The sequence below is a fragment of the Ictidomys tridecemlineatus genome, unplaced genomic scaffold (genome assembly GCF_052094955.1).
Source record: "Ictidomys tridecemlineatus isolate mIctTri1 unplaced genomic scaffold, mIctTri1.hap1 Scaffold_113, whole genome shotgun sequence".
Lineage (NCBI taxonomy): Eukaryota > Metazoa > Chordata > Mammalia > Rodentia > Sciuridae > Ictidomys > Ictidomys tridecemlineatus.
In genome coordinates this window covers 537955-682133 of record NW_027521053.1, presented here as the reverse complement: position 1 = coordinate 682133, position 144179 = coordinate 537955, and the positions used below count along the sequence as shown (strand labels likewise).

Here is a 144179-nt window from a genome sequence, read left to right as displayed (position 1 = left end):
GAGACAGATAAACAGCCCATAAATAGTCGAGCCCATGCTCCTCTGAGTTCATATCCTCATCTCCTTTTAAAGAGAAAAAATAATGAAGATAACATCAAAGATCTTCAGGATTAAAAATATATATATTTTTTGCCTAAGCACACTAGAATTTTTTGAGGCCTGGGTCATAAGGGATATTTTTTTTTCAAAGCAAAATGATAAGTATTTCATAATCCTGTTTCAGAATTTATTATTGTCTTTAAAACTTCAAAATTCATTTAAATTAAAAATTGATATTAGTGTGTCACCTATGACTCTATCCTAGCTAGCTATGTGATTTTTAAGGAGCATTAAATTTTAATTAGCTTATAGTTGTGGTATTTGGAATTCCTTCCATCTCTTACACATGAGTATCACAGTTCTTCCCTGACATTAATCTTCACAGCATACTTCTAATGGCACTTTTATTGTAAGTATATTTAGAGAGCCGATAAATTGAGCCTCTAAGACTTCCAAAGGTCAAACCATTGATTCAAGCTGCACAGTGAGATATACAGTGAACCCGATATCTTTTATTCCTGATTCATTTGCTGTAACCACTAAACATATGGTTTTTTTCCTTTGCTACCTTGACTCCATCATTTTAAGAGTCTGAATTAAATTCCTGAAGGATTTCAATGTGTTGTGGTCTGTTTGTCTTCTGGCTAGTTCACCTAAAATTTTCCTGTAGCACAATTTACACATATTACCCCGTATATTTATGACTTTCTGATGCTAAATCTTAAGAAAAGATATTAAGAGCAAAATAAGTGACTGATTTCTGATTACAGATTAGTTAATGGTTCAGGGAAAGAATCTTACAATAATTCAGTTCTTCTATGGGTTAGAGGTGGGAATTAGATTATATTTATTAAATTTCCTGCTGTCTACAATCAGCAATTATTTAGATTAGAATTCTGAGAATATGGGACTGCTCTTCTGCTAGTAGCTATAGTCATAGGACGCCTCCTTTTTACTTAAAGAACACCATCATTTTTCTTTTACAGAGCATTTTATAAAGTCAAATCACTTTAACCCTGAGTGTGGACCGGGTATTCTCAGGCTCGCCCTGCTCTCAAAGTGACTTTGCACTCCATTTCACTTGTTTCAATGGAATAAAAGATAGTTCTGTTCTTTAAGTAATAAATTTTAAGTTCCTTTAGAAGGGAATAAAAAGTTAATTGAAAGAAGTTTTTAATGCTGGCTGGAAATAAATCGATTATGGTCATATATTCTTCAAACCACTTCCCCCTTGGTTCACTTCAGCATATTTCAATGAAACTCAGAACTAGTTATCATTCTAGTAAATGAAAATATTGGGAGAGAGGAGAATAAAAATCAAAGGAATTGGGATTGGGAAAAAGGAGTGTAAGAAGTGAAGCTCTTCACAAGCCATTGCAGGACAAAGAAGCCACCAAGTGGAAGTATTTGAATGAATCACATCATGAAGTTTATTTATTTGCCATTTTAATTTAAAAGCCACTATATTTTAATAGAAGAGCATACAGAAATATTCACTTATTAGTTCTTAGTAAATTACATCTGTAATTTGGAAAAGCTTGTGCCCCTAGATTCCCTTACATATGTCCATTGGTTCACATATTGATGCTTCAGTCATTCATTCAACAGTGATTTATTCAAACTTTACAAAGTGCCAGGCACCAACTGAGTACCAAAGTTAAAGCTGTGTCCACTGTCATGGAATTTCCAGGCTAAGGGGAATAAGAACATTTATTAAACAATATGCTGAAAGTATGTTAAGTTGCAATGCTGTTAAGTAGTATGCAAGAGGAGCATAGGGCAGTCTGGCCTCTGAAAGACAAAGAGAGCTTCCTGGAATAGATGACTTTAAGTGAGAATTAAAATCTGACAAATGTTGTCAAGGGAAAGAATAACCATGACTATGTTGTAATACACACAAATTACAGAGAACCTTGGTCTTAGAATTCTGTTCTAAAACACCATAGTACTAATCACTATGGGGTTTTAAAATTTATCATGGATAACCAATACTCCAAATTTTATACCACTAAACTGTTAAATAATATAAGCCACAAAACCAGTTTTTGTATCATTAGATCTAATTTCTAATATCAATTTAGAATTTGAAATTTTATTAAAAATAAAACTGCATTGAGATAGTTTATTGTTATAATCATAACATAGTAACATCTACCAGGTTTCATTTATTTGACCTCTGGTCACAATGCCAAGGGGCCAACCATTATATAACTGTAAAACAGCATGGATGCTAAACATGGTGGTTCTCACCTGTAACCCCAGCAATTTAGGAGGCTGATGTAGGATGTTCATAAGTTTGAGACCAGCTTGGCAAATTAGCAAAATCCTGTCTCTAAATAAAAAATAAAAAGGACTAGCATGTAGTCCAGTGGTAAAACTACTCTGGGTTCAATCCCCAGTGCCCCAAAGAAAACAAATAAAACAACACAGCATTGTTGAGGTTAATTTATAAGAAATTAAATTTTTTTCAGGATTATCTTCTGTTCCTTGCCTAGTGCAGAGAGCAGAAGTTGTATAAAATAATTACTAGTGGGACACAGTTACACACCTATAATCCCAGAGGATCAGGAGCCTAGAGCAGAAGGATGACAAGTTCAAAGCCAGCCTCAGCAACTTAGGGAGACCTAAATAAAAAATAATAAGGATTGCAGGGGTGGCAAGTGGAGGTATGTGGCTTAGTGGTTAAGCACCCTCAGGGTTCAATCCCTTGTACCAAAAAATAAAATAATTACTAAAATTCACTCAGCACTTACTAGCTGCCAGATTCTATTCTAAGGATTCTGTGCACACTAACTCACACAGTTCATAGCAATCCTATGGAGTAAATGCTGTGATTATTTCCATTTTATTAATGAGAAAATAGAGCTACAAAAGCACAAATTTTCTCCCCAGAGTCACCCAGGTGTTATGACTGAATAGCCTTCAAAGCCAGAAATTCTGCTTGTAATGCATAATAGTAGTTAAGAATGTAGATTTGTAAAATCACATTGATTGGTACAACTATAATATTTTTATTTTACATTATTGACACAACTATTATGTTACATAATTGATATATTATGTTATTTTATAGTTTTAGACATTTGTGATTCTTAAATATTGGTAGTTTTTAACAAAGCATGATGAAAGTCTGGTTACTAGGTTTAATGTGAATGTGAAAATCTGAGCACTGCATACCCAATGCCTGATTAGCATTGCTCCTAGGTATTTGTATGACCTTGGACAAATTGCCTTCTCTAAACCTTAGTTTCCTCATTTGTCAAATAGAGATCATAATATTTACCTCAGAGTTTAATCAGAAAAAATAATGGAAGTAAGTATAATTGTAAATATAATAAATATAATTTTCTATTAAAAGATGAAAACTTTTCTCTCTGCATTAGAGGCCTTAATACCTCCACGACACAAATCTCCTGGGTACCCAAGTGAGTATTAGTAAAGTATTATCTCATTCTACTCTCCACTGACCTTTAGAATTTTTCCAGTTGAACAAAGCCGGTTAAAACTTCCATTATAAATTAAGCACATTCTCTTTGTAAAAGAAAAAAACATATATCATTCAAACTATTCATGGCAGGGATGAGGGGCCAGGTAGGGAGTTCATCAGTGGGATCCATGTGTACCACTACCTGGCCATCAAACGTTACAAGTGTGCTCAAAACAAATAGTTCCTGTTATTTATGTAAATTTCATCCAGATAAACTCAATTGGTCTATCTTCTGAGACCCCTAAATTCTTAGCTATCTCCCTGAATTTCATTTCCATTCTTCGACTTATCTGTCTATATTAGCAATATAGAAAATTAAAATTAAGTATTAGCCAGAAGACCTCTTTATTACATAGCTTATACTTCTTTACTAAATAGCTTTAATATATAGCTTATAATTGATACAACAATGTTTTCTTATTTTACATTTTTAGACATTTGTAATTCTTAAACATGGATTTTTTTAAAGAGCATAATGAAGATTTGGTTACTAAATTTTATTTAGATATTACTTTGATCAATTTAAGACCCATTTCAGCAAATTACCTGATATAGCATGTTTGCATTAAGTTTCTGGTTGATCTGTCTGTCTAGTTTTCTACTCATTAAGATTGTATTACCAATGTGGACAGAAATTCTAATTTGGGGAAGGGAGTTTGCTGATTATATAAACAAGACCAAACTTCCCTACAGGAATGGCAGTTCTCTGATGAATAACCAACTCTGTCTGTCTTTTCTTTCACCATGTTACAAAGCCTCCTTCACCTCCAGGAAAGGAAAAACAGAGAATCGGGCATGGGGCGGGCAAGTTGGAGCTAAAAACTGCTGGCTGCTCCTCACAGAGAGAAGTTGAATTGCCAGTATGGTCTGAGAGGGAGGATGGGGGAGAAAGGAGAAGCCAGGGACATGAAGACAAACTGTGTGCTCTGTGATGTGATGTCATCCCAAGAGCGCCACATAGTCAGTCTTGAATTCACAAGAAGCTGGGGCAGGATGAGCCTTTTGAGGCAATGGGTAAAGAACTGACTGACCCACCTGAATCCATCTGGGGCAAACCAGAATTGACTCAGTTCATGAAGACAAGAACTTGAGCCTTGGTAATGGGAAAGCAGGTCTCGGGCATCTGAGGCCTGTGAAAGTGGGTCTGAAGCCAAATTTATTCAGATTTCTGAGGAATAAGGAACCACTCTTCCCTTCACAGAGTATGCAGGGTTTAGGTAACCAGGTAACATCTTTAATCCAACAACAACAAATAATGTTAACTGTTATTATACATCTTACTCCATTAGGGCTAACATTGAATCAGAGCCCTGCATACTTTACAGAAGACACATGGAGCCCATAGAAGTGCAAACCATTGGCCCCGCACCACTGGAAGCAGAAATTTTGGGATGCTTCCTAGAGCTACTTTGCTATTTCATGCTAAAAATTAAGCAGAAAGGAAACATGAGGAAATTGAATGAGTTTTTTTCTTTAGACAGAAGCTGCTCAGAAGAATGAGAAAACCTGAGTTCTAATGTCATCCCTATCTCTTTGCTGCTTTTGTTCCTGGAAGACTTACTTGCCCTGTCTGAATGTGTTTGTCTATTAAAAGTCATTGAACCTGATCCCCTTCTACTAAACTATTTCATTGTAATCTAAGTGTTTTGTCTTAGGGAAAAGCAGATGTTAGAGTGAGTTCATGAGGTAAGTGGTAATGCTTGGGGACTTTAGGTGACATGATAAAGCGTCAGCTACTGCTTGACCTTCATCTCAGGGAAGAAGCAGAGGGAATGAGGGATTAAAACCATGTCTATATAAATGTTGTTAGGCCAAATGAATGGAGTCTTTTGAGGGGGATATACTGGGGACTTAGCCCGGGGACAATCCACCACTGAGATATATTTCTAGCCCTTTTTGTTTGTGTATTTGTTTTAGGTACCGGGAATTGAACTCAGGGGCACTCGACCACTAAACCACATCCCCAGCCCTATTTTGTATTTTATTTAGAGACAGGGACTCAGTGAGTTGCCTAGTGCCTTGCTTTTACTGGGGCTGGCTTTGAACTTGCAATCCTCCTGCCTCAACCTTCCAAGCTGCTGGTATTTCAGGCATGTGTCCCCGTGCCCTGTTTTTTGTTTTGTTTTGTTTTTCTACTTTGAGATAGGGTATCACTATTTTGAGATAGGTATATGCTTAGGTGTTGGAGTCTTTAATCCTCTAAGGTAACCACTCTTCCCCTTGCAGAGTCTGCAGGGCTTAGGGTCTTTCTTGGAAGCTACAGAAGTTCTCATTCCTGGCTGTCCTTCACACACGACCCCACCCCTGCTTCTCCCCTTTGTCACTCTTACCTTCTGTCTTCAGTCCTCACATCACAGGTTGACCTGGACTTGGAGGGGACAACTGCTGGTTAACATCTCTCCTACCTTTTCCTGGGTCCCCTCTCTGCCCACCAAAGACAGCTTTGCTGGAGCTGAGACCAAAAGCCATCTCTGGCCATGAGATTTATTTTCCAGTCTCCCAGTAGGGCAGCCTGGCCATCTTAGTGTCTCAACCAGCCTACATTGCGCTCACATCCTCGAATGTACTTAACTCATTTGTGTAGAAATTAGTGTGAAAGTGTAGAGAAGAAGTATAATCAAGGATGAACAGTGCACAAATAAAATTTCAATGATTACTTATGCATGCATGTGCGCATGCACACTCACACACACACACACACACACACACACACACACACACACACATGCATACACAAAACACGATGAATAGTGCACTTGGCCAGCCCACACAGACTTAATAAAGGGTAGTGGAGCTGCTACACAGGGTCATTAGTGTAAACTGAATCTCCCTTCTGTCAAATTTCTTAAGCTGAGGTGCATGTATCCTTGGGAGTTTACAGAAGTGTGCAGGGATACAAAATCACAGAGGATCTAGGGCAGTAATAACACTTAGAATTTGGGCATAGGATTCTTATTTTATATTTTATTTGTCTGCTACATTTAGGTAGAGTTTGAGGTTAAGTATTTTGACCACTTTATACCTCCTATCTTCACCCAAGTTCATGTTTGCACCCATCTGCCATTAGAGAACTAGAATGGAAAACTAAACTCAAATAAAATATATATAGTGTGTGTATAGTTATAAGGAGAGAGAGAATGTGAATAAATATGAATGGAGAGCTAGACACCATTTTTCTGACTCTGCCCTGAAAAATATTTCTGGATGTTGCTGGTTGGTGCCTCATTGCATTCAAAGAACAATCCTGTACTGGTTGATATTTATCTAATTGTTGCCAAAGGCTCTGAGGCTCTGAAACCTATAAAGCATGTCTCTTCCTCACCAATGGCTGCTGCAGAAGAAAAATGGCTGTAGGCTGGTCTTGCTCACTGGTGAAGCCAGGGAGACCCTTCTGTGTGCTGAGTCACTGTCAGGAAGAAAGGCCCAGTGCACCCAGAGTTTCAGGGAGGTATCAGTGACCAACATTGGATATTTTTAGTCTTTATTTCATTCTACATACTCACCCCACGATCACCAGCTCCAGGGGCAGAGCATCCTAACCTCTGATGCCACATTGTGTTCTATGTCACCCTTTCCATCTAGTGCCAAGCCTGTGCTTGGCATGAATAACATGAAGTTATTTTCATCTTCTGTTTGGATGATTTTTTCTGAAAATGCACTGCTGAATAGAAATCATTCTATTTTTAAATTACATTATGCTAAAAATGTAAAGCTCAATTCATTTTAAATTTCCAATGACAGAATGGAAAGCTATTGTGATTGAAGTGATGGTGAGTGATATTACTGCTGAATGACTTGTTTCCCTTTAGCACTCAGTCTGTGTGAGAAAACCACATTCCTTTCTGTCATTAAGTGCTCTTTTCAAGTGGACCTTGAGTAGTAGTACCTGAAATAATTGCAAAAGCCTTAAGCGATGTTTTATGTTTTGTTAGAGTTCCAAAGAGTATTTGGTATACATAAATGTATATAAAATAAAAGCAGCCAACTATCTTTCTTAAAAGTCACTCCAACTTACTTTCAGCTTAAATTTGGAAAAGGTCATTTTGGAGTAATGTACTGGGAATGGCCTTAAAATTTAAACTATGCTAGAGAAAACCCCATCAATCTACCTGTCGTTAAGATGTTACCTGCTTAGTTACCATCGATTAAATGTCCTCGGTGTTTATAAATGTGGAAGGCATTCAGAAGTAGATGGATAGGTTGTCCAACAAACATGAGACTAGCTGTACACACACACACTGCTACACACACACACACACACACATACACACACACACACAAAGCCTAGTTCCTGTTTTTGTATCTTTCTGATATGTGTATGTTTCTGTTATATCTACATGTTTTACTATTATATAATAGTATAATATCATTATAACTTTATTTGAAGGGGACTCATGATAATTTTGTCTTCATATATTGGAACAAATTAATACACTACAGGACATAGTTCATTCCTCATTAAGACTATGCTTTGATTTCTGTTTATTATGCCTCTTTATGAGCTGAAAGAAAACTTTGCTCAAGAAAAGAAAAACAAAACAAAACAAGAACAAATAACTACAAACTCAATTAGATGTCTCCTTCAGTTATTATGATATATATTTTTTTCTCACTCAAAAATAAGCTTTGAGTATAGGCACCTGTCATGTCTCATCTTTTATAGTCCATGAAACTCTGAGACCACAGTAGAACATACAGTGGATTTTCTCTAGCTCTTAGAAAAATGAATTCATGCCTTTCAGGATCGCATAGCTTAGCTTTGGTCCTCAGAGTTGAACAGGACTTCAGCTTGAACATTTCTTTCACACTTCCTAGGAGACATAGAATGCTCTAAGGCCCCCTCATATGACTTGGGATGTATTTTTCTTGATGCTCTTTATTAAAGGTAAAATGCTATTGGTCACTTTTTCTTCTTATCATCTCCCTTTGATTCATTCAAGTAACAGTATTCTTCAGTGTCCAGATTTAAAGTCCTATGAATCTATTTATAGTATAAACTCAGGAGAAAATATTTAACTTGAAAGTGAAAAAGAAATGTCAAATTGAATAGCAGTGTTCTCTTATTTAGGCTTATTAAGCAGCCACAAAGAGAATTAAAATTGTGATATCCAATGTTAATGAAGTTATTAAAAACTAATACAGAATGGATGCCTATCAAAGCAAATAAAACTCAGAATGCTCTTAGAAGGCAATTTAGAAACATGCAGTTAGGGCCATAATGTTTCCAGTGACTAAAACATAAATCCAGGGCATTTATCATAATTAAAAATTTGACAGAAAAATATGAGCATGTTTACAAAGGTATTTACTTTAGTTTGACAATAAAAATTTGGATAGAATATTCAACCTGAGTATTCAACAATGTGGGACTGATGAAACAAATGATCACACTTGGCTTTGATAGAGGATAATCAACCTATTCACAAGACAATAATGAATATCATGTGAAAACACATGTGTGATGAACAAAAATCATAACATTAAACTATGTAATGTACTTTCAATTGGTTGGAAATATGTAAGTTAAAAAAAAGACTACAGAAACAGGACAAAATGAAAATAGTCATAAAGGTGATGAGATTACTGGTGCAATTTTTTATTTCATCTTAGGTTAAAGGTTATTTTAGAAATATGTAAAATCAAAGAGAAAATGGGATCAAATTTTAGTCCCTTGATGTTCATATATTAAGGAGAATGTTAGGCAGATAACATTCTCCTTAATATATGAATGTTATAAGCAACATTTCTCTTCCTTGCTTGAAATCTCAGCATGAATTTTGTCTGGTTCCAAGGGGCTTAACCCTTTTTTTAAAGTAACTCTGGCTACCATGGTTATTCTTTGAAAGTCTAAACAAAGTTTTCATTGTTCTCTGGCAGCATCTCTTATTTGCATTAAAACATGAGTTAAGATATTAGTGCATCCTGTTGTGGATTCTTTGAAGAAAGCAGACTCAATAGCTCTTTTTCTAGTTCCACAGTAAATGATAGTCCTCTTTCAGGGTGTATTCTGTTTCCAAGTTCTTATCCTTTTGTTACATACAAATGGCATATCAAAATTTTCCCATAATGGCCATCATTATTCTAAGTCAACAATTTTGTCCTTTTACCAAGGAAAGTGCAAGAGTTGCCATCACAGTGTGATTTTAGAGAGGAAGTCGAATTTCTTCCAGAAGGTTAAGACCTCAGCATTTATAATAATCCAGCACAATAGTAAGATATTTTTCACTCTTCTAGAAAGAGACCACAAGCTTCACATGGCTTAGATTAATCTGGTAGAAATGCCTGAATTATCTTTAGGTAAATTATATTTAATTTAGGTTTCTGTACATTCTAGAAAGTCATTTGTAAATGGGACATATAAACCAAATACAATGAAGATAGAAATATTCATTATCCTCTCTCTCTCAGTTTCTAGATACTTTCATTCATCAGTGTTAAAAGCCCCACCTTTTAAGCCAGATCATGAGTTCAAATCCTGATTATATTTATGTAAATCTGGACAAATTACTTTTTAATTCCTTAGTTTCTTCACGTATAAAATAGACATCAATAGTACTACATAGAAGCTTCTGAGAACTAATTGAATTAATGAATGTAAAGATCTTGGCACATTAAAAAAAATGTTACTTTATTATTAATGTACATATTTTTGAGGCTGAGAACACAAATATAAAAATCACCTAATTCCTGCCCTTTAGATGATTTATAAAGTGTTCTTTAAAATCACTTAACTCTGTAACTTAAACCTAAAACTGCTCTAAAAATCAATCTGTCAAAAAAAATTCAACTAAAAAACAACTTTATCACCCTCAGTGGAAGGAAGTTGTCCACTAGTTGGAGCACACAGGAAAGGGCTTTGCAGGTGTTTTAAAATGAGATTCTCATGGATCTAAGTTGGAATTAACTAGCAGCAGAAATGCACAAGGTCGGTGGGTTTCTTTTGATTCTGGGTACTTTATGGGACTCTCTTTTTCTCTTCTTTGGAAAATCATTGCTGGTTGAAAATCCAGAAAGACTAGTAGACATCATCACCTTTCTTAGATGGATAATTTTACTAGATTAATAGCCATCATCTCCCTCCCACCCCACCCCCCACCAGAAGTCTCCCTTTCAGTATGAGAATGAGAGCCCTTAAGTCCAAATATGTTATTCGAATTATTTTTACAATGATATTGGAAAAATAAATCAAAGCCATTTTTACTTTTAACTTTTGTATCAAATGTGTCTAAATACATTAAGTGGGTATTCAAAGATGTGTCTTCTTCAAGATTTAGATTTACAAATGTTCATTTGATTAAATCTAATATGAAAATATTATGATTTAATCTTTATTTTTCTGAGTTAATCTTTTAAAAATTCTCCATCTTAAGTGTCTTATATTTTCAAGGATCTTTTATTCATTCAACCAGTACTTATATGATATATAGGCTGTACCTAGTACCATGGTAGATATTAACTCCATGAGTCAGTCCCTTCATCTTTCTTACTGATAAAAATAATAAATTAATTAATCCTGTTATATACCTTGCTCTCTATCACATAAAATTTTGGATTGTATAAGCTAACTTGTGATTACAGTAATAGTCATTTTTCTCTTTTTCTACAGCATTATTGAATGGTTATCTCCTCTAACTACCTCATGTGCTGATTTTGTCTGTTTTACTTAGTGATGATATCTGTTTTTCATTTTGAGGGTGAGCCTCGGTTGCCTGGAACAGTAGGACAGAATGGAATCCCAGGGCCAAAGGTTAGTACAAATAAAGCCAAAAAGAATCATTCAATTCATGGATTTCCATCAGATTGCAGCTATCACAATTTTTTTTATATCCTTTTGATGGCACTCGGGTGGAATTTTTTTGTCAATAGTATAATATGCTACAGTATAGGACTTTGTGACTAATAAATAAATTATATTTGTGATTTTTATTACTGTTAAGTTAAAAGGCAGAAAAACAAATAGGATATGATTGTCTAAAATCTTAATTCTGGGATAATTAACATAAGAAAAACCCCATTTCAATAAGACTATTGTCATTTTACCATTTTATAAGCATATAAAAACATGAGTCCCCTACATACTGCCTAACATATACATATTTACAAACCTTCCTAAAGATAATGTTCACATGCCTCTGTGGCTTTTCCTCAAGATCTGGCCACCTTCAGCCTCTCCTCAACACAACCAGTTAATCAGATGAAGAGCAGAATTAAGATGTGGCATGTTTAAAATTTAAAAATGAATGTAGCTCTGAATTACTAAATAGGGAAAAAATGTAATGAAGATCTTTTTTTTTGGATCACATGTTTTCTTTGTTTCTTAAAGAACAAGTGAATCTGTTAAATATAAAAAGATTGGTGGCAATTTAGTTTAAACCAAACAGGTAGACAAATCCCAAATCCTTTGATGAGTGAACATCCCTTGAAGTACAAAACTAATGCCTAATCCCATCAGCTGTGCTGGTGCGTATCCCTACCCACAGATGCCTGTCAGCTGATTTTACAGATCACATTGCTATTGACAGGCGCCTCAGACAGATCTAAAATGTATAGACCTGTCCTTTGTCCTGCAGGGGAGAAAAGAAAATGTGCCTTCTGGGACTATAGTCGTTTTCCTGTCTTTTTCCCTCTCTTGCTCCATGTTAAAAAGCCAAATGATGGGAGTTAATGCTTAATGCATACTCACTGTGCTATTCTTGTGTTGCCTAGCGACCCGACATCAGGACGGATGTTTAGAAGTAAAGGTGGCCAGAGATTCAGAGAGCCAAAGGGTCAGGTTGAGTTCCGGAGAATGAAAAGGGTCTTGCCTTCAAACTGACTTCTAGAGTAGGTTATATTTTCATTAAAAAAAAAACAACCTCACAATAATTGCCTTATACCATTTTTTAAAAAGCAGTCTCATCTCATGACAACCCTCAATCTTTTCAGCTGGAAATATTATCATAATGTGTGTGATGGACTTTAGAACTTTCCCACCCCGTCTCCTGTCCTTTCCTGGGTAAAGTAAAAATGAAATTCTTTTCAGAGCATTGTAGTTTTCATGTCTTTGGGGTCATCATTTCAGTTAAGGATGTCTCTTCAAAACTCACTGAAATTCTGCCCCTTTCTTATGTCTTCCTTGAAAGAATTCGTACCTCCTAAAATATACCTCACCTGGAACACGCTAGTTATCAACAGTTAGAGGGAGTATGTGACATTGTGAAGGGGTCTGAGTTCAGCATCTCAGGTTTATGATCCTATTAGGAAAAGACCACACTGGAACTCCAGTCCCAGGAAATAATCCTCACACCTGGAGATGCTTTGTGTGAAGGGATTTGTGGAAGGACATGCCAGAGTTTGGACAGAATAAAAAGCAGCAGATTAAGAAGTCTCTCCAGATACTGAACCCTCTTCTGCTCCTCAGTGGCCCAGCCTGTGCCTGGATCATCTTGAAACACTGCACATGTCTTTATTCCTGTAAAAGCCAAGAATTAAGAGTACATATGGTATTGATATACATACCCAGTTCTGCAGGAAACTCATCATACCTTTTTTTTTCCTATAGAAACTATATATAACAAAAAAGAAAGTACCATACATAATTCACCTAATGTGTTCAATATCTGGTTTGTTCAATGTTACTTAATTAGGTATTTTGTCACTTAACATTACTCAATCTTTGTTCTTTTGCTCAGGGAGAGCCTGGAGAACAAGAAGAAAAGGTATGATTCTACCTGTGTTTATCTTTTTTCCTCCCAAGAAGTACCCAGATGAACTGGATGAATGGATGGAGGGATGATAGATGGATGGACATACAGACAGATACGATAGTCAGGGGTGGGGGACAGTTAATAACTATATTCATTTGTCTGTTTTTAAACTGTTAATTAGGGAAAGAAGAAAATAGTGTAATTCTTGTGTACAGCAAAAATTTGAGTAAAATATTTAAAGAAATGGAGAAAAGGGAAACAAATTGAAACTCCTATGACAGACTTTAAATGGCTTTCAGAACTCCCTAGGCCTACAAAATCACTCTTATGCTCACTTGCTAATGCCAGGCCAGTACTCTTCTAAGCATCTACATCTCTCTCTATGGCTTCTTGGGTCATGAGGTTAAAGGGATACAGATGGTTTACCTGCAACAATTATCTGAATGTTGTCCCACAAAGAATTCTTATAAAACTAGAAAGAGAAACAAAAGGAGAAGCAGGATGCTGCATGTTCAATTTCTGTTAGCCTCCTTTCCTTACTACCTTTGGGCCCACCCTGATGACTTCGAATCTCAGTGAATATGGTGGTGCTTATTTTCCTGGTTGTCATGCTATTTATTAGTGCTTGAGAATGTGCTGAGTGGGAAACAACCAACACTTTACATTATACTCTTCCTAAGTGTTAGGATATTTCTGATAAGTTAGTATTGTAACCCCTAAGCTCAAAATAAATTCATCTAAAGATAAAAAATACACACACACACACACACACACACACATTTTTAATGCAACTGTATGTTTAAGCATTGTAAAGAAAAAAGGGAAAACATATTAAAATGGAAGAACAACAAAATAGAGGTGTGTAAAAGCAATTTCATGAAGGGACAGCTCAGTCACACCCTTATCTTAACAACCACTCAAACCTAGTGAGGTTTGTTTTTTTTTTTAATAAAAGGATTTTCTACAAATTTTTTAAAAGCATACAAATAAACTGCCTGTCAAAGTCTCCTAGTAATAGATTACATTTATTTGGCATCAAATAGTTCATGGTAATTAACTTGAAATTAATTAGTCCTCAGGTGATTGTTTTGTGTTGAAATTCAGGAGGGAGAGGGAATAATGGCAGCATCCTTCTGGAGTCTCATCAGATGGTGTCACCAGCTCGCACAGTCCACTGTAGAGTATCTGTCACCATAAATTTCATGCTTATTTGAAACAATAAAAGAAAATATGAAGGGAAAAATGGAATCTCCCTCTTCTACTTCCTCTGTCCTGAGAAACCATCCTCTTATTTTGAGGAACTCTTTAAATGATGAAAAGGTGAACCTCATACAAAGCTGGAGAGGAGGGCATTTCACCCCGTGGAACACATGAGCAATTGTGCATTATTATCATAGCAGCTCCCACTAATGGCCCAGGATATGCCAGATATGCCCTAGTTGCTCTATACACAGGATATCACTTATTTATTAAAGTTGCACAAAGTGTTCTTATCCTCACATTACACAAGAGACTCTGGATGCAAAGAGAATTTCATCTGCCCAGTAATGCCAAATTACTGGCTCCAAATTAATGACATTTCCCCTTGTACATGCTATGCTGTAAAGCTTAGATTCAAGAATTCAGAATTTAAGGAGGCAAAGCGTACAGCGTAAATGAATTTTTTCCCCCAGTGGCATTGCATTGTGGATGGAAAGGAGATACCACGAAATAAGCATCAGAAGACTTAAAAATATCAAAGCATAAATTCCTCAAACTCATTTTATTGTGATTTATAAAAATAGTTTTCTAATAGAATATGTAAACTTTCATTTCACAAGTACAACTCTTTTGTGTTTGTACAAAAGATCTAGAGTATGATGTAGTGCCAAATAAATAAATGCTCAGTCCACAAGCTTTGAAAGCCCCATTATGCATTTTGAGGCCCTGGAGAGCTAAAATGGGTTTGAAGAGAGGGTAGAATTTATACTAACAAAAGGGAAAAAGATGACGAGAGTCCAGCGGGCAAGTGTGGCACAGAGAAGAATACTGAGGTGGCAGGACATGGGTAGCATGACTTACTAAGAGAACTGTCAGGGAAAAAACCTTCATTAAAGAGGAGCTTTGATCAGAGGAGAAAAGAAGCAGATGGAAGAGGCTTAAATGTCCAAATATGCTATTAAAAGGCAGATAGATAAATTAGTGCTTCCTTGTTAATCTTATGAGTTTAAAATTGTTCAGCCATTTCATTGTAATAAAATTAATTGTATTGAAATCAGGCAGCTGGTCAGGTAAAAGTACATTACCTCTGTAGAACATTTGCAACAGATTTCTTTCTATGGTGTGTTTGAATGAGAACTGCTCTTTGTTTTGTGGCACCAATATGTCTTACATGTCTCACTTTTTTTCCCTCCTCAGGGAGATACCGGAGAAAGTGGCCCCAAAGGTGACACAGGCAAAAGGTACAGTTTTATGAGATATGAAAGGGCATTCGTAGGAGCAAAATTGTTATTTTGTGTGTATGAAAATGGGAGGTTTTTTAAGATCAGAGATAGTTCTCCAAGATTAGAAGACATTTAAATATTTGATTAAAAGACATTAAAATATGTGATTTATAAAAAGTGATTAATTTGAATCCTTCCCACAAATTTAAATATTCTGAAAGCAAAACAATGTATCCTGAATGCTAGAAAACGCATAGCTAAGTTCCAATAATGTGGCCTTCAAGGAAGAAAAACACTTGTCCTGAATGCTCCCTTTATACACAGGGATATAACATAGAGTTCCTAAAGTGACTTAGTTTGTCCCAATTTAAGGAGTCAGGTGATTGGTATGAAATTTTAAAGTTTTATTATAAATGAATATCCCCTGATTAGATCCTTTAAATCAATCTTGAAAATTTGCCTTCATGTGAAACCCACTAAATCTGTGTATTTTATCTCTCTGTTGTCTCTCTCCTCCACTTGCCTTTTAAACCATGATCTGCAGGCATAGTGCAGTGGTCCGTGGCCTGTTTTCTTGCCTCCCTTTTTTTTCCCCTCCACTCCATCATTGTAGCATTTGCTTGGCTTCATCCTTTGACATCTGACATCAGAACATTCTGACATTGATATTTCACTTCACCTTGACCATGTTAAAATCAAGAAAATCTTTCAAGAAGCCAAATCTAAAATAGAATCAGGTAGATTTTTAGCATAAATCAGGCTAAATAAATTGAGTGATTAAAAGCATTATTTACTTAGACTTATACTTGAGAATGAAACATTCAACTTTAGAAGTTATTATAGTACAGATGGGTAATGGTTAGTCATAAAAACATATTCATAAAACAAAAAAGAATTATCTTTCTTCTTATAAATATTAATGTAAATACAGCATGGAGTGGGATTGAATCTATGTCACCACAATTGTGTTTGTATTTGAGGAACAGTCCAGAGGTTAGAGAGGACTTTTAGTTTCCTACAAGAAACTACAGGTTAGGGTCTCTTGGCCCCTGCACACTATTGACATTCTGAGCCAGGTAATTCTCTATTGTAGGTGTTGGCTGATGTTCAGTCACTCTTGGCTTCTACCTGCTAGATGCCAGTGGCACCCCTGAGTTGCAACAAAGACACATGTCCACACATTTCCAGATGTTCCCTGCAGTACAAATTCACCCTACATCAGTTCTACTGATGTAGACCCATTCTATTGATCTGCCAAATTTTAAATACCATGGTGCCATCAGATGACATGAAACTTTTTGATGCATTTGAGACCAAGGTTAGAAGCCGACTACTCTCAAAATCAAAATTTGAAACCCTAAATGTATAAAATTAGGTGATGTTATGTTTAATTTTCTTGCTTCTTCTTAAAAGCAGAGGTCAGCCAACTTCTTCAGGAAAGGGCCAGAAAATAAATATTTTAAGTCTTTATGGGCCATATGATCTCTGTCATAAGCTCTTCAGCTCTGCTGTAGCGTGAACACAGCCACGGACAACATGTCAACAATGAGTGTGGCTGTGTTCCAATAAAACTTTATTCCTGGACACAGAACTTTTATTATTATATAATTTTCATGTGTCATGAAATATTGGTTTTTTTTACCCATTTAAAAATGTAAAAACTGTTCTTGGCTCAAGGGCCTTACAGGTGGCCAACTGGATTTGGCCACTGTTGCCAACCTCTGCCTGAAAGAAAGGAAATATTCTACACTGAGCAATTTCTTCAAGTGAAAAAGTGTATACCAAGTCTGAACTCTGCCTATTTGGATTTATACAGAGGATTTTATGCTTTAGAAGATGTATTTTTAAAGCTGCATTTTTGGAACATAGGTCAATATTTGTTTCTTTAATCACACGTTTTGAAATTTAATTTTACAATAGGGTGGCAACTTTTTTATTTGAAAAGACCAAGTTATCTCAAAGGAATACTGTTCTTACTTTATATATTAATGCAAATCATTTACCATACTGACTCACACATCATAAACTTTCAATAAATATTAGCTTTTCTTACCACATGGAACTAGAAATCAACAAGATTGGTCGTTTTCCTTTTTTTTAATATAAAAAAAAAGTTTTACTAGTCAGCTGAAATTAAGTACAAGAAATGCCTCAGTTAGAACGGAAATCATTTCTATAAACTTTCAATGGGTCTAAACAGGATTGTAAATAGGAATCTGTAACACGTATAATATGTAATCTGACCTGTAGCATTCATCCCAAGAATGCTGTAATTGGAATATAATTTTTGATGTGTTTTTTAAACATTTCCTGCTTCTGTCATATAATTTGTTTCCAGCATGTTGGAAACACTCTCCTTGTGGCCTCTGTGTTCACTATGTAAAACTCATTCATCATTTACCAAGTTTGAGATGTAAAATTTTAAAAATACTCCTTTTCTGCTATTGATGTAGTAAATTACGTCATTAACTGATTCACTTTAATAGGATATTTTTTTCTTTTTGATCCAACTCAGTGACTTTGGATGGTAAAGCAATCTAAGCCTTTCCAGATTGGTCATCTGGAAATGTTGTGGAACTATAATATAAAAGCCACTGGGCTGGGTTTTCTCTGTGGCCAGCAACTAGGGTATACTCCAGGTTTAGGAGCAACTTGACAAAGACTGGTTTTAATCATGTGTGGAGTTACTATGGGAAGGTTTACTGTGGTGGTGTTCAACTCTTTTGAGTGTTAATCCCACAACCAAATGTACAAATGGATTTCTTATCTATTTTCACCCACTTGAAAGTAGATGTCTGTGCAGCCCAGTGAACAGTTTGACCATGTCACACAATTCTTCACCCTTTTATTTGCTGGTAAAGATCTCCACATGCATTTTCTTGGCACTGACTATCTGTTTTTTCATTCTCCAGTTCCTACTATGAACACATTGTATTCTTATTTTACATTCACTTCCCATCTTTGATTTGCATCCTCTGAGCCTTTGCAGAAGCAACGTTATTTTGGAGCTACCAACCAAATTATTGTCTCTTCCTGAAATCCCACCTGAAGTTCTATCTCTGTGGATATTCCCACAACAATCAGTTCTGGTTTTGTTTTGTTTTTTTCTAATTTAGCTCATGTTATTCTTTGCCACTGTTGCCAACATTTGCTCTCTGACCTCCTCCCCCCAAATCCTCAACTCCATTTTTTCATTTTCTAATCTTAGTCATTCTTCAATCCAGTGAAAACTGAATTTAGAAATCATTTCACTGGGGCAACCTTTCATCCTCCTCTGGATTGGTTCGGTCATCTACTCTTTGCTCCAGCAGAGCTCCTTGGAATTCATTTCACAATCCTTTTTGTGGTTTACTAAAATTTCCAATTTTTAATTGGACATCCAGCTCATGTAAAAAGAAAAAAACAAAACAAAAAGAGCTAGATTGTTTTATTTCCATCATCAGTCCAAGGTCCTAGCATATAGTTAGAAGGTAATAAATATTGAATTTATCCCTTTAGTAAATGAAGAATCTATTTTTTTACTCTTGAACTGTTTCATATTCTCATTGAATGAATAAAAATGTTCGTGTATTGTGCATTTGCTTATCACATTTTCTGTATGTACACAGTGAAATGGAATCTCCCTAACAAGGCAGTTTTTTCCTGTCCTGGATTTTTTTCTTTTTCTTTCTTTCTTTTTTTTTTAGTTGTATATGGACTCAATGCCTTTATTTGTTTTTATGTAGTGCTAGGATAAAACCCAGTGCCTCACATTCGCAAGACAAGTCCTCAACCCCTGAGCTACAACTCCAGCCCCTCCTGTCCTGGATTTTAAAATAGAATAAGAAAATGTTTTTCAATAAATAATTTTTTAATCATATATACGGTATAACAAGGTCAGGGATTGTAACCACATTGTTCTGTGTTGTCTCCTCGGCTCCCTAAATCCCTGATTCCAGAACATGCCTGATCCATATTTGGTGCTCAATTAAGTTTCTATGGAATAAGTGAATGAATGATATCAATAAATCATCACATTCATTTTGTATCTCTACATATGCTTTATTACCACATCTATTACAATTAGTTACCCAGCATATTTGAAATAATCACAAACAAAGCATATTTATATCTGATATCTTCCCAATATTTCCCCATCTGTGATTTATCCTATAGAAATTTCTCTCTGTGAATCAGTCAACTTATGAAGCTAGGAGTATACTTAAGACATAGTTGGGGGCAGAGGCACACACCTGTAATCCCAGGGGCTTGGGAGGCTGAGACAGGAGGATTGCAAATTCAAAGCCAGCCTCAGCAAAAGGGAGGCACTAAACAACTCAGTGAGACCCTCCTGTCTCTACATAAAATACAAAATAGGACTTAGGATGTGTTTCAGTGGTCAAGTGCCCCTGAGTTCAATCCCCGGTACCCCACCCCCACAGAAAAAAGACATAGTTGGAGGGTTTTTTCCTACTTTAATCCCATATTTATTTTCACTTTGGGAGAGGAGGATTATAAACACATATTATTTCCATGACTTGCAGCATTATCCTTTAAAATGTTGAACTTAGGAATGTCTTCCAGCAGTTGCCTTGCCATTTAAAAGTTATAAAAATTCCAGGAGATTTCACAGTTCTAAATCTTTAAAAAGGGAAAAAAAAAATATATCACTTTTAGTTGTCCATCAAATGAAACTTCTCAGATTTCCCAAGGAAACCAGCCCTTCAGAAAGTTGCCCTTTTCTCTCCAGCCACTTTCTTTGAGAACTAAATCTAGTCTCTTTTGTCATATAGTGGATTATCTAACCACTTTTCATTAAAACACTGGTAAAAAAACTACAATTAAAACAAGCAACTTCCTATTATTTACAAATTTACTCTATGACCTGTTGTCAAAATGAAATGAGCCAACAATTCCTTTCTTATTCTAACAAAAAGAACATGGCAGTAGAATTGAGGAAGCCCCAAATTCACTTCCCGTCTACTTGCTTCAGCATTCTCACCTACCAAACGGAAATAATAATATTTGCCCATGCCAATAATATTTGCCTATAGATTTTAAGGCAAAAACAAGATGAAAGGAGGAACTTTGTGAAGCCAAAATTGCTTTTATGCATTCAAAGGTCTTATTACACAAAATGTTGCAAACCTACTTTGTTAGTGTTGATGGCTTTCAGACTCTGTTCTGTAGAAATAGAAATAAGTTTTGTTTTATTAGCCACATTTATTTCACTTCCCCTTTGGAACTCAATTGGATGTTAATGCTTGGGAAGAAAAGGAGTATCATTGTACAGAAAGACAGGATTCAGAGTCTTCGCCTTCTTCTTCTTTTTTTTTTTTTTTTAAACTCAAACAACCCTAAAGTGAGAAGTAGAAGATCTTAGAAGATGGAAAAATATACTCTGTTCATGGATAGGCAGAACTAACATTATCAAAATGGCGATATTACCAAAAGTTCTCTATAGGTTTAATGCAATGCCAATCAAAATCCCAACGGCATTTCTTGTAGAAATAGATAAAGCAATCATGAAATTCATATGGAAAAATAAAAGACCCAGAATACATAACATTTTAACATGTCTTCTAGAACATCCTCTCAGTACTTTTCTGCTTAGCTCCAAGTATCATAAGATCAATTGAAATATTGCTGCATTAGGAAAACATGAAGTGTATCAAACAACATGAACAACTATTCCAGAACTAATCCAAGGGGCAGGGAGTAAATATGGGAACAAAGCCATTATAGGTTTGCTTGAAATTTTTGGTATAGGTTTTAGGTAGTTGGACCTTGAGCTTTCATAGTTAAAAAGAAAATAAAACTTAATATTTATTCAAGACAATGTGAATACTGGTTCAGGTTTTGGTTATTGTTCTTCTTCTCATTTTTGACACCAAATATGTGGTGTCTTTTCCAACACCAGTTTTCCAGCTTTCTGACATGAACAATTTGATCCTATTTTGACACTACTCTAATTAGTACCAGACCCCACACATCTAAGGACTCAGTCCCACAAGAGTGACCTCATTTCCCTTTGCCAGTAACAGGTATGAAATTCCCAGGTTACTGGCACTTACATCTGACTTACTGCAAACTTACAGGTTCTCACAATACCCCATTCAGTTTTGATAATTTGCTAGAATGACTCACAGAACTCGGAAAAATGCTATACTTACTATTTCAGTTTATTATAAAGGGTAAAAGGAATAGCCAGGTGAATAGTACAGAAGCAAGATCTAGAAGAGTCCTGAGCTCAAAAAGCCTCTTCCCTGTGGAGTTGGAATGGTCTACCCTCCTGGCATTCAATGTGTTCACCAGCTTGGAAGCTCTTAGGTCCCTGCTGTTTGGGGGTTTTAATGAGGTTCCATTAAATGGGCATGATCTATGAAGTCACAGGCCTTTGGTGATTGAACTCAATCTCCAGACATCTGCCCCTGATGGAAATCAGGAGGTACAGCAGCAAGTTCCAACCCTCTAATCACAGGGTTGGTTCCTCTGGCAGTCAGTTCTCCATCTTGAAGCTAATTAGGGGCCCAACAAGAGTCATCTCATTTGCATAAAATCAGGTATAGTTGGAAGAGACTGTTAAGAGTAACAAGTGTCTCTTGCCTCTATCATTAAGAATATCCACAGAATATTCTTAAATATTCACAGAATATTTAAGAGATCTGTGCCAAGTGTTGGGGACCAGGACTAAATGTAGGTCCAATTACACCACAACTGTTCTGTAGAAATAGAAATAAGTTTTGTTTTATTAGCCACATTTATTTCACTTCCCCTTTGGAACTCAATTGGATGTTAATGCTTGGGAAGAAAAGGAGTATCATTGTACAGAAAGACAGGATTACCCTAAAATTTAGTACTTTAAAACAATGTATATTAATTATCTTACAGTTTCTGAGGGACTATAATACAAGCACAGAATGGCTAGATGCCTTTGGCTCACTGTGAAGTTGCAGTGAAGTAGTCAGCAAGACTGTGTCTTACAGAATATTCTACAAGGCTGGGGCATCCTCGAACAAATTCGCATGTGTGGTTGTTGGCTGGTGTCATTCTATAGTGTGGGCCTCTCTAAAGGGCTGCTCACAATAAGGTAGCTTCCTTCCCCAAAGCAAGAGATCCAAGTGAGAAAAACAAGAGAGGTTCCCCAAGTGGAAGCCACCTCTGTCTTTTTACAGCTTATACTATCCCATCACTTCTTCATGTTCATAGCTGTGAGTCAGTAAATCTGGTCATACTCAAGGGGAGGGAATTACACAAGGGCAGATACACAGGAGTGGGATCACTGAAGCCCATCTTAGAGGACACCTACCACATCCACCGAATCACAACAGGTCTTAATTTGGTAAGTGATTAAAAAAAAAAAAACATCGGAAAACAGATGAGGGAAAATAAAAGGTGAAACAATTGATCTAATTTTCCAGAGTATTTCTCAAAGAGTTTTCATTAGATTAAAACCAGTTCTGATTAATTTTATAGACAATAACTTGATCTCAGCAAAACTGTGGTATACTTTCAAGGATACCAAAGGGAGGAAATGAATTTAGCTTTATTTACTGTCAAATTAACAATGATCTTGTATGCCCATCTTTTCAAAGGGAGAACCAGGTTTCATTGGTCCTCAGGGGGAACCAGGCTTACCAGGATTACCAGGAACAAAAGTAAGTGGAGTCTTTTCTTTTGCTGCTTTTTTTAAAAATTTTTGTCATACTTGTTGAAAGAGGTGACCAGATATTTCTGTCTTAAGAAATAAAGCAGTCTAATGTGCCATTAATGGCACTTCTAGAGAGATCACCATTACTAAATAGAGCAAAGGAAAGTTAATTCTAGAAACCCTTAAGCAAGACAACAGACTTGTGGAATGTATTGTTAACTTGTCCTCCAGATCCCTCCTAAATTGTTATGATGCTATTAACCTTCTGGCCTTATGGAACAGTAGAGGAACTGTGAAGAGGAGGGAGATAACTCATTAACTCCTGCTGCTTATCACCCACTTTAGGATACACTTGTAAATCAAACATTATTACTATTCCTATCACTCCCTAGATTTCAGAGGCAAGTACAGATGTCATATAGATTTCTAAGTGCTTTTTTTCCAAAAGGCTCCACCCTGAATGATAACTGCAGAAATATTCTGTAATGAAAACCATCTCATGCTCCTTGACATGGCATCCATAGACAGGACTCTAAAAGCAAAAGGTTTATATGGTGCTGCAGAGACAGACCCAGGATTCTCTTTATCTACCCAGTAAGACATAAAAAAAAGTTCAGCTCTGATGATAGAACTGGACTCATGACAGACCCATGAATCAAAGGGGAGGTGGGAAATGACATCAAACTACATTCTTTTATTTTTATACCACTTTTATATAGTCTTTGCCTCAATGTATATTGTGTTCCCCAGAAGTAAGCCAGGGATGATTTCCAAGAGTTAAAGAAATATGTTCATGGTCTGTTCTGACAGGAGTAGTCCTCATTTCCGCTGGTCAAGTAAAAATAACTCTAATCCTCGTACATGGAAACTATATGTGGCCAAAGGGGGTCTGAAACTCAGTGGAATTATGCAAAATTGTTATTTTCTTAAGAAATTTTTTTTGCCACATAATGAGCTGTCAGGCTTATTAGTGAAGTATGAGGAATGCCTGTTTTAGCCTGAACAGATTCACACAAAAAAGCCTTTCTGAAGAAAAAGAGAGAAAGCAAGAGAATAATAAGCATTCCCTTTTGATGTAAGAACTGCTGTGTGTTAGGGGAGGAAAGGAAGCAGCCTTGAAGATGAGCAGGACACACACAGAGGAGGGCTGGTCACTGTAGCAGAAAACCAGAATGGACTGCATCTGTAAGTGCTGGTGCACTTTGTTTATATACATGAGAAAATTAAAGAAACCCAGGCAGTAGAGAGTGGAGTCGATCTCTAAGTATCTCTTCTTTACTTAACTGATCATAAATTACTCTACAGTTTCAAATTTAAAAAAAAAAAGATCCAGACATGAAGAACCTAGCATGATTCTATAGACCATATACTTCATGACAGATACTACTCTGAACCCCAAGTAAAAGAATGTGCTGTCCTTATTTGGGTTCACAAGCAGAGCTGTGGATAGGAAATTTCTTTCATTAGAAATATTTTGAAGTCAATTGACAACTGAAATGCCTGTCTTGAGCTCAATATCAAGGGTAAGAGTCATTATTATGTTAAAATCTCAATCCAACAGTACTCTTTTCTATTCTTACAGCCAGTCTGGATTCAGACTTAAAAAAATAAAATAAGATTGCATTTTTTACTCCAAACACCAGCAAAGAGAAATCATAGTGACTATTTTAGAATACTCTGAGTAAGATCGTGTATTTATTAAGTCAGTGAAGTTTTTCCAGAATTTTTTTTTTGTTTGTTTTTTTGGTATTGAGAAAGAGGAGTCAATGCAACAAAAACATTCTCTCCCCTCCTAAAGCTTGCATCCACTGTGGGTGAGGAAGGGGGCAGAAGGAGAAAAAGAAATAAACAAACAAATAGTATTTCAGGCAATGATGGGAAACTAGTTAGGGGCATTGTGATTTAAAAAAGAAAAAAGAAAAAAAGTGATTCCATGTAAAGATATGTAGGCTTCGCTACCATAGGAAACTGCAAATGCATTGATTTTTTTTAGGTTTTTATTTTTCCCTAAGATAATCTTATAGTTAATTTTTTTTTTTTTTAGGTTCAAACAGCGATTCTTTATTCCCGATCTCACACTGCCTCCACACAGGTACAGGGGCAATCCCCATCTCCCGCACAATTCAAGTCCTAAATCTATAGTTAATTTTTAAAAGAGTTATTTTGTAATTTTTAAAGTAAAATATTGAGAAATATCAAATACTGTCATTTAAAAAAATAAAAATTCCATATGCTAAGAGAAGTCCTTCAGTCTCACTCTATTACAGAGGGATCAAAAAGTGAAAAACAGAAGGAAGTCCCTTGGCTTCTGGACCATCTTTGGTATCTTCTGTGTCCAGGCAAGCCCCCAGACTTTTTCTCAGCCTCCCATCTTCACACCCTCCTCTGTTGCTGCTCAGACACCTACTGAGTCTTTCATTCCTGTCCCACATCACCTGCAAAACCACAAAGGCTTCCCAAAGTGGGCATGATGCAGAAAAGGATTTCTGAATTTGAAGCCCTGTGTTACCCATCCTGAATCCAATCCTTCTTTCTTATCCTTTCCAAAATGAATCAGTTTCTTCAGTGAGGAAGGCAACTCTTCCATAACACACCATCCACTGTCTGAATTCCAAGTCTGATTATTGAAATTCTACCCATCTTGTAGGAAACAAAACAGTCTCTAGCAAACATAAAATGGCACCATCTTTGGCAAGACTTAAAAACATTCATATTTTTAACCCAGGATTTCCCCAACTAGTAATTTATCTTATGAAAATGATTAGAGAATATACAAAAATTGGTATACAATTATGCAAAAATTGAAGATTGAGCGTAATCAGTTTTAAATTTCAGCTCTTCTTCTTTAAAAGCTTTATTACTTTGGGCAACAGCTCTCATTTTTTGTTTCTTTGTCTGTAGAATGTGAATATCTGTCTTGTTTGTCTTGAGAATTAAACAGGTTAATGCATGTAAAGTATTTTGTGCAGTTCCTGCCCTCATCAGTGGTTATAGAGTAAGCCCTATTGACCCTTTAGGATGTGATTTGAGTCTTACCTCCCGAGAGCCAGTCAACTAAGGTTCAGTGATGTTTCCTCTTCTGTCACATAGAGCCTTGTATTACTCCTTAATTATTAATGGGTTTGTTCTTGTGGATCTTGTCTAATTAGGTCACTGGCTCCTAGAGGACAATAAGCATCTTTAGACTTCACAGAGCTACTAATATTTGAAAAAGCTAAAATTCTTCTTTCTTACACCATTCTGAAATTTTGAGATCATGGTAACTGAGGCCTGCAGAATTTAACAACCTTGTCCCAGAACACCAAGCTGGCAAATGACAGAGAATTAAAATCTTGCATGTTACAAAGCCTGAGAAATAACCACTATGCGATGCTTCTTGACAATAATACTTAAAAAGTGACTGCAGAATGAGAATTAATGTCAATTCCTGTCTTGAGATAGATGATAGCTTTTATCAATTCCCTTTAAAGGGCTTTCTATTTAACAACATAGACATCTGACAGGCATTTGCCTAGCCATTTGATTATGTAATGGAAATGCTGCATAATTGTATGTTAGTTTGGAGTTCTCCCGAGAGACAGAACCAAGATAGATGGAGGGATAGGAATTTATTAGGGGAATGGACTACTGTGATACGGAGGCTAAGAAGTCCCACAATAGGCCATCAGCAGGCAGGAGGGAGTCCAGAAAGGCCAATTCTTGTGACCCAGTCCAAGTCCAAACGCTTTAGAACCAGGGCAGCTGACTGTTTGATTCTTTAAGGCTCCAGGCCTGAGAACACAGAGAATACTGGTACACACCCTGGAGTCTGAAGGCTGAACTCTGGAGTTCTGATGTCCAAGGGCAAGAAAAGAAGGGTGTCCTTGGTCTAGGAGGGGTAGCGGGAGATTTTGCCTTTTTGTTTTGCCTAGCCCCCAGCCAAGTTGATGATGGCCATCCACATGGAAGGTAGATCTTTCCCCCTCTGTCCACTGACTTATATGCCAATCTCCTCTGGAAACCTTCTCAGACTCACCCAGAAATAATGCTTTACCAGATCTCTAGGTATTCCTTAATCCAGACACTTAAATTAACCAGCACAGATTGTTTTTTATTAAATGAGATAATTCAGTTAGGAGATGAGAACAGTGCTGAGTACATAGTTAAGTAAATGGTGACTCTCTGCTCATTTTTATTTTATTCAATTTATTTAGTATCCACACTGACCCATCTGGGCGTGTCATTTACCTGTCTTCTAATTTGTTACAGGGTGAACGTGGGGAGGCAGGGCCTCCTGGAAGAGGTGAGCGAGGGGATCTGGAGCCCCTGGACCAAAGGTCAGTTATGCTTACATTGAAAGAGAATACTCTTTGATTTAGGAATGCCTGCCACTTGCCTGTAGAACATTTTGTAGAAAATTCCTCAACAGGTATTAAAACAGCTAAAATTAGAAATAACTTATTGAAATGTATACTGATTGCTTGTTTTAAAAAGGGATTTTATAATTCAACTTTCCCTGTTTACTCTGTTCAGTTCAGTGAACAAATTTAATGACACACTCAAGTGTAAAGGGAGAATACCATCATATTAACCTGTAATCCCTTGATGTGTATTAAAACCTACTGAGAAAAATCTCTGTTGGTAAGTGCTGTGCTCATTTCCATGGTAACTTGATGGAGTGTAAAACCTTGAAAATATTAGAGCTAAGGATTTGTTTACGTGTTCAATCTTGATTCATCTAAACTTCCTGCAAACTAATGTGGCCACACTTTATTTTAATAACCTATCCGAGAGCTATGGGAAACGATTTACTCTCTGATGAAAAGGAAATTTATGCAAACGAGCATTGTTGAGACTAATGAGAATTACTTACAGTACTCTTCCCATCCACTGATGGGGTGGGCTGTTTTCAGAGTAATAATGGAATGAAGGCTGATGGAAAAATTGAAGTACCACTGGCTGATAACATGGAAAAATGGGTACAAAATGAAGAAAGCAGAGATTAGAGATTATTAATTCTCCATTCACGCAAATTACATTATTATGAATGATGTTATTAGCATTATGTGGATGGGTAAATTTATAATCCTTTTCCTTTCTTACCTTTCTTACTCATTTCATAGAGATAGGTAGAAAGACAAAAATGTTTTGAATTCCATGTAGGAAAAGGTCTCTAAATTTAAGCTGTTTTCAAGAACCTTCAAATCCATACAGTTTGAAATGTTTTCTCCAAAGTTTAAGTTTGGACTAATTTTGAGGGCTTAGACTATTCATAATGTCTTCCCAAGTGGAGTTCTGACATCATAAATAAAATTTCAGAGATTTTTATATTGGATTGAAGGGGGACGGGGAGAAAGCACTGCCCTGCCCCTGACCTTGATCCCTGCCAACCTGTTCCCACTGGCTGCTGTCCACTTCAGCACCAAGGGTTAAAATGCCTATACCTACAGATGAACTTTGCCTTAGATCTCCACCATCAAAAGGAGGTGTAGTCTGTGACCCTACTTTCCTAATTCTCCCTATAATGAGCTCTCTGTTCCTCTCTGTCCCAATTATCTACATGTTTCTTTTCTGCAAAATAGGCAACATAACTCTTTGACTTTTTTCCCCTTTGCCCCAAATCCCTCTAACTAAAAAGAATATAGCTCAGTTAGTATGACTTTGGGTGCTTTAGAAACCACTTGCTTTGTTTATGTAGATTCCATCTAGCAGAGTTACTATATAAACTATACTACTGTTCCAAGACAATAATTATCTGAAAGGGAAGTTGTGATTACCTGTAAGGTGCATGTTTTTATTTTTAAAATATTTTTAATTGTAGATGCACACAATATCTTTATTTATTTATTTTTATGTGGTGCTGAAGATTAGTTTGCCACTGAGCTACAACCCCAGCCCTGCAAGGTGCATCTTTTAAAAAAAAAGCATTTGCACTGGTGCATTGGTGGTGATTGTTATTGTTTTCCACATCAGAAGTTTATATTTAAAGGGATGCACTATGATATAAATACATCCTTAGACTTGAGAAATTTCTAGACCATTGGTCCTACTACTAATTAACTTTTTTCTTTTTTAATTGGGAAGGGGTGACCGTGGTGACAAAGGAGACTCTGGAGCTCTGGGACCAAGGGTAAGTGAACCCTCTCATATCAACTTTTTTGTCCCCTACAAACTCAGACTTGATGTAGTATGTGTGTACGTGACCTTATGAGTGCCATCTGGACTAATAATGCCCAATAACAGCATTGGAGAAGGGCCACTCTAAATATTCTTGCTGCCTTCCATGCCCCCTTCTCTTTGTTTTTGACTTTTGTTTCCAGGAGCAATGAGTGTGGACATTCTAGCACAAGCAGTGAGTGTGGGCATTCTAGCATGTTGCAATAAGCTTTATTGAGAAGGTGGAAAACACTTTCCCTCTGCCAAAGTAGTAATAGCAAGCCCACAGCCATACAGCTAATAGAATTTCCCATGTTTCAATTAACCTGATCATAAAGAGAGCAATAGCCCATTTGTTTAGAATATTTTTTAAAACAGGCAGGGAATTAGGACATGACTAATGGAAATTATGTAGCAGATATAATGAGTCGAGTAGAAATCTCTTTTTGTTCCTTATTTGGCTTCGTTTTCATGGGATTGTATTCCCACTAGGAAAGCCAAGCATTTCCTATAGAACATTATTCTATCTTCTTAAGGAATGAGAAGGTATAATCTATCAGGTATAGACGAGTGGAAAGCAGATAGGAGTTTTTTAAATAAATGTGAATAAAGCTAATAAAATTTTGTAAATCACATCAGATTAGCCTGTATTTTATAATGTTCAGAAAATGATTTCAGAGTTTAAATCATAGGTCTTTCAAAAATCTTTTACCTACCACAGACAAGAAGTTAGAAGTGGTTTGCACTTGGGTCCTGGCAAGGAAGCAATGGTCAGAGAGAGTCATAAGATATTGCTTCTGTGTATTTTTTAATATTTATTTTTTAGTTTTAGTTGGATGAAATACCTTTATTTTATTTATATTTATGTGGTGCTGAGGATCGAACCCAGGCCCTCATATGTGCTAGGCAAGCGTTCTACCACTGAGCCACAACCCCAGCCTTGCTTCTGTGTTTTATATACTCCTGTTATACACCAGCCTAACTCCCATGGTGTTTCCTCAATTCATTTTTGATATAGGGTCCACCTGGGCAAAAAGGAGATCAAGGAGCCACTGAAATCATAGACTACAATGGCAACCTCCATGAAGCCTTACAGGCAAGTGACTGCTCCCTGCCCTGAGACACAAGAAGAACACTGATGGGTGCCATATAGCACACGCCACCATGAGTTCCCATACCCCTTTAATCTCAGAGCACTCCATTCCTTGAAGAACACCTGCTTCCTGTCATCTTGAGCCCATTCCTGTATCTGGCCCCAGTAATCTTCACTTCATAGGAATTTGAAATCTCTCTCTCTTCTTTTTCCTTCTACCTTCAGACATTCCTAAGCCTTATCAAGTATAAAATTTGTGTTAATTTGGTTGACTTTTACTTCTTTGCTTAAAGAGGGCGCTCTGTGGCTCTTATTTACTAAATGCATGACCTAGAACAAGTTATTTCATTTCCCTGTGCCTTGGTTTTCCCATCTATAAAATGAGTTGATATCTGCTTCATAGGGTTCCTGAACAGAGCAAATGATCTACATAGCCTATGCTTAAAACAGTGCTTAGCACCGCATAACCCCCCTGTAAGTATTTCTTACAACTGCTACCATTCAATTCTTTTCCTTCCATTAAGTCAAAAATAAACTAGATGGCTCCACCACCTTTGCTTCTTACTCCTCCTCTTAAGATTTAGACTCCTGCACTTGAGTCCCTGTCATTCTGTTGCAACTTCTCTTACAAAGATCAATGGTGACCTCTAGATAAAGCCCATCATATTTGTAATTCTTGACTTTTCTGTGACATTTGTACCAAACCACCTTCCTTTTAAAATTATTTTTCTTCAGACTCAACTTCCATTTTCCTTCATGGTGCTGTTCTGTGTTGGTGTGTCCAATTTCTCTGTCCACACCCCAGTTTTTGATATTCTGAAGTATCTGATATTTTCTTAATGACTCCCTCTGTGTTCCTCACATCAGGATTCCAATTCTGTCATTTTGGAATCTGATCTTGGTGTACTTGTAAGACCAGTTCCCTATAGGTGCACCATTGCCCATCGATTTCCACCAATGTCCATGATTGTGCTGGTTACTCTGCCCACCTACCAAATGATCCCCTTTCTTGACTAACCAGTTTCTGTTAATGACACCATGAGTCTTTGTATTTCATGGAGTAGAAGCTTTAGAGCCATTTTTACACTAGTCTTAGTCCTTCATCCATTCTGTTTTCCATTTTCTCCATTCCCAAGGAGGTCCACATCCTGTTTACTGCATACCTAACACCATAACAAACCCTTGACCAATACATCTTCCTGCTAGTGCCTCCTTGCCCTTCTAATCCAAACTATTTCCCTCTATATGTAATCTGATTTTTTTCTCTTGTGGCTTTTAAAATTCTCTCCTTATTCTGTATGCTAGACATTTTCATTATAATGTGCCTTGGTGTAGATCTGTTGTGATTTTGTATATCTGGTGTCCTGTAAGTCTCTTATACTATTTGGTTTTCCAATTCATTCTTCGTGTTTGGAAAATTTTCTGCTATTTTTTCATTGAATAGATTGTTCATCCCTTTGGTTTGGAACTCTATGCCTTTATCACAATAACTCTTAAATTTTGTCTTTTTATGTTATCCCATATTTCTTGAATGTTCTGCTCATGGCTTCTTACCATCTTCACTGTGTGATATACATTCATTTTGAGATTATATATTTTGTCTTCATTGTCTGAGGTCCTGTCTTCCAAGTGGAGTAATCTGTTGGTCATGTTTTCTATTGAGGTTTAGTGGTTAAATGAGCATGTGTACTTTTTATATACAAGTTCCTTTTTTAGTTTGAAAGACAAACTAATTTTAAATATTTTTCCATTTTATACCTCTTTAAATCATTTTTTCAGCCTCACTAATGTGATCTAACTTTGGTAGATTTACACTTCTATGTGTCCTTTTTTACTACCACTATTTTTAACCAGTAAAGTATTTATTATTAATGTGTACAAAATCTGTCTTCAGCTCAGCCATTTTTTTCTAGTTACCTCCTCCCCTCCCTTATTTCCTCCCCCTCCCTCCCTTCCTCCCTTTCCCTCCCTCCCCTCTCTCTCTCTCTCTCTCTCTCTCTCTCTCTCTCTCTCCTCCTAAATGCAAAGAGAAGCATGTTTCTTGGCTTGAGAAACCTTGCTCAGACAGTGTATTCAGGCCACAATGTGACTGGTTTTCTCCAATATACGTGGCTTACACATAAGCAGTGGCCTCAGTGTTATGGCTAAATTTTAGAACCAGTGGCCTCAGTGTTATGGTTAAGTTTTAGAACCAGAACTGTTCCCTTTTCCTCTTAAGCCAATAACTGCTTATGGAGAGAAAGAGAATACACAAATTTCTAGTGTACCTACTATGTTTTCAAAATCTTAACTTATACATTAAAATATAGGGACACTTTTAAAACTTAATTTATCAGCAATGCTGTACATTTCTCTTAAACTAATTCCAAGGACAACATAATTCCTACCTCCACCTATAAGAAGTATCTGCCCTCATTGGGTGTGGTGGTGCACTCCTGTAATCCCAGTGGCTCGAGAGGCTGAGGCAGAAGGATTGTGATTTCAAAGCCAACCTCAGCAAAAGTGAAGTGCTAAGCAACTCAGTGAGACCCTGACTCTAAATAAAATACAAAATATGGCTGGGGATGTGGCTCAGTGGTTGAGTGCCCCTGAGTTCAATTCCCAGTACCCGCCAAACCAAAAGTTATCTGCTCTCTTATTTTTCAACAAAATGTCCCAATGTAATTGATCATTTTCCACAAAATTGTGGAATAATTTTTAAAGCATTCTTTGCAAGAACAGGGTCTGGCTTTTAGCTACTCTTAGCCTAAAGTGGAAATATTTGTTTCAGTCTTCCCTTTACTACTAATGAGCAGGGTCATTTGGGGGAAATCATTGTATCTGTGCTTCATTGATCTTATCTGAAAAATGAGGATATCTTTGGAATAGATACTTTGCTAGGAGTCCATGAAATATAATATTATCTCAGGTTGTTTTTAGAAGCTCCTGAACACTTTATTGATGTACCTAAAATCACTGTCCTTTTTTAAAAATCTGATACCTGCTCTTTATTCTTTTTTGTGTTCATTTTTTTTTTAATTTTCATAAACAGTGCACTCCAGAGAAATGCAGGCTGAAACTGGACAATGTCTTCTGTTTCCCTTTGTCATGGATGTGAATATAAACTTCAGATTATTTTTTTTTTAATTTTTTGGTCTTTTTAGTTATACATGACAGTAGAATGTATTTTGATGTACTATACAAGCAGGGAGTATAACTTCCCATTCTTGTGGTTGTACATGATATGGAATTATACTAGTCGTGTATTCTCATATGAACATAGGAAAGTTATGTTGGATTCATTCTACTGTCTTTCCTATTCCCAATTCCCCCTATTCCCTTCATTCTGCTTTGTCTAATCCAGTGAACTTCCATTCTTCCTTGCCCTGCTCCTGACATGAATTAGCATCCTTATACCAGAGAGAACAATCAGCCTTTGCTTTTGGGGGGATTGGCTTATTTCACTTAGCATGATAGTCTCCAGTTCCATTCATTTAACTGCAAATGCCATGATTTCATTCTTCTTTATGGCTAAATATTATTTCATTGTGTCTATATACTACATTTTCTTTATCCATTCATCTGTTGAAGGGCACCTAGGTTGGTACCATAGTTTAGCTATTGTGAATTGAGCTGCTATAAACATTGATGTGGCTGTGTCACTTTAGTATGCTGATTTTAAATCCTTTGGATATAAACCAAGGAGTGGGATAACTGGGTCAAATAGTGATTTCATTCCAAGTTTTCTGAGGAATCTTCATAGTGCTTTTCAGAGTGGTTGCACCAATTTGTAGTCCCACCAGAAATGTATGAGTGTGCTTTTTTACCCACATCCTCACCAACACTTATGGTTACATGTATTCTTGATAACTGCCATTCTGACTGGAGTGAGATGAACTCTCAGTGTAGTTTTAATTTACATTTCTCTAACTGCTAGAGGTGTTGAACATTTTTCCATATATTTGTTGGCCAATAGTATTTCTTCTTCTGTGAAGTGCCTATGCAGTGCCCTTGCCCATTTATTGATTGGGTTGTCTGTGGGGTTTGTGTTGCTGTTGTTGTTGTTGCAAGTTTTTTGAGTTCTTTATATATCCTGGAGATTAATGCTCTATCTGAGGCATGTGGCAAAGATTTTCTCTGATTCTACAGGCTCTCTCTTCATGTTCTTGATTGTTTCCTTTGCTGTGGAGAAGATTTTCAGTTTGATTCTATCCCATTTATTGATTCTTGATTTTACTTCTTGCAGTTTAGGAGTCTTGTTGAGGAATTGGTTCCTACGCTGACTAATGGAGTTTGGGGCCTACTTTCTCTTCTAGTAGGCGCAGACACCTGCTTTTTGATATAAAAGGTTATGTGCTCTGTTTCTTTTTCTTAGCTCAAGTTCAGTGTGACTATAAGCATATGAATTCAATATTATCATGCTGAAGTTCAAACCTTAAGATTTATTATCCTTATGAGGTTGTTAGGGCAACCATGTGTTATGCTTGTAAATAGAATATAATTATTTTTTTTTCACTTCAAAACTATTTATTGGTTTTCCAAACATAGTACTCTGGTGGATTAAGAGCCCCTAATAAAATCAATTCAGCTAGACAGCTATTGGATTGAGAAGAGTTGGTAGACATTTATTCTTCTGATTTTTCTAACTAGTAATGGATGTTTATAGTTTTATAGATATAATTATTGCCTTCTACAAAATGTTTGCCAAAAATCTCTAGGATAATTAGATAAAGAGGACTATATTACACTTATAATAATATCATGTGAGGAAATATAAAATTTTATATTGCTTCTATTGAAAAATATTCTATAAAATATCAGAATATGAAAAATTATCAAAAATAGTATAAACTTCTGTGGGTCCAGAACCCAATTTAAGAGAGACAACATTACCCAATATAGTTGAAACCCTATACATACAGTATGCCTGAGATATTTGGTGTTCTGGATTTGATGTTTATAATTCTCATGTTTATAATTCTCATTTATAGTCAAATGAAAAGCTTTCAACCACCATAACAAAGTACTTCTGTATCATTTTAACTGGAACTGAAATTGTGGAGTGAAATAAAAACCTGAGAGATTTCATTATTTTTTCTTTTGACACAAGACAAAATCAAAAAGAGCCTATTTCTATTTTATTTTCCCCTTCTCTGCCCAGGACTACTCCAAATTTCTTTTTAGGGTGTTTTACTCTGTCCCTCTTCCAAGTACTGAACCTGTTCAGTACTGTTATTATTTTGTGCATTACTCTCTCATACCCTGTTAGAAAGACTATTAAATTGCATTGGTCTATGAAAATAAAATTGTTATTTATATATAAACATTGATCTAAGTTCTTTATTTTTATTTAAGGTAGTTGAATTTTCACCATTTGCAATAAAATCTGTTTCCTGATTCAGGTTTTAACAAATTCTCATCACCTTCTAAAATAATCCTGTTCTTTAGTGTAAATCATGAGATATTTTAAGTTAGCATCATTATCATTATGAGAAATGAAAAAAATAGGGAGTTCATGGAAGCGTCTCAGGAAATAAGCCACAATGCAGCCTGCTAGGCTTCCCCCATCTGCAGTTGCTCTAAGCCTTGCCTCCCTTGTTCTTCATGTGTCCCTGAAGAAAGTCATATCTTTCTCCACCACTGCCACAAATTCTGTTTTTTTTTGTTTTTTTTTTTTTTGTTTTTTGGGTGTTTTACATTATTACTGGAGTTTCAGAGAGACCTCTGCTAGGTTTATGTAGCTTTAACTTAGAGGATTCAGATATAAGACATCCAAAGCAAGCAACCATCTTTATGACTTTTCTGTGGGTGTACATGCTGGTACTTCCAAAAGGTGATCAATGTAAGGTGCTTGTGAAGTTAGCTGAGTTTGCTGTGGTGTGTTCTTCTAAAGCTGGATGGAACCTTGGGCAGTTTTTAGGTCTTACAAGGAAATCATGTAAATCCCATCTGTTAGTTCAATTACCATTAATAATGTCCTTTGTTACTTGTTCATTGTAAAACATGTTGTTATCCTTAAGTTTTTTTAAAATGGACATATTAGCCTTGTGTTTATTTAGATGAAAAAGTGAATTCATACATGGCCCCATGTTGGAAAATCTGAGTTCACATTATAAACGTGCTTCCCTTTGTAAGTTTTTGGGACTCTGCTTTCCAGTTAAAAATATTGGAAGGCAATGATAAAAAAATTATTTCTGTTCTGTAATTTTCTTTTTTTTTTTTTAGAGAGAGAGACAGAGGGGGACAGAGAGAGAGAGAGAGAATTTTAACATTTATTTATTTTTTCTTAGTTCTTGGCGGACACAACATCTTTGTTGGTATGTGGTGCTGCTGAGGATCGAACCCGGGCCGCACGCATGCCAGGCTAGCGTGCTACCGCTTGAGCCACATCCCCAGCCCCCTGTTCTGTAATTTTCTAATAGCCTTGTTTAAATGACTCATCTTTATTGCTGCAGCTGGACTGCAGCACTATACAAGTGAAGAAGCTTTCTTATAAATGTAAATCCAATTCTTGTTCTAGGTAAATCCCTTAAGTATAAAGTATGTTGGCTGGGTACTGTGGCACATTCCTGAAATCCCAGAAACTTCAGAAGATTGAGGCAGGAGGATCACAAGTTCTAGATCATCCTCAACAACTTAGTGAGACCCTAAGCAATGTAGTGAGATGCTGTCTCAAAAAAATTAAAGGGGCTAACGATGAGCTCAGTGGTAGATAAAGCGCCTGTGGTTTTAATCCCCAGTACCAAAGGAGAAAAAAAAAAAGGAAAGAAAGAAAGTATGTGTTACCTTACATTACACAGGTATGCTGTTATTAAATTCTGGACCCTTATTTATAAGGATATATATACCCTACAGAAGACTGTCATATGACCGTCTTCAGAAGCTATTGAATGGCTTCACCTTGCTCGATCTCCTCCAAAATCTTTACTTTTTTTTAATCAGTTTGTGTCCATTTTGTCTGTTGTCTTAGAATTGCTTAGTGTTTTTTTCCTACTGATTTCTCTGAAGTTATAATAATCATGATTACTTTTATCCTAGAATAAAAATTTTAACCAGGTGTACACATGTATAAACATTGTTTTCTAAGGAATGATAGTACCACGTCATGAAAGACTCAAGTGATTGAAGTAAGATGTTACTTTTTAATTTTTTTACAACAACAATAAAAATAACAACAGCTTGAGTCAGAGATTGGAACAGAGTAATGGAAAACAAAGAGATGGTGTTAATCTGATATCCACAAGTTTACATGTAATCAGATAGTTTCTCTATGACCAACGCCCTTAATGGAAAATGTTCTCCCCTCTCTGGTTTCATTAAAGTGGCTAATAGACCCTGCTGAACTTTTAGTACAAGATGTAAACTAGAAAATAGTTATACAAGAACATGATTCATAGATTAGGAATCATGTTTTTTGTTAAGGTGCTCTAGCACATTAAGAAATTAGATTAACTCACTATTAATTTCTTTACTTATGGCACATATAACAAAAACGTTAATTCTAGCTCAGCAAATGAGCTACAGACTAAAGGGCAAAAGAAATGCAATTGGATATTTCAGTTTTCCTCCTAGAAAGAACACTTTGATCAATAGTAAATTTCTAAATTCACAACTATGCTGACAGGCCTGTAGTGTATATTACTTTACTATACATTATTTAATCAGATAAATAGAATTTTGACTCTTTTTTCATTTCTAGAGCTGAAACCCAGGTAGGGCCATGCACATTCTAGGCAAGCTCTGTACCACTGAGCTATATCCCTGCCCGGTTTTTTAGAGACAGGGTCTTGCTAATTTGCCCAGGTTGGCATCAAACTTGCAATTCTCCTGCTTCATCCTCCCCATTAGCTGGGATTACAGGCATGTGCCACCACATAATAATTACCCATGGATTTTTTAAAAATACAATTATAAAGATTTTTTTAAAAAAATCTTAACAATTATACTCTATTGAAAATAGGATGTGTTCTAAGAATCTTGTCAGTTCCTTATAAGACATTAGATCTGTCAAAACGTTCAAAGTTGATATTTTGTCTTCAGAAATGTAGTATTGTACGGGCGCCTTGGCACAGACCTGTAATCCCAGCAGCTCCAGAGGCTGAGACAGGAGAATCTTGAGTTCAAACACAGCCTCAGCAACAGCAAGGTGCTAAGCAACTCAGCGAGACCCTGTCTCTAAATAAAATACAAAAATGGGCTGAGGATGTGGCTCAGTGTTCGAGTGCCTCTGAATTCAATCCTTGGCAAGTCATTCCCCCCCACAAATAAAATCAGTCCCTATGAAATAAGTAGACTTCATTTCACTAATGGATCATGATATGTAAGTGGGGGAAAATGTGACTAGTGTCAGTGAGTGACTTTTGATATGGAGCACACAGGTAGTTTTTCTTTTAATTTATTTTTTTCTAATTTGTTATATATGATGGCAGAATGCAATTCATTTTATATTACACATATAGAGCACAATTTTTCAAGTCTCTGATTGTACACAAATTATTTTCACACCATTTGTGTCTTCACAAATGAACTTAGGGTAATGATGTCTAACTCATTCCAGAGTATTTCCTACCCCCATACCCACTTCCGTCCTCTTCTTCCCCTTTGCCCTATCTAAAGTTCCTCCATTCCTCCCATGCTCCCCACCCATCACCACTATGAGTCAGTATCCTATATCAAAGAAAATACTTGGCCTTTGGGTTTTAGGGATTGGCTTACTTCACTTAACATTATATTCTCCAACTCTGTTTATTTGCCATGATTTTATTCCCTTTTATTGCTGAGTCATATTCCATTGTGCATATATACCAAAATTTCCCTACACATTCAACTACTGAAGGTCATCTGGGTTGGCTCCACAATTTAGCTATTGTGAATTGTGCTTAGATAGTTTGAAGAGCTTGCTAAAGCTATGGAATGATGAGGGGATGATGAGGGGATTCCATTAGATTCTAATAGATTGATAACATCCCTTTGAAATAATAAAAGTTAAATGGTATAAAGCTATTTACAGTCAGAACACTATATAATACCTACTTATTATATTATCAACTTTATTTGTATTATCTCATTTAATCTTTACAACAGTGTTTTTAGATTGGTCAAATTATACCCCAGTATTATAGTTAAGGGAATTAATGTTCAGTGGGAGGAAATGCTTTTTTTTATTCACCAACATTATAACAATAAATAAAATCTTAATACAGAAAGTTTCACTTTAAAACTAATTTTAAGCTTGCAAAATCCAGTAAGATAATTTATTTCTTTTCTTTGTTCCAACAAAAAGATTTCTTCATGACCTTCTCTGTGCCATGCTCCATGAACATAAAAGTAACTGACTGCTCTGATAGCATTCATTGTAAAGAGAAGGATAAACAGAAGTCAGGGTTGAAGGGCATTCCAAAACTAACAGAAGAGGCAGAAAAACATACTCAGTTATACATTGACTCTGAAAATAAGGTAATTCCTTTCTTCAGAATTTTTCTTACAGAAGAAATCTGTAAGTTTATCAATAGAAGAAAAAACATGCTGGATTTGATGTCTTCCAACTCTACTCTAGGTATCTGCCACAGTTTTCCTACTGTGAAATTTTTGGTTTGGAGTGGTACACTATCATAGGGTCACCTGGTAGGTCTCTGGCCTCATGTACATTCTCTTGAAAGTCAACATTTTAACTCTAGAGTTGCTGTTTGTAGTAAGGAGATTAATAATTGCTCTTGGTTGTAGCCTATATGGAAATCTACACAGTCAGCTACTGCTGTAGTCATGTCCTGGTTATATGAAAAGGACTCAGGTGATGAAGGGCTGTGATTCATTGCTACTAAACAATTTTAGTAAAGTTCAAGGTCTTTAGGTCTAAGTGTAACTCATAAAACTTACCTCTTACCTGTCAGCTTCTCTGACAATGTAAATAAAAATTTAGAATTACAGCAAATACAGAACTCTGCACAGAATCACCTTATTATAAAAGGCAATTACTTATTATAGTAGGCAACAGAACTCAACCTACAAGGTAAAAGCTTACTTTTCTTTTGTAATTTCACACAAATTTTGATAGAAACACCTTTGCAGCAGAATAGTGCCTAACACATTTATTATTATTATTATTATTATTATTATTATTATTATTATTATTATTGTTATATGAATACAATGAATGTAGGTAAAGAAACTAAGAGTAACTGATTCAAGTTAGTGTTATCTGCTAAAATGTTTGATATGATATGAAAGTACTTAGATTTTAAGATAATGTCAAACTAATTATAAAAGCAAAGTTAATATGGGAAGTTACAACTGATTTCAACTATTCTAAATGTTCTTCTTGAGTTTTCTTTACAGTCAGTTAAAAGCCATATGGGAAATTATGTCTACTTGATTTCTAGTCCTTTCATAACCTTTGTCTAATTTTGAGCCCAAATTTATATACCATACTTTGCTTTTTGGAAATTTAGTTACTGCTAAAAATTAATTAATCTTTAGAGAACAAGACGTGTCACCATTCAAAAATTTTCAATAAACTCTGAAAAGAATTCCAAAAGAAGGGCCTTGCAACATGACTACAAAGTGTTGGGTGCCTGAGGCAGATTCCCAGAGCCAGCCTATCCCCCCCCCATAGGGTTCATATACAACTCAATCAATCCAGCACCACAACTATTATATACAGCTTAACTCAAATCATCACCTCAATGGTTCGCTGGCAGCACCTTTCAACCATTCCCTCTGGCAATATGCAGGGCATCATTCTGACTTTGGCTGTGGCTCTCAATAGGTTCCAAAAAATTTGTGCTGTTTTAAGTCACTACCTTTGTGCTAATTTGTTACATGGGGATTGAAAACTGACAGTTACTGGCATTCTTCTTTAAACGTGGGGAAAATTGAATCCAATCAGGGAATTCCTCTATGTTAAGTCCCCGGCCCGGGAAGATCCCACCTGGATTATCTCTGTGTCTTCTTGCTTCTGCATGGAAGGGAGCTTGTGTTAGTAGCCGCGTGGCTTGCCCAGCCCCCTCCTGCCAGAGATCTTGATAGTTCTGAGCATCTCTCCCTGTCCTGAGGTCTGTCCCTGTCCGTTCCCATGGGCCGCTGTCCTGCTGATGAGACAGCCCAGTTCCTTGTGGGCCCCTGTGGATGCTTCATGAGACAGAACATGTGCTCACATCTTGCTGAGGTCATTCCTTTTCCATTTTCAGCTTCTTCTGTGGTGGCTGAAGGATCATTCCAAGAAGCTCCCTGGTGGCTCTCTGAAAGGACTGAGAAGACCTACAGGCATAACTTGAACCCCTGGTGTTGAGTGCTGGGACCTTTCCATCTTCCTGAGATTGCAGTAAAGGGCTGTACTGCTGCACCCCTTCAGCTCTTTGTGCTAACCTCCAGAGCAGCTATCTCTTATTTTTAGCACCTTTTGCCATCTGTACAGGATGAGGATTTCCCACATTGACAGCTCTTTCCTCAGTTTCTCCCTCTCTCTCCCCACCCTGAAATTTTACTATAAATATAAAGAAGAAAACAGTTTTCACTTCAACACTTTGCTTAGTAAACCCAACTTGTAAACTCACCAATGACAGGTCCTACCTCCTAAAGGACTGCAGGGAACCATTTTCCTAAGCTTCTGGCCACGGTGGAACAAGGGTCTCCCTTCCTGCTGTTCCAATAACATGAGGATTTCTTTCTTCTGAGCATTCCCTTGCAGTCCTTTTAGGGTCCATAGTTATAGCAGTCTTTAAAGCAATCAAGGCTTTTAAAATTATTATTATTCTCCTCAAAATTCCAGCAGGCTTAGTTTACCAGCAGATTCCAAAACACTTTGCACATATTTGAGGTTTTATTATGGTAGCATGGCTGGTACCAGAATTTATATCAGTGTTCTGTTGCTTCCATACCTATTATCACAAACTTAGAAACTAAAAAAGGACCCACTCCTTACCTCCCAGTTTCTGTGCACCAGACGTCTAGCAGGACTCAACTGGGTTCCCAGCTCAAGGAGTTACAGCAGGAACAACTGAGGTCCCGCTGGCCTGTTTTCCTCAGGAACATCAGGTCCTCTTCCAGGCCCATTCTTGGGACTGGCAGAATACAGTTCCTTGCAGTTGCAGACTAAGGTTCCCGTGTCCTTCTGGGTATTTGGGCAGCAGTCACTCTTGGCTCCTTGCAGCCATTCTCCAATCCCTACTTATGGTCCTCTCCATCTTCAAAGGCCAGCAATAGTGGGGCAAAATACAGTTGAACAAAGATTTTCCCAGACAGTCACCCCCAAGTTGGGTTTAGTTCTATAATCTTGCTTCAACTGGGACTTTATTTCATTTACTTTCATGTGTAATAAATGAGCTCCTGATACAACCCCCTATCATGAACTTTACCATGATGGTCCCTGCTCCCATCTGAGCATACTTTGATTATGCTATTTCTCTCTACAGGTTCCCGTGTGGCATCCAATGGCAGCACCTTGGTTCTCCTGTACTTCAGGAACTGGGCCAGGTTTCTTTTATGTAACTTGTGTACATATCTAAAAGTCCTGCTTTTTTCTTATCCATTACAAATTACAGACTGAAGTGCTAGGCACTTATGTAATTGGAATTTCTAAATTCTTCCAGAAGCAAATAATGAATGCACATAAAAATAAAAGTAATAAAATGTTCTTCATTGATTTCACTTTAAAGTTAGCCCAATTAAATTAACAACAGGGATTATAAAATCAGTTCACTACAAAAATTCTATCAAATAAGAAATGTATCTTGAGAAGATTTAACTGATGCCAATTATTAATTTACAGTAATTATTAAATTATTTTTGCAAAATGCTCATATGCTTCAACATATTTTTAAAGCACATTAATTAAGCAAAAATAATATCTGCTTTCTTCTTTGAGAGAAGCTCCTTCTACTCATGATTGCAGAAGATTAAAAACTATTTGCTTTTAACCTCCTCAGATTAAAAGAATGTAATCAGAGACAGAATGACAAATTGATTAAAATAAAAAGCTTTTTATAAAACTTGAAAAGTACTATCATCTTGTTATGTATTCATTCATATGAGTAATGTTCCATTTGAGGTCAAACAAAATATTTTCCAAAAGTTATAATTTTCTGTTGAACTACTATATTTCAAGTTTCTCAGCCTTAACTTCTGTAAAAACCATGTTATGTTTAATAAAAATGCAATTTTTAATAAATACAGAATCTAACACTGAAAAAGTTACAGATGGACAGTTGTTTTTATCTTGTGGTTTTCCTGTTTATTTATGTTAAACAGTATGTAGAATTAAATCAATAAAAATGGAAGCTGTTTGAATCAGACCATCCTGATTCTAAGGTAACACAGAAGATCAGCTTTCTTTAAAATGGACAGAGAACTGGTATATGTGTGCTTTTGTTTTTTCTCTGGTGGGGAATTAATATGAAATATCAAGTTTTCAAAGGTTTCCATTTGTGGTCTTTAAAAAACATAGCTGTAATTTTGTGAACCTTATGCCAAAAGCAGTGGGATTTGCCCCCACCTCTGATGCTGAGCTGTCCTGGTCAACTGCCTTGGCTTTTATAAGATGTGACAGGAAGCTATGTGGGGCAGTTTCAGAATCTAGACTTCACCAGCTTTCAGAGCTTTTCACAACCTCCTTCCCCACTGCCCCTAGCTCTTGAGGAACTCTGGACCCCCAGAAAAAGAAGAAGACCCAGTACCAAATTTTAGGGTCTCTCAGCTGCTAAACTACTCATGCAGTGACCTCCCCCGACCCAGGGCAGCTGCATGAGGGAGCCCAATAGGCATCAGAGCAACCAGTTGGACACAGCATTGTGAGAAGTATAGGTAAGGGTTGTTTTCAGCCACTAGGCTTCAGGTTAAGGGATTCAGTGCAGCTACAGAGTACAAAAATCTAATCCTCCACCAAAAGCTGGTACAAAAAATGAGTCCTCTTTCAAAAGCTCCACTTTAACATAGCCTTCTTTAGCAAACTTCTTTAGCCACTTTAGTGCTGCCCAAAAATCATCTTATATTATGTTGGCCTGGGTTTTCCTCAGAAACCAATCATAAATAAGGATTGGAGCTCAAGAAATTAATTTGGAGTTGAAATAGGGAAGTGAAGAAAGTTGCAAATCCATCTTACAAAGAGCAACCACAGCTCAGTCTTCCTGGAAAACTTGGAGACTTGTGGAACCTGTCTCATAGTCATTGTTTTCATGTGCCCTCATGTGGCCCAACAGGGAGCTGGACAGTGGCAGATGATTTGGGAGAATACAATCATCTTTATGAGAAGAGATGTTATTTCTTTTCTGTTCTTGATTGTATCAGAATCAGTGTTTCGTATAAAACTATCAGAAAATGATGCCATGGGTTTTAAGGTCTGGAACACAGAGTTGACACTGACTGGCCTGGGCTTTATATCTGAGTATGCATATGGGAAAGAATGTATGCAAGTTGGACACTGTGGCATGTCTGATGAGGACCACTGGCTAGTGTGTTTAAATAAAATTACATGATGAAGGTTTAATGAGGTGTCAAAAAAGAAAGAAATATACTTTGCATTCTAAAGCATAAATATACTTTGCATTCTAAAGCATTTATGCCTTTGATGTAAATTATATTATAAAATATAAAATTATAAATAAATATATAAAATTATATTATAAAATTATAAAATATTATAAAATTATAAAATATTTTTGAATTCGCCATTTCAATATTCAAAGTGATGTCAGGACAAAGAGATAAGGAGCAATTTTTCTTCCAGAATGTATTGCCGAAAGTTCTAGCTAAAACACATGCCCCCAATCTTGCAAAATCAAGATTTTTTTAATGCAGCATTTTTCACCAATCTAATTCCAGTTACAACCTATCTTCAGATTCCTTCTTTCCTAATACTTTCTCAATAGAGTCCTCCAGATTTTGCCCCAGGATGCAAATGAAATAAACATATCCCTACAATTCAAGATCACACAATCTAGTTTGAACATATTAACACCACATCGGAATGTTTCCATGTCATATAAACTAGCAAAATGCTAACAAAACCACTCAGCTAAAAACTACCTAAAATTTCTAATTTCCAATTATATCTGCAATGCCAAAAGCATTGCCCATACCAAAAAATTAATAAATGTTTGCTAAATAAATAAATGTATGAATAGCGCATATTGGTACTATATGAAATAAAGGCAATCACATGAATGTTGATCAGCAAGTCTATCGTAGTCACAATTTTATGTAACATTATTTAATGGGGGAAAATAGCATATATGTGTGACATAAAAGTGGTGGGAATGTGGGAAAGTTTGATAGAGGTCAATGCATGGAGAGATCTCTAGATCTTATAAAGCATGGAGAGATCTCTAGATCTTATATAGAAAAGGAGAGCTACAGTTGGGGTAGATAGTGATAATAGCAAAATAATATGCCTGGGAAAAGAATGTTTACAGAAACAATAGAGTTAAGGGAGAATTTTAAATATATTTTTAGAGATAGTAGAACATTTTTGAGAAAACAAGGTCATAGAGGCCTTAAAAATATTTATAAAAGATGACAGGAAGAACGTTCACTTAGAAAAATGCACACCTGACTCTCAAGAGTTTTTTCCCTATTAGTAATATAAAATGTGAAGTGACTTGAACAGATAGTGTTGCCATTGATAGGATTTGGGAAGGAGTGATCAGTGGGTCCCACCAGTCATTCAGTGCAACATGACTTGTACTTACATTTCTGTTCTTACAATCACTCTTTCTCACATGTTAGGCCCTTATTTTCTTTTAATTGAAGAATAGGCCTGAATAACATGCTCATTAGTACTGATGAATAATGATTTAATTGCTTTCTTATTTGCATCTAATCACATAAAGGTCTTTAGCACATCCAATATTTAAGATTGTCATTTTTGAGGGAATTAAAGTTTGTTTTTCTGGAGAATTCAATCATATTTATTATTTTTAAAGATTTTATGGTTAAAGTAAAAAGAAATATTTCCTGATAATAAAGAGTACTAATAGTATATGTATGTATACGTATATACATAATATATACATAATATATATATATATATATATATATATATATATATATATATATATAGAGAGAGAGAGAGAGAGAGAGAGAGAGAGAGAGATGGTAGTTTCACTTCCTTCAGGTACATTTCCGAAAGACAGATTGCTGTGTCATGGTAGTTCTATATTTTTTCATTAATTTTTATGTATTTTAAACATTTATTTCCCTCAAGCCTTTATTAGGTGGCTCTTGTTATCAATTAAACTTTTTAGAAATTAAAAAAGTTTAACTAGACTATTTCATGAATTAGTAATTGTTTTATTACAAAAACTGCAATTAAGCTAAACAACAAAAATATAAATGTATGCATAATTTATACAAATAAAGCTACATGGCCTGCACAGTGGCAACCGCCTGTAATCCCAGTGGCTAGGGAGGCTGAGGCAGGAGGATCCTGGGTTCAAAGCCAGCCCCAGCAATGGTGAGACACTAAGCAATTTAGTGAGACCCTGTGTATAAAAGAATACAAAATAGGGCTGAGGATGTGGCTCAGTGGTTGAGTGCCTCTGAGTTCAATCCCCAGTAACCTCCCACCTCCAGTAAAGAAAGCAAGAAAGCAAGCTATGTGTGTATATAGTAATGTACCAGTTCTGCAGCAGGCCTAAGTCAGTTCATTCTATCAGGAGATCCCTGGTTTTATGCTCTGGGCTCCCTCAGCAGCTTAATTTCCAGTGTGGCTATTCTCCTAGTAGCCACAGTGCATAAACCATTTGGAAAAGAGAGCATCTGTTCTGCTGCTATTTCAGGCAACAGAGAAAACACTTTTTCCCCCATTGTGTGTCACTCACCTAATGAAAACAGTGTGGATACATTCTTTCCATCAGTTAAGATGGTAGTGCTCTGGTAAATTAAAGGGGAATGAAATAGAACCAATTGAGCACTTAGGGTTCACCTGGAGTTAACAATGGAATCCATCTCACCCAAAATCTGTGGCTGAGAATGAGAGAGGGAGGGATTCAGAAGGAAAGGAGCAGTTAATATTAACAAGATAAAGACAAATGATTGGTGCAAGAGGAACAAATGTCCACAGCAAAACTACATAAAGACAATGGGCAATGGTGCATGGCTATAATCCCAACAGTTTGGGAGGCAGGAGGATCTTAAGTTCAAAGCCAGCCTCAGCAAAAAAATAAAAAATAAAATAAAATTAAAATTAAAATAAAAACCCAACAACAATAATGACAAAAGTACACAAAGAACCTGAAGGGTGTTACTTTAAAGGTAAAATTCCTTAACAAGCTTTCTCAACAGTGGCAAGACCAGCCTTTTACAAAAGTTCTAATCCAAGTGTATTTTCTGTTGTGTACATAGGAAATGCTGTTATTTTAATAACATTGGGCTGCCTAAGAGACCCCAACAGGAACTTTTACAAATAGATTCTTTTATTGACTAAGTGGAAATTTAGTAATGAAATTCAAGTACTCAAAGGTTCTTATTAGAAAGGCTGGTGGCCAACTGTTCTCAATCTCTGCAGAGGATGCAACCAGGGGACATGTGTTTTGTTTGGAGCATGAAGAGTTTATATATAACATAAGGAATCTAAGCAATTTTTTTCTGTGAATGGGATTATTAAATCATGGGTGTGTTGTTAAGGGAAGCTCTGAAATTTATCTCAAGACCTAAATAATTTTATTTTTTAAACTAAAGTTATTCAGGGAAATTCCATTTAAAGGATGACTGGATAACTTTTTACTAAATATTTAATAAACATTGATCTTTTTTAAGGTTGATATTTTAAGATGGAAGACAACAACCATGAATAGACTAAAATAAGACAAATGTTTTTCTAAATAGAATTAAATCCCCAATTCCTTGCTTGGAATACTGAAACAGAAAAAAATGTAAATGATTACAAGTTATTAATACAACAAATGTGTGTAAAAGTCAGCTTAAAATTGTATATTAAAATAGTCACCTCTTAAAATGTATTCAGCATATAAGCACTTTGGATATAGGATTTTTAGAACACGGGACTAAAGCCTAAAATGATCCAGGTTCTTCCAGGTTCTCAGAAGGTGTAGATTTATTTACTATAGTTAAAGCCTAATTAGTTCTCAGGGGATGGTGTATCTTTTAAACGTCTTTATTGCCACCATATTGGTTTTCTGAATAATCAGAAACTTCTGTTGTGATTGTGTACTGGTGTTTGAACAGAAACTCACTGTAAGTAGAAACAAATGACAGCAATTGCTAGTTGTCACTTGAGCAGAGTGCATGCACCAGAGGGGGAAGAAAGAACTTGGTGGAATATTCCTAAGATGGATCATCTGACCCAGTCTTGAGGACACCAACAGGTGCCTCTGTCCCTCCTCTGCGCTCGGTGCCCTCGGGCATTTCTTGAGCTCTTGTGGGCATTCTCACTGCAGAGGCTGTGAAGGAGGGCAGAGCCCTTCCAGCTGTGCGACTCAACTTCCTTGGCCACACGCACACTGTGAACACAAGCCCTGTCCCCTCCTGTCGGAGCTGTGCTCCTCCTGCACGATTCCCTGTTCCAGCTGACCAATTTTTCCCACCATTTGCAGGTTGATGTTTGAGATGCCACAGGAAATGGGCTTAATTGCCATTGCAGTCCGGCAAACCCAGGGCAAAGGTCAGTCATCTTTTGTTGTTTTTCTTTGCTAAAATCTATGATTCTCTTGGCCAGAGAGCCCACTGATCTTGTGTGCTGATCACTGAGACAACTTGAGTTGGAGTCTTTCCCATTTTCACAGCCCTCTGAAATGGGGCCAGAGGGAAGGAAACTGTGTTGGGAAGCATTAGCCTCAGCAGAATCAAAATACTCTCTCAAACGGCCGTGTAGGTTGGTCACTCGACATTTGCTTCTGATGGCCTTAACAACCACAGGCCTACATTTTGTAAATTCTTCTCTCTGATGTGTTCTGGTCTTTGCATTTGTAAATCATAACTGTGTTAGATTTATTTTCCTGAAGGTCCTCCCGAGGGTCCTTCTGTGTCTCTAAGTATCATGTGGAAGGGCTTCTCGCTTGTGGATTCCCACCCTTGCCAGCACTGGAATTTTCATGAGGTGGACACTAGATCAATGATCTTTTGCAAAGTAACCACAGAAGCAGAGTGCTGCTTGGGCCTCTTCCACCCGCTGATTGTGGAACAAGAGCCTGGATCCTCCAGAGCCCATGTGCTGTCTGCCCCAGGTTCCTTGCCCAGTGTCTGTAAGAGACACCAGCAGGTAGGCCCTGCCCCTCCTGATCCCCAGCCAGGCTCTCAGAGGCTCATGTAGCTTTTTCAGAAGAAGCAGAGAAATAAAAATCTGTTATTTTACACTTATTCCTCTTGAACATAGCTCAATAAGAAAAAAAATGATTCAAACTATGGGACTCAGTATGGTGGATTTTTAAAGACATTCTAAAAGAACTTTGATTAATCATACTTCTCATTTTGATCATTTTACTTTCCTAAATTAAATTTTAAGAAAAGTAACAACTCAGAGAGTTAATGTTAGGGGTCACTTTTTAAAAACTACTTTCTTGAGATAACCAGCATGTGGTATACAGTCCCCCCACTTGAAGCAAACTGCTGTGGTGTTTAGTAATGTTAACTGGATTGTGTGGACAACCCCATAACAAGATCACTTTGAAAAAGTGGCTTGCAGAACTTCTCCTGTATCAGTGTAGATTGCTCCAGTTTCCCAGCATGTCTGTCTTCACCCTGTGACGGGCAGTGAGAATGAGGCAGGCCGATGTTCAGACACTGTACGATTCAGTCATCAAAGCATAAATGATATGCCACAGGGCATGATGCTAATTAAGGGAAACCCTTTCATCAACACAGCTTCAAGTTTTACAGTGCCCTTCTGATTATTGAGTTCACCCCAGAATATGCAGGCATGTACTAAGTGGGGCACTCTCCCACCTCAGAGCGTCCATTTGGTGAAGCACTAGATTCCCAATGGTCTATGTTCCAGGGCGGGGACGGAATGCCTGGCTGAGCTCCATGGACTGTACCCTTTCTACTGTGCTGGTCTCCATCCCCCTGAGGTCTCAGCTGGGACAGAGGATTCCGTTTGTGCAGCACCTGATGTCCCTCGCCATTGTGGAGGCAGTGCGGTCCATTCCCGAGTATCAGGTACGTGTAGTTCAGCTCCCTCTTACCTTCTTATTGAGCCTGCAGAGCTCAGCCTGTTTGGTTTGTGGCATATGTTTGCAGAATTGGCAGCTGGACTTGAAACTCCACCTGCCCTTTGCTGGCTGCAGAGTGGAGTTTTACGAGCACCACCAGGTGTCTCTGCTAGCCCTGTCAGAGTGCCTGTGTCCCCAGAATGCTCTGTCCTTCCTGTTTGTCAGCTTTCTTGCTTTCCTTTTTTCTTTCTGATGGAGTACTGGATGGGAGCTATTTTTCTGTGTTTTCTGTTAAAAAGTCTTATTTTATGGACTAAAAAAAAACCCTTCTCGTTTCCAACCTGCATTTACCATTGTCTCTGCTCAGCAGAGCTACCCTTTGTCTACGGTTGACTGAGTTCAGCATCCAGGGTTGTCAGTCACTGTCTTTCCCAAAGTAAGGACAGAGGTACCTGTGTCATTGTGACTGAGGGATGCTTTGGTGGCAGTTATTAAAAAGACAAGGAAAAGAGGATGATGATAACTGGAGCCTTTCCTTCCCTGCCTCCCCGCATGCCCCCCTAAATGTTCCTGCAAATATTTCACATGGATATGGAAAGGAGGTCCTCCCACTCCCTCCCACCTGCAGTTCTCATGATCGTATGGGTTCCTGGAGCAACATTTTAGGAGCAGGACTCTCAGAGAAGCTGAGGTCCTCCACTGGTATTCAAAGAAAAGTCCTCTCCATTGCCTCTCACCTGCCATCCCCTGTGGCCACGACTTCATATGCACATGTGTCTCTGCTGTCCCCTGGGTGTAGATAATTCCAAAGTCTGTGTTCCCCACATTATGCTGACGTATGCTTATTACCAGACGCTCAGTGTCCCTACTGTCTGTAGAGTTGGGGGATCCTCAGACAGTCACAGACCTTCAGGAGCAAGGTCTGCAGCACCTGAGCTGCACACTTCTCAGAGGAAGCTTCAGAATCCAAAGCTCCATCATGGGAGGAAGTATTGTCAACCGAGCAACAGGTAATGAGGCTTAGGAAAGTAAGTTAAATACTGAGACTAGAATCTTAAATGAATCTGTTCACCTTTTCAGGGCTTTGACCTTGTAGCCTCACTGGTTAACCTAGCAGCATTCTTTGATCTCCTTCTGTATACAGGGCTGTTCCAAGTTCTGGGGGCAGCAGGCTGTGGGGAGGGAGAAGGCTTGCCCTCCGTGGTGCACCTTAAGAAACTTCTACTACCAAGGTTCCCAGCCTGTTTCCACAGTCATTGCCTCAGCACCCCTGTGTGTGTGACTTGGATTTTGAATTGGATTTATTTTTAATATAGCCTCATTGACCTACATAGAGCCACTATTCGATGGTTGAAATGGCCCCAGCTATGTAGAGTTCACTTATCTTGTGACCTTCACCAGGGTTTCAGCTGGCCCCTAGTTAGATGTCACATCAGCGTGGAAACCAAGACCAGACCCAGGCACATCACTGCAGGGCCCACCTCCTTCCAGAGCTTCTGTGGGAGGCCTGCTCCGGCTCCCTCTGCTCCTTCTCTCTGTGACGTCTGCCTGGGCTCTTGCCCATCCCTCCCCGCATCCCTGCTCCTCCCTCTCCTCTGCATCTTGAGCTTCTGCTCATCCTTTAAGACCCAGCTCAGGGAGGTGCCTTCCCCGAGTGTCTCAGCGGTCACTCCTTCCACAGCTTGAGAGCACCTTGAGTGTCTGAAACACTTTTATGACATTGCTTTGAAGCAGAGTCATGTGGGCTCTTGTCTGTCTCCCATGAAGTTCCAGCTCTTTGAAGGCAGGATTCCTTCACCTTGGGTCCCCACAGTACTGAGCACACTGCTTTAGCCACGGGAGGATCACAGCAGCTGTTTGAATAAATGATTGGGAAAAGAAAAACTGAGAACATGGCCTGTCTCTTCATCTAGGGATAGACGTTCTTGTTTGCCCTCATGCGAACCCAGAATTTCTTAAGCTGCTTCATTCCCATACAAAATCGGAAAACATGAAGCCTAGCCAGAGCTGGCGCTCAGGGCCAGCTCAGAAAAGCTGCCGCCCACCAGGCAGAGGAGCCATGTCTGAGCTATGGGAACTCTTTTGTCCTCCTGTGGAGGCAGAGGCTTGACTGTGCCATTGTGGGGACACAGGTGGCAGGAAGAGAAGAGAAAGAAATCCCTTGGAGAATTGGGAGAGTGACAAAGGCTCAAGTCTCCAGCTCACAGGTTTTCTAGAGGAGCCTCTCAACCTTAGGCCTGTTGATAATTTGCTGACATATTTGTCCTCGGGCAGTGCTGGCCTGAGGGGACATGCAGCAGCAGCCCCGCCTCCGCCCACTAGATGCCAGTGCACTGTCTCAAGCTGTGACAACCAGGATGACAGATGCGTCCCCACATTGAGAACCCTGACTCGATGCAGAAAAGAGACATAAAGGTCCTTGTCATTGAAAGGTCCCGTTGTGAGCATCCCACATCCTATTGGTGCTTGGGCTGCTCCTGCACTTCTGCTCTCAGCCCAGGCTGCTGTGCTAGGACAGCAGAGCTTCTAGAGCAATGGAGGTAAGGAACCTGTTAGAAAGGAGGGCTTCACAGGAGCAGCAGGCCCCACGGCGCAGTGTTGTAACCCAGGCCTGGCTGTCGGGGAGGCCTGGTCTGAATCCCAGCTCCGCACTTCCAAGTGCTGGAACCTCAGTCAGCCTCATAATCTTTTCCATACAGATGAGACTAGTCCCAGCAGGCGAGTTTTGTGCTGAGAAGGGGCTTGGTGCTGTGCCTGGGACACAGTGCAGGATGATGAGCCCCGCGGAACCTGGAGACCACCAGCTGCTCTCTGGTCTCTGGCTTCATAGTGCCCAGTGTCTCTTTCCCAGCTTCAAGTCCCCAGAGGAGCCTCCTTTACCCCACATGGCCAGATCTAGCTGCCAGCCTCAGGTCTGAGCCTGGTGGCTATGACGTCCACATGGTCCAGTCGTGTCTCTGCTCATATGGGTGGTGAAGGCCTGGGTGGTCTCGCTCAAAGCAGTATCTCCTCTTGGTCCATTCTACTGTGACCAGGGCACAAACAGATCCCCAAGATGGAGTGGCAATGGACCAATGACAAGTCCACTTCTGTTGTCCAAGTTGACTGTTGGCAGATCTTCAGGGTTTTCTCTAATAACTCAGTAAAACAAGTCCCTCCTCTGGGTCTTCATAGCATTCTGCTCAAGACACTTCTACAGTGTCTCAACAATGTGGCCTGAATTAACATTCATGATGCTGGTAATTCAGGGCCATGTTGTTTCTTGAGCACCATCTTCTGAATGGAGTGAACCCTGAGAATGCCTTCTCTTCCTGCCCCCTGCACCTAGCACGAGATAGGCACATAGGCACACCTCGCTGGAGGCTCTTGATACTGAGGTGATTGATGAACTTGACTCACAGGAGGCATCTTCAGAAAGTGTCTTTGATGATGAAAAGCAGTGATGGGGTGTAGGGGAGAATTCTGGGGTTTGTGCTAAGTATGTTCTCTAGGTCTCTCACCTCTGGCCCCAAGAGCTGCTTTAATATTGAAATGTCCCCAAGAAGTGATTAGTTGTCTGAAAACGGAGAAGGGCCCAGGCGAGGCCCCTGATGCAGTAGTTTCAGGAGCATTCTGCTCATCTTCTTTCGGCTCAATGACTCCATCTGATCCCTCTGTGTCCTTGATTGCTTCATTAATGTGCAGATTTTCCTTTAGGATATCAACTTACAAGTGAAGTGACCCAACGATATTTATTACAGTGACCTTATGAAGATGGGAGGAGTTCTGGTTAACTCAACCCTTATGGGAGAAACATTCTACATACTTATCGGTAAGTTTTTAAAGCCTTTCCATTTGCAGTTTTTAGATTAATAAAACAACAAAAATTAAAACAGCTCATTCATGCCTACAATGGGAAGAGCAGATTGTCAAATGGGATAACTTTTCTGGGTCTTATAGAGTATGGTAATGTGCAGAGAGGACCAAGGTGGTCGAGAGCAATTCCAGGGCTTAGAAGTTCCTGTCTAAGGCCATGGAAACCACCAGATGGTATCACATCAAACAGGTGTGGTCTTATCCCTCACACACTCCAGCTTATCATTGAATTTGAAATGAAAATAAACAATATACCATTATGTAATAAGAAGGTTAATTTCTAAGAGTTCTCCTACTGACCTTACATTCTTTTTGGGGAGGGGGTACCAGGGATTGAACTCAGGGGCACTTGACCACTGAGCCACATCCCCAGCTGTATTTTATTTAGAGCAACTTACTAAATTGCTGAGGCTGGCTTTGAACTCGTGATCCTCCTGCCTCAGCCTCTCAAGCTGCTGGGATTACAGGTTTGTGCCACAGAACCTTCACCTTTCCAGCCATGAAAGAGTTGCCTTATTTTTAACCTTTCAAAGCAGTTGCAGGCTGGTCAAGGTGGGGTCTGGAATCCCTGTTTCACCTCTGCATATTCAGATAAGGCAAGAAGAATGATACAGAGTCATTTCCAGAAGTTCTTAAGTCCCTGTTCATCTAACTGCTGACATGCCCCTGATGCCCAGTAGAATTTAATTGGTGTTCAGAAATCAGTAATGGACAGAAAACATGTGACCATGTGTTAAAGTGCCAGCCAAAGAACACAAGGCTTATGTTTCCAGCTCTGCTACCAACTGGCGGTATTATTCTGGGCAAGCTACTTCATAGCTTACAGCTCCATTGCCTATCTTTCAATGAATTATTGAGGTAGATGCAAAAAATTTCCAAGTGATGTTCACAGATATCAGAGAGGCCTGGGGATGGCTTTGGAATTGAAGAAATTAATTTAGTTTTGGAGCTAAAGAATTTTGTCTACAAGGGGGAATGAATTCGTAGCTTTTACTAAATTCTTAAGGCCACTGGAGGCTAGGGGCAATCTTCAACCAAGGAAAGATTCAGAGTTGTCAGCAGGGTGTTCTGTGGTCCTTGGCAGGACAGAGCCTAAGTTGACAGTAGTTAATATCACTAATCTCCCTAGGACTTTCAAGTTTTTGAATGCAGGGGAGATTTTCAGCATTAGATCACTCTCAGTTTAATGCTCAGCTTTCAATAGGTGCTTCAGATATGTTGCTGGATGAGTGGACAAAGGCACAGCTGCAGATTCTGCCCATTACCATAAATATTGGGTCTTTTTCCCCAGTGCAGTTTACATTGCTTTGTGTTTTAATAACTGAAATATGCTTTTAAAAATCAGAGGCTAGCCCATCCATCCCTTTACATTAATAAAGGCCAAACATTTCCTGAAGAGTCCTATCACTATAGGTGTGTCATTGCACCTGAAGCAAATGTTGTGGGGACTTTTTCCTTAGAGGCACTGACTGTGTGATGGCCTTGGTCTAGCTCTTGCAGTCCTGTTTTCTTATTTAAAACCTCTTAGGTTGATTCAGGGACCTGCTGCAGGCTGAGGTTGGGTTCCTCTGAAGTCACCACCCCTCCCCCAGAGGATGGGAGCAGTAAGCACAGAGGAGCACATTCAAACACCACACCTAGGAACTTGTTCCTTTCCAACAGCAGAGCCTCAGCCCCGGAGGCTTCCAAGGATAAAATACTAGTTGTGTTCTAGGGATGTCTCATGGCAAAGATTTGAAATCTGTGAATCCAGAGTTTACGCCTTAAGCCCTGAATAAAATTCTCTCTCTTCAAGCATGTATTCTCTCTATTCAAGTAGGAAAATAAATGGATACTTCATTTTGGGCTGGATACAGAACACAATTCCTAGTTAGACCACATGAGAGTCATTATTTCAGAAATAACACTAAGTTCTGCTGCAATAATAGCTTCTGCTTAATTAAATTTAGTAAGATGTGGGTTTTTCCCCCAACTTCTTCTTTCTATTGAAGTTGAGATGGTCCTCAGTTATATAGGAAGGATAAAAAGGAGATGGTCTCAGAGATATATCAGTATCTAAGTAGCCAGAGACCGTAGATATGAAATGACAATAAGAAAGTGAAACAATTTTTATGGGGATGGGATGCAGCTCCATGGTAGGGCATTTGCCTGACGTGGGACAAAGCCCTGGGGTGGATCCCCAGCACTGCAGTAACAACCACAAAACAATCACTAACTTTTTCCAGGTGGTGGAGAGGAATGTGTGATACCATCAAGATGTTGAACTGCTCATTTTATCAATTATTTGTTTATTTTTGCCCAGGCTGTGGATTCAATGTAACCAAAAATAATCCTACCATCTGCATCAATGATCTTGTCACAGAATACAATAAGCAATACAATGCAGCATTAAAGCCCCTGCGAGCGGATTACCTTATCGCCAGGGTGGTGACGGTGCTGGAGACACTGATCCACACGTTCCAGGACAAAGGGCCCAATGGTGTTCTTCCCCTTTATTACAAATACTGGATACACAGGTCAGTGCTCATTTGTCTCCATTCTTTTAAAATTCCTTGGTTAAAATAGTGTCTTAAAACAAGGCCATGGATCCTGGTCTGAGTAATTAGTTTTCACTTTCATGATGGAGAATCCCAGTGGGCACCACCACTGTGACCAAGTTTCAGTGTTGCCAGGAGTGGCAACACAGGCATCTCATACCTCCCGGTAGGATGTGAGAGGAGGACACAATGTTGAAAATGTTTAAAATCAGTTTATTATGTTCTGAGAGAAAATGATCAAATACATCTAAGTGGTGGAATGTTCTAGAACAGTGGTTCTCAAAGTGAGATCTCCAGGAAACAGGGGCAGCCTCATCTGGCAACTTGTTAGAAAGGCAAATTCGCAGCCAGGACCTACTAAATCCTGGCTGCACACTGTGTGCGGATGGATGCTCCAGGGACTCTCCTACAGCTAAGCTTTGAGAACCTTTGAGGTGTAATGACCAGCCTCCACCCTTGGGAAGGCAGTGTCTTCAAACTGGCAAACAAAGAGAAAGCCGAGATGTGCTGGAGATTAAAGAAGACTAAAGAGGTGTGATAGGTAAACGTGTTGTGTTTAGAGGATAGCCATTGAACATGGGGAAATCTGAACAAAGACTAGCTACACATATATGAGATAGCATGTATGTAATATGTACAATGTACATTAGATATCACTAGTGTATCAAGACCAGATTTCTCAAGGGTGACAGTGGTGTTATATGGTTTTATAGGAGATTGTTCTTCTTCACAGGAGATATATGTTAAAGTATTTAAGCATGAAGTATCATGATGCCTGAAACTTATTTTCAATGATGCAGAAAAAATAAATGTGTTTGTGTGTGTGAGAAGAGAGAAAGCAAATACAGAAAATTTTATTATTTGGTATGAATATAAATGAAGGGAGATGAGGTTTGTTGGACTATTCTTTCAATTTTTTTATAGGTTTGGAATTCCTCAAAATAAAAATTTGAGGGGCTACAGATGAAACTCAGTGGTAAAGAGCTTACCCAGCATATAAGGTCCCCAGCACCATTAAAAATAAATTAGTAAATAAATAAGTAAATAAAAATTTTAATGATACAAAATTAAAATTAAGGTATGAGGGAATTCTCCATTCTGAAAACAATTAACAAGGATGTAATAAACAGGTACATCTGGAAAATATTCAAAGAAAGCAAGATCAGAATTCATTTATCTTGTAATTGATGTTGTTCAGCTTTATTTTGTAAGACCAGGCTTTTATTTTGACTCAGCCTTCCTGCTCCAAGTCTCAACCCAACAACCCAGAGAAGTGGCACTGTTGCCTTTGAGGGGTGGAGGGGGTGAGGGAGTCAGCAGGGTGATCAGAATTGGGAGTGTCAGTGGCTTAAGAGAGTCCAACCCACCAACCACCCTGTCGTTTGAGTAGTAGTTAACCAGTCACCTGGGACCCCACCTTTGCATAATGGGATAATCACTCTGCTACTTCTCCGCAGCCAGCCTGACCTGCTGTGCTTCCTTTTCAGCGGTCAACAAGTTCGCCTGGGAAGTGCCGAGGGGCCGAAGGTGTCCATAGTGGGCCTCCATGACTCTGGGTTCCTGCAGGTTCATCAGGAGGGCGGTGAGATGGTGACTGTGCACCCAGACGGCAACACCTTCGACATGCTGTGGAACCTCATCCTGCCCAAGCGGCAGTAGAGCAGGAGCCTGTTGGCGCGTGTCTGCAGACTGCAGGGCCTGGCAGAGACACACAGGTGCTCTGCGGGTTTCGCTGCCGCCTTTCCTCACCAGGGGAGCTGGAAGACTAATGTAGAGTTCTAGGTGGATTTTTTTTCTCCCTCCAAGTCATTTCATAATTCATTATTTTTTTCTATATTTCTGGGCTTTTCTGGTTATTTTGTGGTTGTTATTTTATCAGGTATTTGATGGTGCTTCTAGATAGAGGGTTGACAGGTGGAAGATTCAGTGTAGGTAAAGCCCCTCGACAGGTGTGAAATCACTCTCCCCTTTGGGCTTGAATTTGTGTTTATTGGGGGGAAATGTTATGTGGAAACAGCAAAGGACTAAGTCAGATACTCTCCCAGGAGAGGAGACCTTTACCACCAGGCTATTAAGAAGCAAATCAAGGGCTGGGGCTGGGGCTCAGGTGTGGAGCACCTAGCACTTAGGAAGGCATTAGGTTTGATTCTCAGCACCACATAGGAATAAATAAATAAATAAAGGTATGGTGTCCATATGTAACATACATACACACACACACACACATATACACATTCACACATACATACACATATACACATATATATATACTATAGATTTAAAAAAAAAAGGCAAATCAAAACATGGCAGCCCGGGCCAGCAGAGGGTTAGAGGTATCTGATCACTGTTCCTGAGCATCCAGGGAGAGATTTTTCCACCAGAACAGACAGTGGCACTTAATTATTTCACATTTGTGTTTGTGAAGAAAAGAGAAGGCAGGCTTCCAAGAGTTGCTCTCCGCTGTGGTGGCCCCGTAACCATGTCTACAGGCTTAGAGAGGCATCCAACTGGCGTGGTCGCAGTGACTTGTAGAGGAAATTAGTCAAGTACTTTGACATTATTTTATGTGCTCTCCTTCCCAAGTTCAAGTTTACTGCATATTCTGAAGAGATTTGATCAAGTTCAAGATCTTTTAAGCATCGGTGGGGCACTGCTTAGAGGCAGGAGTAGATGCTTGGGCTCCAACAGCTGGAGATAAAGGTTCAGTCTCACATTCAGGGAGGATTTTTGAAGCTTTTAAACCAATTTCAGGCTCATTTCAAAATGTGTAGCATTCCTACAAGACTCAGTACACAGAGGATCCAATCCATGACATTGCGTTTGTAAGGTGTTTTGCCCCCCATTTCCTTATGTTGCCAAGAGAGAAAATGATGTTGATACTGAGTGCCATCAGTTCAGAGAGAGAGAGAGAGGGAGGGAGGGAGTGTGTGTGTGTGTGTGTGTGTGTGTGTCTCTCTCTCCATGTGTGCGTGTGTGTGTGTGTGTGTGTGTGTATGTGTGTGTGGCTTTAAAAGAAAACATTCAAAATCCAAGTGCTAAAAGTCTCCATGGAAGAACAAAGGGAAGGAAGCCTTTGTACCTTGGCCATTTCCAGATGTACCCACACTTTTTCCACACAACTCCTATCTCTGTTGAGCATATGAATCACACCCATTACTTTTCAGCTTTAAAGAGCCAATTTTTGTCCCAATTGAAGCTAGTGGAAAGAAAACTTGATGGAGCCCTCAGCTTTGAACAAAATCCCCTCATTGTAAACTAGCACCGTCTTTATCCAGGTCTTACGTAGTCAGACACAGACAGCCCCATAGGAGGAAAAAAATAACATGTTTCATTAAGTACACCAATCCAATATGTGTCTTTTGGAAATGTAACTTTTTTTAAAAAAAGAACTTCAAAAGTAATTTTTGCAAATAAGGCTCTGATTAGAATTATTTTTCTTTAAAAAAAATCACTTTCTCTTAAATGCCCAGGTCTTCTTTTGGAATTAGTGATGAGTTAAAATAAAAGTCACACCGCCCCAAAATTGGAAAATGGACTCACCCTTGAGAGGGAGTCTGCAGAATATCATCAAGGACAAAGATCTCCAGCTAACGTTGCAAGTTTCATTTCTTAAACTTTGTAATATAAGGCCAGTCATCCCTCAGAGCTGGCATTTTGAATTTTGAATTTCTTTAGGGAATTATTTAATTAAAAACATGCTATGTTTTGTTTTAAGCTGAAGGCCTATTCTGGACAGTTCTGCTTTGGGAAAAAAATGTTATTATTTAATTTCCTTTCTGTAAATTAAAACTAATGAAGTGTGGCCATGTCAAAGCAGCCGGAGATGTTGTGGGTGCAATGCTTGGCCTTAGTAGTTGAGCTTTTTAAGGGTACTCTTGCTCATCAGGACATCGAGTTGTCTTGAGGGAGACAAAATAGACATGAAGCAGATGCTGTGTTTTCCATAAACCTGGTTTTGCCTCACACAAACCAAAGACTTGGAATTTCTGCCATATGTAGAGAATGAAGGTGCAAAGTAGAGCTGGGGAAGTCTGCCAGAGGCTACCCACACTCTACAACTGGGGGATTTCTGTGCTCAGCGATCTGGCATCTCAAGGAGCTTTAAAGTCTTTATGGAAACTTTGTGTTTCCTCATAACTTTTCACTCGTAGCCACTAAACTGTAGATCACTAGATTGTCCCCCAGTTTCATTGAGTGTCTCCCAGGTTTTGTTAAAAGGTGAGGTATCCCCCCTCTGGACTGGTGAGGAAATGCTCCAGAACAGGACACAGTGGGAAGGGGCTTTCATATGGCCCCCTGAAGCAAGGTGAGTATCCTGCAGGGACGTAAAGGAAGGAGGAAGGATTTGGGTCTGGTGGATCATGCCATAGAACATTGGCATGACCTGACACAGGAGCAAATAGCCTGCCTATCCAGCCTCGGTGAGGGGTAGATGCACAGGTCTGTGAAAGCCAAGGGGCTGCAGCCTCTGGTGGCCCCTGACCCCCAAATATACTGTATGATGGCCTCTCACTCTAGTGTCTGCGAGCGACCAGCCTCACAGAGTGTAAAGGGGATTCCAGAGGGGGCCAAGAGGCCAGGGGGCTTCCCTTCTCTCCATCTGCTGGCTCTCCCAGACAGGAATGGCAGAATCCTTATTTCCAGGTCATTACTATGCATCTTTAAAATAAAAGGAAATGTAAACCTTTGCTTTTTTTTTAGCTTCTCAAAGAATCATCTGTGAAAAGAATCACTTTAAACCAATGCCTATAAAAAGCGAGTCTACCAAAATAAACTTTATGTACTTTCTCTATGTTTTGAGTTTGTTCATATTTCTACTACACATTTAATTTTTTAAAATAGGCACTTGTTTTAGTTACAGTATTTTATGTTTATATTTAAAGAATTTTTTACAAAAATAAATTAAATGTTTTACGTAATAAGGAATATGGATATATTTCTAAATATTAAGAAGCTTGATGTGTTTTTGTTTTTATGTATTTTTGACAAAAGAGCAATCTTGTTATTCCAAAGAAAAAAAATTAGCAAAGGTTAAAAGAAAAAAACAAAACAACAACAAAGCTTTAGTGGCGATGAGAAAGAAATCTAACAACTTCTAGATTCTGTTCTTTTAGGGCTTCTCTTTTGTGAAAACTGTTCAATTTTTGTCAAAAGCTTTCCCCCCAAGATTTTAATCTTACATAGCATATACCTAAGCTCAGGAACACATTGACCCATGCATTTTAAATAACCAACAGACTATGATTCACCAAAATTTTAAGCTACTGTAATTTTATGGCATTTATTTGAAAATGTTCTTTGGCTTCCATCTTATCAGAAGTAGCCCCCACAGTCTACTCCAATGTACAGTTCCAATAAATTACAACCTGGGTGAATTTTATGTATGGACCATTGGAAATCCCTCCTTAGGTGGGAGAGAGGGGGGCATGGCTGACAGGACTTTTAAAGGGATGAAAGGGTGGGGGTGGGGGCAATAGGGGCTCTTACAGATTTCCTCAGGGCCCTTCATACCCGCTCACATCCCTGCAGAGGTATGAATGGAATGGCTTTTCTAGAAAAGGGCTTCCAAGAATATAAAGAAATTCCTTTCCCTGGGAGGCCCCTTGGAGGGCCAAGCCAGTCCTGAATTGGGTTTATGTCTCAAATCCATTTGATCTGGTATTTTTGTAAACATGGTACATGTAAGGGCCCAGTACGATTTTTCTTCTTTTTTTGTCAAAGGGAGGGATATTTATTAAAATGCTTCCTCTTCCCCTGCTAGAGCCTCACAGAAGTCGGGGAACCGCGATGGCTTCAGTGTGCAGACTCTTGAAGATGGAGGGAACAATATTAGGTTGCCGTAGTAACTGCTTGCCAACTTTGCATTGAGCCCTAGGCCGTCTTAAAAGGGGCTTTGAGAGGAATCCTCCTTCCCGTTCTAGGCTGTGAAAATTCTGATATTTGTTCAGATGAGGAATTTTCCACGAGCACACATTTTATCTTTAAGTACACACTCTTGGTTAAGTCTATTGACACTGTCATTTGTAAATCTATAACAGGGCCATTTTCCTCAGCGGTAACCTTTGCTATTAACCTGCTCCAGAAGGCTTCCTGATTTGTGTGTACTAAATATAGCCCCAAGGCTAATAACCAGGTAGATGTTAAAACATTTGTGGTACTTTATTGAAAAATGTTGGTGATGTCTCCCATTAATTAAACCTATACCTTGCAAGAATCATGGTTTAATTATGAGACTTGCGACCATAAAAAAGAATACCCTTGGTTTCTTTTATGTGTGTACACAGTCCATCAGAGCATCTAGTGAGGTGTAGCTCAGTGCAGGAGAGAGGTGTGTGTACCCATCTGTGATCCAGTCGCCTTGTGCATGACACATGTTCCTAAGTTTGCAAAATTTAACCTGCATACTATAAAGCCAACTGATACCCTGAAGAGATTACATAGGGCCCTTGCTGACTCAGGGTTGGCAAAAGATCAGTTCACGTTGTGAGAACACTTTATGCATTCTCACTTTGATTCTAGAAGGATGAGTTAAAAGTATGTGAAACCTCTTTCTATTCAGAAATGTGGAAGAATTTCCTAAATAAGCTTTGAAAAAGCAGCAAAGGGGTACAGTTGTTTCTAGTGCAGAGCAAATTGAAAAGTGGTAGCTCAATGCATCTATTCCCTCAGATCCAATGTTGATATCTTTAAGGAAAAAAATCATAAGAGTGAAACCAAAAGTATTGGAAGTTTATTTTGAAAATACTCCTGGTGCATTATAAAAGGGTCTCTGTTCACCTGTTACACACATGACACATTCATATGAAGCGCTCTTGCTATGTATAAAATGCAGAAAATGTTTAAAATGTGTCCATCATTTTCATTACACCCTTGAAGCAAGTTTGTCTTCTACAAGGTGCAGTCCATGACAGTTTTCCATATTGCACATGCAATTTAACTAACTTCATTAGCACTACCTGTAGCAAACACGATCCTAGTGAATTATAGATCTGTGTGGGACAGAGGGACTTTGCTGTGGAATTAAGCTTGACAAGGTCATTCTCATAAAATATCTGGCTATATATTCTTTTTTGCATTTAATGCCTATTCAATATATTCTGAAGGTGCTATTCCTGGTGTTACCAAGAGTCCATAAGGAAGGGAAGGGGGAGTAAGAGCTTGACCGTGTACTTGGGAAGCACACCCATGGCTACACACCCCCTAGGTCTTGGCTTGTTTTGTATTGAAGAAAGGACTAAAAAAAATTTTTTTTAAAATCATGAATGACTTTTAAAGACAGTGGAGTTGTTGTCATTCATGGGACTTACAATGATCACATTCTTCCTGTACCTAAGAATCAAAAGGGGCTCAGAAATCGGTAGGCTTCCTCTTCCTGCATGCTAGCTGCCAGGGCGAGGTCGCCCTCCTTAAAGTGTATTTATGGAGTTGCGATGCCTTAAAGGCCCAGTTTTTGAGCATCAGAGACCGGGCTCGATGCCTTCAGCTGGATTTCAAGGTGAGCGAACCCGAGACCCCGGCACCGATAGCTTGAGGTCACACGTCAAATGCCGCGACCTTGGGCTCTGTCTGAAGATGGGCCCCTGGAGAAGAAGGATGGGCGGCCATGTCCCGACCTCAGGCTGCGCCGGGTCCTCTCCACGGGGGTACAGGGCAGCTACGGTCACGCCTCAAGGTCGGCTGCGTTCTATTAAAATATTTGTCTCTGTATAAATTAATTTATTGGTGCCTACACAGCTCGCCCCTCTCCTCCGCTGGACTTTGTGAACTAGGAACCAGAGAAGGCCTGGCCTATGGCTTCTCCCTGCGGCCGCCCTGCCTGGGCAGAGCCAGCCCGGCGGGTCACCGACCGTTGGTGATGATGACCAAGGCTCCCAGGTAGTGCGGCTGGGGCGCGCCAGGCGGGAGGCGGCGCTGGGGCCTGCGTGCCGGGGCCGCCGCGCGCCGGCCGCCGCCTCAGGGGCTCTGGGGCCGCAGACGAGGCCGGGCGCGGTGGGCGCTGCGCCCCCCAGCGGCCTGCGCCGGGCCAGCACGCGGTGGTAGTTGAGCAGCACGAAGGGCAGCTGCGCGGGCGCGCCCCAGGGCTCGGGGGCCGGCGGCGCGCAGCACTCGGGCGCCGAGCGGGCCAGCGCCAGCCGCGTCCCGTCGCTGGCGGCTTGGCGGGCGGCCTTGGCCTGGCCCAGCGCGGGCTCCTCCCGGTAGTGGCCGCAGCTCGGGAAGCTCGGCGGCGGCGGCGGCGGGGGCGCGGTGTCCTTGCCAAACGTGCGCGCAGCAGCGGGCGCTGTGGGGACAGGCGATACGTTAGATGCTGGCATCCAGGGAGGGAAAGGCCTGCCCCAAGCAACGCCACCCCTGGGCCACCCGCGCCCAACCCTCGGGCTGCCACCGTCCTTCTTGCGTGCATTCCAGGCGCGCATTGTACAACCACAAGGGACAATTGCAAATGTCCTGCGAGCTGTGTTAAAAAACAGGTGTGATTCGTGTGGACTAATGTACCTAATGCAACATACCAGGGAACGTCGATGGTGACCCAGATTAAAAACTGTTTATTCTTTGGTGGGGAAGAGGGTTCTTTCTTGAACAGCACTGGCCGCTTTTCCATGTCCATAGATGGCCTTGCCGGCTAATGCCACCTTATTGAACAACAGGGGTCTAGAGGCTACCAAGGGCCCTCCAGTCTACCCTTGTTTTTGCTTATCCCTGGAGAGGCGCTATTATGATCCTGCTGAGAGGATCATAATTAAACCAGCCTTCTCAATTACATGCCTGACATCAATTAGCAATCTGGGCTTTTTACTTTATGAGGACCTTTGTCTTCCTTTAATACCCAAATGATTAGGAAGTTGATCCAAATTGCCTCAAATTAACATCTTTGGTGTCCCCCCTCCCACCAAGCTTATGATATGTAGGTAGTTATTAACCTCCTTCACTTTTAAAATATCAATAAAAATCAAATTCTGTGTATCATATCAATAAAATATGATATCAATAAAATATCAATAAAAATCAAATTCTGTGTATCATATCAATACTGAACCCCAAAGAAAAAACAATTATTTTTAAGTCCATCTCAAGTGAGTAATATTGTCAACTATTGTCAAAACCCTTCACTTTGTTTTTCTTGGCTTTGTGAAGGACCCGGTGACCAGGGGGTACTGGGAATACAAATCTGAGGAATATCTGGTTCTTAGGACAGGCCCAGGCCCAAGACAGGGTGGCAGGCCCTGATGGCCGATGTGGTCCTTTTTAAATTGTCTACTTTTGAAAACATTTCCTCATGATCATCAAGAAGGTTAGATTTCTCCCATGAAATCTCAGGTTGGTATGAAATCTATCACCCTCCTGGGCACATCATCTACATTTACTGCTATCCTAGTAACAGCCACAGGACATTCACACCATCTTGGTCTATAGTCTGAGCCTCAGTCAGGTCTGGGTGGATCAGGTATACATCTCCTGTAGCTAACCCTCAGTCCCCACCTTCCACCCTCTTCTTGGGGTTGGTCCAGTAAGTCAAAGGAGTTGGCCGGTGTCCTGAGCAACTGGTGGCACTCCACTAAGGACTGCTTACCTGCCATCAGGGGGAGAAGGCTAAGAAAGCCACTCTGATCTTTGTTGTGGTTTGAACTGGCAAGTCAAGACAGACACATCACATGGCTTATGATCCCATCTGACTGATGAAGAGACTGAGGCCTGGAGAGTTTGTTATTGTTCTAGATCTGGTGAGTGGCACATTTGTCCCTGAGCCCATGGGTTATCACTACTCCTTTTCTGCACTTTGAAAGCAGCATGAGAAGGAAATTGGAAGCCTCTTTGTCTCTCAAGATCATTTTGGGGTAAAGTGAAAAATAATCATGTAAAACAACAGACCTATTGATCCCCAGCCCAGCAAAACAAGAATAAGTAATAAATAAATTACTGGAACTGGGGGTTCTCAAAACCTGGGAGGGGGTTTGGAAATCACAGGCCTCCCTGTGGAGTGGAGGATGCCGAATTTATATGGAGTCTGAATGTTCAGAACCCTGTCCCCTTTATAGTGCCACTGGTGTGCACGAGGCACAGGTGACTTTCTCTCTTGTGAAGCACAGGAGAGCAGGGAAGCTGTACTTAGGAGCAGAGAAGGGCAAGGTTTACCCAAATCCCGAGGACTCCGTTTCTGTCTGCCCCCACCACCACCTACCGCCACAGCCCCCAGCTGTTCCCAGTCCTCCCCTTGGTGTCCCCACCTGCCAACAGGACCCACCTTCATAGTTTGGCACGAGGCTGTGCCGGGCAGTGTTCATGGGCGGTTCGGAAAGGTTCTTAGCTGGAGACAGGTTGCTAGGCACTAGGGGGTTGGCATAATGCCACTGGCATTCGCCGCTGGCTGGCAGTGTGCTCAGGAGAAAGCATGCCACCTCACATGAGGATCCCTGGGGCTGCCCGAACTTGGCTGGCAACATTGGCTTTTTACCGCTGAAGACATGCGAGTCCAGAGGGAAGTGTCCCTAATGGTAGGAGAAGGGCAGGCTGTAGGATGGCGGGTACAGAAGGTCACTGCCTTCTGAATGGAGTTGCTGTTCTGGGGGAGCCGAGGCATTGACGGGGGGACTGGCTCTCCAGCTTCCCAGCTGGCCACATTCCAGTTTGTCCATTTGGAAGGAGTTGTATTGCTGCATGGAAAGAAGATGGATGGAGGCCAGCCGAGGGGCTGTGGGTAAGCCATATCCCTGCCCCATGCCAAGGTGGGCCTTCCCCAGTGACCCACCCTCTGGATGGAAAGAGACCCCCACCCCAAATGCACATGGACGCTTGTTATATCTGACAGAACACCAAGTGCTTTCAAAGGGGGAGGAGAGGGAGCACACTTGTAACCCAGCTGCTTGGGAGGCTGAAGCAGGAGGATCACAAGTTTGAGGCCAGCCTCAGAGACTTAGTGAGACCCTGTCTCAATGTAAAAAGGGCCGGAGATGCAGCTCAGGTGTATAGTGCCCCTGAGTTCTATCCTAAAACTAAAAAAATAAATAAGGGCTTTCATTTTTAAAAAAATATTATGAAAACATGACACATGTGATGTGCTTCTAACCCCTATTTACATGGAGTCTAACAGGCTCATGTGCCCTCCCAGTGGTCTTCTAGTTCCTATTCTTGACAAGTCCACCTGGATGTCAGCTGTCCCCAGGTTATGTCACCACCCTGTGGGCAGGACATCCTTGGGGACCCGCTCCATTCTGTAGAGATATCCAGCTACATGTTCAGAGGGCCGTCACTCCTTAGCATACCCAGGGTGTCCCAAGCCCCTGGAACAGACGTCAGCTGCATCCCGTACCACGGTGGGTTACCTGTGGGGGGTAAGGGTATGTCCTCAGCTTTGTCTTCATGTTTGTGTTTTTGGGTTTAGCTAATTTCCTAGTTTCTTGTGAGGTAGACAAGGTGGTCCTCCAGGAGTCCTGGGACTTAGAAGTGGAGACCTGGTCCAGTGACAGCTGAAGTTCCTTGTATTCGATGTCCCTGGAAAGGGAGAGCAGGCCTGTCATGAGGAGGAGTGGTGGAGGAAGAGTGGCTTCCCTGGCTCTGTCCCCTGAGTTATTTCCTTCTCCAAATTCCTCGGATCCTCTCACTGAGCTTGGGTGTGGGTGGCATTTGAGGACAGGACAGCTCAATCTTGTCATAAAAGCTGCCTGAAGCCCCAAGAGGGTGACCCAGGAATGCTGGCAAGATTAGTGCTATTTGGCAGGAATCGAGGGAGGTCAGAAGAGCCCTCTCCAATCCCATACAACCCAAACACAATTCCTGGGGACATCCTGGGCCACTAAGGCTGTCAAGGCAAAAGGGAGGGCCAAAGTGCCACTAATCACATCATCTCATCCCTGGTGCACATCTGTGACCCAGCTGATTCCCGTTGAGCACCCGGGAAGCGGGAGTGAGGGGCCCTGTAAGGGCCGGGAGCCTGGAGTTGGCCTTGTCGGCTTTCACACCAGAGGCTCCTGACAGCTGCAGCATCCTGGCAGCCAACTCAGCATCCTGTTCCTGGAAGGAGAGGCGGCCCTCCACGTCCAGCCAACACCTTGGTGCCCGAGAATAATAACTAGGCCGAATCATTTCTCCCTTACAGTTTTGCCGGGACCACTGTGCAGCTAACACACAGAGACCCAGCGGTCGCTCTGCGCAGAACCTGGAACCTAACTCCTCGTTGCCTTTTTTCCCCTTCCACTTTTGGGATCAAACCCAGGGCTTTTTGCAGGCTAGGCAAGTGCTCTGCACTCTCGGCCCCACCACTGCATTTAGAACACAAATGAGGACTCTTTTCTGGGGTGCTGGGGGACCATGAGTGCATCGAGTACAGGACTAAGCCTGGGGTCAAGGTGGTTTAATACACAATAGCTTTGGTGGGCAGAGTGACTCATGTTCAATTGCTTCCAATGGCCTTAAATGTATTTGCAACTGAACTTGACCTTTGGGAGTTTTCAGTATTCTCTGTCATTTGCAACAGGCTATATGGATAGATGATGGGAAATGAGAGATTTCCTCTGTCCCAAATCGTAGAAGCATTCAAGATGATCCAGGTTTGTGGACATGGATTATGTGAGCTTGTATTCCTGATCCAGATGTGCACTTCTTTGTACCCTGTTCAAGGTGGGGCCTTCCCCCAACCCCCCACCTGGGCTCTGTGCTGGGATCTGAGTCCCCCCCCAGCACTCACTCCTCTCTGCTGAGCGTGGGAAAATCTGGACCCTCCCCCCAAACTGGACTCTTATTTTGTTCAAATAAAAACAAAACAGGAGACAAATGAAGAGTTTTGGAAAGAGACAGAGCCTTAGGTGACACTTTTGGAGCGATGCAATGAGTGACAGGAGGAAGAGCAAGGGGAGGAACAATAGGGCTGACTTACATGAGGACATAATTGATACTCACGATGCAGTGGGGCTAGGACGAGCGGCTGTTGTGCATGACGGTGGCGTAGCTCTGCACCCACACCCAGCCGCCCAGCTTGGACAGCAGCCGGTAGTACTTGGTGGTGACCTGGCCCTTCACCAACACTGCAAGCACAGGGTGACGAGTCCACGGGCCCCACTCTGGGATGCCACCCCACCAAGGACCTGCATCCTGGGCCTTGGGGCCAAGGACCCCTCTGAACTTGATGGAAGAGTCAGGCACGCTTACACACACACTCACACCCAGATGCTGCCTGCAACCTCAAGGAATCCACTAAAACCCCCGAGTGAACAGCACTGTTCCACTGCAGGGAACAGCCCCTTGGCAACTCGGTACCTGGCAGGGCAGAAACATCCATCTGCTTTTTTAGAATCCAACATGTCACAATTATGTCTTAATCCCCCCAATCTTTAATGGTAGAGAGGGTGAGTGATGTAGTTATTTAAACAAAATAAAGTAACTGCAGGGCACTGGGCTAGGAGTCAAATGTTGCTGATACCCAGACACTGTGTATTCACAGCGAAATCGCTTGCTACTCTGTTGCCATTAAATTTTTTTTCCCAATTACCCACTTTCTTGGGGCCAATTCATTTCCTGTGTTGCTCGGGTAGCAAAGTCCTCTGCTTGGTGACAGAGTTCCTGAAAATTGGGCCTGTGGGCCCATCTTCTATGCATGGGTGCAAACCTCAGTGCTGAGCAGCTCACCCAAAGCCTCAGTGGACCCACAAACTGTGACTCTCCCTTATAGCTCTCAAGGAGGCCCATGGAGGCGGCCTGGAGGGGGAGGCAAGCGCCAGAAGCTGTGTGTGGGAAATGGAAAGAGTAAAGCTCCGCCCCATCTGTCCACCCCCAGCTCCAGAACATTCTTGTTTCTCAAGGTACGCCTAGCACCAGGCCCCCAACTAGCAGCCGCCTGAGCAGAGATCTGGGGAAGAGACCAAAGGGGCTAAGTCTGTGACTGTACTGGCTATCAGCACCACCTCATTCGGCTGTGGTATTGTACCAACAAGACAAAGCCCCCCTTTCATCCCCACCCAAACATTCCCCCGGCTCTCCCTGCCATTTGTGCTTTCTGTCCACTTTAACACCCACATCAAAATATTTTGGTGCAGAAGGAAAAAATGCTACAAATATAGTCAAGGAATTATTAACCTTAATATATAAAGAGTTACTGCCAATTTATAACACTCAGACCCTGAAAGCAATACAAGGGAAAGACATTAACAAACAATTCACCAAAGAAGAAACACAAATGGGCAAAGTAATGAACATGTGTTCAACTCACTGAACTGACTCATAGAGAGCCCATCCATCAAATCAGCACAGTGTAGGACTCCCTCTATCCCAAGTGTCCAGAAGAGGCAAGTCCACAGAGACAGAGAGAAGATTTGCAGATGCCAGGGGCTGAAGGGGGAGGGGGATTGGGAAAGAATGGTAACAGGACTGGGCTGCTTCTGGAGACCTTGAAAATATTCCAGAATTAGAAAAAAGTTATGGCAGCACAACACTCACCAAAAACCACGGAAATGGTTAAAAAGGTGAGTTTATCTAAAGGAGAGAAAAAAAAAGAAATAGCAACAGGCAATCTGGCTAATCTCTGGAGAAGGTGTTCCCTGTGCTGATGGAAGGGAGTCGGCCTGATCCTTTGGGAAAGCAATGTGGTGGCTCATCCCCTTCCAGGTTTCTACTTCCAAGAATGGATCCAATGGAAATAAATTATGAGCAATGTAAACACAGACTAATGTACAAAGAGATTCGATTTGCTTAAAACAGAAGAAGAAAGTTTTGGGGAGATTTACCTGCCCAACAATGAGGGACAGGGTAAATAAGTTATGGAGTACTATGCAGCCACTGAAACAGCGATTCGTAAGAATTTGTGGTACAGTGGGAAATGCAGATGACATAGTGTTAAGACGAGATTCAGGAGTGCACAGAGCAGAACCCTGATCATAAAAGAATGAGCTCACATGCGTTTGCACACGAACCAACGGTGTTCTTGGACCAGCTACTGACCCTCTTGTGACTCAGTTTCCTCGTTTATAAAAGAAGGATAACCCTAGCCCTATGTCATATGGTTGTTGGGAGGATGAGGCCCTCCGTGTGAAGATTTCTGCCGTGGCGGACACAGATGACAGGATCAGTACCTGCTCACTTGTCTCTGACTGGTAAAACCACAGGTAATTTGCATTTTCCTCATTTCAGCTTTTCTTCATTTGCTAGATTTTCAACAAGAAGGAGGTGTGAGTTTTAGAAATACAGGGCCACATCCATCAGGGCCACATCCTAAGGACAGTCCTGCTGTGTAACAGCCATCCCATCCCCTTGGAGAGGCAGCTTCCTCTGGGATGTTGTAGAGACCTACTCTTTCTATCCAGAATCAACATGGCAGGGGCAAAATCAGTGCTGATGAGTGTAGGCAGAGGCAGGATTGAGAGAAACTTTGTAGCGCTTCTCCTCTGGGGGCTTGCTTTTTAAGCAATAATAACCCCAAATGAACTAACAAAAATCCCCAAGGTTTCTATGTCCAGCTCTTTCCAAATGCCTTGCCTTGTTTACTCTATTACCACAAACTGTAGCTGAGGACACATGGAACTGTGGGAGGAAGAATTAGTGGACTCCAGAAGGTTCTCTTAGCCATCTCTGGGGTGAGCCGATTTGTTGATGGCTCCCATATAACCAAGAGATGCCATCTAAACAAACTGGAGTCCCAGACTCTTCTTTCTTTAACAGAAATGCTTGCTGGTCTCCTGGACTTTAAAATCTATGCCTAAACCGGTCACAGTGGTGAACACCTGTAACTCCTGTGGCTCAGGAGGCTGAAGCAGGAGTTCAAAGCCAGCCTCAGTAACTTAGTGAGGCCCAAAACAACTTAGTGAGATCCTGTCTCTAAATAAAATACAAAAAAGGGCTGGGGATGTGGCTCAGTGAGTTAGTGCCTCTGGGTTCAATCTTCAGTACAGAAAACAAAAAAATCCATGAGTAGCAGTGCCTGTAAAGCACCATGGGAATACGACCTGAGCTTTTCTTATCTCTGATCTTATACTTTACTTCCTCTTATTTCTTACAACACTCCAAAAAACTATTCGTAACCATGTCAAGCTGGATAAAATGAAGCCAGCTTATCCTGCATATTTTAAGAATCAAATTACAGAAATTGCTGAGACCTGATTATCTCGGACCTTCCCCAACTATCATTTTTGTCTAATTCTTGACTCTGCTATGATCAGGCTAGATACAGAGACCAATCAACCAAATATTTGGTTTTTTTGATTTTTTTTTTTTGCTTCCCTATGACCCATGGCAATAGTCAACACATCAATCCAAATCGAAATCCTAGACACTTAGTCACAACATTCCTTGGTGTGCATCAATTCTCCCTCCAGTCTGTCATCCTTGATTAGCTGCCTGAAATGATCCCAGGCTGCAGAACTATAAAGTAAATCCCTTCTTGTGGTGGTGGTGGACGAGGAGTTCCCTCAACCATGAGTCCCGAGGGCAGAAGCCCGCGCTGCACCCCTCGGTGTGTGGCATCTCCAACACCACCATCGGCAACGTCCTGGATTCTGCGTGATCCACGCTTAGATGAAAGCCCCTAGTTCTGTTTTTTTTTTCCCACCCATGCTGGGATAGAAATTCTAATTCCATAAATATACTGTCCAGAGAAACAGGCAGCCTTCCTGGTCCTTCTAGAATTCCTCCTGCAGGTCTGGGCATACTTCTATTCTGTTTTAGATTTTTTTTTCTTTTACTCCTCTTTACCTCCCAGTATCAGGGATTGGACCCAGGCGTGTTCTATAACTGAGCTATATGCTTGGCCCTTTCTATATTTTTAATTTGAGACTTGCCATTGATAAGTTGCCCTCCTGCCTTAGTCTCCAAAGGAGCAGGGATTGCAGGCTGCACCACCTCACCAACATTTATATATATATTTATATGTGTGTGTGTGTGTGTGTGTGTGTGTGTGTTGTAGAGGGACTTTTACTTATTTATTTATTTTTATGTGGTGCTGAGGATCGAACCCACTGCCTCGCACATGTGCTAGGCAAGTGCTCTGCAACTGAGCCACCACCTCAGCACGCCATCTCTGTTTTACATTTTAAGGGTAGAAAAGGATGCTGCAATGCCTGTCCTGGATTGCATGGGCAGTGTCTCCCCCAAAAGAGATAGATATTGGATCCTAATCCTTACAACCAGGGATGTGTGAAAGAGTCTTTGCAGATGTGAGCAAGTGACAGATCTCAAGACAAGGTCCGTGGGCCCCACTTCCAACAGCAGGTGTCCCTATAAGACACGCAGAGGAGACACCATGTGAAGATGAGGCCAACTGGAGTGATGTGGCCCCAACCAAGGGACACGTGAGGCCACCCAAAACTGAGGATGATGGAAGGCCCTCCCCTGGAGCCTCTGGAGGGAGCTTGGCTCTGCGGTTCTTTGACTTCCGACTTCTAGCCTCCAGAACGGAGAGACAATACCTTCCTGTTGTTTCAGGCTACCCAGTTTGTGGTAATTTGTTACAGCAGCTGCAGGAAACGAATCCCTTTCCCTGCTGGGAAAAAATGGTACAAGCAGTCCCTGTGCCCTCCATGGGACTCCTCTACCAGATGGGACTCCAGAGATTATGTAGCTGGTGATGAAACCCATCTTTTGGGACTGGGTCTCCATTTCCCAGTACAATCTCCCCCACCACCAACACTACACCTGCTAGTTGGGAGGTAGATGGACCAGGAAGAAGACATGCCAACCCAGGGGAGAGAGGAGTCTCCTAGGGAAGAGCAAGAAGGCCCTTGCCACTAGCAGCCTCTTGATCTTGCCCTTCTCCGTTTTCAGAACCATGGGTTTCATAAACCTGTGTTCTTTATAAATCACCCCACCTGTGGTATTTGGTTGCTGTTTTTTTAAAGAGAGAGAGTTTTTTTTTTTATTTTTTATTTTTTTAGTTTTCGGAGGACACAACATCTTTGTTTGTATGTGGTGCTGAGGATGGAACCCGCAAGCGCGCTGCCGCTTGAACCACATCCCCAGCCCAGACTCTGCCACTTTCTATTGCCTTATACTAACTTCCCCACTCCTGCTACGTGCCTGGCCCCCTAAGCATCTGAGTTTATGACTACCATGTGTCCTTCAGAGAGTGTTCTTCTCGGCTCTATACAAGTTACTCTAATGTCCTATAATTTTGTCATAACAGTTCTGCTTAAAATTTTGTAAACTACACATTCAGGCCCCAAAGCCTTTCTGGGACATGGCCTGCATTCTCTTCTGTCATTTCGGCTTGGGGGCCTACCAAAAGAGGTGAAATTCTCAGTCCTGTGGAAGGTCATGATTCTTCTGAACCATGGACACAGAAGCCCACCAGGTGTCCCTCGACACCTATCATCAGGTGCGCAGACACGGAGCCCTCCCCACCGGCCTGTCAGGGTGTCTGGGGGAGCGGGGCCTCTCTGGTCTGAAGCCAGATGACTGCATCGTGCCTGGGGTCCCCAGGCACTCCACAGCCCCACAGGAGTGAGGTGGGGGGGTGGGAAGGCCACAGTCTCTCCTGTGAGGTCTTCACTTGTGGTCATGGAAGGTTCTGAGGTAGACCTGGCACAGCCTCACTTGGAGACCTTCCCTGGGACACCAGGCCCACTTGCCACTGTGGCCCACAGAAGCCCCCCTGGGCTGCGGTGCCACTCACACTGACCCCAGAGGCCTCCCGACAGCAGTGCCAGGCTCTGCTTTTGCTCACACTTGCCTTTCTGGAAGGCTGTGAGTTATTTTTCTTGGGGACCACGATTCTGCAGACCCCATGGACTCTCAATAAAGAACATCTTTAAAAAATGTGTGAAAACCAGCTGACTATGGCCCTCGTGTCCAGTCAGGCCTCTGCAGCCATCTGTGGAGGATGGAGCGGGAGCAGAAGAGGCTGCCAATGTCCCTGTGTTCCTAAGAGAGCCAGCAGGCCAGCTCTAGCTGATCAGAGCAAAGGACTCAAGTGCAGGGTCGGCAGTAGCCATGATGCAGCTCTGGGTGGAGCATGGGAGGGCAGGAGGCTAGAATAGCAGGCCAGCCTGGGGGCCTCCTCTCGGGCCAGGCCCCTGAGCCCTAGCACCGTGTGACAAGACTGAAAAATCACATTGCACAGTTACGCCTTCAGCCTTCTCAGGCTTCTCACATGCTCCCCAAGCCGCCCAGCCAGCTGGACTGAGGCAGCCCAGCCCACGACATGGGTGAGAAGCAGGAGGGATCGGGTCCCCTGCCATGAGGTTCCCTGTGGAAGGCCTCACCCTACTACCTCAGAGCATGTGACTGTGCTGGGGGACAGGCCCTCAAAGAGGTGATTACAGAGGCCTGGGGTCACATCATTCATGTGACTGGCATCTTTGCAAGAAGAGGAGATGGGGTCCACAGATGCACACGGGGACGTCCATGTGAGGGCACAGGGCAAGACGCTACTTACAAGCCAAGGAGAGGGGCCCAGAAGGAACCAACCCTGCCGATACCCTGATCCTGGACTTCCCAACTAAGAATTGTGGAAAAATAAGTGTCTGTCACTTAGGCCACCTCGTCGGCAAGTTTTGTCATGGCCACCCTCGCAATCTCTCCCAGTCCCCATGAGGTGAAGGGAAGAAAGGACCTGGGTCCCTGGGTGGGCTCTATGGGGCCAGCAGCTGGACACATGGCCCCAGGAGGAGAGGTGGCAGCCGCTGGCATCCAGCCGGAGTGCAGAGAACTGGCCTGTGTGGGGGCTCCCTCAGCCCTCAAGCAGGAGCTGGACTGGAGGACGTTGCAGCTGGCCAACAGGGTCCCAGGCAAGGAAGGCAGAGAGGTGACGGTGCCCCTGAGAGAGGTGTGGCCCCACCAAACAGAGTGAAGTCGAGAGCCAGGGCTGGCAGGAGAGGGGAACTGGTGCAGGGCCAGTGCCTGGACTGCGTTACACAGCCCCAGATGGTGGCCAGGGGACGTGGGAGCTAAGGAGGGGCTGGGGGAGGCTGACCTGGGCAACAGACGGTGGCCACTCCCGCTGCCTGCCTGCTCTCCCTCCTCAGGCCCTGCCCTGAGATCAGTCCTCAGGCAATGACTGTCAAGGGCTGGAATCTAACTACCTGGGCTTTCTCTCCCTGTGGGCTCCATAATTCTGTGGCAGGGGCCATACAGTCTCCAGAGTCCCGGGGACTGAGCACGAACCGCCCATGCAGTAGCCCATAGAGGCAGACTCTTCCTCCCTGCTCATTTCCCTCTCCCCACCCATGTTTCAGTTCAACTAAACAACTGCCCCTGTACTCCAAGCTCAGCGTCTGTAACTGGAGTTTAAGGAAATATAACAGGTGCATCTGGACCCAGGGATGGAGAGCTGGGACCAGGAGGCCTGGCGCTGGCCTTTCTGCCCCAGTTCTCGGCCTGGGGAAGAAAGGGGAGCCTCTGGGACCACACACTGAGGAGGTTTTGAAGTTGCCAAAGTGTCACATCATGAAGTCCCAACCCCACCACCCCGGCTGCTGGCCATGTGTCCTTATTTTATCTGATGAGTCTGGCCTGGGAAAGGAGGGGGTTAGGGCTTGGATCTGGAATGACCCCCAAAGTCTCTTGGTGAAAGCCTGGTTCCCACCACAGCAAGGTTCAGAGGCGGGGCTTTAGGCAGTGAGTGGATCCCGGGGACCCTGACCTCAACAGTGGATCAGCCCAGGGACCAGTCAATTGATGGGTGAATGGAGCCATTGGAAGAGGCGCTCACTGGGCAGGGGTTTGCCTGTCCCCGGCCCTTCCTCTCTTTCTTCCTCTGCAGCTTCCTAGCTCCCATGAGGGGAGGGCTTTCCTCGGCCACGCCTTTCCTTCATGACATTTCTGCCTTCAGGCCAGCTGCCTGTGGCTACATCCTCTGACACGCTGAGCCAGAAGAGATCTTTCCTCCTCTAAGTGCCCTTGTCAGGTATTTTGGTCACAGTGACAGACACTGAGGGTAAACTGCCAGGTTGGGGTCATGGCTGCCCTGAGGGCTGGTGCTGCCCAGGCACAGGGCCTGTCTCGATGTGGAAGTGAGGCGTGAATTCGGGGCCGGCTCCCGGCACTCTGCTGGGTGAACGCCTGGACTCCTTGATGCCAGCCCCTCTATGCACCAGGACACCCTGGCAGAGGGGAGGCTGGGCAGTCACCGGGGCTCACAGTGGGTCCCACCATGTTTGCCCTCCCCGAGCCCGGGAAGAGGGTTGCTGTCCCCTGGTCTCTGCGAGAGCTGCTCCACCGTAAGAGCCCTGGAACGGTCACCGTCATGGCCACGATGGCCTTTTCTGGTTTTCTTTGATTTGCCCATTCTGGCCCTGGCCAGGGTCACATGACTAGCGTCACTGGGACCTTCATGATTTTTCAAAACACAAATCCTCTTACCTTCTCTCAGGGAAAGGGGTTCCATCTCCAGCACCACAAATAAAATAAAAATTTTAAAAGTGAGGACTTTCAACGCCACCAGTTCTCTCTCCCCAGGCTCGGAGGCCTCATGGGCAGCGTCCAGCCACACTCTGAGCAACTCTCTCCCGTGCAGCTCAATGCTGCAGCAGAAGCTCCCAGCATGCTCCTCCCCAGGAGCCCGTGGGATGGCTGCCCCCTTGGCAGAACCACTTCCAGCTCCTCAGGGGTGAGGCTCTCCTACGGACTCCATCCAGATGATAAGCTGTTGCTTCCCTACCCACCTTGGTCTCAGGAGTAACAGGGATGCTTATGAGATTGTGATTTGAAAGAAAGAAAGAAAGGAAGGAAGGTACGGATGAAGGAAAGAAGGGAGGAAGGATGGTTCACAACCTGAGTCTTCATGTGCACACGGGAGCAAGGAGTCTGTCCAGCTGAAAGTCCTGATTGCCACAGCCTCTGCCTGTGGTGACTCAGGGAGGAGAAAACAGCAGCCACACCCGAGTGATGCCATGTTCTATGTTGCACAATGTGGCTGCAGACTTAGCTGCCCGGGGACCTGCCGCCCACATCCGACAAGATACCAGCACTTGTCCTCTAACATCTCTTAGTTAACCCAGCAAAGTGAGAATAAAGGATGAGTCCTCTGGGTCCCTCTGCAGGAGACTGAGCTCCTCTGACCAACTGTATGTACCCACTAAACAGCAGCAGGAGGAGGAGGTGTTCCACTCCATCCAAATTATTCTTTGCTTCATTTGGACTCTCGGAGTGTCACTTTGATAGTGATACTTCGGTGACTGGAGCATCCCCTCTGAAACATGCAGATATCCCCAAATCACCTCCATTGGCCGATCAAACACTATTCTGTTCACTCACTCCAAGCTGATTTCTATCGTGGAACATGAGCATCACCAGCAGGGTCGGGGTTCAGCAACTGGACTTGCTTAGGTTTGACTCCTAGATCTGCCACCTCCCTGATGAGTGACCATAGGCAAGTGGCTCTACCTCACTGGACCTCAGCATCCTCAACAGTAGAAAGAGAAGCATGCACATGAGACTCCCCCTCACTGGGTTAGTAATCTTCTTAATCCCTTAAACCAGTCCCTGACCACAGTTAAGTGCTCAGGGGTCAATTCTTCTCTGGTTATTGCCATTATTCATAGCTGATGTGCAGACTTCATAGTGAAGCTGGATTCCAAGTCCACAATCTGGAATCCAGGCAATTCCCCAACACCCTGCACCTGCCAGCTTTATGAGCAGGTTCTGGAGAGGATGCTCAAGAACTGGCACCTGTGAGTAAGCCCCTCTGAGGCTTCAGGCTCCTATGGACACTGTGCCAGGCAAGGGATGCCCCCTCCCCGGCCAGCTGCCTCCCAGGCCCAGGTGGTACTACTCACGGAGGTGGTGCGCATAGTCTCAACCGTGCACATGATGGTACAGCGTCTTCTCAATCTGGTCCTGTGGCTCGTAGCCTGTAAGCTCGGTCACCCTGGGGGAGGACGGCAGCTCCGTGAGTCACTCTGCTCTGCAGATTGCCTTTCATTTAAACTAATATTGGTTTTGCCAACTAATCAAGTGCTAAAAGGCTCAGGGGGGAAATGTTGATTTTGGAAACTGAGAGTGATCTTTTTTACAAGAAGCAAATCTTTGAAGTCTCGCCCAGTGCAGGATGTAGCACTATTTATGAGCAGGAATGTTCTGAAACCCCTGGCTCAAAGTGTGTTTGGGATGGCTTAGGACTGCGGGCTTTTTCAGGGGTGAGCTTATCTGAGGGCACATAGGAGTGAACTTTGATACCGACATGGGGAGGAAGAGGCTATGATGAGAGCAATCCTCTGTTTCATGCAGAGATCACGTTTTGCATTTTGTGGACGGGCACTTGGGTTGCTTAAATCTCCACTCCATGCTGGACACTCCTAATGGACACAGTTGATCTCTGGGACCCTGCAGTTGAGTGATTCCTACTAATGGGAATTATGGAAAATTGCAGATGTTTAAGCCTCATATCACTAGAAGATTATCTCAGACCACCCAGGAGTAGTGGAACATCTGAGGATATTGTGACTAGAGGGAAGACCCAAAGCTCTCCATATAAATGGGAGCCTCTATCCAGTGCCTGTGGGACTCCACCCCTCTTTATTCCGTCAAGCCCTGGGCAGATTAATTTCCAATTCCAGCACTTTGAAGAACAGTAGCTGTCAGCATCCGAGACCACCTCTGCACTGACGGCCTGGGGTGGCTCTGTCTGTAGGTGAAACTGTGTGTGGCAATGGTTGGGTTCCCCAGCTGCAGCCCCCGAGCTGGGAGCTGTGCCTTTAGAGGGGGTGGCCCTAAGCCAGTGTTGCGGTGACAGATATGCAGAGACAGATGAAAAAGGAGAACAGGAAGAGATTTCAAAGGCTGTGAGACTATGGTGAGAATCAGTCCTGGGGGCAGCAGTGAGGAGGGAGAACCCAGGAAGGCCAGGGCACCCGGGAGGGCCTGGGCTAGGGACCTACTAGCCAGGATATGAAATATGTAAAATATGAGCTGCAAATTAAACTGGGCAATGACCTCATGACCATTCTTGAGCCCGCTTCCCCTTATGCTGAGCTCTGCTGGGGCTTTGGGTGGTAAATCTCTGGAAGCCTCTGGGTTCCCAGGAGGGGCTCCCAATTTGTTGTGCACATCCCCATGGTGTTCCTACAAGGTGGGAAAGGAATGGGGCTTGAGGCAGAGACTTTACTGCCTCCAGTCCGGTCATTCAGGGTTCAAGGGACTTGTCTAAGGGCCACCTAGAACTTCAAGCCCCATCGGAGTCAAACTCCATGGCAGGAAATTGAGATGTCTGGCTTCCCTCCAAAACAAAAACAGACATCTCCACAGCCTCCTCGACGTCAAATTATAGAACAAGGGCCCTGAATGTGTAAATGAATCAGAAACACATGTATTGAGTTTCTCATCAAAGTACATACTGGCTTTAAAAATTAAAGAAAAGGGGAAGGGCTTGGCAAGATGCCCTCTTGGTTTTTTCCAAACCTCTAGTGTCTGAAGACCTGTCACAAGGATCTGCCAAACCCCAAACATCGCTGGGTTCACCCATCCTTAGCAAAAGCTCCAGCTGCAGTTTCAAAATGAAGTGCCACAAACCCCTAGGTACCTAATGTCAGGTTATGCTGAGTTCAGTTTTGCCTGAGACCATCCTGGGTAGCATGCCAGAGGGCCCCCTGAAGCCTACCATCCTTGCTCTTGTGACTTGGAGCCACTGGGCCTCTGGCCAAGCCCTTGCTGTGGCTCCTGGGGTTTGGACCAGAAGCTGACACCTCCACCCAGCCTGGCCACTGCTGTCCCCCCAGTACTGGGCCAGCCCAAGCCACTATGCCCTGGCCCAGAGGCCTTTCAAAAACCATAGGAACTGCAAACAAAGCAAGACCACAGTGACCATGAGGGATTCTCCAGTGCTCTTTGGCCCCTGAAGCCCTCCTCCGTGAAGGAGTTTAGAAAAGCCTTAGGCTTTACTAGAAGCTTCCTGATACTTAGCAGGAAGTATTTCAGGGCTTAGGTGGGAACAGGAAGTCTCCTTTGAGTTTGTTTTTCTTTGGGGGGGGGAGGGGTACTGGGGATTGAACTCAAGGGCACTTGACCACTGAGCCACATCCCCAGCCCAATTTTTTTGTGTTTTATTTAGAGAAAAGGTCTCATGGAGTTGCTTATCACCTCACTAAATTGCTGAGGCTGGTTTTGAACTCACGATCCTCTTGCCTCTGCCTCCAGAGCCACTGGGATTAGAGGTGTGCTCCACTGCACCCAGCCTTTGAGATCTTTACCCTTTTTCTCTAGTTTCTCCAGGGGTGCAGTTCTTACAGGGAGGTTCACAGGCCCTCACTGGTACCCCATGGCCGTATCTGAGGAACAGGAAGCAGCCTGTCTTGCAGCTAACCACCTGCACCCTTTGCTGGAAGACCCTCTGCATTTCACAGTGGTGTGGGCTGAACAACTTGAAAAGACTCCACATCTTCCCTCTGGGACTCCCCTTCTTTCCTCTTCTAGAGAATTCACTGGATATCAGGGCAGTTTTTGTTTGTTTGTTTGTTTTTAATTGTCTGAGAAATATTAGGAGGCAAAACAAGGGAGAAAGTAGTTGGATTCTCCCTAGTTCCCTTGGTAATGACCTTGGACAGCCAATTTCCAGCCTGCTTTCAGAAGTGATTCCTAAGTTGGGAAAAAAGTCTCCTATAACTGCATAGCCCACTGCAGGAGGCAGCTGGCCTGGCCTCCTCCCCATAGGGGCTCCTTCTGCAGGGCAGGAAAAGAGCATTTGTCACCCTTGGGCCACCCTCAAAGGTATCAACAGCTCCCCCAAAGAGTTCTAGTTGCCCTTGGCTTGCAGTTTCTGTGACAATAATGGTGACTCTCTAACACCACCTCTAGCTGCTCCTCTGTCTTGGATGGTTCTGAGATACAATCATGGTAAGCTCAAGTCATTTCTGTCTCTACCTCCTGCCCCTACCTAGTTGTGTCTTTTAAAAGTAAAAAAGTAAGAATAACAAGTAGTAGCCAGGCACAGTAGTTCACACTTGTAATCACAACTACTCAGACAGCTGAGGCAGGAGGATTTCTTGAACTTCTGGTTCAAGGTCAGCCTGAACAACATAAAAAGACCCTGTTTCAACAAAAAAATGGGGGGAATATAATCAGTAAATCCTAGCTTCAGGACACACAGGAACCAAAATGGATATATCCCCTCTCCTAGAAATCTCAGCCACATATGCCAAGTTAAAAGAAGGATATGACAGCTCATTCCTGCCTGCACAGTCCAGGAATCTATGGGATGAAAACAAGGTGGCCTTGCAGGCAACTGAGGCTCTGGGTTTGCAGCTGAGGCTCTGAGTTTTCTGTTTCTCATCTCTCATCTAATTTCATCCTTCTCTAGTCTTGTGATAGCCAGTGCATGGACAGGTCTCTCATTTTGCAGATAAGAAAATGGAAGAGGCCCCACAAGCCAAATCCTCAAGACCATACATGAGCAAAAACATCTCATTATCCCCCACAAAAATACAGTTATTACTTGCAAAAATAAATTTTAGTTAAAAAAATAATAAAAAATACAAAGACTTTGAGGCCAGCAGCCTGCCCTTGGAGAGACCTGAGGCCTCTCTAGCACAGCCTCCAGAGACAAGAATTGGTATGCCTCTGCCTCACTCACGCTCCCTTCCCCCAGCCCAGACACAGGCCGGGCACTGGCTGAGCTCTGGTCAAGTGTTCCCCCAGGGAAGGTGACCTCTCTGCTCCCAGCATCCAATCTGCCATGGCTGTGGGGGATCTGAGGGCTTCTCACCCTGCTCAGTGTGGAAACCCATTGGTTTTAAAATCCTACCAGCTTGGTGGAGAGACGAGACATAATTCTGATGTTGTGGGCCTTCAGAAAAGGATAACTTGTGCCCATAACACATATTCCCATTCCAAACTCCGCTGAAATGATTCAAATATAACTTCATTAATTAAAATAAGTCCCAGAAATCCAAAGCTGAATTAATTCTTTCCGTTCATAACTAGATTTCACTAAATCCCTTTCTAATCCACATTCTTAGTAGGACTTATTCCTTGTTATAGTTTGGCTTAACATCGCGGAGCTCTGGGGCCAATTTCTATCATCGGTTTCTTCCAGAATGTCACAGCAGTGTTGTTGGCAGGTGCCACAACTCACCTGGAATCCAGGAATATCAGCTTCAGATCGAGGCTGGCCCTGAACATGAACATGTTACTGTGCAGCTTGATCTCTGTGATGGCACTGGGAGGCAGGGACTGGCCCACCACCACCAACCCCACGATCTGGTAACAGGAGTCGTACAGGGTCATGTCCTGCATGTACTGCCTGATCTTCAAGTAGCCGCTGCAGTGGGTGACCTGGGGGAGAAGAGGGCACGTCAGCTGGCCGTGGCGCCCACTCCTCCTGACTCCTTTCATGGAACGTCCCCAACCCAGGTTCTACCGAGAATGTGGCCAATAGGCTGACAGATGCCTTTGTTAGCAGACAGTGTCACAGTAAAATATAAGGGCTGTCTTATTCTGTCAACCCTGAGTAAGGAATGTCACAAATTAGGACTCTCTGACATAGGATGAGTTTATATGTAAGGAACCCACTGAGAGTCGTGCTTAGAGAACACAGCAAGACCTCCTTGGAAGACAGCCATTTGTTTCACTAATGCTCGCTTCAGTAATTAAAATGCTTCCCACCTTCCTTTGGGACTGAATTTGACCTCTGCCTCACCTGACATGCTCCTACACTCCAGTAAATTAAGAATCCTTTCAATAGATTTTTTAAATCTTCATTTTTATGTCTTTTAATTTCATGTATTTTAATTCAAGATCTTAATAATCAACAAGTCAGAGTGGCTATCTAAAAGCCTTCCAGTTAGAGCCAAAGACCATGTAGGCAAGAACGCACCAAGTTCAAACAGGAACCTCTATACCACCTGGAGCCTGATGAGTAGAAGCATTTATGCCAGTTAAAGTCGGTAACAGGCTGGGGCATAGCTCTGCAAGGTATAGTTTGTTGGCCTGCACGAGACTCTGGGATCCAGGATGGCAAAAACATATTAAGTCAGTAAAATCATGCTGGAATCACAATCATCGTAACTGCAGTGGTACAGACTAACATCCTTAGCCTTCAAGTTCTCTGTTCAAAAACCCTTTCTCTAGGCTCCCTCAAGGTATTCATCATCTGTAGAGCTAGAAGAAATCTCCAAATCCTTGTAGTCTATTCTCCCATTTTACTGAGCAGGGAAGTGAGGACAAGATGGACAGGTGATGTTCTGCTGCAGATTAGACAGCTGGAACGTCAATAAGCAGCAGAAACAAGTCAAGAGCCAAGTCTCCTGAAGAATGTCTCTGGGAGAGGCCGGGCTGGTGGCTGCCCATCCTGGCCCAATGCAGCTTAGATCCTGGGACAATTAAAAACCAAGGGAGCAGGGGTTGGGGGAGCAGCTCAGTGGTAGAGCTCTTGCCTCTTGGTGGCAGGTGCTGGGCTCCATCCCTTTTATGGCAAAAATAAAATAAAACAGAACAAATGAGGGGGTCGAGGTCCAAGGGAAGATCTCAGAGTGGGATGGCTGAGGAGGGCCAAGGGGAAGTGTCAGCCTGGAATGGGGAAGGCACTGGGAGGAGCTGAGGGGAAGGAAGACCCTGGGAGGGGCTGGGAGAGGCTTGGTAGGGGTGTTCCAGAAAGAGAGGACAAAGACACAGATGCCTCCTCTTCTCCCCACTCTCCTCCCTCCTCTTCAAAGGAACAAATGTTTCTAGAAAATCTTCCTAGCTGTCTCCAACTGCAGAGTGACTGATGGCTGTGGCCTCTCAGGGAGGACAGCAGAGAGGATCCTGGAGGCAGTGGGGAGCTCAGAGAGAGGACGGAGGGTAACAGGCTCCTGGCGCACAGCAGACTTCCTTAACCCACGTCAGCTATCTCTGACATTGTGGAACAACATTGCCAGCCGGCTCTGCAGGTCACCTGCTCCTAGACGCTGGAATTAGCCAGAACAAGCGACCTGTCTGGAAGACAAGTCTAACCTGAGCCACAGCCACTTCTGGTCTCATGGGACGAAAGCCAGCCCGGCTGGAATATCCCTCTAAAGCGCCAGCCCTTCCATGGGCCTCAGAAGCAGCCATGGGCCAGTCACTGGAGACCTTTGCCCTGGTGGGAATGATATGTTCGGTTCCCGAGGCTTCCCTTCTGCAGACATCCTTGAGTGTGAGGCGGAATACCAAGTACCCAGTGCAGAACACGACCAGCTCTCCGTCCCCCCAGGGGGGGATACCTTGTATCCACTGCACTTCAGGCCCATGTTTCTTTTTGCCAGGACACACTTCATTCGGAGGAAGAAGGACCTCTCTATCTCTATCTCGTACTCTGAAAGCAGGAGCGAGGTTCCATGGGCCATGGTCCCACCTGCTTCCCATCTCCCCACACACAGCGCCATGAAATTCCCAGGGCCACAGTCAGAGGCCTGCTCCTCTGTGCCCGACCCTGACTCTGAGAACTTGCTAAGGTCTGGGTGAGGAAGGGAGAGACTGGCCCTGTCCTGGTGTGGCTTCCACAGGCCCCAAAAGAGAGCAGCTCAAATCTCAGCCACAGCCTGGAGGCCAGCCTGGAGTCAAGGGCTGGGCCTGGCAGAGCTCCACCGGCCACCATCACCTCCTAGAGGCCACAGAGTGGCTTGGCATCGGGAGAACTTCCTGGCAGACTTGGGGTGGGTGCCTGAGATACCGTGAAGGCCCAGAAGAGTCTGACTCCCCTCAGGTAGCAGATTCTAAGTGTCAGTCACAGCGTAGGCTCTTTCCCTGGCAGAGGGGGCCAGCCACTCATACCTCCTGCACTGTGGGGGCTGGGTGCCGAGAACCACCATGGCCAGAGCAAAGCTTTGGCCCTCATTTCTGGCCCTGGAAGGAGCAACCCTTGTCTCCACCTCCCCAGGGAACCCCTCACAGCTTAGCTAAGCCAGACCTTTCTTTCCTTTCTTTGAAAGGCCCTGTGCATAAAGAGTTCTCACTCTTGCAAACATACAGGAGTCTTCCTCGGCTTTAAAGGACACCAGCCCTCAGAGACAGCAATAGAGAAAGGCCACACCTCTGAGTGAGGGGCTGTCACTCCACTCTAAATAGACATTTGTTGGAGGTTAATAAGTTTATCTATTTATTTATTTTGTAAATAAATACAAGGCCCTCACACATGCTAGGCAAGTCTCTAGCACTGTGCTACATTCCCAACCCTTTTCCATTTTGAAACAGGGTTTCACTAAGTTGCTGAGGCTGCCCTTAAACTTGTGATCCTCCTGCCTCAGCCTCCTGAGAGGCTGAGATTACAGGCATGCACCATTCTGCCTGGTGATAAATTTATCATTAAAAAAGGATTGGGCCGGGCATGGAGGCGCATACCTGTAATCCCAGTGGTTTTGGAGGCTGAGGCAGGAGAATTGTGAGTTCAAAGCCAGCCTCAGCAACTGTGATACATTAAGCAACTCAGTGAGACCCTGTCTCTAAATAAAATACAAAATAGGGCTGAGATGTGGCTCAGTGGTCGAGTGCCCCTAGGTTCAATCTCCAGTACCAAAAAAAAAAAAAGGCTGGAGTGGAGCAAGGTCCTCCTCCACTGTCCCTGAAGGCACTGCCTCATGGAAGTTTGGGAATCAACTCAGAGGCCTCCTTGGTTCCCCCAGCTGGACAGGCTATGTGCTTTACCCACAGTCCTCCTGTCTGAACCAGACAGATGTCACTGAGGTGTGGAAGCTCACGTCTCAAAAGTACCACCTGGTCTTACTCATCTGGGGGGAGGGCGCACTTCTCACACATTTCACCATAAAACAATGGGGTTCCATCCAGGCAGAAAATCTGTGAGAGAGAAGAGCACCGTGTGCTCGGGAGCCTTCCCTGCACCCCTGGGCTGGCGCTGCAGGGAGTCAGCATGGGACCCTAGGCCCCCAGCTTGTTGCCTCTCCTCTAGGACTGCTCTCCACCTCAGCCTCAAACCCCACAGAAACAGGAGTAGACGGGCCTCATGTCCCCCCAGCTTCACTTACTTTCATTCCTTCACCACTTTTCCAGAGGCTACAACACAGGAAGGGGAACATGAAACCCAGGGCAGCAGCAGAAGGCCACTGCCAAGCAGGGGGCACCCTGTGCGGTGTTTTAAGCAACAACATGGTGTTCTGAGGAATTTTCTAGGACTCCTGCTGTCTGTGTCCAGCTTTGAAAACACACCAGAGTGGAAAGATTAGTCATTGTTGTTGGGAATGACTCTCAGCATCATTTTTTCATGTTGATTTAGACGCCATCCCATCCCAACGACTATCACAGGCTGTAGTTATAGTCGGGCCTCGTCTTGTCTTAGAAGCTGGTACACCAGACTATCTCCTTGGAAAGGAACAGCGAGATCAACTGTTGCTGGACAACTGAGCATGCGCTTCTGTGGTCCCTCCTCCAAGCCTGAGGGTAATCTTCCCCAGGAGGGAGCAATAAGAATGAAAGCCATATTTCTCCTCCATGGCTAAATGTCCTCACCACTTTGAAGTCTTTTATTTGCATTTTGTTCCACTGGGGAATTGGGGCCCCATTGGGTACTATATTCTAAGGCATAAGTGAGACCCATTAGCCTGCTGGTCTCTCTGAGCTGTCCACGAAGTTAAAAGGCCGGGGTGCTGGAAAACTTCTGTATCTTCCCAGCATTTGTTCTAATTTTGTGATGCCCAGGGCATCTTAACTAATTTGTGCTATGGCAAAAAAAACCCCAGACCCCTGCTCAGAGTAACACTTTTAAATGCATAAAATAAAATGCATATAGTTACAAAACAAACCAACTATGTAGGAAAGTAGTTATCCCAGTATTTAAACACATAGTGGCACACCCTGAACATGGATGTAAGTGTGCTATTTTATCACTACATTAAAAAACAAGGTTCAGTGGTGGGTCTCATGACTTCCAGAATTTTGCAGTAGCCACGAGCATAAATGATATGTTGAAATGTCCACCATGGCTACAAGGTAACATGAAAATAGCAAAGCCACTGTCCTCCTGCTCTCAGGATGGTTTACAGTCTGTGGTCATAGCAAAGGAACTGCTGTCACCCAGGGGAATTTCAGGTGTAGTTTCCCCCAGGCAGTTTCACAGCCCCCTGGGCTGTATCCTCAGAAGCTGCAGCCCAGGTCTAAACCTGTGAGGCTGCAACCTGCAATTCTAAATCACGAACACCTTCGTCCCCAGCAGCTCTGAATAGTCTTTGGCAGTAATGGGGGCTGGTTTAAATAATCTGGTTTAAAAGACAGAGGCCAAAATGCACCTCCCACTTGATGGGGCCAAGTGTTGCCCTGGTAACCCCTAGACATTGGCAGGTGTAGGAAGCCAAGCCCTGGGTCATAGTTAAGAACTTGGCCTTGTTTACTTTCACCTGAAGGAACTACCTTGGAGCAGGTGATGGTGAAGAGGCAGGTGAGCGGCGAGGACAGCCGTCATCTCGTCGTGGTCAGATGGATGGATGTACTCATAAATACTGTTGCCTCTGAGCTCCACCTGCAGGGGTGGGAGGAACAGAAATGTCACCATCTCTCCAGGGTTGGCACCAGGGGAAAGTGCAGGGTGTGCCACATGCTCACACCCTGCTGGGGTCAGGACTGGAGTCTGCCCACGACCCACACCTGTGTCAAACATGGAACCTTTGCCTCCCCACAGCCCAGCTCTGAACTGCCTTCCATGCCTGAGAAGCCAGAGGGCCAGGCCTGAGCTCAGAGCCCAGGAGGCCCGAGTAGGAAGGAATGCCCTGGAGGGGCCTTGGAGGGGCCTGGGCAGCGTCCTTCAGAGACAGCTCAAAATGGACTCCAACTCTCTGAGCTCTGTCCTGCACCCCCACTCACATGCTGCCTGCCTGAGATAGCCACTACGGCCCTACTGTGCTCCCTCCCAGAGCCGCGTCCACTCCACCTCTCAGAGCTGACCAAGGGACCACAGGAGGCTCTACTCTGACAAAGCCCCTTTCTTCAGCAGCTCTGAACCGTGTGCCTCAGGCACTGCCAGGCCTCTCTCACATTGCCAGAAATGTATCTCTGGCTTTCCTGGTCCAAGATGACTGTGCAAATTCTACAGCTCTGGCCCAAGGGTGCGGCTGTGTCTCTGTGTGACCTGCAGGAGGGATTGGGGCCACTCCAGCCAGCCACATGACGTGGTGGTTATTTCCTGGGGTTGCTACCTCAACACCAGGGTAACGCCTCCTTCCAGACATGCCCCACAGGGGGGCCCCATGGCAGCCCTCTAGCCGTGTCTGTGTCAGCCTGGACCTGGCTCTGCAGGAATGGGTGGTTCCAGAAAAACCCCACTACTGGGATATTTGCACAGAGGGCCCTGGGGGTCCTGTTCCTGATTGCGGACACACACTGTTAATAATCTAAATCTTTATGTGGTAATAAGTGAATAATAGCATATATGCATAGAATATGAAATCTATAAGTTAATAAATTATATTAGTAATCAGGCATAAATTATAAAGAATATCTGGGTAAATGCTGAAACTTCTAATTTAAACAAAGGATTAAGAAAAATAGTAATTTGTATATTTTGTCAACTTTGGCAGTAAATGATAGTAAATAAAGTGCACAGACATACTCTGTATTTTACTTTAAAAAAAACATTTTTTTAATGATTTTTACCCCAATTGTGATTATCAAAGTAGTGTCTTTATAAGGAAATGAGTGATTACTTTTATAACTGTAAAGTTGTGTAAATTTACTGGCATGTAAGTTTCAAAATAGGGCTGTGGATGTGGCTCAAGCGGTAGCGCGCTCGCCTGGCATGCGTGCGGCCTGGGTTCGATCCTCAGCACCACATACCAACAAAGATGTTGTGTCTGCCGAGAGCTAAAAAATAAATATTAAAAATTCTCAAAAAAAAAAGTTTCAAAATAAATTAAATAAACATGTGCTTTCAATACATTCTGAAAGAAATCAGTTCTATATCTCTTTTTTACATGTATCTGCCTTTAGAAGGTTCTTACTTATTTCCAAATGCTCATCAACAAATTATGCTTATGGAAGTTGTAATTTTCATTTAACACCCAAGTGGATGATTTAAAAATATGCTCATAGGAAAATTATACATTTTTTGATGTTCTACTAGAAGTAAGTTGTAATTCTTAAGCTAGAATGTAATTTATAAAACACTTAAATGGAACATAAAATAATTGCATGAAACATATCCAGATAGACACGTTTTAAACACACTTCCCACTGAATTGTAATCAATGTTGTATAAACGTAGACTAAGTTGTATATGAGAGACATCCATTCAGTTATACTGGCTATGGATATAATACTCTTGCAAAAATAAAAATCAGAGAATTTCTAGAAACGGAATATTACTTCATAAACAAAAGATAAAGTATTAGCCCATTCCACTTTACTCCATAAATGTTTATTTTTTAAATTAAAAAATACATGCATTTGGTGGTGGCTATTTTTCTTTTTTCTCATATAGTCACAAAGATTCATATTAGGATTCACTCTTCTTTGCATTTTCAACTACAGATATTTTCAAACTTTTATGGTACTCACAGCATTTAATAGAAACCCATGCTTCCAGTGAGATTACCTTAAGCGATCTAATTCCTGTCACCCAGCACGTCCTACTCTGCTCTTCTTCTACACAGAGCATTTTCAGGTCTCAGGGCCCTCCTGCTTTGTTAGGCTAGAAGGGCCACAGCATATTGTTTATCTTTAATGCATATTTTGAAGGTAACACTGGTTGAAATACAAGCCACTAAAATTCTCCTAAATATAAGAGAAAGCTGTCTCTTTTTTACAAGAAATTAAAAGAAACTCAAGCTTACCTAAAAGGCTGAGGCTTGCTTTATTGATCTATCAAAATATTAAGCCTGTACCTTAAAGCAGAATCGATAGTTAGTTGGTGCTCTGTTTCTTGTTTTTTTTTTTTTTTTGCCCGCCAGAGATACATAAATATCACTAGTGCCAAATTCGTTGAAAAACTGCAAATGCCGTGGTTCCTTAAAAAATACACAGGAGTGTTGAAATGAATACATGTTTTACAACATTTCTTTTTGTATGTTCATAATGTTACATAATGTATTCCTTGGGCAAACATTACCTAAATACAATTTCAATATAATATCACAAAAATAAAAGAAATTTTTAAAAAACGTATATCACTACACCCTTAAATAATCAGGAACTTGATACAGTTTTATTAAAATTGACAAGTGACAATTTCTTTATAATGTAACACATGCATATGTGCAGGCATACACACACACACATTCTATTTTAAACTCTCTATTCTCTTTATTCATCATTTTCAGGATTCAGAGAGAGAAGGTAGGAAACAATGACTTTTGAACACATTTTCCTAATCCAGGTTTCAAATTATGGTATCTCCATAAAGGTAAGAAGGTTGATTTGAGCTTCTGCAGCAGTTAGGAAAAAGGTGAAGGGGACTATGTGTCCTGCTTTATTAGACTACAACCACGCCTCATAGTTGTATACTATGTAATACACAGCAGGAAACAACCAGAAGGGTTGTGTGACTATCTTGCTTTACAAGAAGGAAGTTCGTATGGCTGAGCTCAGGGAAATTATCTGGCAGTGGACTGTGTCTGATTTTCAAAGCAAAGTGGAAACATGAACAGGTATTTCTTCTCTGGGAAATCTCTGAGATTTAGAACTGGTCATGGGAAATCACTGGGTCATATTATTCTGTGATAGGTTAATAACTTGGAGAAGTACTTAATTCTGAGGTTCAATGTATAATCAAAATTGGACAAAATACATCTGTTCTCTAAAACTTTGCCATTAGCAGTATGGTCTCAGACCAGGAAAATCTTTATCCTCTAGGATCTTTTTGAAAATGCAAAATATCAGGACCCACCCCAGACCCAGTGAATCAATATCTGCATTTTAATAACATCCCACTGATCCCATATGCACTAAATTTTAGTAGCAGTGTGTGTGTGGGTGTACGCACACACACACACACAGAATGAGAGAAAATATTCAGCAATATTAGCAACCTTATCCAAAGACAAAGAAATTTCATTGTCATTTATCAATAGGCGTTCTCAACTATGACAACTAGTAGAGCAAGAATTTATCTGTATGTCTCTGTTCTTAAGCACTTAAATCTAATGAATGACCATAGATCTTAAGACCATTGATGAATAAGACAGAAAAGAAAATAACAAAGATCTAGCATTGGGCTAATGGAAAAATGGGGAAAGAAGGAAAATGTACTCTTACTGTAATGTTTTTTAAAAAGTGTATTCCTTGATAGACACTGATTTGATAATAAAATATCTGATTTATATGAACATGGGATAAAACAATCCCTGTCCAGTGATGCTGTAGAAGTCAATATAACTCAATCATTCAAATTAAAGGAAAACAAAACTTGAGAAATACTGGAAGGCAGTAAGAAGCATGATGAGTCTTTTGTCTTGACCAATTTTTGTTCTTCTATTTAAGGCATAACACTACAAGCCTGGGTTGGCATGGTTAGCAGAACCTAAACATGTATGTGAGGGTATAAGGGAAGAGATGGAAAGATAGGTAGAGATTTCTCTGCAAATTTAAGACAGACACATCTCCATAATTTACAGTAGAGGTTATTAACTTCCAAACAGCTGTTACATCTTTACAAAGTGAAATCAATCAAACCTCCTCCTCGAGAAGGACAGGACACAGCCTCCATGCCAGGTAAAATGTTATATTTGATTTTAGATAATCTACACATTTTGTATCACAATCACTGAAGAGATCTAACATCCTCACATTTTTCCTTTGGCAGAGAACATAACGACATTTCCATATATCGACTGAAACATGAGCTAATTAAAAGAATATTGTGCACTGATGGATAGAAATGTCAGACCCTGAATCTTGTAGAAGGAACACGGCCTGTTCTGTTATATATTTAATGAGTGGGAGGGAAAGAAAATGAAGAGTAAAGTGAAAATAAAAGGGGATGTGGGTTTTAATGAGAGACCTGTTGAAGAAGTAAGAATATAGGAATTAAAGAGACATTATCACATCTTCCAGCAAGAATCACTGGGGTAAGAATGACATAAACATGATTGACTGGATTGAGAAGCCATTTCTCTCAGTCTTCCCTTCTTCCTCTTTTGCAATACTGTAGATTGGACCCAGTGCCTCATGCATGTTAAGCAAGTGCTCTTCCCCTGAGCTACAGGTCCAGCTCTAGAAGCCATTTTTTTTCTCATAAGTTTAAAGTAAAATGATAATCCCAGCAAACATTTGTTTAAAATATACCTATTATGTTACTGTATATAATAGAAACATTTAGGAAAAGAGCAGCCTCATTGAAATGGTTAAGATAGAGCTTAAAACCTTAATAATAAAAGTAGACAGTTATTCATTCTAACATTTTAATGTAAAAATTTGTAAACTAGTTTAAAATGCCCAAGAAAAGATAATCAGAGAATAATGGCTTCATCCTTCTTGAACTAAGATTACTGTTTCTTAGAGAGTGACTTCTAATGATTTTTTAATTGATTTTATTTCTTTCTTTATTTCTTTCTCCAGGAATATTTCTCTAAGAAGATTATTAACTGCTTCCTCTTCTTTTATATCAGCCTGGCCATGTGCCATTTAATATGGTAGCCATTCCTCTCTTCTCCCCAATGCTGTCCATTCCAAGTCAGATTCCACCACCTCCACTCTGGATTACTGAAATGATCTTCTAATGATCCATACCTCTGGTCAATTTCTCTCTCCCTCTTTCCTCCAGTATTTCCTCATTGCCTCCCCTATTTCTGACCCCTGTTTTTCTCTCTCCCTCTATCACTTTCTCTTTTTGATATCTTAAACTCCTCTCTGTGCCTATCTTAATTTTCTTAAGATACTCATTTGACCATTTCTCTCCCTTGTTAATGCTATTTCAATGGCTTTCTGTGGTGGGTTGAATGGTGGCTCTCCTGCCCCAAAAGAAATGTCCATATCCTAACCCTGGAAACTTTGAATGGGACCTTATTTGGGGAAAAAATAAAAAATAAATAGTCTTTGGAGATGGGGTTAAGATAAGGATCTCAAGATAAGATCATTCTAGATGATTCAGGTGGGCTTTAAACATAACTAGTATCCTTATAAGAGATACAAAAAATTAAAGAGAAGTCCAAGTAAAGACAAAGGCAGAGATTAGAGTTAGCCACAAGCCAAAGGTATACCTGGAGTTACAACTGGTCAAGACTAAGAATTTAAAAGGTCAAATGATGAGAATGGGGAAAAATTGTCAAATAAACAATAAATGAACATCTCCAGCACAAAAGAAGAATATGAGTTTGCAGATTGCATGTATATGCAGGCAATCAGGCAAGATTTAACAGACTTATTTCAACATACCTAGAAATGCAACAGGGGAAATTGCCAAACACAAATAATTATAAGTATAATTATTTCAGAGAAATGAAAGTTCATTCATAAAGAAGGAACAGTGTTGTCACTGACAATAACAAATTCATGAATACAAAATTAAAATACCCTCTTATGAAAATCTTCAAAGGAATATTACTTGAAAAATCTCAATGGATTGCACAAAATATCAACACTTATAAACCACAGACTATTAGTGGTCATAGACTATACATAGAAACATAGAATAGACAGTGCTAAAAGCTATGGAATATACACATGTCTAAGAGACCATATGTATGGGTGTGACTATCTCCACATGTATACCTATGTAATGGTGTGTATAGGTTTAACATACCAACAAACCAACACATCCATTATTCCCTGATCATAACATCATAAATTCTTCTAGGAATTTATCATCTCCATAAGGAAAGACAACAGCACACACAAAATAACTAAATAGTAATAAAGGACTCAGATGGGTGTACTAATTGTTTTGTTGATGTTGATGAAGAGAAGGTCAGAAGTGAGCAAGACCAGTCTTATGACTGGGATATGTGGAAAAGTTGTAGCTGGGCCCAATGTCACACTCCTGGAATCCCAGCAATTTGGGAGGCTGAGGCAGGAAAATTCCAAATTCAAGACCACCTTCAACAACTTAGCAAGACCCTAAGAACTTAGCAAGACCCTATCCCCCACAACAAAATATGAAACTGACTGTGGATATAGCTCAGTGGTACTGAACATTGAACATCCAATCTTTAGTTCCAAAAAGAAAGAAAAAAAGGTGGAGGTGCAGGGAGAAAATTAAAGGTATAATCTATGTTGGACCTCAAAACCTTCAGTCTTGGATAGAGAGAAAGGAGTAAATTCAGGGTGGGGAAAAATTAACAACATACGTGATACAGAAATAAGAGCATCCAGATATCCTCAAAGATGTATAGAAACTAGTTTAAAATAAAACTGAACAATTTTTAAACATATCATGATAAATCTTTAGAATACAAAAAATGTCACCACCTCCTGATATCAGGTAATAAAATCATAAATATAACAAAGTAAAAAGTCTGTTTTAATTTACAACTAATAATCTTACATAACATGTTACAGATACTTAATTTACCTTTGATGTTCCTTTAGTAGAAAAATATAAACCATATCTTCATAGAAGGATGTAAATTTTTTCCAGGATTTCTTTCCCTGTTCTTCTGCATGTAAGAAGCCATGGATTTCAGTATATGTGCTTGAACTTAGAAATATCCGGAAGAAAAAATTAGACTCTCCCCTAATATTATGGAAACAATGATTTTGTAGCCTTTTAGCAATCAAATGTAAGTATGAAAAACTGAACAATATCAATATCAAACATCAAAATTATAAACTAGTTGATTGTCTATTTGTAAAGCTGGATATCATCTATAGATTGAAGTCCTATACTTCTCATCCTTTCCCATGTTTTTTTTTTTTGTGTGTGTGTGTGAGTTGACAGGTTTACCTATTGATTTCCTTGTGTTATACCATAGAAGATTACAATCCTGATTCTATTATTAAAGACAAGAATTTGAGCCAACTTCACTTTGCTGATGAGAATACACAACCTCTTATCTTCCATAGTTCTGTCATGGGGCAGTATGGCAGGCTGGGTTTTTTCCAAAGAGGACTGCAACCATTTTTCCCATCCCATGTGTCCTTCTGCAATTGCATCTTGGCTTTAAACCATGAAAAGTCGGATTTTGTTTCTCCTTCCACCCTGAATCAGTGTAAGCCTATCACTGCTTGGACCAAAATAAAATTGTAGAAGTAACCCTTTGCCAGTTCTAGATATATCCTAGCCTGATGGCTTTCAAACCAACTTGACTTCTGCAAGTCAGATTCCACACAGGAAATGTGATTATCTGGAAATCCCCATGGGTGAGAAGCCCAGTGAAACTGGAAAAACTCTGGAAGATGAAACGCCTCACAGAAGGAGAAAGAGAGGACAGGAGTTGAGTGTCACAGAATGTGTGGTAAAAGGGACAGCTTAGAAGGGGACCTTGAATCTTCTCTAACCACTGAGTCAAAGAGATGAAGCAAACTCTTCTTAAATCCCTGCCCCTCAAAATGGTTGGCAAAATGCAGGTGGGTCCTTTAAACCATTAAGGTTTGGAAGATTGGGTTATACAGCAGTAATTAACTGAGATGGGGGCACACATTGGTCACAGAAAGGAGAATGGAAGGGAGTCACTCTGTGTGTATGGCCATGCTCAGTGTCCTTAGTAAGACACTGGAAGTGCATTAGTGTCTCATTAAAAGAAGAAAATAGAAATTCCTATGACTAAACAAATGGAAGAACTGAAATTAAGAGAAATTATTAACTACAAAATTGTACTTTATTTTTAAAGTCTATTCAGGGAAAGACCAATAGTACATATTTACATTTTTAAAATAATTTACTAAATGTTTTTTTAATTTAATCAGCTACAGATATTAATTAATTGACATGTAAAACAGGCAAGTAGTTTTTTTAGTTTGAGTGCTTTCCAAGTTATTAAACCAAACCAATTAATTTTTTTTATTGTTGGTCATTCAAAACATTACATAGTTCTTAATATATCATATTTCACAGTTTGATTCAATTGGGTTATGAACTCCCAATTTTGCCCCGTATACAGATTGCTGTATCACATCAGTTACCCTTCCATTGATTTACATATTGCCATTTAAATTTCAAAAAGAGAGTCATGGAGGTCACACTAGACAAAGAAGAAACCTTTTAAAAAGGGAAGACATTGCCTCAGTAGAGAGAAGAGGTCAGGGGCATATGCAGGACTATCTAATTCCAAAGCCTACAATTTTTCTTGGTTTTATAATTTAGCATCAAAGCAATATAACTATGTTAGAGGAGAATTTGGGAAAGGAGATAGAAGAAAACCTCCACCCCACCACCGAATCACAATACAATGGTGAAGCCTACAGGGAGCTGAGAGTTGGGAGTCCTGAGGTTGTCATTTACCCTAACATTCAGATGCAGGGGGGCTCTGTGTAACCCAGTGGCATAGAAGCAGCCTTCAGAAAAACATCTGGGGATTAATCATATTTCTAAAATATTCTGAAGTATGAAAATAAAGCATGCTCATATTGAAAATCCCACAGGAAACAAATCTATGGTAGATATGCCTGACTAATAGATTAAAATCATATTGTATTGGAAATACTAAAAGTGATCTTTATGAAATACCAGAGAATACTGAGTGAGTTCAGGAATGCCTAGAGCTTAACTTCAATCCTTATGAAGACATAGCTCAACATTAAACTGTGAAAAACAACTGCAGAGCTTCTGATACCAAATCTACCAATCTATCAAAATTAAAATAAACTGTTCATTTATTTTAATGACAATATATTAGGAAAATGCCCCCCCAAAATAACTGCTAGTTTGGAAGAAATGAATCTAACAGACACAAAAGTAAGGAGATTTTTAATTAGATAATCAACATTCATGATTCAGCTAAGAATATCTTACAATTCTATGCCAGTATTTCTGTCACAGCTATTACAGATGTTGGTATATGAAACAAATATATCTGAATATCCCTCCATTCATTTAATTGCTAAGTATTTTATCACAAATAGAATTGAAGGTGTTTATTATGAATGCTAATACTATGTATCTATTGATAAAATGTCTTCAATTTACTGAGAATTTTGATTTTTCAAAAGAATAACATAACTTATACACACATCAAAAAGCAAAACTCTAAAGTTTCCTTTCATAACGTACATTTTAAAATGTTTAAAATCATTTGACAACTGGCCAGAAGTGGGAAGAAAAATATTTTTAGGAGGATGTATTGATTTAGGGCATTCTTTACCCTGCTTTTTGCTTGGTTGGTTCTTTGTTTCTTTGTTTGGTTGGTTGGTTAGCTTTTTGCACCCCCCTCAAAAAAATTAAACATTCAACATGTCAAAATATGAGCATGCCTAATAAGGACCTAAAATTTTTCCATTATTATGTGATTTCTTACATATTTTAATGAAAATATATATTTACTTGTAAAATTTGTGTTGGTGATATTTCACCATTGGTTTCAGTTGCAAAAGACACCATATGCTCTGGAAAAAAAATACTGGCAAAAAATAAAGGATAAATTATCGCTAAACCTATGCTAGAAAAGTTTGAATTATGACCAGTATAGAATCTAAAGCAGAAGATCCTTAAGCCAATGTATCTAAAATCCACATTAAGTGCTTCTGAAAATGCTGGTCCTTGGACTGTACCCTCAGGCATCTTCCCAGGTAGAGTTGGGCCCAGATGACAATGATGCAGAGAGATGCTCCGACCTGGAGTCATAGGACACTGCCCTCAAGTTGACAATGAGCTTGTTCCCACATCTTATCCCAAAACCCTCCAACTACTCTACCAGGTACGAAAAGACTACTGACCCATTTTACAAAATCAAGGCTCACAAAAGTCAAGGGCAAAAGCTGTACCCAGGTTCACAGTCAAGAACATAGGGAAACCAGGACTCAGTGTGGGAACTAAAAGTCCAATTCTTTCCACCTACTGTTTTTACAAACTTGTTTAATCATAAAATTCACCCACAGCAGTTGTTTAAAATAGAAATTCCCAGACGTCATTCCTGGAGTTTCTGATTCCATAGGTCTGGCCAGGTCTTGGAGTCTGTGTTTTTAATAAGTACTGGGACTCCTTTAGGTAAATTTTATGAACAGACAAGTTTGAAAAAATATATTCTACTATATTTCCTCTAGGACAGGGTTTTTCAACAGCAGTTCTATTAACATTTTATCTAATAATCCTGTGTTGTGGGGCTGTCCTGAGCCTTAGAGGATGTTCAGCAGAATTCAAACTTTGCCCACTTTGGCACTGCTCCTGCTGACCCCCACCCCACCCCCAGTCCTACAACCAAAACTGTATCCAGATATTGTCAGATCACCCAGTTGAACCATTGGCTCCAACTATACAAAGTGAATGTCTCATCTTATTTAAATTACAAATAATAATAATAATAATAATAATAAAACAGAAATGAGCATCAAACCATATTTCTTTAAATACAACTTTTAAATTCTAGCTTTTAATAAAGATTTGCAACAAGAAAACACTTTTCCTTCAAATCTATTTAATTTTTGTTAGAACTCTTATTTTCTTTGTCAAAGATCATCCCATTATGTTTCTATTAATAGGTTAAAATAAAAGAGAATGTAAGAGATCTTTCAGGGTTTGAAAATATTCTATTATGGTGTGTATCATATATTTTTCATAAAGGATCATTTCAATCCAATTATCCAAAACTTCGTGTAAAAATATGCTACTGCTGCAGAGACAAAAACAATTTAAACTAATGAGCCTAGAGGCTATTCTGACTTCTCTAGATCCCTAGTCTTCATTAGAATGTGACATACATTTATTTTCTTTTAAAGAGAATTACAATGAAAGTAGTATTTGCTATATAATATGCTACTCTTTATCTCATTTCTATTTAGGTCAAAAATTATTTCACTAAAAACAAAATAATTTGAAGCATCAAGATTTATGTCAAACTTAAATTTCTGGCTAAGCTATACATTCCCAATAATTACCAATCTATTTTTGTTTTAGAAAATTTCTTACTTAAGTTTCCTAAATATTGTGAAAAGAACTTAAAACTACATTTTGGAATACATTTGAGGACATATAATAATTTATCTCAAAGTCAAATGTACAGTTGCTTTGTCTAGTTTTCCTCTAAGGCAAGGAAAAAGCAATAATGCCTCCAAAGTAGGTTTACCTATATTTTTTAAGTTAAATGACTAAATGCATCTCAATTGAGATTCTGCAAGTAAGGCTAAAGAAATGTTTTATATGTGTCTGAAATTCTTGTATCATGGTGACTAATCATTTTTAGAATAAGAAATGTGAGTATAATTTTAAAGGGCCAGAATCACTAAATGGAACTGTATTTTATTGATAGTGACCATATTCTTCATGTAAAATTTAACTGATTCATTTGATTTTCACTGACTGTTAATGGAGATTTCACTTTCCATTGGCTTTTTAAAGAATTCATAATTTTTTCCTAAAGTACAGCTTATTTTCTTCTTCCATTCCCCAGTTAGACAGAACTTCAGTCACCCACTCATGGTCTTCTAGTGTTCTTTCTGTGAAGAATGCTTCAGTGAATATGTTAACAGATAAACAGACACACACACAAATAACTATACAAACATTTAGAATAGATTTTGTATACATGTCTCATATGCATAGAAAATTTCAACTCAATTCCTAAATATCCAGATTGATAAAAATTCCTCATCAATTTTGAATTAGTAATTCAATTTTTATACCAAAGCAGTCATCTGAAAAGAAAAATTTCATATCACAATGTACATTTTGCTAATTCTCAATTTCCTTTTATTGCTATGCAAATTATGATATAAATTTAATAACAAACTGCATTAAGATACAAGAGCTATTCTTCCTCCAACTCATCATGGTGCCAAAATTAAAATATTTGTTTCAGGGTTGAACAATTCACCTCATTAAGGGATGAAGAATTTTGACAGATTCAACACACATTTAAGAGGCATAATCTGGATAGATGAGAAAAAAATTAAAATAGATGCTTTAAAAATAAAATGTTAATGAAAGTAAATACAGATTTTTTAAAGAACCTCAATTCCTTATGGTACTTTGTACTTTCAAAACTAATATTAAGGAAAACATATCTTGTATTAACAATAAAGATAATTAGGTAAGGGGGGAAAGCACTGGGTAGAAAAGACACTTGAATTATTGAAGCAATGGCAACTTAAATAGGTAAAACATAATACCAAATTCCTATTTCAATAAGAAATTGTAATGGTGTTCATATATTATTATTTATAATAGCCTCAAACTGGAAGTTACCTGAAAGTCTAGTTATTTGCATATGAATATGACGTGAAAATAAATAAGTTGTATAAAAGCATTCCCAGAAACGTGGATTAATTTTAGAAACATTAAGTGAAAGAAGTCAGGCCCAAATAGTATATGCTGCATGATTCCACTTACATAGATTCAAAACAGGAAAAATTATTCTATGGTGCCAGAAATGTGAACAATGCCAATACAGGATAAATGAGGCATGCAGGGAACCACTGGGGTAAGGTCAGTGCTGTATTTCTTGATCTGGGTGTTGATTACCTAGCTACATGGCACTCTCTGAGAAGTCACAGAGTTATCCACGTTGGCTTGCTCACTTTTCTTTATGTGTGTCATAATTCCATAAAACATTGGGGGAAAAATGTAACTGTAAAATTATTAATGCAAAAGAGGAAACGGAGAACAGCCAACAAAAGAATAAGAGATTCTCTGCTTTTTTAGTATTTCTAGGACCTTTTTGAAAAGTATCTATGCCTCAGAAATTCAACACTCAGTAGTGATCTGTGACCTACTGGACCTAAACCCTTGAAAGTAATGCCATCCTTAAATAGAAGCTTATTCATCTGAAAAGAAATTCTTGACAGAGTACTCAATGAATATGGATGAGTTTGAGTTAAGTGTATATCAACATTCTTGGTTCTGTTCTTAACACTGATTGCTCCTTTTCTGTCTCATTGACTGGCTCCCTTCACTGCTTCTCTTTCCTATGACTTGACTTAGTCCTTCACTCAATACCTTCCTTTGTCCTTCCTCAAACTAATTCACCACCTCCCCTTTTTCATCACATCCGGGAGGCTCCTTCAACTGGAATCTCTGCCTAGAAGTACCTTCATCTAAGGTCCAGTCCTACCTTCTGACACTCTCCACTAACTCAAGCACAATTCACCTGAAATGAAAGTCAGTATAGTGGTTCTTCAAAATAGTAAACATGGAATTACCATAGGATACAGCAATTCCAGTCCTGGGTGAGTACCCCAAAGAAGTAAAAGCAGAGATTTAAAGATATTCATACAACAATGTTCACAGAAACACAATCTATAAGAGCCAAAAGGCTAAAGCAACCCAATGTTCATCAAGGGATAAATGCATAAACACAATGGAATAGTCACTTTAAAAAAAGGGGTGAAGTTCTGACATATGCTACACCATGAATGAACCTCAAAGTTACTATGATAAGTGAAAAACTACAATCAGAAATGGTCAAATACTGTAATGCTATCATTTATACAAGACGCCTAGAACAGCCAAAGTCACAGGGACAGAAAGTAAAATGGAAGTTGCCAGGAACTGGGGGTGAGGGGGCCAAGGAGTTATTGTTGACTTGGTATAGAGTTTCATTATGGGAAGATAAAATGTTCTAAAGATAATAGTGGTGATCATTGCATGACAACACAAATGAATTTAATGGTGCTGAACTGCACATTTAAAAATAGTTAAAATGGTAAATTTTATGTGATAAACATTCCATAATTTTTAAAAACACCTTAAAGCAAAATAAATTCATCTTTCTTTTTATATTTTAGATTTTTCTCCACTATGATAAGTGTTATTTTTACCACATTCTCTCAAAGAAATGTAGAATTAAGTCACACTTTCATTTTTCTCAACCTCCTCTCCAATAATCCTTTACTCCTGATATTGCAAGCTATCAGGTGTTCTTACTCCAAGTGTCACTCATAACCAACAACTCCTACACACACAAACACACACACACACACACACACACACACACACACACAAGCTTTTCCATCACTACTATTGTTGGACCATCATTTTTTTCTTGTAAAGCCTCTTATCTCCAAATTTCTTCCAATCCAACCTGAACACTGTTATCACAGCAACTTCCTGTCTCTCCAGATAGTTGTTTGAATGTGAATCCTGCTTAAAAAATTTGTCTACTTCTACTTGTTACAAGATAAACCAACGTAGTTTGGCAACTGTAAGTTATTCATCCATTCAATGAACAAAGATTTACTAAAGGCCTGCAATTTATCTGGAACTCCTCTTAGAGCTGAGAGTATTTTAGTGGATAAATCAGTAAGAAATAACTGCCTTCATGAGGCTTTGGGGAAGATACTGATGATAAATAAAAGGTAAATCTTAAAAGGTGGCAATAAACCCTACCAAAAAAATGGAGCATGGAAGAAAGAAAGTACTAGTGCTAACTAGAAAATGGTGAAAGGAATCCATTCCCAATACTCACAACAGAAGGGCTTATTGAGAAGGGGGTCTTTAAACAAGACCCAAGGAGAAGAGAGCATGAGCCCAGGGGATACTTAGAGGAAGAAGAACAAAGCCACTGAGATGAAACCAAGGCTGGTATTTCTGGAGCTTGACAAGGAGGTTAATGCTGAATAAGCACATGAGACATTACCAGGAAGAGAGGCCAGAGAAATAATGGAGATGAGATGGGAGGCTGTATAGGGCCCTGCAGACCTTAGTAAGGACTCAGCTTTTCCTCTGAATTATGTGAAAATCATGCTGAACTCAGGGAAAACCTGAGCTGACATGTTTTAACTGGATTATACTCGCTACTGAGTGAAGAAGTGAATTTAAAAGTTGTAAGGGTTGAAAACTAAAGTCTATTTCATAGGCTACTTCAATGAACCCAGAGTGAGGGTGTGGCTTAGATGAACATAACAACAGTCAATTTTGTAAAAATCAAACAAATAACAACAACAAAAAAATAGGCAGACTCTGGATTTTGAAGATGGAGCCAACAGAATTTGCTGGAAAATAAAATAGGAGTGAAAAATGTGTACTTAAAGAAGACACCAGGTTCTGGGTATAAGCACTCTGAAGGGCTGTATTAAGGAGATATCAAATGGGAAGTTGCATCCTTAACAATCTTCCAATCCCCACTTGACTCTATTTCTTATGCAAACCCTGCTGGGATTTTAAAGTTTATGAAACAGGTATGCACTAGTAAGTTCTGTAAGTGCTGGAAACTGTATCTATGATCCTTGCAACTACACTGAGAGAATGTTCAGGAAGGAATCAACATGCTGGCTTGTTTGCTTTGCAAACCTGTTTCTTTGCATCCATTTCTCTCCCACCAAGGTAATAGCTATGTTCTGTCTTCAACATACACTTTAAAGAAAGAAAAAAATGACAAAAAGGAATTTTATTGGTTTTTGAGCTTCAAAGTAGACTTTATTGATATTTGGCAAATGCAACTGCTTAGGGAGAATCAGAGCAATTCCAGTCCTCTGTTTTCTCTTACAGAGATGCACCCTCTGCTTCCTGGGAAAGAAACTAGGATAAAGGAATTGACAGGGGATGGAGTGAAAGAAAAAAATAGAGAGAGACAGGACCTGTATGGTGCTGGTCTCAAGTGACTCTATATCCTGCCCCTTTCCAGCACTAGAATGATTTTTTGTTGTTAAAAGTCCAATAGATTTAAACATGTGATGTGGCTCAAACCATAGTCTAAAGAATATATTCTCAAAGGGTTGGGGATGTAGCTCAGTGGTAGAGGGTTTACCTAGCACATGTGAAGCCTGGTGGGTTCAATGTACACCAGCACAGAACAAAACAAAACAACTCTCCTCAAGAAGCCCTGCATCTAGCACAGCGAGAAGCAATTGCTGAGTCAATGTTAAGTCTAATCAAAAAGTATGGACATCTCAAATGCCCAAGAGAGGAGGAACACAGAGAACGAAGAAAAGGCCATGAATATAAGGGTCTTTATGCTTCAGGAAGTAATCTTGGAAGGAGCAAGAGTTTCCAGAACAAAAAAGAATTGGATAACAATCAGACAAGTACCTCCTTCGGGACTTACATGCCCCACCACAATGTCATAAATGTGAAGGTGGGTCTCAATGTTCAGCTCAGAACATTTTAGACCTGTATACAACTCACTGATATTTATTATTTATCCCAACAAGTCTAGAGAGTAAGCAAACAATAGAAAACTAAATTGTCTGCAAGGGCAGAAGAATCAGAGTGCAAAATTAGTTCCATTTTGTGAAATAAAAGTTGCATTTTGGCATGTCTCACTCTGAGAGCTGTTTTACTGCTATATTTGATTCTTCTAACACCTTTAAGTAGATGAATAGTGGCCCTAAAGATATCACATCCTAATTCATGGAACCTGTAATTGTTACCCTACATGGCAAAGCTTTTGCAGATGTTATTCAGGGCTTTGAATTAGGGAGAATATTCTAGATCAATCAAGTGGGCCCTAAATTGAACCAGAAGCATCCTTTTAAGGTACGGGCAGAGGAGAATAAATACAGACAAAAAAGAAAATGCAATGGGATCACAGAAGCAGACATTCAAGAGGTGTGACCACAAGCCAAAGAATGCAAACAGCCACCAGAGTCTGGATGGAGCAAGGAACAGATTCCCCTTAGAATTCCCAGCAGGAAATAACCCTCCAGATTTGTGAAACTAAACATCCCTATTGTTTATGTCACCAAGTTTGTGGTAATTAGTTATAGCACTCTTAGGAAATTAATACAATAATCTAATGAGCAAGCTGTATTTCCATTTTACTGATAATAACTGAGGTTTAGAATAGCCAATTTTCCTCAAGGTTGAAAAGTAGCAACATATCTGATCCCACATGATGCTCTCTCCCCTGCACAGAATTACTGCTACCCGCCTAGAGTTTCCCAACCAAGAGACATTCTCTGCCACCTACACTGTGTCTATTTATATCACAGGCATTCTTTCTGTATCAGCTGCAGTTTTCATGTTTCCATTACCTCAATTTTTTTATTTTGAAACAAATTCAAAAAATATTTGCTAATTAATTAAAAATAAACAAACATATTTAAATTGTAAGGTAAAAATAATGGGCAACATTTCAAATTACATCAATCTTCATCTTCCATGAAAGTAATTATAAATCCTTTCAATTTGGACTGCATTAAAAGGTAAATACAACTACACTTTCATCTCCCTCCAGTCAGCATGACAATTTTCATGAACAGAAACAATAATAAATGCTGGCAAGAATGTGGAGAATGTACACTCATACATTGTAAATTGTGATGCATATTAGTATAATCACTCTGGAAAGCAGTATACAGTAACCTCAAAATATTAGGAGTGGAACTCCTACATGACCCAAATATTCCCCTCCTTGAGAATTATCAAAAAAAAAAAAAAAACCTAAAAGCAGCATACGTCTATATTTATTCACAATAGCCAAATTCTAGATTCACCTCGGTGTCCATTGATAGACAAATGGATCAAGAAAATGTGGTAAATATATACAATGGGGTTTTACTCAGCTATAAAGAAAAATAAAATCATGAGGTTTCCCAGTAAATGGACAGAAATGAAAAAAAAATCATGCTAAGTGAAAAATGCCAAACTCAGAAAATCAGTGTTGAATGTTTTCTCTCATATATTGAAGCTGTAGCAAAATAAGGGAAAAAATAAGGAGGATCAGTGGAGTACAAGAATAACATTGAGAGGGAGGGAGGAGGAATGAGAAAGGGGAGAAGGATGAAATGAATTTAATAAATTCATATTATATCCACATATGACTATACCACAGGGAATTTCACCTTTTTAAAAACACCAATCAAATATAAATAAATAAATAAATGTGCAAAATGAAGGTAAGTGTAATAGAGGAAAGAGCAAAAGGGGAGTGAAGAGAGGAGTGTAAGGAAAGGGAGCAGGGATTGAAGTCAAATTTCATGCACCATGCAACTTGTCAAAATGTCTCCAACTACCATGTAGAACTATAATCCTCTAGTTTAAAAAAAGATAAAAAAGTAAATACAAAAAGGATTCAAAAATCAAGCTATAACAGATGTGTGAACAGCTATAACAGATGTGTAACTAAAATACTACTACTACTACTACTACTACTACTACTACTACTACTACTACTACTACTAATAATAATAATAATAATAATAGTAAAATGCCCATGGACACCAAAAAGTGAAATCTAATAACCAGGGTTTTTTTTTGTTGTTGCTGTTGACCACATGGAAATAAAGGTCAGAATTCTAGTCTAGAAAGGAAAAATAAGGAATAAAATCTTTAAGAAAACTTCATTGAATGTTTAATGCCATTACTAGCATCAAGAAAATATTCTCATAATATTAAGAAGAAAAAAATGTCTTCAAAAATGTCATAAACTAGAATACATGTAAAAAAGTAAAAGATGTACTTTCCATTCCTTCAAAGAAAATTTCTGGTACCGTCCTACTGAAAATTCAGATAACAGATAGAGGAATTGTTCAACAGAGGGTTGAACGCAATTAGGACTTTTGCCTCATATATCAGCCTGGTATTGAAAATAAAATTTTCCTGCTACAGAATCTGGCTTTTAAAGTCACATTACATTAAATATTCTTTTTAAATGTATACATTATTATCTCAATTTGGATGCATTGTCACATATTGTCCCCCAAGCAATCTCATGACATTAAGTCTTAAGAGTATAATAACCCAATAAATCCAGGTGGCATAATTGATTATCAGTAAATCACATTCTACATTAAAAATAGTATTTGTTATTTAACAAAGACAGTTATCTAAACACAGGCCTTTATAGGCAGAAAGTTCAATAGGAATGTACAAGATGATGAGGTGGATTGCTTTACTAGAAAAGGAAAACACTTAAAGGGAAAGTGAAAAGTCGCTAGTCACCAGCTTTATCTTGCCTAAGCCTGGCTATAAAATATCATTACCAAGAACTAAGGAAAGTGCTGGACCAGCCAGCTTCTAATCAATAAGCTTTCTCTTGACCATCCTTTAGTATAATCATAAATGCAAACAAATTTTAACCTATCAAGTAATCCTACTAAGAAAATTACAATGTATTTTTCTAAATACCAAAAAGAAACAAATTAATCCTACAACCAGAGGCTCTTTACTGCAAATTTCAAAACCAAGATGAACTCAAACATGGAGTTATTAGCATTTGAGAAAAGGTAAGTTTCACACAAATTCAACATAATTGTTTTAAATACTTTATTTTTTGAAAACTTCATGAAGTTCACTTAAAATACCATATGAAAACATTATTAAAACTTTAAAGCCACATTTTTAATCATTTAAATCCTAACCTCATATTTCCTACCCCCAACTACCTGATCAATAATTAATTAATTCTATTTTTAAACATTTTTCTGAAATTATTTTCCAGACATTGTAAAGTGAATTATAATTATCAAATATTACATATATGTAGACAGAAAAATAGGAAGAAAGTCTTCTTAAAATACGTAAAAATATCAACTATAGTGGCAGAAAAGGAAAGAAAAGCTTCAAACAGCTTCTTTAAAACAAAAACAAAAGCTTCATACTGTTTTTAAATTTTAGTTTTGTTTCAAATATATCAGTGAGGTCTAATGGCAATTGAAAAAAAACTGTACCAAATAATAATAATTATGTGTAATTCTGTTTAATTTTCAGGAGCTTTATTTCTAAAATAGAAAAGAAGATAAAGAAGGATAAAGAAAAGTTTTTCTAAAACTGTTGATTTAACTTTAAAGTCTTTTAAAAAAAACTTCCATCCTCCAAGAATGGAAAGTGCTCACTTGTGACCTTCTTCCTGGATTGGTTTGCTGAATCTACTGAAAGTACAGCATGGGGCTCAAATAGAAACCTGAGTCCCTAGTCTTCTCATCACTTGATAAGAGAAGAAAAAAAGTGTCTTTTGCCTCTAATTTTCCCAGAAAACAATTCTTTTGTAACTTTTGGAAACTCCAGGAGACAAATGGTCCTTGTACTTCTCTGCACTGGGTAGAAACTACAAACGTTTTTGTCAATCTTATTTTCAGATAAAAATGAACAGCCTCTGACGAAGCAAAACAAAAACTGAAGAAGCAAAGAATAAAACAGGGCTCAATTTCTAAAAGGTTCTTTAACCTAAGAATACTACTTAATACCACCTGGATCTCCCAGAAAATTGCCACTGCCAGATTCATCTCCCCAAGTGTGATAATAGGAAAATTGTGACACTTTGGCTTGATGACTATAAAAGCCCTGTAGTTGGTTCTCCAGTGAATTGAAATGCACTTTGTGTTAACTCAGACCCCAAAGTCACCACTTATATTCATAGAAAGCCTTATTCTCCACAAAATGTTTGCATATATGTTATCTGAAGATGACTGGGTAAATATCAGAAGCTCTATAAAGAGCTTGCATATATTCCAAGCTATCCAGTGCATCCTTAAAGGATTCAGAGTAAATTTCCAGCAGGGCATGCTATGTGGTTTCTTTGGCCTCCTTTCTAAGCCTCTTCCATTTCTGTATTTTTGCAATCTATTCTTTAAATAATAACAATAATTACTATTATTATTATTGATACCAGGGATTTAACTCAGGGGCACTCAACCACAGAGTCACATCCCCAGTCCTATCTTCTATTTTATTTAGGGACATGGTCTCACTGAGTTGCTTTGCTGAGACTGGCTTTGAATTTGTGATTCTCTTTCTTAGTCTCCTGAGCCTCTGGGATTACAGGTGTGTGCCACTGCACCTGACTCTTTAAATTATTTGATATAAATATTTTACAGTTTAATACAACTTAGTTCAAAACAAACTTATTTGTTTTGACCATGAATTTCAAAGATGTATGTAATGCAGAGTCCTTGTTCCCATGGAATTACTATCTAATTTTAATAATATGATTATTATTAAGATCATTGTAGGAAATGGTATAGAATTTGGCCCAATTTGGGGCTTCAGGAAGATAACTTAGCTAAGTCTTTTTAAATTTCTTTATTTTAAAATTGTCTCTGTTTTTTATTTTTCTTATTTTTTATTACTAAAAGGATACATTTTTATTAGAGAAAAGAAAAGTGGTAGTCACAATTCATGTTTAAATATATCAATCAGGAATAACCGCCTCTTGTCTTTTTCTCTGGTTCTACAAGAGGGTATGTGTGTACATTTTTCATAAAATTTAGAAAACGTTATACACTTTATATGATATTTTTATTTAATCATCATTACAAATTGTATATTTTCCCACATCAGTGTTTAAATAATAACTTCAAAAAAATAACCAAAAGCTATATGATAAAAAATGTTGTAGCTCATGAATATACAATAATTTATAACATTCTTCTGTTATATATACCATTAAGCTTCACTTTCCTGGTTAATTGATATTGTAAATAATTTGCTTTGAATAGCCTAATGTCTAATTCCTATCCAAAGTACTTGTTTCCCACTCCTGCAGACAGCATGTACTTGTGGGAGCAGCACCTCCCAGGACACAAAATATTGCCAATACTCCTAATGCCTCCTATACCTCTTTCTGCTTTTCAGGATTTGCAATTTCCCAAGTGATGTATGAGAAAAAGTGGTTCCAGCAAATGTGCTGATCATCTCAAAAAATAGCTTCAGAGCATCTGTAGTGTGCATCTAGGGGGAGACACATCTGTGAATGAGGTAGATGTGTCTCCCTACTTGCTCTCAGATGGAAAAGTTGACTATGATAGGTTGAGTGTAAGAGGCTCCCAACTGCTTTTTTTTTTTTTTAACCTCCTCAGACTGTCGTGCTATGTTAGCTGTCACTCACCCCGAACAGCTGAAGGTTTCATTTTTACTTTGTTTTCATAGGTATTTTAAAGAAAGGGCTAGCTAAAATAACTAAGCCATGGAAAATGCATAGCAGTAAGTCAGATAAACTTGGGCAGAAAAGGGATTCCTGGGAATCACAACAGCAGGAGCAAGGACACTGAGAAGAAACTGCAATGCATCAGAAATTTGTAGGCAGTTCTTGAACTACAAACAGTGAGGCTAGATGTGACATGGGCTGCAGTTACAAGGGGCAGGCAGGTCACAAGGTACTATAAGGCCCACAGAGGAACTTGGTTCCATATGGCATGAGAATCAGATCTGCATTCAGAGAGATAACCTTGATACTACTAGAAGCATGAGAACCAGGAAAAGAATCCTGAGGAGAGAACTGGTGGGATCTGAACTCAAGCAGCAGAAGCTATGAGAACACGTAGAAGGAAAATTGGCTGAATCAGGAGGTGCATGCAGGCAGAGCACTTCAAATTCTTGTTTCTTAAGAATTTTTTTCATTTCCAGCCTTACATGTGCTACCAGGACACCATGGTCTTTTAAAAGCTGAAAGATAAGGGCACATAGTTCACTATACAGGAGCCATATGCCACATGTCCCAAAGGCTTCAGGACGTTTTTTTGCTGGTGATAACGGTGATCACAAATCTGAGAGTTGGTAAGTTATACACAACACAGAAAGCACAGTAACCTATCAGCCCCAGAAAACACTGCCTATTTTGTTAAGAAGAAAAAAAATGTGAAGAATCAACTTGAAAGCAGGCAGCAGTGAACTGTCCCCTCCCTGCACTGTACATTGCTTTTGTCTTAAACAGATCATGTGGACATGGCTGCACACATAAAAACAGTTTCATTAAAAGCCTCCAGTCATTCATTTTGCTTATTAAAGCCACTCCACAATGATATCCACAATGGAAATCTCAGCTGTTCTAGCAATAATACTAAAATGCAATTAATTCCTTTTCCCAAAGAGTCTACAGGTATGTGCTGGAGGTATGTACTAATTGCCACTGCTTCGTACCATGGCTTCAATTAGGAATCAAAATGGGAGCAAGACAAACATGGATCCCATTAAGTTTCATAGGACTTGAAGCTGAAGTCGACTCCCCCACCAAGTTCCTCTTACAGTGATTATATAAGAAAAAAAAAAAGAGTACTCCATCTGAGGAGCTATAGTGACGTCCAGTGGTTATTGAGCAAAGCACACCAGTTACAAAATCTGGTATATTACAATATAAAAGAAGGCAAAATATTTGCTGATACAGTGACATTAAAAATTTGATGGCTATTTTTGACTGGAGAGAACTGTGGATGTGGAATATTTGTCATAAACAAATAGTGAGAAGCCAACAAATTCAATGTCTATAAAATACTGTGTACATCTAGAGTCACAGTATAACATACACTCAAATTAGGCAATTCAGAGAACAAAATCAGGGTATTTAGTTGATTTCAATGATTTATTCTGCCTATTAAAATTCTAAAGATCAGAATGGGGGATACTCAATGGCACAGTGTGAGTTTAGCATACATGAGGCTCTGGGTTCTGAGCACTAGCACCAAAAAAAAAATTCTCAGAAGCATATATTAATAATTATGACCAGAAGATATGACAGGTCGCTATTACATTCAAAGTTCCAAACATAATATTTCTACTAAGTTATACAAATTCAAGAGCAGGCGCTTTCAACATGATTTCTTGGGTTGTTCAGATAAAATAAGTTATTAGCCTTTTTTTAAGTGAACCAGATTGGCTCAGTTTGATCTTAGGAACTTCAGTACCACCTTGGAAATAAAGGCTATATGAAAATGTTCTTGGAATTCAAGATTTAAATTACAGTATGCCTGAGTTCAGAGATGTAGAATGATACAGAAACAAACCCACCACATAATCCTAGGAACATGAGCTTTGACCAACTGGAGTGAGAGAAAAACTCTCAACTCTCTTCTATTCTGAAAATCTAAATGTTCTTCCTTATAAGGTCTCAAGATCTCTCAAAATCACTAAATTTCATAAATATGCAGAATACATGTAAATGGAGCAGAATGGGTCATGCACAACTAGCACAAATAATAAAGAGAGGCAGGGATAATTTCCATTAGCCATAGGCAGTTTGCTGTAAAAGCAAAGATAAGTTGCTTATCCACCAAGGGTCAAAACTTTAATTCTGGCCTCTTTTGTGGATCCAGCCCAGAATCTCACACATGCTAGGCAAGTGTTCTGTCACTAAGCTACATTTCCAGCTCAGAAGTATATATTAAATTAAATCAGATCATATTGCTCTCTGGGCTCACACACCCCTAATTGCTTTCTCTCTCAGGATAAAATCCAGGCCACTCCATGCCTATGAGATCCTATAGGATCTGGTCCTCTGGTGGCCATAACATTCCACTTTAGTGACACTACTCAAGGCACACTGGTCTCTGGGCTGCTTCCTGCATACAAGCACATTGCCACTTTGGGCCCTTTCCATTTCCCGTATCCTAGATCCACAACAATCTCCCTCTGGCCTGCTTGATGTGTGCTTCAGGTCTGCACTCAAGCACCACCTTCTCAGGGAGGTCTTCTCATGCCTCTATTTAAAGCACGTCTCTCCCACTCACCTCCACTTGATGTTCTTTACCCAATCTATCTTCCCTGGAGTTTACTGACACCTAACAGATAACAAATATTAATGTTCTTATCTTTCTTTCCCTATGACATACTGTCTCCAGGATCTACAAAATTATACAAAAGTCAGTATAAACCTGTCTGTAAATATTTGCTAACCTGTTTATGGAGGACAGCCAAGGGAAGCTGGGGAAGTTCCTATGTTCCTACATTATGTGGAATCTATAAAGTAAAATGGGGTGGGGGGGAGAACACTCAAGGTTTTTTTTATGCACACATACACAAAAAAGAAAGCAGTCTACGAAAGTGAGAACAAAAAGAGAGTTTGTTAAAATAGGAAAACTATTTAAAGACATTTTTAATGCTAACAGAAGTTATTTCAGTGTTGTGAAATTATGGATAATTATGTTTAATTATTGTTTATTTCTCAGTTATTTATAGTGAACTGATTTATTTTTGTATTTGAAAATATTTTTTAGGGTTGAGGATGTAGCCAGAGGTAGAGTACTTCTCTGTTTTGCACAAGGCCTTGAGTTTGGTCTCCAGCGTCATAAATTTTATCAATGGAAAACTTATCACTCTGGTCCAAAAGAGGTCAAGGATGTCTCCAGAATAACATGCAGAGCTAACTAGCTAGTCAAAAAACTTTTGGCAAAGAGTTTGTCCTTTGGTTTTTTATATCAAGGGCACTCATTAAAGACTTATAGGGAGGTATCAGGAGACATTCTATTGACAAAGGATATCTGTCACTGCATATCATATTTAAGGAAGAAAAAATAACCTCATTCTACTTCTTTTTATTCATTTTAATATGAAGATGCAAAAAAAGTTTCTTAATTCCATTACTTGATTAAATATATATTGTAAGAGTATTTATAGGTTTGTCAAAAGCACAAACATAACAACAACAAAAACATTTCAAAGTCATATTTGTTTATATTTGTTGTTCAGGAAAACCGCAGCACCTCCATAATGGTTATTTTCCTATTACACTGTTAGACAAAGAACTGGAGGCTGTGTAATATTATATATGTTAGCATTTGGGTAGAATTTATGTTTGCAACTGTTTTGCTTACATATATTATATGAATGCAAAAAAAGAAGAAAATGCCAGAACTAAAATTCCTTCTCATTGTTTGGTCTAAAGCATTGTTAATGAAACCAGGAGATATTATGCTCAAATCTTTGATTTTATTTCAGCAACTTCTAGAAAACATAGTAATGGAAAAATACATTGATATTATTATATGTTTAAATTAGGTATGTAGCTTAAATTAATTTTGCAATGTTCCATTTTAAGTTTTTCCAATAAAAGACTTGTATATTTCATTCTTTAGTATAAATAATTTTCAGTGTTCTCAGTGAAAACTGCTACTCGATTTGCAGAGCAGATCTATGTTATTGAACTCCAAGGCTATTTGCTAGGGATAAATTGTAGTGATTATAACAAAAAAGGATAATTTTAAAGTTCCCCTCCAAAGAAAAGAGGATGAGATACTATGGCTATATGTGATGCTAAATAAAAGCTATATTCTTGTCAGTATAAGTAAATTAAATAATTTGGGATATGGCAGATATCTTTTGAGAGCATCATAGTTTGTGAGACTGATTATCACAAAGAGAAGTTAAATTAGTCAGAAAGGACAATGAGGAAAATACACAGTGAGCTTTCTCTGTCCTAGGATACAGGGAGCAGAGCTGGCCACTGCAGACTGCTTCAGAACGCAGGCTCCCTGGCAGGTACATAACCATCCTCACTCAGCTGTCACGATCAGCTGGCCCTGCTGCAACTCATCAGCTATCAACTGCAGAGGTGCTCAGGTTCCAAATCCCCATGGAGACTGTGGAACTATTTTAACTTCTTTTCCACAGGTTTCACTCTTTCCTTTCCTGGGGTTTCTGACATGTCCCAGGACAGCCGTCATAAAACCCGAAGTCTATCAACACTTTTTAAGGGTTCAGGGAATGCAGGCATCGTGAGGTACATCCACTTCACAAGGGTCTCTTCAATATGAATCCTCCTAAGAGCACACTTCTGCCAATATTATTTTTTTAAATTCTGTTTTATCAGAGAATGGCAAATCTCACATCTGACTAGAACCTTTCTTTGGAAATACTTCTCTGGGGTGTAAACTCTGGAACCTATCAAACAAAGGGACAATTTTGTATACTGGCAGTCAGATGAGAAAGCGAATGACTCTAATGACTAGTTATAAAATTCTTTCACAATTCTTCAAAAAAATTGAAGGAAGTAATTGAGCTGTAAATGATAAGTTATTTAAAATGACTTTGATGATGTATTACTAAAAGTTTTTAATGTATAATTAGAAGGAATTTGCAATAGGCTGAATAATAGACCCCCAAAATAACTCCATCTGAATTCCTGTGAATGTCATCTTCTATGAAGAAGAGGAAAAAAAAAGACTGCAGATGTGATCAAATTAAAGATCTTCAAAATGAGATTTTCATGGACTATCTAGGAGGGACCTTATAAGAAAGAGGGATTATATTTGGTGCAGACAGAAGAGGAGGAGGCACACAGACAGAGATTAGTGTAAGGCAGCCATGAGCCAAGGAATGCTGACAGCCTCCAGAATCTGTAAGAGTCAAGGAATATATCTTCCCCAGAGTACATACCTGCTGACACCTTGATTTCAACCCACTATTACTGATTTCAGATCTCTAGAGGTCTAAAAGAAAATTTTCTGTTATTTTAAGCAACAAAGTTTGTGATAATTTGTTATAGCAACCACAGGAAACTAATATAGAGTTCAAAGAGTTGAATGGAATTGGCATAACAAACTCCTTTCATTCTCATCTACTTATCTATAAACATTTTTTTAAATCAATGCCATTTCAGAGAATTTGTCGCTGATATACAGGAATGCCTTTGATTTATGTGTGTTGATTTTATATCCTGCCACTTTGCTGAATTCATTTATTAGCTCTAATAGTTTCTTTGTAGACCCTTTTGGGTCTGCTAGGTATAGAATCATGTCATCTGCAAATAATGATAATTTAAGTTCTTCTTTTCCAATTTTTATGCCTTTAATTTCTTTCGTCTGTCTAATTGCTCTGGCCAGTGTTTCAAGAACTATGTTGAACAGAAGTGGTGAGAGAGGGCATCCCTGTCTTGTTCCAGATTTTAGAGGGAATGCCTTCAATTTTTCTCCATTCAGAATAATGCTAGCCTGAGGCTTAGCATAGATTGCTTTTAGAATGTTGAGGTATGTTCCTGTTATCCCTAGTTTTTCTAGAGTTTTGAACATAAAGGGATGCTGTACTTTGTCGAATGCTTTTTCCACATCTATCAAGATGATCATACTACAGAGCAATAGTAACAAAACAGCATGGTACTGGTACCAAAACAGGTGGGTGGACCAATGGTACAGGATAGAGGACACAAAAACCAATCCAAAAAACTACAACCATCTTATATTTGATAAAAGGGCTAAAAGAATGCAATGGAGGAAGGATAGAATCTTCAATAAATGGTGTTGGGAAAACTTGAAATCCATATGCAACAAAATGAAACTGAATCCCTTTCTCTCGCCATGCACAAAAGTTAACTCAAAATGGATCAAGGAGCTTGATATCAAATCAGAGACCCGGTGTTTGTTAGAAGAAAAAGTTGGCTACGATCTACATACTGTGGGGTCAGGCTCCAAATTCCTCAATAGGACACCCATAGCACAAGAATTAATAACTAGAATCAACAAATGGGACTTACTCAAACTAAAAAGTTTTTTCTCAGCAAAAGAAACAATAAGAGAAGTAAATAGGGAGCCTATATCCTGGGAACAAACTTTTACTCCTCACACTTCAGATAGAGCCCTAATATCCAGAGTATACAAAGAACTCAAAAAATTAGACAATAAGATAACAAATAACCCAATCAACAAATGGCCAAGGACCTGAACAGACACTTCTCAGAAGAGGACATACAATCAATCAACAAGTACATGAAAAAATGCTCACCATTGCTAACAGAGAAATGCAAATAAAAACCACCCTAAGATACCATCTCACTCCAGTAAGATTGGCAGCCATTATGAAGTCAAAAAACAACAAGTGGTGGCGAGGATGTGGGGAAAAGGGTACACTTGTTTATTGTTGGTGGGACTGCAAATTGGTGCATCCAATTTGGAAAGCAGTATGGAGATTTCTTGGAAACCTGGGAATGGAACCACCATTTGACCCAGTTATTGCCCTTCTCGGACTATTCCCTAAAGACCTAAAAAGAGCATGCTACAGGGACACTGCTACATCGATGTTCATAGCAGCACAATTCACAATAGCAAGACTGTGGAACCAACCTAGATGCTCTTCAATAGACGAATGGATAAAAAAATGTGACATTTATACACAATGGAGTATTACTCTGCATTAAAAAATGACAAAATCATAGAATTTGGAAGGAAATGGATGGCATTAGAGCAGATTATGCTAAGTGAAGCTAGCCAATCCCTAAAAAACAAATGCCAAATATCTTCTTTGATATAAGGAGAGTATCTAAGAACAGACTAGGGAAGAAGAGCATGAGAAGAAGACCAACATTAAACAAGGATGAGAGGTGGGAGGGAAAGGGAGAGAGAAGGGAAATTGCATGGAAATGGAAGGAGACCCTCAGGGTTATACAAAATTACATACAAGAGGAAGTGAGGGGAAAGGAAAAAATAACACAAGGGGAGAAATGAATTACAGTACAGGGGAGAGAGAGAGAGAAGAGGGGAAGGGAGGGGAGGGGAGGGGGTATAGCAGAGGATAGGAAAGGCAGCAGAATACAACAGACACTAGTATGTCAATATGTAAACCAATGGAAGAGTAACTGATGTGATTCTGCAATCTGTATATGGGGTAAAAATGGGAGTTCATAACTCACTTGAATCAAAGTGTGAAATATGATATATCAAGAACTACATAATGTTTTGAATGACCAAAAATAAAAATAAAATAAAATAAAATAAATGCCATTAAAAATAAACAGGGAATAAAACTATTGTCGAACCCTGTATCCCTTGAGTAATGAATTCTTTATAACTTATTAAAAGAAGCTTTAAAAACTCTCCAGAGTTCATAATACAAAACCTCATTTCCAATTAAAAAACAGAAGTTCATTGGATTAGACAAAGGGGAATGAAGGAAAGGGAAAGAGGATAGAAATAGGAAAGACAAGTGGTTTAAATCTGACGAAACTTTCCTATGTACATATATGAATAGAACACAGTGAAACTCAACATTGTGTACATTCACAAGACTAGCAACTGAAGCAGAATAAGACATACTCCATGTTGGTATAAATATGGCAAAATAGACTCTACTGTCATGTACAATTTAAAAGAACAAATAATTTTTTAAAAAAATTGAAAAGGTTAATCTTTATATCTTCAAAATATAAAGGAGTTCTTTATAACTTTCAAGTAAAATCTACGGTGCACAACACTATTAAGAGAATGACAAGCTGGGCACAGTGGTGCACGCCTATAATCCAACTGGCTGGGGAGGCTGAGGGAGGATCATGAGTTAAAAAGTCAGCCTCATCAAAAGCAAGGGACTAAGTGACTCAGTGAGATGTTGTCTCTAAAAAAATACAAAATAGGGCTCGGGTATGCGGATCAGTGGTTAAGTGCTCCTGAGTTCTATCCCCAGTACCCTCCACTCCCCCCCAAAAAGAGAATGACCATTGGGAATTGAGGGTGTAGCTCATTGGTAGACAGCATGCAAGGCCCTAAGTTTGATCCCCAGCACCACAAAAAGAGTAAAACAAAAAAGAAAGGGGGGATGATGGGGTGGACAGAGAGAACTACTATGGATACTTATAATTGCCCATACTGCCATCAACATAAAAAATAGTCCAAATAACATTATGCTTTGTCAACTTCTCAAAAAAAGTTTAATTGTGTTTCCAAAGATTATTATGAAATTTATCTTTCCTTCAATTTGAACTCAGAGCTGATATGGCTCTTTGAACCTATACTCTTGAAGTTGAGGCAGGAGAATCCCTTGAGCTCAGGAAATCAAGATCAGCCTGAGCAACATAGTGCAATCCCACTTCCAAAAAAAAGAAGAAGAAGAAAAAGAAGAAGAAGAAGAAGAAGAAGAAGAAGAAGAAGAAGAAGAAGAAGAAGAAGAAGAAGAAGAAGACAATTTAAACTCTATATTTTAGTTCTAAAATTCTGATGTCATTATTTAAACAAGGAACAATGCTAAATTTATAATATTTCTATTCTTGTTTCCATTTGGTGCTATATTCTTGACTAATCACCAGCAATGAAAAATAAAAAGTAAAGAAAAGATCTGATCATATTCCTTTTGTTTATTTTTATATATCTGAAGAAAATCTTTGTCACATGACCTACAGGGCACAAAAAATGATGCAACATTATGATTCTATATCCTTACCTAGCCTTATATGAGGCAGGTGTTCAAAAAGGGTCCAACTGTGGTCATCAATGAAATGATTCTTCAGGATCAACAGCTGGCAAACATCTCGGGCTGTTATGTCACTGGGTACCTCTAAAGCCCTGCTGGTTTCATCTTCACTGTACACTTTAATCACCTGTGTAAGGAGAAAAAAGAGAGCTAAAATATTCTTGTTTGTTTTTTTAAAATAAATTTTATTGCATACATTAAAGGTATACAACATGATGTTTTAAGATAAAATATAGCTAATTAATTAGTTATTATAGTGAAGTGAATTGACATATCCATCATCTCACATGGTTATCTATTTCTTGTGTATGGCAAGAACAATTTAAATCTACTCATTTGGTAAAAATTCCAAAAACAATGACTAACTTAGTCCTCATTATATACATTAGACCTTTGGAAATGTCAGTCCTATATATCTGTTAGTTTGTATCTTTGATCTATGTCTCCCATTCCCCTTATCCTCACTCTGTCCCTATTTCTGTATTTTAATTTCTTAATAAAAGAAGATACCACATGCAACTGAAATCATGCAATATTTTTCTTTCTATGTCTGGCTATTACACTTAACATAATTTCCACCAGGCTAGACATGTTGTAGTGAATGACAGGATCTCCCTTTTTTTAAAGCTTACTAAATATTCCATTGTGTATTTTTATGTGTATATACAACTGAGTATATTCACACATCCACGGTTCTTTTTATCTATTCGCCCATTGTTTTTTCTGCTATCAGGTTGTAAGGATTTTTCTTTTATATATTAACCTTCATCAGATATGTGATTTGCAAAGATTTTCTTCAATCCATAAACAACTTTTTCACTAAAATATTTAATTAAAATGACATTATAATAAGCCAGTTTACTAGTTGAGCTGATTATACTAATTTTCTTATACATTGAATGATACCTAACCAAAAGTTATTTGTCAAGGTCACTTTGTCCAACAAACTCCATTTTTTTTACATTGTCTAAACTAAAAGCCATTCAATGAGTATTCAAAAAATTTTCCCCACCACTTTGCTCTATTTAAAAATCTATATATCTCTTATCAATACTTTAAGTTTCACATTCCATATTTAAATCTTGTACATAATCCCAGCAATGTTAGTGATTTATTCCCAGGTACACTTATGTAGCATGGAACAAAATCAGACTGTTTGAAAACATTTTTCCATTTCAGATATAGAAGTTTGGGCAAATACTGGATAGATGCTCACCACATCCTTTTTTTTTTTACTCCCTTGCAATTAATGTTGCCAGCTGATTGAGTTTGAGTCAGTGGAATGTGTGTGTAAGGACTGCTGCACTTGCAGGATGCCATAAAATTCTCCCAAACTTCATCCCTTTTTCATCCCCCCTCCCACTGAATGGAAACAGCTGTGTGGATTGCCCAAGGGAAAAGGAAAATCATGGGACAGAATGAGGTTTTGTCCTTAAATGATTTCGAGGAAGATGTTTAACTGAGAAAAGTCATTATGAAACACTAACATGAGCAAGAGATAAATTTCTATTGTGCTGACTCACTGTATGTGAGGATTTATCTATTAGATAAGCCAGTGTTATCTTCAATCATATAGAATCAGAGTTTTATATAAAATACCCCATCAACATTTATCAAGCTGTGCTTTGGACTAGAATTTCCAGTATTATCTACTTGATGTGTTAATTAAGTAAAAGAAGATAAATTCCTATGACAATAGTATGGTAAGATCACATATAAACACACAACTGGGAAATGAGAGGAAAATTCAATATAAGAAGTATGCCTATTGTAAGAACATCATTGAAATGTCTGCATTTTTAGAAATTTGAACAAATGCTAAACAAAATGATATTCAATTTTGTCCTATCAATTATTTTTTAATTATACTTAATGACAACATAATGAAATAATTACTTTCCTACAATGATGGGAGTGATATAAAATGGTAAAACTATTTTGTACATCTATTAGAGAATATTTATTAAAAGCATTAAAAGATCTATTCCTTGAACATAGTAATTGCACATAAGCAAACTATCTCAACAAACTTGTGTTAAGGGTACAAAATGGCTTTGGGCATTGACATGTCCAATGAAGTATTATTTAGAATTCTACCAACTTAAACATTCAACAGTAAAAAAAAGGTAAACTTTCATTGAATGGAATATTATATGGTCCTTAAAACTGTTATCCAAATAAATTACCTAAGAATGTGTACAAATTCTTAAATAGAATAGTACATATTTACTTGTTGGCTTTGGATACCTGGCACCACTCCTCTTTATGGCACCATTTTGATTTTCTTTTAAAGTACCATGCTCTCCCTCACTTGCAATCCTTGTGATTCTGGCAGCTCTTTCTTCAGCCCAAAGATGGTGTGCTGGAGCTGCTGCAACTTGCCTACAGGAGCTGACTGTTAAACATTCAGAAGTCATGCAAGTCAGGCATCTTCAAATTAGCCATGATGGAAGTATTTATACTAAAGAAACTAATAAATGCCATAAATACTAAGGCTTTTTAAAAGCCTTTTTTTTTCTTTCTAATTTTTAAAGCCAATTTATAAGTGCATAATGGCCTCCACTCCAACCTCTGTTCCAAGGTGGAAGGTATTTCCTAGTTTGACCAATCAGTATCCAGATGCCCCTGACAGCAGTCATTATTTAACAGAGGCAAATGACCTACTCAGAGCCAGAGCCAATGCAAATTACTATTCCATAACCATAGAAGACACCGTCTTTTCTACTGGGCTTAAACCTGGAAAGACAGTAGGCTGAAGCTGTGACTGTTAATCATTGTTGGTATATAAATCATACTGAAAAAATTTAAATGCTTGTTTCAACCCAAATTCTTATGTTGAAACTCTAATCCCAAAGTGAAGGTATTTGCAGGTGGGACCTTTGGGAGTGATGAAGTCAGGAGGGCAGAGCCCTCCTCTATGGGATTAGTGTCTTATGGAATTGGTCACTCTGTGATAAACACTTGCAATCCATTCTTTCTTGATTGCACATGTGATATCCTCCACCTGGAATATATTTTAAAGTTCAAATCACCAATAACATATTTTCTTTGGCCAATTCCTACATAAATTTGACCACAGTTCCAATAGAACTGTCTCCAGAAAGTCTACCCTAACTACCCAAGGCTTTGTAATATGCCCTTTCACGTGATTTTTAAAATTATCTGTCTATGTGTATTTCTCCTCAGGCATGCTAACAAGCTCTTTTAAGGAAAATCTCCATTTATTCACCATGTATGACTGTATTAGGAGGAACTAGCCCGGGCGATGCTGGCTTAATAAAAGTCTTCAAAGTTAGTGAACTTTGGACTCACTGTAAACCTGTCAGCATTTTGCTCATAACAAGTACTCAAAACCTATTTATAACATTTACTTTAGAAATATTTTCTGTCATGAAGTATGCGATTTTTACTTGAAATTTCTATGCTTAGAAAATTAAAATTCTTTTCAGTAGAAACAGGCAATTTTTCATCATAAAAAATTTTAGGTAAGAATTGACTCCAGGTTGCAAATCTGAGTTTTAATCTTTGAGATGGCCATAAAGTCATCTGAATAAGATCATGGAAATATGTTTTGAAGCCAGTTATGATTGTCTACAAATCTACATTTACTTTGTTACCTAACACATGCAGGTCACTAAGATGCTGGGATCTTTCTGTAGTCTCAGCATAGCCCAGGTTTGCACCTGGGTAGACTATATGTGCAAGTATTGCATCTGTGCTAAAAAACTGGTGGCATTCTAAAGGATGCTCCCACTATACATTCACGCTGTTGTAGTCAAACTGATTGGACCAAGCATGGTGGGTGCTTCTGGCAAAAGCAATGTAAAAATGCCCACTTCTGAGAGGACAATAGGCTGCCACTCTGGACTGCTCCTTTAGGTGGAGCAATGGTGAGTCACTGCTGCAGCTCCTTGTTACACATATCAGGCCAGAAATGGGGAGAATGAGCAGTGGCTACTGCAAAGGTTCCCTTCACTTCCTCACCATTCCCATGTATTTTCTTGCAGGAAACACTCATCACCTGTGATAATAGAAGCTTGCCTCTTATTTTACATGCTCTGTCTTCTACATTAAAGAGGCTAAGAAAATGTAAAATTAGGGCATTCTGAAGCCTCAGCCAGAATAGAAAAGAGGGAAAGAGCAGGAGGTAAAATTGGGGAAAGTGAGAAATTTAACTAACAAATCGGGAAATGCCATTGTTTTGTTCAGATTATGTTACTGAAAATATGCAAAAAAAATTGCTGAGAATTGAAAGACACAAATTTAGAGGGTGTAGGCCAACTTAAACTTCTGGCATAAGCACACATATTCATTTTTAAAATAAATAAAGTCTACTGAGAGAAAAACTTAAGACTTTTGTTTGAACTCCATTTCAAACCCTTATTTTTTAAAATTCTATTTAATGCAGATATTTATCCAAAATACACATTTGTCTATTAATGGTATAATTATACCTAGGTTAATGTGTCGTTCACATAGTAGGAGTTTGATCTACACTGGAGCATTTAAGCTCCCTACATCACTGTGAGTTTGCTATTTGAAATGTGTTTCCCTTTTTGACAGGAAGTGAAGCTAGGACTTCCATAGATTGATGGACCAAGGTGATACCATGAGAAAGTGCAGAGCGGGGACTCACGTCTGGGTCATTCTGACTTCTGAGTATGCACCCCAGATTCTGAATTACTGTGCTTTCCTGCCTGCACCCAACCCCCTGGGGACAAACAGAGCAGCATGTCATGCACACTGTTGCCCACATGTAACATATACTCTACACACACTCCATGCCCAAGGTGCAGCCATTTCACACACACACACACACACACACACACACACACACACACACACACACGTGCACATGTAGAAATGCACAGAGGACACTTTTAGAAAGAACACACTTCGTCAATCTAGTCATTTAATAAATGTCTACTGTGTGCTGATCTGACTAGTTCTGCTGAACCTTAGGCACAATTGTCACCAAAGAGAGGCAGGAAATGCCACATCCTGAGTGTTTAGCATATGCCAGACTATGCCAAAGGAAGTTTGTGGTCATGGGGACGTGTGCAAGACTGCACATATATGCATGCGTACATACACACACACACACACACACACAGAGCACAGTCTAGGTAGAATTTGTCCTGGGCTATCACTGCTGGGTCCATGAGACTTAGGGACACTGGGACAGGTATCTGAGAGTGCATTATTTGATATAGGTGGCTGGGGGAGGTGGAAACTTTGGAGGTTATTGATCCTACTAGTTCAAAAGAACCTAGACTGCCCAAGTGGGAGGAAGGCCCCAGAAACCCAGCGCTGCTGTCTGCACATGATTTCTGGTTTGGAGCAGAGAGGGTCCAGCCTGGGGGTGGTGTATCCTGCCAACCTCCACAGGCTCCAGGGCCCAAGCTACCTCTCTGGGCTCCAGGGACCCAGGGTGAGCATTTCTGAGCTTTCCCATGCTACTCCATCACTGCGGGCCTGACTCAGCTCCACTTAACTTCCCGGTATGAGAAATGGACAGGAAATTAAAGATAACTAGGTAGTTTGAGAGGATTAAGGATAAGGGAGAACAACATAATCATGTCATAGTTGCTATGGGACAGGAGAACACACCAAAGGAAATGGAAATGGCCTCAGACCAGTCCATTACAAGGACAAGGGCAAGGCCAATAAGCAGACCACAGAGTCCTGAGGGGGGAACAGAAACGTCAATCACCAGGGAGTTGTCCAATGCAGTCCAGCCTAGCAAGGCCATGGGCCCAAGGAGAGGAAGGCAGACAAGGCTGTTGAAAGGCCTAAATGGGGCAACAAAGCTGTTCTGTTCCTGCTGGCTGGGGAGAGCCTTGGTCAGAGAGAGGGAGGATGTGTTCCTGGGCTTGGAGTGGGCCATCCTTGCCTAGGGAGCTAAGCCAGTTCCTCCTAAGTACTAATTTGGGAAGAACTCAAAGCCCAAAGACTCCAAGCATGGGAGAATCCCTGGTCAGTTGTTGAGAGCCACAGCCCAGTGAGAATGACTCCTGGCATTTGCCAGAGGGAATGTTTGAAAGGTGACATCGAACCATTGAGATGATGATTTGAGTTAAGCTGTATATAATTGCTGTGATGCTGGATTGATTGAATTGTATATTTGACCTTTACTGTGGGCAATAGGGTGGCTCTTGCTGCCTCAGGCGCCCACTACTTTGGAGTTTCTGTGAGTCCCCAACCCCCCCACCCCCCCACCTTGGGGGTTCAGGGAGATTGGACAGAGCCAAGTGTAGGGAGTGTGTTCCTGGGTGGTGTGTGCAGTGCCGGTGAGAGTTGGGGAATAAAGACTTGCTATTTGAATCTATAAGGCTTTGTGGCAGCTCAGTTATTATGCCCAGCCAGACTGCAGCAGTCAGTATCACATTCTAGAAAGTTCTTGGAGGTGAAAGTTCAACTCCCAGTCCTGAACCATCCTAGCTGTGTGGCCTTGGACAAGTCACTTCCCCTCTCTGGAGTTGGATCCTCATGTTCACAATGAATGAGCTTTTGGAAGAATTAAATGAAGTGAAGTAACAGCAGCTAATATTTACTGGGTAATTCACCTATGAACTAGCACAAGGGTTGGCAAACTTTCCTGCCTGGGACCAGAGAATGAACATCTTATGCTTCACAGGCTATGGAGTTAATGTTGCAACCACTCATCTCTCTTTTTGTAGCACAAACCAGCCATGGATGATGGGTAAACTAATCAATAATGGCTGTGTCAAGTAAAACTTTATTTATAAACACAGGCAGCAAAACAGACTTGCCCGGCAGTTGTAGTTTGTGGACCATTGAACTAGCCACTGTCCTAAGCACTTTTAACTTATCTCATTTGATTCTCACACAACCCTGGCAAGTGGATACTATTATTATTCCCATTTAGCAGGTGGAAAAACTGAGGTCGCAAGCTAACAAGTAACTGGCCTGCTGTTATACAGCCAGGAAGTGGCTGAGCCAGCATTTTAACCCAAGTGGTTTGGCTTCTGAGCCTCTGGTGTTAATCTTTACAGGATACCCTCCCTCCCAGGATAAGAACAATGCTAATCATAAGAACAATGCTAGTCATTGCTCCCATTTGCATGGGACTTTACACATTCCCGAAAGAGCAATCAGAAACACCAGCAGTTCTCCCTCAGGAGCTGCAGTGCACTGGGGCATCCTCATTGGTTGTACTGTGTCACAAGTCATTTGTTGCTAATAGTTTTTAAAATGATTTACTGCTGTTTTAATAAACAACAGTTGACCCAATGTTATCCCTCTAATAATGTCCCTCTCACTCCCTTGCTTTCAGATATATTTCCTGGAAAGGGCACAAAAGCATGGGGGTTTCAGCTACCTCCCCAAGAATGCCTGGAGGATGGCAGTCCAAGGCACGCAGTCTAGGAGTCACTCAGAGGGATGGCAACCAGTGGTCAATCCAATCTGGTTGTCATCAAGGGTGGGGCATGTGGGATAATTGTTCCCATGAGATAACTGAAGAAAGCAAGGCCTTTAGAAATATAGAGAAGAGCCTGACATCCCAAGGCTAGAGTCAGACAGAAGCTATCATCTGTGGGAAGGGACAAGTATCACATCAGAGAAAAACACGAGGAACCAGACAGAATGCTGTTCAGACCCTGACCCGCCCATTCTGTGTGACCACAATGGCTCTCATCTGGCCTCAGTTTCAACATCTATAAAATGAGGATTTTGCCAACACCACGTCTGATAGTGCTTGTTGTGAGGATTACAGGAAATAATAAGAAATTTCTAAGGCTGATGGAACAGAAGACTCAGAGAGAAGAAAGGGGAAAGAACAATATTTAAACTATGCACCAGGACACCTCCCAAATGTACCTCAAGAAAATGACTCTCAACAACTTAGAGATGGAAACAACCATCTCCATTTTGTAAAGAAAGAAACCAAGTCCTGACGTCCTTTAGCTAAAAAGCAATGTGGCTAGAGTAATGTGGCTAGTCGGACATAGTGACATTGTAAAGGTAAAATTTCCAAGCTGATTCTAAGCCGCAGAGCCTGAGTTAAAGTGTAAAGGACCAGGCTTGTAAACCTGCTTCTAAAACTGCAAAGCATGGGTTAAATTCCTGAGGCAGTTAGGACAAGGCCCTACTGGCCATTTAGTGATTTATGGACTGGGCTCCTGTGCAACTCCTCACATAAGCATTCAAGACCCTGTGCAGTTTGTCACGTAGATATTCAGGGTCCAAACCAATCAGTTTGAATGTGTACCCCACCTAGGAGCACCAATCATTCCTGCCCTGATTGTTCCCGCCAATATATGTACTAATCATGTGTCAGAATTGTTGTTCAATTGTCCCGCGCCTCATGATGATTTGTTCTGATGTATGCAAAGCCCCCCACCCTCTCCGAAAAGTGTACTTAAACTCCACTTGAACTCTGCTCTGGGCTCTGAGCCGCTCTCCCTTCTTGAGTGGGCACAGAGTCCCAGCGTGCTGGAACAAGATCCTCAATAAACTTCCCCCCCTGCGATTGCATGAAGTGAGTCTCTTGTGTGGTTTCTCCCCTCTGACGCTCCGCTGCACCCCAACAACGTAGGCATGTGACAGGGGAGACTGAGGCACCAGGATTGCAAGTTGAAGAACAGCCTCAGACACTTTTTTGAGACCCTGTCTCAAAATAAAAAATAAAGAGTGTTGGGGATGTGGCTCAGTGGAAGAGCACCCCTGGGCTCAATCCCCAGTGCTGAAAGAAAAAAAGAGCAAGAAACAGAAAAGAAAAAAGAAAAGAGGGAGGGAAGGAGGGGAAGAAGGAAGGAAGGAAGGGCAGAAGGAGGGAGGGAGGGATATAACAGAACTCCCAGTCCAGAGCACCAGGAGAATTGTCAGCTTTTGGTAATGTGAGTGGAAAACCAGATTGGAACGCAGAGAGAGTCACACACCCAACAGATATTTATTGAACACTTACTTTGTGCCAGGCATGGATCTCATTTTTGAGGACACAACCCTGATCAAGACAAACCCATTCCCTAAAATTCAAGAGGGTAACTAAATCAACTCTAGGGTCCCTTCTATGTTATGGTGCCATTCTAACTCTGCCATGATCCTGAGCCAAGTAGCTGCTCCTTACCTCAGTCTCCTCTCATTCAAAACCCTTCCCATGGGAAATCAAAAGGGAAACTGTCTACCCAATGCTTGCCTTTCACCCAGCCCTGGTGTCTTTGTGGCTTCATGCCCAGCAAAGAACAAAGGCTGGAAGGACTGTTTCTCTAGGACAGCATGTGCCTCCCTATAGGGTGTGGGGGCTGAGGACCCTAGCCTGTCCTAGGCCTGACCTGAGTGAGCCGTCTCTGGAAACAATGGTCAGAGGCATCTCCCCCAAGATCTCCACCAAGGATGGGAAGTGGGGCATAGGGTGGGCTGGCCTGGGCATTGTTTGGAAGGCACATTTACTGGTCGAGTTGGCAGATAAGATCCTGGGATACTGGAGTGAACCCAGGAGAGACAGCATCTTTATTCCTCTTCTCTAAAACAAAGCGACTGTTTCTGTTCCCATCTTACCTTGCAGGAGGCCTTAGAGCTGCAGAGCTGAGCCCTTCTTCTCCAGCCATCCCAAGCCAGGGCACAGCCCTCCTGCCACACAGGAGTCCCTGTCCTGGTCCAGGAGGACAACACCCCTGCTCCATAGCACAGGCCACTTTTTATGCACGCAAGGGGCGGGCAAAACCCAGGCATGGGACACGTCAGACACTTGGGCCATCAGGGCAAGCAGAAGACTTCTCCAATTGTCGGCCCAGGAATTGAGGGGCCCCGTGGGTGCACATCCCACTGAGAGGCAAGGGGACACTCGGGAGGCGGAGTGTTGCCAGCTGCTCAGGTGGGTGGCCTGCTAATGCACTCTGTGGCCACCCAGGTAGGTGGCCTGCTCTTCTTTCCTACTGGGCCTGAGTGGGGGCCACGGGCACAGCTCTGCAGGGAGCACAGGGGAGGGGGTGAAGACCAAGGCCTCCCAGCAACTGAGAGAAAAGAGCAAACCCTCAGCAACCAAGGAACTCACTCTAGCACCTTCCCACCCAGCCCTGTTCTCCATCACACACGCACCAGCCCTCCTCGTGGCCACATTTGTTCTGCAACCCCCTCCCCATGCCACATGTGGGAAGGGCCTTGCTGGGCCTTTGGGCCTCACCTTTGTGTGAACCTCTGCTTTGATCATGTCAGCCACAAGGAGGGAGAGCAGTTTGGAAGGGAAGTGGAGGAGCAAGATTGCCCTTTCTCTGCCCCTCCTTGTACACCTCTCTGGGGCACCAAAGAGTCCAGCTGCTTGCAGAAAATCCTCCAGCCACACAGGAACCCAGCGTTCTGAGTCCTGACCCTCCATGGGCCAAGGCTTCAAGAAATCCCACTGTATCAAGTGGAAGAAACTGGGGAATGGGCCCTCAGATGACAGAGAAGCAAAAAGCCACCTGTTTCTTCTCCACCCAAGCTATGTAGATAAATACAACACCCCTCCTATGACAGCCCCTGACTGTTCCCAAAGCACTCCCAATGTGCTTATTCTTGTCCCCATTGTACAGATGAGCAAACTGAGGTTTCCACTAGCAAAGTGACTTCCTTGCTCCAAGTTGTCCAGCAAGGAAGAGGTGACACCAGGACTTGATGTTAGGCCCATGGATCTCAAATATTTCCTTCCTTTGTAGTGGAGAACTCAGAGTCTGCACAGGAGAAGACTTGGCCTGCTGCAAAATGAGCTTGACCTTGCAACATAATCCATACTTATGGACTCCTTGGTTTCTGAGGTGTGGTCATGTTGTGCTGATGTTAGCCTGCCAGGCTTCTGAGCAGTCCCCAGTCCTGACAGTTTGTCCGCAGCACCTCTAGCTCTGACGCTGCTCCTTGCCCCTCTCACTGGAATGCCACCTGGCTGGCATCAGGAGTCGGGGACTGGGCCTGCCTCCATGGCTCTCCGGCTCAAGGGTCTTCGTGGCCCTCAGTTCCTCTGTTGCTCAGCGTATGGCGTGACTCTGGGGTAAGGGCGGGGAATCTGGGGAGGGAAGCCAGATTCACCCCCAAACCAGGAAGCACAACGCTTGGAACGGTTCCTGGCCCACCTGAGGAAAGAGAAAGTGCATTGGTTACTGAGGCTGGCCTAGGGCAGGGGAGAGGCAGGAGGGAAAGGGGGTGTTAGGAGTCCGTGGAGATGGGGGAACACACCACCAACCAGGTTCCATGGGCTCCAGCCAGGGGAAGGCCCCAGGGAGAAATGGGAGCACCTGGAGGGGTGGGGACTACAGAGAGAGGCCAGCAGGACCTCTAATCTGTCCAGCCTTCCTTCCCAAGCCAACTCCCCAGCCGGGCCCTCTCTCCCTGCAGAGGTGTGTGACAGCTGGGGCAGTTCCAGAGGAGGGATCCCCCTGAACCCCACAGGGGGAGGGCGCCACCTCCCACCACCTCCTTCCATCTCTTCCTGTCACATCCTTAGCCACCAGTGTTTCAAAATAAACTGGTTTCTGGCTGGCTGTTGACTTAAAAATCCAAAACATCAGGTTTCAAATCCATTCCTAAAGTTTTAGCTCTCACCTCTCGGCAGACCATTCCAGTCCAAACTGCTCCTTTTGAGCTCCTGCTCCACAGAGTGGACAGCCTCCTGTACATGTCCTCCAGGGTGACCCTCAGACACCTCCAGCTCAACTGGTTCTAAAGCAAAGCTCTTCTTTCCCCTCCCCCACAGCCCCACTCCTAAAACACAATTCATCCTTGAACCCTAGGAATAATGTCACCACCCATCAGCTGGACATCATTTTTTATATTCCTCGCCTTACTTTGTCCCTTCAACATATATGAACAGGTGGTACCAGGTACTGCCTGAGGAGATGGGGGACAGCAGTGAGCAAGTGACAATCCCTGCACCCACTTCAGTTTATAGTCTCATCCAATAAGTAACCAGAAAATCACTCACCAGTTGACAAGAAGTTGAGATGGGTGTAATCCCAGGGGCTGAGGGAACCCAGAAGAGGAGTATTGGGCCAGGCACAAGGGTTCATGTATGTAATCTCAGTGACTCAGGAGGCTGAGGCAGGAGGATTGCAAGTTTGAGACCAGCCTCAGCAACTTAGTGAGACTCTTGTCTTAAAATACAAAATACAAAAAACTGGGGATGTAGCTTAGTGGTAGAGTATCCCTGAGTTCAATTCCCATTACCAAAGAAGAAAAAAGAAAAGGAAGGAAGGAAGGAAGGAAGAAAAAAAGGAGGAGAAAGGGAAGGAAGGAAGCAATTAATCAAATCCTGTATGTGGATCATTGAAGTCCTCTCACAGAGCTAAGAGTATGTACAAAGGCCAGAAGTAAAAGAGAACGTTCATCAATTGAGAAACTTGATCACATGATGCTGTGGATATAGAGAGGCAAAGCTATAAATTGGGGGATAGGGTCTTACCTGGTAGGAGATGAGCCTGCAGAAATCGCTAGGCACTTGAGCATAAAGAAAAATTTGGGATAGAAAGATGATATCTAAGGATAAACTAAAGGATGTAGTGGCCTTTGGGGAGTGCCCTCAAAGCAGGGTCCTCGGACTGGGGTTGTGGCTCAGTGGTAGAATGATTGCCTAACATGTGTGAGGCACTGGGTTCGATTCTCAGCACTATATAAAAATAAATAAATAAAATAAAGGGATTATGTCCATCTACAACTAAAAAAAAAAAAAAGCAGTGTCCTCATGTTCTCAGGCCTATTCGCATTCACAGAGTGCTAATGGTCTATGTTGAGATAAACTTTTACACCAGTTTCACTTTGCTTTGACATCCAGAAGCATTATCTATGGGCTTGTATTCCATGTGTTCTGTTTTTAAAAATACCTTTATTTTGTTTATTTATTTATTTTTATGTGGTGCTGGAGATGGAACCTAGTGCCTCACACATGCTAGACAAGCACTCTGCCACTGAGCTACAACCCCAGCCTTTTTATAGTATAAAATTTTGAGAAGCACTGCTCTTTGGCCATGAGAACAAGGAAAGGAGAAACATTGGAGAAAATAAATTAAAGAGGAGTATATTGAATTTGCTTTTGCTTTGTTGAAGAAACTTGGGCAGGGAATACTGTATAAATACAGAATTTAAGTGTTGATGGTATGGAGGCTACAAATAAAGCTAAGGCCAGGGAAGGTCAGATGAAAGAAGGAATTTAGAGCTAGACTAGACATGTGCTTTGCTGTGATATGATGGAATTTTTCATTTTTTAAGAAAATATTTTTTTAGTTGTTGATGGACCTTTATTTTATTCACTTATTTATATGTGATACTGAGAGTTGAACTCAGTGCCTCACCCATATGAGGCAAGTGCTCTACCACTGAGCCACAACCCCAGCTCTGGAATTTCATTTTTAAAAAATACAAAAAAATATTAATGTCCAGCATTAACATAAGGAGTTTTTAACTGTAAGATACCTAGTATTGTGCACGTGCATCCTGTGAGTGTCTAGTGGTGATGATAGTAATGCATAGTTTCTAAAGAAACCAAGGCTCTTCTTCTGGGCACCAAAGATCTTGGAGAAATTTCAGACACCAGCACCTGTATTCTCTTTGGGTTGGATGAACTTCACCTGAAAACCGTATTCTGGTATCTTCATTTATCGAAAGCTGGGTACTGCAGGAGACACAAAGAGAAAAATGGATTTGTAATTAAAATACATGGTTCAAGTGGGTTATTGGTTAAAAATTTGCATCAGCATACCAGTCTATGATTATGTGTTTGGTATGGGAAAGAAAACACTGAATTGTTTTTATTGCTTGCATGAGCACTCCATAGCTATTTTACATCTTTCAAATAAAAGTGAAGGGTAATTTTTATTTTTTTACTCCCCCCCCTTTATTCCTAAGCCATTTCTGACACCCTAAATTAATTTTATTTTTTCAAAATCATAATGAACCTCAAGAATTCAGTATTTTATGTATGTATTCTTTATAATACTACTACAAAAACTTCATAGAGAAATATGTATTAAGATGAGTTTACTAAAGTGAACTAATAAAAACCTTATGGTGATTCTTCAAGGTTAACTGCTAAAAAATAGAGTAAAAAATCATGTTCTGTGGGCTCTCAACAATGTTAACATTGCTTCTGGCTAGTGTTGGAACTTCATCTGTGTGATTAGATTTAAAATGTGGATGATACTGGACTTTGGGCTCTAGAATTCCATTTGTGATTTACAGAAAGGAATTGCTATGTATTAAATTCTGAGGAATCCTATTTCTATGTTTTGTCCTAAAGAATTTAGAGAGATGACCAGTGGTAAATATTACTTTTTCCAAATGTAATGGACAGAATTTAGAAATATGGGACAATGGACTTTACTGTGATTGCAAATCATGCATAAATGTACTTTTTATAAGCCTGTGTTAGATTTTTCACTCACCCAACTCAGCAGCATCATAATCATCATGTCATGTTCAATAGATTTAAATTTTTTTCTTTTATTAGAGACAGCATGAAGCTTTTTACATAAAGATTTGAATAAGAAATGTAATTATTTTCAAAAATACCAATATTGGCATGCTATATTAGAAATTTTTTTCAAAGTGTTCACATTGGCAGTCTATGATTCAAATTATTCATATTCCTTTAATATTTCACATTTTTTTTCATTGTAGAGTCAATAAATTTGGGTGATCCATATATATCATGTATCATTTATTGACTAAGCTATTTTTCTGTATTTTGTTTTCTATTATTTTATGTACCTCTTAGTTGCCATTTATCTTTATAAAAAGAATCTTGGTTTGAGGAATAAGTGAATAAAACATTTTTGTTTTATTTTCTTTATCTGTATTAGGCAAGGTCTAGACACTATTTGATAGATCTTTTGCCTGAAGCTTGAAATGTGTTGTCCACTTTGGGTGGACTTCGTGAATTTTATATCAACATGACTTTCAAGTAATGTGGTCAGACTTTGATAGTTGAGGGTGTTCCTCCAACTTTCATTTTTGGGAAAAACCAGAAGGCAGTATACCACTTAGGAAAATGTTTCTTATGGGATAACTTGAATATACACTCTCAAGAATTTTCCTACTGTCTTTCATCTTAGATTTTGAAGACTAAGCACTTGTTTCTGAGTCTTCCTGTTTTCACTTAACTTTGTTGGTCAACTCTGTGTTTTGGTAGAAGGTGACCCTGTGGTATATCCACTGCTTTTTTCTCAAATGCGTTTTAAATAGGCCTAGCTTCTAGGTGTCTGTGTTAGGAAGAAGAATCAATTTCAACATTTTATGGTTTAGAAAAATTTGCACACTATTCTTACTTTTGGCATGATAAATTAGCAATAGGTTTATAAGATTATGTGTTTAAGAAATACTTTATTTACTTTTCACTTATCTGGATGTGTGTGTATGTGTGTGTGCCCCATTGTACCCATACTTCGAATTTTGTTTCTTGCAATGATTTCTTGAAAGTTATTTTTATGGCAACTTGTTAAATTTTCAGAAGTGAAATTTTTAAAGTAGTGTTATACTGCATATTTTCCACATAGTAAGTTTGTGGGAATACTTTTTTTTCTTCTCTTCAACATTTCACTTTTATTTTAACCTAAGAATGGAATATTGATTCCCAAATCTTCATATACAAATTTCAGCCATAATTTTTTTATTATTTTAAGTCCCCCTTCAACATGGATCTTTATTGACCCACATTTTATTTTCTTGCTATTCGTGGGGTTTTTTTTGGCCTTTTTTGCATTTAATCAAACTATCATAATTTTATTTTTGAACTATTATCAGGCTTTCGATTCATAAATATTTGAAAACTATGACTTTAGGACCTTTTTATTTGTGTAAGCAGACAACATTGCAGGTGAAACATCTTAACTTCAAGGATTTTCCTATACTTTTCAGTAACAAACTTATTTTTCAACACTAAGTTGCTCTATAAGAAATTTGTACAATAGAGAAACTCCAGAGTTTGATAGTACTGTCTATCTTTTATTCAAATGAGTTATACAAATAAAAAAATTAAATAGTATGCTGGCAATTATGGCTGATTGTACATTTTTTCTGTTATACTAATATTTTAGAGAATTTGATTCTTCACTTGCAGTATTTATGTGCTAAGAAAAAAAAAAGAAAAGAAAAGGAAAAGCCAATAGTTAGAATACTAATGTTTGTATTGAAATAGTTAAAATGAAACAAAAATGAAACATTTTTTTAATGCATTTATCTTTTTTTATATGTATTCTCTACTCTCCAAAAATGATTAATTACATTAAATTTATGTGTTAAAATTTAGTATGAAAAATTATTTTGTTTTTAGCAATTAATATAATATTTTCTAAATTAATAAATCAATTATTTTATTTAAGAAATTTCTATTAGAAATATGTACTCATTTTATTATCTTTAGAAATATAAACTGTAGTAGTTTGATAAAATATTACATTTTATTGTTTTGTCTTTACTCCCTTGTTTTAAAAATGTTGGAGTTCTTGCTAAAGCTATTTGGATAACTGAGTAAAAGTGACGTTTTAAATGCATAGTTGTGGATTTCAATTATATGTCTGTGTTATAAAATTTGAATAAGGATGTGTTCTTTTAAACCTTTTAAGCATTGTTCTGTTTATCTTTCTATAACAGTATTCTTTATTTTTCATTAGAATACATTCACATGTATTCATCATCATATAAAACGAGAGAATTGAGTATTTTTTCAGCAAGTCACATAGTCATCATCTTATTTTTCTTAGCAATTTTCTTCCCACTTCTAGCAATATGAAAAAGAAATTCTTATGGTTTTCTCCAATTTGATAAAATGATACATAGAGATAAAAACCAAGAATGAGAAGTATCTAAAATACTTGTTATCTAGGCCAAATGACTGTGACTTTGATGAAGTTACAGACATTGATATATAGATTTGACACCTTTCCTTTGTATTTCTTTCTATAAAACAAAATCATTGATGGTATATGTAAGTTACAATCTAAAGAAATGTGATTTTCAGGTATTTGCAAGCATTTTTATGCATGCATTGTGTAAAATCACATTGCATATCGGTGTAAGGAATTTGTTTCCTTTTGAAAAGTGAAGAAAGAATTTGCTCATGTTATAGTTTTGATCATGAGGACTTTATTATTTTCTTTGACTTGCAGAACATTCATGTTCTGGTGCATGTTTTGGAGTGTGTACTAGTTTGTGTTTCCCATTTTAGCATGTGCTCTTATAAATTTTATATACTGAATTTCCTGAATGAAATTATTAAGAAGTGGAATTTCTGTGTTAATGAGCAATAAGCATGAATAAGGCTTCTAGAGAATATAAAACAGATCAGCTTTGTAATGTTCTTGGAGAAGTTGCTGCAGTAGCTGCATGCTTGAGATTTGGGTTTTGTTGAGTTCAAATGTAAATGCTCATTTTCCATTAAGTACTTATCAATGAGGACATTTCACTTGCAGGAGAAATGTTGCAATTCCATGTGATAAGAACACCTCCTGGTAGAGGAAATGTTACTGTTAACTGGAAAATTATTGGACAAATATAGAATTCAATATTGCTAACTTTACTGGACAACTCTTCTTTCCTGAGGTAATACCACAAAGAAAAGTTTCACCATAAATTTCTAGGAAAAAACAGTGTTAAGGAAAATGGGATAGAAATCAACATCACTGTATTGTAGTTATCATCATTCTCTCTTTTCACACATATTGGTATAAATTCTTCTTTGATGATGTATGCATTCTTTTTCTTTTCATTTTCACTTTCTGAGTATTAAGTCAAATAGTTATTACCTCTGCCTGTGCACTACAGTGAACTTTGTGTAACTGACATCTCTACAACATTGGTATCTTCTTTCCCTTTCTTCATTTTTTTTCCTATTCACCACTGTTGTAAAAATCTCCCCAACTTACTGCTTTGTGTGAAGGTTTTAATAAAGCTCATGAGATAATATTTACATTAATTAACTCAGCTTTCAGAATCTTCCACACTTAGCTCCTTTCTGCTTTAAGCCTTGTTTCTCATGTCAATATTTATTATTTAATTAATTTCATTAATTCACAGACATGTTTGTTTAAATGAAAATATGTTTGGATGCATGATTTATAAGGTTAATACAATGAGGAGATCGTTTATGTTCAGTAACAAAACATAGATGGATTTCTTTCTTTTTGACATAGGGGACAATGAATCAAACAATATTGGTGCATTTGTTGGATGACAACATTCCTGAGGAAAAAGAGTGTATCAAGTCATTCTGTATGATGTCAGGACACAAGGTAGTTCAGAATTCAGTTTTGAACTTTTTCTTTTCAAAAAAGAAACGGTATTGCTTTCTGTATTTTTAACAATTAAATATCAATTTTAAAAATGTTACTTTATATATTGTTTGTTCCATAGAAATGTTAGATCCAAAAAACACTACCACAGGATTGGGAATACTTTGTGGACAAGTGAAAAAAGCTCTAAAATGTTTTGCTAAATAGTTATTTATGGAATGAAATACATTTCAAGGGTAGACAATTTTGAAATTAATTTTATGTCAACAAACTCATTTGGATTTTAGACCAAGTATAGTGTATAACAATTCAAATTTAGTCATTTTTGAGTAGACATCTAGGTACTTTTCTTAGATTTTACTTCATTTCTGAAATCAGATAACAAATACAATCAATAATGACAATAATATATGCCAAGTGAAAACTTCATGATTTACTCTCTGGAAGAGTGGATGGAATGCAGGATCTTTGTCACCTGGAGATTTCTATAGAGATGTGACAAAGGAGAATCCTTTCTGGTGACTTTAAAATGCTTTAGAGTGGGGATATGTTTTACATATTTAGATGTTAATGCCAAATTTATGTTAGGTTTCCTAATGGGGTCCCTGATATTTTTAGGAGTTCCACCAACAGGAATTGCTCTGCTTGATCCTCAAGGATACTCAGCTGTCTTGACGGTGGAAGCCAGTGATGAACCACATGGAGTTTTAAATTTTGCTCTTTCATCAAGATTTGTCTTACTGCAGGAGGCTAACATAACAATTCAGCTTTTCATCAACAGAGAATTTGGATCTCTAGGTTTGTATTGCTCTAGAATGAATGGGGTTTCTGGCAAGGGCTTTCTAAGTATTCTACTTGTGTGGATAAAGCCATTACTAAACTAAATCAGCGAAGGAAAAATAATATTTATTAGTTTGGTTTAGTACTTTATAACTTCTTTAGTTTTAAAAAGATTCCAAGGGAATTATCTATTTGCACAGAAATGATGTGTAACAAATCTCAGTAGCATGTGGTAGGAGGTGGCATGTGGGTTCACTGATAACACTGGGCTTGGCTGGGCTGGCTGTTCTCCATGTTTTTTATTCTTCCCCTGGACAAGTAGAAGCACAAGAAAGCAAGTGAAAACCTTAGGTCTAGGCTCATGACTAGCACATCATCAATTTTATTACACAAACTCAGAGTCCCCAGGTGGGGTTTGTATGCCTTACCCAGAAAGAGCCATCGCTGATCCTCACATGGTAAAGACTGTGGAAATAGGAAAGGCCAAGGAATTGAGGTCAACAGTAGAAGTTACTGCAGTCGCTAAAGGAAAAGCTGACGACACAGTGAGACTTATTTAGAAGTTTAAATAACTACAAAACCTTTTTGAACCAATTCAATTAGGAGCTATCAATGTTACCTATACCACCGTTCCTGGAATGTTGAGTCTGAAGAATCAAACTGAGGGAAATCTTGCAGAAGCAGAAGTTGATTTTGTCCCAGTAATTGGCTTTCTGATTTTAGAAGAAGGGGAAGTAGCAGCAGCCATCAACATCACTATACTTGAGGTAAAACTCTCTTGTTATTTTCCTGTTATTATAATAAACCTGAAGTAACCCCAAAGTAGAACCTGAGAGAATATCCTAAAACATATTAATATTCCAGGAAGAGATTTCTACCAAACAGTAGAAGTACAAGTCAGCAAGCAAAGCATGCAAGCCCTTTTTAAGTAATGAATTTCATGAAAGCTAAGATAATGTGATAATTTTTAATTCTCTCTATATTAAAACATTACTCTGCCTTTAATATAAAGTTGGTATAGTTTACAACTATAATCTCCAGAAACTCTTGAATTCATTTCTGTTTCATTCCCTCTTCTGGTTCCTTTAAATCGGCTTATTATTTTTCATGAATTTTTTTTTTCAAATCACACAGAAGTTTCTCCTCCTGTTTAGAGGGGCTATCCTGCTTTTGTGCTTTTGCTTATAGAAACATCTTGTGAAAAAGAGAATTTCTTCAGGGCAGTTCCCTATAGGAAGAAACTGGCCTAAGAGGCTCCAAAGGAGCATTTTGATTACTACAAACAATTTATTGGACCAGCATATTCATGTAGGTCACAGTCTTTGTGGGTAGAACCTGTTAAATTAGAGAAAGCAAGAACCTCACTAGAGACTGATACCATAAAATGTGATTATGGTCAAGCTTAAAGTAATCATTGGTGGCTGAAATTGTACTTTAATTAATTTTTCATATTGTGAACTCCCATGTTGATTTAGGGCTTAGTGTTTCAGCTACTAAACTACATTTCCAAGAGGTTTATAAAAATAGTATTATAGTGAGGTTAGGGGATGGTATGTAGTGGAGTATGAATATTTCATTTGAAAAAATATTTTTCAATTTACTATGTATTTTGGGGATTCCATTTTAAATAGCTTCTATTCTCTCAGGGTCTTTTATTTTTATTAATTTAAAAGTAGGATAAGCCATCTGAAGTGAGTAGCTTTTATTGATTTCTGTGGCACTATGAGCTAAGGTAGCATTATGAGAATTCCAAATCTATAAAATAAAAGGTAATATTATATCAGTATGTAACAGGTAACACAGGATTTGACAAAAATCACAGGCAAGTCATCTTTCAAATGTCTCATCTGTTAATGTAACTGAATTTAAGTAAGTGGATTATTCCTTAGTTATGTTAGTTTTAAAAACAGAAAATATATAGCCATTCTTTTCTTCCCCCTATAGCCTAAATTTTTAAACCTGGGTTTTCAGTTTCACTTTTCTTTCTCTCTAGCTCTTTACAACATTTTCTGCTCTTTGAGTAGCACTAGATTAAAACACTGCAGGTTTGATAAACAAAAGCAATAGTTAGACAGTGTGTAACTGTTAGTGGTTGGCTGGTTCCTCCTGACATGGATTTTGCTTATCTTTACTTTTTGGGCACCAGCCTTGTTTTTCATTGGTATTATGTGGTCTAATGATTAATAATAATAACTATCACTTAAAAAGTATTGTCTGTAGATTATGTACTCCACAAACATTATTTTAAATTATTATTACAATCTCATCCCAAAGTAGCTATTATTTCTTCCATTATAAATATGATTGAACTGGAGCCTTAATATTTAAGCAACTTACCTAAAATTATAGAATTTTGAAGATCTCTTTCATTGCAAAGCATATATGTAATGTGTGTGTGTGTGTGTATTATAATGATATCATTCTCTCCCTCGTTCTAAACATTGGATATTATGGAATTTAAAATGCCTTGTTCATGTTACATTTAAAATAACCAGGTTTATATATTTATATAATTGGTTTGTGTATTATGTAGGTCTAGGATGAAAATATATTATTAAGTGGTTTCATACTGTTCAACCTGTACAGCTAGGTATAAGTTTAATACTTTTATTTTTTTTTCCAATTTAGATATTTTCTGCTGCAATTTCATTTTGATACTTTCTGTATACTTTGATGCATATATATTTGTAAGACAACTTAAAAATAGCTTTTGATTTGTAATTCTTTTGAAAGCATAATTAAAGGAATTTAATGGATGTAATTTTTGTAGGATGATACACCTGAACTAGAAGAATATTTCCTGGTGAATTTAACCTATGTGGAACTTATCATGGCCCCTTTAACCTCTTTTCCTCCAAGACTAGGTATGATGGCTCTTTTGTTTGCTTGTTTCATTTTACTTATTTCCAGTGAAGTAAAATAACTTCATTTTTAATCAGAAGTGTGTTTGTTCATTTCAACTATGTGAGCTTTTTACATTTATTTTAGAGAGCAGCATTATTGTGGTTTTGGGCGTTGGATAGTATAAACACATTAAGAATTATTATGTGGTGGTCTTTACATTTTACTACTATTTTATAAGCAAATTTGTAATCCTCAAAATAGAATTCGTTCTTGGGAAGGCATTTTATTTTCATGTTCTTTAAACATTTTAATTAGCTATTTTCATTAGTTCTCCAACTTTCAGGTGATTTTATTTTTTTTTTTTGGTAAGAGATCTTTTGTTTGTTGAGATCTCTGATTCTTTTTTGACCTTTGATCTTTTACTTTTCATGCTTTAGAAAAGACTCAGTTAATTCATTAAAGACTGAAAGGTAAAATTTGAACTTTGGTATAGATTTATGTAGATTCCTTTAAAAAGATGACTTCCCATGTTGGAGCAAAAACTCCTGTTTGCAGTTTGAATGTTTTAGTATTAAGGAATTTTGTCTGAAGCCTGTGTGTGTGTGTGATGGCCCACTAGGAGGTGGGGGTGAGTAGCACAGAGGGTGCCTAGCTCCATGGCCCCATCATGAGGGTAGAAAGAATATTGCACCCAGGGGACATTAACCTGGTGAAGAAGAAGCCTGGGCAAGCCCAGTGGCTTGAGGAACAGCATTCCTTATTCACATCAGAGACTCATTGTGACAAGTTTGAGAACACTGAAAGGAAGTAATTAGTTTCCTACATATTATTGTTTGACAAATTTCAGATCTTTTTCAAAAAAATAGAAAAGTGCAATGACTTGGCTGTTCCATAGAGTCTGGTTACATGATAAACATTTTTCATACTAAGAAAACTAATAAAATTCTTCCTGTTTCTGTGATATTCATATTAGAGGTGGGTTGAGTAGGTGAGTGATGTTCAATGCATTATGATGCTTCTATTTCATATGTTTTCAGTGACAAACTGCTGTTACTTACATCTTCTCATTTTATAGATGAAGGGACTGAGACTAGAGAAATTAAATAATATGACCAAAATTACACAGCTATGAAATGGCAGGGCTGGGATACTTTGATGGGCACAAATCCTAGTTTTATATTCTCTCTTGGTTTTATATTCTCTCAGTATTGCTCTCTTCAATCTAGAGATTAGTGCATAAACCCCTACTCCTTTCTCTACCTCTGCAGCTGTCACAGGCAACCTAGACTAAGGAAAAGAGCAAATATTAAAAAAAAAACAACCAACAAACATAAGTAACAGGGTTAGTTAATATTTCAAGACTGAATAGCAGGTATTGGTAACATATTAAGCTTGATGGACAGAGTACAAAATAAAAATAATAAGAGAAATTCACTTCAATCTTACTCTCTTTTTTCATTCTACAAAGTCTTCTTCTTCTTTTCCTTCTCCTTCTCCTTAATAGAAACCTCATCTTTCTTGCTTTCTGGTTTGTGTATCCCTGTCCTTGTGTCTCTTTACCAGACCTGTCTCTGTCTCTGTGCCACTCCTGGCCTCCCCTTCTCTTCTCATTTCTTTTACCTCTTTTTTCTGCCTCTCTACTCCTTCCCATCTGAAATAGTTCTATTACAGAACAGAGGTGCCAAGTTTTAAATTTTATTAAAATAATAAAAAAAGCTCCATAACCTTAGTTGCTTATTA

General features: G+C 39.8%; 1 protein-coding gene and 2 pseudogenes across 1 annotated transcript; 1 reads left to right on the top strand and 2 right to left on the bottom strand.

The window, feature by feature from the left end:
- The first annotated feature begins 54288 nt into the window (after positions 1 to 54288).
- LOC144372519 (biotin--protein ligase-like) lies at positions 54289 to 61755 on the top strand. The gene is made up of 3 exons (XM_078035857.1): positions 54289 to 54382; positions 56729 to 56942; positions 58451 to 61755. The coding sequence occupies exons 1-3, from the start codon at positions 54319 to 54321 to the stop codon at positions 58620 to 58622; spliced, it is 450 nt and encodes a 149-aa protein (XP_077891983.1). The 5' UTR covers positions 54289 to 54318; the 3' UTR covers positions 58623 to 61755.
- Positions 61756 to 63671: 1916 nt separating this feature from the next.
- Positions 63672 to 89430, bottom strand: LOC144372525 (single-minded homolog 2-like; annotated as a pseudogene).
- A 536-nt stretch (positions 89431 to 89966) lies between these two features.
- LOC144372524 (growth factor receptor-bound protein 14-like) lies at positions 89967 to 120817 on the bottom strand (annotated as a pseudogene).
- Positions 120818 to 144179: the final 23362 nt, after the last annotated feature.

Excerpts from the sequence above, each read along its gene's own strand:
- LOC144372519 (XM_078035857.1), top strand. The coding sequence starts at position 54,319 with ATGAAGATGGGAGGAGTTCTGGTTAACTCAACCCTTATGGGAGAAACA. Across the intron at positions 54,383-56,728 it reads AACATTCTACATACTTATCG|GCTGTGGATTCAATGTAACC; the intron begins GTAAGTTTTTAA and ends ATTTTTGCCCAG. Across the intron at positions 56,943-58,450 it reads TACAAATACTGGATACACAG|CGGTCAACAAGTTCGCCTGG; the intron begins GTCAGTGCTCAT and ends CTTCCTTTTCAG.